General features: G+C 43.8%; 3 protein-coding genes across 4 annotated transcripts in view; all 3 read left to right on the top strand.

Moving 5' to 3' along the window:
- Positions 1 to 34,994, top strand: part of asic1b (acid-sensing (proton-gated) ion channel 1b) — a 220,138-nt gene extending 185,144 nt beyond the window's left edge. The window contains exons 7-10 of the mRNA XM_041180347.1: positions 3,750 to 3,841; positions 10,205 to 10,284; positions 32,113 to 32,217; positions 34,653 to 34,994. Of these exons, the coding sequence (XP_041036281.1) occupies positions 3,750 to 3,841; positions 10,205 to 10,284; positions 32,113 to 32,217; positions 34,653 to 34,757 (382 nt within the window). The 3' untranslated portion in view covers positions 34,758 to 34,994. The remainder of the gene's footprint in view (positions 1 to 3,749; positions 3,842 to 10,204; positions 10,285 to 32,112; positions 32,218 to 34,652) is intronic.
- Positions 34,995 to 63,345: 28,351 nt separating this feature from the next.
- On the top strand, positions 63,346 to 110,683 carry smarcd1 (SWI/SNF related, matrix associated, actin dependent regulator of chromatin, subfamily d, member 1). The gene is made up of 13 exons (XM_041180346.1): positions 63,346 to 63,577; positions 82,309 to 82,502; positions 84,017 to 84,059; positions 84,892 to 85,014; positions 87,021 to 87,143; positions 87,799 to 87,915; positions 88,492 to 88,593; positions 90,013 to 90,174; positions 96,429 to 96,526; positions 97,045 to 97,180; positions 100,021 to 100,143; positions 105,032 to 105,133; positions 107,499 to 110,683. The coding sequence occupies exons 1-13, from the start codon at positions 63,407 to 63,409 to the stop codon at positions 107,550 to 107,552; spliced, it is 1,548 nt and encodes a 515-aa protein (XP_041036280.1). The 5' UTR covers positions 63,346 to 63,406; the 3' UTR covers positions 107,553 to 110,683.
- A 4,815-nt stretch (positions 110,684 to 115,498) lies between these two features.
- Positions 115,499 to 142,693, top strand: LOC121273349 (glycerol-3-phosphate dehydrogenase [NAD(+)], cytoplasmic-like). 2 transcript variants are annotated; one of them, XM_041180520.1, is made up of 9 exons: positions 115,499 to 115,537; positions 115,688 to 115,980; positions 130,168 to 130,345; positions 133,392 to 133,532; positions 134,136 to 134,274; positions 135,333 to 135,445; positions 137,207 to 137,440; positions 138,943 to 139,049; positions 141,002 to 142,693. In XM_041180520.1, exons 2-9 carry the CDS (start codon positions 115,937 to 115,939, stop codon positions 141,096 to 141,098), a joined length of 1,053 nt encoding a protein of 350 aa, XP_041036454.1. In that variant the 5' UTR covers positions 115,499 to 115,537; positions 115,688 to 115,936; the 3' UTR covers positions 141,099 to 142,693. The 2 variants fall into 2 exon arrangements, 1 of the variants encoding a protein (XP_041036454.1); XR_005942004.1 differs by having other exon boundaries at positions 115,501 to 115,980; positions 138,923 to 139,049.
- The last annotated feature ends 1,486 nt before the right edge of the window (positions 142,694 to 144,179 follow it).

The raw sequence follows: 144,179 nt of genomic DNA, 5'->3' as shown, positions 1-144,179 counted from the left end.
TTTCCTCCATTGTCTAGCTGAGTGGGATTGCCCTTACCCTTGTTCCATTCTTTTATCCAGTCACAGCCAGAGAGTCACCTGCTTCTGCATCATTACCTCTGGACACCATCGAGGATCTATCCTTGGCCCCTTCCTGCTTCTCACCTACAAGCTGTCCCTCGGCAATATCATTTGAAGGCAAGTTGCACACAGATGCTGATGACTCTGCGACCTCCCTCGACCCCTCCACTGGTTCTAAGTTGCTAGATTTCTTGCCCAATATCCAGTCCTGGATGAACCAAAATACCTTCTAATTGAAAATTGGAAATAGTAAAGCCATTGTCTTTGACCTCCACCACAAACTCCGTTCCCTAGCTATCAACTCCATCCACCCCCCCATGCTGCTGTCTGAGGCCGAATCAAGTGGTCTGCAACCTCCATGTCCTGTTTGACCCTGAACTGAGCTTCTAACCTTATATCTTCTCCATCACGAAGACTGCCCACTTCCACCTCCATAACAGCACTTACCTCCATTCCTGCTCAATCCATCTGCTGCTGAAATCTTCATCCATGTATTTGTTATTTCTAGACTTGACTATTCCAGTGTTCTCTTGGCCTGTCTTCCATCTTCCAAGCTCCATAAAGTAGTTCTTCAGATATGCTGCCCTTATTCTAATTCACACTAAGTCCCATTCACCTGTGCTCGCTGACCTACATTAACTCCTTGTCCAGCAATGCCATGACTTTAAACGGTTCATTCTTGTGTTCAAAACCCTCCATGGCCTTGCTCCTTCCTATCTCTGTAATCTCCTCTAGCTGCTGTTAGAATCATATCTCTCAAGACGGAATTTTTATTTTGTAAAATGGAAGGATCTGCCATGAGCTGGTCATCTGGATGTTAACCTGGGACTTTTTTTTAAAAAGGTCATAAGTTTAACTTGGAACTGTCAACAAGCAGGCCTCTTCCAAGAAATCACCTGACCTATATGGTACTTGAGAAGGAGTTGTTTGTTTGTGTTAAACTGCAAAGAATGTTAATTAATGAAAAGCTGGGAGACAAAAAGGCAATCACATGGAAGAGAGGAAAAAACTTAAGTTGTGAACCTGCTTGTTTTGAAGGCAGTCTCATTGGAGAACAAGCTGAGGAAAGAAGGCTATCTTGACTGGCTCCTTCTCTCTACCTTGCCTAAAATTATGTGTGGCTATCAGCCTGTAGCCAGAAAACCCTCATCTGTGTGTAACTAGTTTGCATTTGGACCTGCAAAGCTGAGATCAGTGGTGAGAACTTCCAGGCATCCACTGGGACCAGCAGTCTGTCTTCACACAAGAGAACTCCAAGTCAACAGTGTCGAGACCCTGTGGACTTTATCCTTTATTTTATTACGCCCATCCTCCAAAGCCCATCTCGGCAGAGAGACTCTATCCGTTTGTCCTCTGTTTGTCTGTGTCTGTCTGTGTGTGTGTGTGCTGGAGGAATTCTTTCGGAAGAGATAGACAGTTCTACTTCCTGATTACAATTGTGTGTTAACCAGTACCTGCAACTTGTTAAAAGAAGCTCTGAAGAAGAGTCATATAGACTCGGAACGTTAATTCTGTCTTTCTCTCCACAGATGCTGTTAGACCTGCTGAGTTTTTCCAGCATTTTCTGTTTTTGTTAATAGAAGTTTGGTTTTAAAATAAATTAATCATTATGAGTTTTTTGAAAGGACCCTGGTCAGAGTCTCTGTGTACTATAAGGTACACAATTGGCCATTTTGGTGAGAAAATTAAACATTTAATTTAATGGTATGGCCTGTGGAGTAGTGGGGCTTGATAATTTACGCACTCCTCCCATCCCGGTTGTAACATCTCACAATCCTCTGAGGCTGTGTTCTTCAACTCTGGCCTCTTGCACATCCCCCCTTCCTATGCTCTGCCATTTGCTCTTCCATTGCTTGGGCCCTACACTCTGCAATTCCCTCTCTAAACCGCTCACCTCACTTTTCTCCTTTAATACACTTAATAAAACTTACCTTTTTGACCAAGCTTTTGGTCACCTGTCCTAATATTGCTTTATGTGGCTCAGTGTCAAACTTTGCTTTAGAATGCTCTTGTGAAGTGCCTTGGGATATCTGTACAAGTTGCTGTTGTTTTCATCTGAGTAAAATTCAGGAAGTGGTTCAAAACAACTCAAAGAGTTTATGGATCTATTTGTACCTTGCAAGAGGATAACAACTTTGGCAGGATGTGACTGTTGATGTCCTCCAAAGATCTGTACTGGGGCTTCAGTTTTTCACTACATTTATCAGTGACTTTAGAGAGCTGTATGTCCAAGCTGGCTGACAACATTAAGTTAGGTGTCATAATAAATAGTGTAGATAGGAACAAAAGGGGCATTGATAGATTAAGTGACCAAAACTGTGGGGTTCAATGTGGGAAAGTGTGAGGTCATTCTCTTTGGACCTAAGAAGCATAGATCAGAATATTTTTCACATAGCAAAATGCTAGGAACTGTGGAGGAGCAGAGAGATTTAGGGGTATATGTACATAAATCACGAAAAGCTAGTGGACAGGTACAAGAATAATTAAAAAGGCTAATGCAATTTTGGCCTTTATCTCAAAAGTGCTGGAAATCAAAATGCTTCAGTTATACAGAGCCTTGGTCAGACCCCATTTGGAGTAACAGAGTTTACTTCTGGCACCGCACCTCGGAAGGGATGCAGCCCAGTTTCATCAGAATGATTCTAGGGCTTAAAGGGTTAAATTATGAGAACAGATTGCACAGACTAGGCTGTCAAACCCAGAATTGTTTGGAAAAGATTGAAGAGTGATCTTATTAAAGTGGTTAAGCTGATTAAAGGAATTGATTGGGTAGATAGAGAGAAACTATTTCCTCTGGCGGGGAGTCCAGAACAAGGGGACAGAACCTTAAAATTGGGGCTAGGCTGTTCAGGGGTGATGTCAAGAAGCACTTCTTTACACAAAGTGGAGTGGAAAGCTGTTGAGGTTGGGGGTTCAATTGAAAATGTCAAAACTAAGATTGATTTTTGTGGGTAAGAGGTATGGATCCAAGTTGGGTAGATGGAAGTCAGTCATGACCTAACTGAATGGATGAACAGGCTTGAGGGGCTGAATGGCCTCTTTCTGTAACTTTGTTCCTATGATCAAGATCTAGTAGATACTTTAATACAGATGGATGCTGCATTGGAAATGTCATTTAAGTCAAGAATGCATTATGTTCATGTAGATAACGGGAAGGGTAAAGGAGCTTAGAACCAAGCATCATGTTTCTTTAATAGAATCCAAGTCTATTATAGAAAACTAAAATCTAAAAATATCATCTGCGCGACAGTGGCTTTTGTGAAAGGAAAAATAGACTGCAGTCAAAATGATACTTGGGATTATAATTGCTTTTCAAAATTGCCAACCCAGAGTAATGTTGTTTTCCTTAATGTGTGCCTTGATTTTATTTGAAATGCACATAATTGTTTGCACAATCTGTGACCTGTAGTGCAAGACTAATATAACACGGCCTCTGAATCAACATCAGCCGGAATCATTAAGAGTTTAGGAAGAACACATATTTCAGAAGAACACATGACCTTGCTATGCTGACCTTGGCCTGGCAAGACAGAATTATTCTGGTACATAGCCACTGTTTAAAATTCCATTTTAGCTGCAGGAGGCAATTAAATGGATGAGCGGAGGTTGATTTCTCTTTTCTGAAGAGCAGTAACTTTCTTCTCAGATGCATACAAAATTGACGTGATGTAATTTTCCTTCTTTTCAAGGGAGAATATTCTTGTGCTGGATATATTCTTTGAGGCCCTCAACTACGAGACGATTGAGCAGAAGAAAGCTTATGAAGTGGCTGGCTTGCTGGGTGAGTTTTGCCACAGAAAACAGCCAAGATCTTTGCAACCTGTTTCAATGAAGTGAGAATGCTGTCGCTTTAGTTCCCGCAGCTCTGTTTAGTCAGAGGTTGCTGATTGGGAGTCAGTTCCGGCTATTGCTCGGTTGTCCTGTTTTAAACCTTGCAGTGGACTGTGGCATCTTCACGGCGAATTACGTAAAGTGATGAGTAGATATAACTTTTATGAAGTGGTCTCTCATTCCAAGGCTTGTATATGGGTTCTCCATGGTGGGCAGATGGGTTGCTTTCTGTTGGATAAATGCAACAAGATAAATAGGGTAGACACACAACTGGCAAATAAAGATCTCTGTGGAACGTGATGGCTTAAAGCACAGTGGCTAATGGTGGAGGGAAGGGAGTTGCTGGGGGAGAAGGGGGAGATACACAACAGTCAACGAATGGAAAGTTCAGTGCGGGCAGGGATTGTGGAGCTGAAGGAGGTTACAGAGATGGGGACGGATGAGGCCATGGGGGGATTTAAACACTCAGGATGAGAATTTTAAATTGGAGGTGTTTCTAGACCAGGAGCCAATGTAGGTCAAGGACAGGCATGATGAGTGAACATAGTGTGAGTTTGGTTAAGAGCAGCAGAGCAGAGGTGAAATTCATCCAAATTAAAAGTGAATCATATATTTTGCTACAGAAGCACAGAGTGACTGTTGCCGCCTTCAAAAGCCTATCCATAGCCGGTTTATTAGACTGAGATTTTCACTGCATAACAAAGACCTTCTACAACATGACAGTTCTGTTGAAGTAATTACAAGCTGACATAGAAATCACCTGAGCTTTGATATTCCTCTTGTGACCTTGCTTGCACCCTCACTGACCCAACATTTCTATAAGCAGAACTTTGATCCACAGTCACAGTTTTGGGCTGAGCCCTTTTGTTATTTTTCTTCTTTCTTTTTGTGTGTACAAGATTTTCATTGGAGTCTGATGGTTAACAAGAGCTGTCATTACAATCCAGAATGGGATATTGAGAATGCACTGCAATGAAAACTGGATAGAGCTCAAACAATTTCTCCAGTGAACAGTCTCCACATTCTGTGTTGTAGTTGTAGAGATCGAGAATGGATGATGTAAATAATTCAAACACTGCCCTTTTACCTCTGAGACAGAGGTTTGAATCCTGAACAGTCTGATGAGATAATAACGATGAGACCCTGAAGTGAAATAAGTTTGTATAGTCTTAACTCAGTTTCTAATGGGCATAAGTCTACAGTATAAAGCTACTCATTAACAACTCATAGTTACATAGCGCCTTTAACATTGCAAAACATCCCAAGGCTCTTCATAGGAGCGTGATTGGATCACGAGGAAATACTTGGACAGGTGATCAAAAGCATGGCAAAAAAAGTGGTTAGTGTTAAGGAATCCCTTAAAGGAGAAGAGACAATTGAGAGGGGAAGAGGTTTAGGGAGGAATTTCTAGAGCTTAAGGTCCAGGGAGCTGAAGGCACAGCCACCTATGGTGGAACGATGGAAATTGGGAATGTGCAAGGAGCCAGAATTAGAGGAGCACAGTGATCTTGGAGGATTGTGGGGCTGGAGGAAATTACAGAGAGAAAGGCAAGGTCACGGAGGGGGTTGAAAACAAAGATGAGAATTTTAAAATCAAAGTGTTGCCAAACCGGGAGCCAGTGTAGGTCACCGAGCACAGGGGTGATAGTGAACCAGACTTGGTGTGAGTTTTGGCTGAACTCAAGTTTATGAAGGATGGATAATGGGAGGCCAGCCAGGAGTTCTTAAATGTCAATTAGGAAATGTGACCACTCATCTGAGAGGATGTGAGACAATGAAAAGTCACACTGCTGGAGTTGAGGATACTCTCCACAGGTTGAGTTTGAGGTTAATTGTTGATGCAGTTTCAAATAGTTTAACCTTTACTCTTTTACCATGATACACCTGAAGTGGCTTGTTCTGATAATGCACAAAATGTTGAAGCATATTCCATTCACAGTCCTGACCTCCTCAACTAAGCATGCACCAAATTGTTCTTCACCAAAGCTTATTGTTTTAGAAGGTCAAGGAGACTGGAGAGATCATGGCAGGGATTTAAAACTCAGTGGTGGAAGTCTGGCTGTTGTTTCAGAAACTTGTAAGATATCAATGCATAACACTCAGTTTTAGTTGAGATCCTAATGAATTTCACCTAGTACCTGATCTCATCTCAGTTTAGCAGGAGATTGTAGCAGGCAGTCTAATTGACCTGAGCCATGAGTAATGAATCATGGAGTCATCATTTGTCAGCCTCATATTGCAACTGAATCTGGAGGTTACAATCGTTCATAACCAGGATCAGGCCTAATGATACCTAATCTGTCCATCTGCGTGGATGAATTTTTACCCTCAGTTCTAAATAAAAGTCAGCGTTGTAACAATGAATACCAAATGATGAGCTGCTTTGTGCAAACCGAATTTAATGTGGACTCTCACTATTATTAGCCTGAAATTAGGTCCCAGTCTTGAAGGAAAAGAGCAGGGTTTAATCATGTGTACAATCATTTCCCAAACACCCTGTCCTTTCCTGTGGTGACTTTGATCTCTGGCTGTAATCCTTCACTGGTGAGGAAAAGCTCCAAAAATGTTTCATACAGGACCACTTCCTGTTACTGTAGGGGAAGCCTCGGAAGCTCTGTGCTGAGGGACTGCACAGAGAATGCCACAAGTTTTAGCTCCAGGGGAATGAGTCAAACTCCTAAGATATTTTGGAGATCGGACTCCTGAAGTATGCCAAACACAGAAAGCAAACCTTATCTCTCTGCCAGTCTTTCAAATTCCATGAAAGCTGCCACTGAGAATGTATCTGTTTTTAACTCTGGAAATTGGGAAAGATAGAATTCTGGTTCCTCCTCTGTCACCAAAAATCATTGCGCTCAAGACATGTGACTTGAGATAAACCTTGCATTTTAGTGCTTTGCAAGCATTGTTCTGCACCGGAATCCTTATTGCCCTTCATCCTGCAAGGCTACTTTATTGCAGGTTCAACCACTGAGAGTCTTGAGTGTTAATGGACAGGAGCTGGCATGGTGTGACAAGGAAATCACAATTTTTCACAGTTATGCTAAACTGTAGCACAAAATGTAACTGCCAGTCATTTTCAGCTCATTTACTCATTCCTTATCAGTATGATGTCCCTCACTGCAGCTCCAGCGAGAATAATACCACATAATATCTTGTCCACCAAATGAATTACTGCTGTCAGGCATTTAACAGAATAAGACATTCAGAACTGTGGTAAAAAGTTCTCTTAAATATGTTTAGCTGTGAATATTGAATCTCCCTGATATAGTTATTCCAATGACCTGGTTGTGTGATAATAGCATGCAGGCGGCATCCTGAGGTTGAGGGAGAATTGTTGGGGGAAAGAGTCCGCCCAATCATTATTCCAGTGTATCCCAGTGAGCATGATATCCAGAGGTTATCATGGTACGTATTCCAAATCTAGATTTGGAGGTGCTTTTACAGGGGTGGGGAATGATTTTGGCTTTGCCTCCATGCTAAATGGACAGTATAAGTCCTCAAGTCATGTTCCTCTCCTAACCTCAAAGCACAGTGGAGTGAGATTGCTCAAAGGGGTTAGGCTCATGCTGTTTGACTCCACTTGGAGTGTAAATTCAGTCCAAAAACAAGTCTGTCATACAAAATGCTCAGTACATTGGAACCGCTGTCCATCCCATCCCATACCTTGCCAACCCTCCTAACCTCGAGATTGGGAGAGAGCTGTCCCCGTGCTTGTATTCGGGTAGCACACAACTCTCACCCAGCAGAGTCTATAACAATTCCATAGAAGTCAGATCCAAGGAACATAAACTGGGTTCTTACAGGCTGGAATGCAGATGCACCCCGCTGATTCAGGAAATCTTTCAATCTTGGGGGAATATTTGATAAGTGAATTGTGAGTTGTGGAGTTGTCTCTCGCATGCTTGCTGGAAGGCCAATTGGTTTCTGTTAACAAGAGGGATATTGAGCGCAAATATTTTTCATTCAGAAACCAGCTCAAATGCTCCCAGTCCCCTGCTTGCTTGTTAACATTTATTATTTATGATTCTTGCGTTTGTTTGTCATGAAAATATAATAATTTTCATAATATTGTGATTTATTGTAAAGATAAGTTAATAGTCGGGTTTGGATTAGTTTCTCTGTGTGAACTGCAGACAGCCAGTCTGGAGCTTTTGAGTTATAAAAAGAGAAGCTAGGTTTGAAATGCTAAATATGTAAACATGGCTGAAGTTTTAGAATGTGAGGTGTGAAGAACATTTGCATTTTTAGATAAACCAGAGTAATGAATTTCAAAGAGGTGGTAAGATGTTACACCTAGCCAACAGAGGCTAAGCCAAACAGTGTGTTTATTTTTCCCAAAGATTCCTGATAAAGTAAGTACTATGGAAGATTTATATTGTGGAAAAAGTAGTTATAAAGGCATACTGAGACAACAGAATTTACATTAAAAAGGGAGAAACCTGTATAAAGGAGATGAGATTGTGTGTAAGGAGAAGGAATTCTAAGATCTAACAAGTGTGAAAAGCCACCAGCTTCTATGCATCAAGCTGCTTTCTATAGGAACTGAAGCTAAGAAAACTCATTGTGAATATCCCTGTCCAGGGTATTGTGTGCTTTGCCTGGGTCTGTTGAAATCTATCTTGTTTTACTGTTGCCTTAATGGAGGTGTAACTGGGAGCTAGATTAATTAGGTGATTTAGGAGTTATTGTAGTAGTAATTTTTAGGCCAATGTATGTGCTTAGAACCTTTTGTCTTCTATAAATAAATTTTTAATTTAGTTGTGTAAAAAAACCTCTAACTCTTGGTGGGTTCATTACTACTGAATTCAAGGCACACATCTCAAAACAAATTTCAAACAGTCGTGGCAGCTGTCTCAAGTGTCCCTCTGGGATTTGAGCAGCTCAGCATTTACCATCCGCAGTGCCATAACTGCTGGAAAGTTATCACTCCAGTCAGGCACCGTGAAAAGTGCCAAACGGTGCTTAATTGTACTGCCTGTCAATATAATAAATGGAAAGGTAGGTGCGGTGCTAATATTTTGCCACAAATATCACAAGCACCATAAAAGAATGAGGCACAGGAACCAGAGGCAAGATGTGGAGACTTTTTTTTTTACGCAGCATGTCACTCTGATTTGGAACACACTGCCTGAATGGAGGGTGAAAGCAGATTCCGTAGTGAGTTTCAAAAGAGAATTGGATAAATACTTGAAGGGAAAACATTTGCAGGGCTATGGAGAAAGGGACAAATTGGATGGCTCTTTCAAAATGCCGGCACGGCATGATGGACTGAATGGCCTCCTTCTGTGCTGTATTTTTCAAGGGATTCAGTGACACTGCTACAGTGCTTTGTGCTTCACAGCATTGTAAAGTGACAGCATACCTCCAAACTCAGCATCCAACTGGACTCTCTGATACAGCACTTGAGCAGCTGAGACACTCTTTTAAAAGCTGTCTACACTAGCCGGTGTCAGGCTAGATTTAACAGTTTTCAAGGAATGTATTGGAGCTCTTTTGTGTTATGTCTTTTGTCAATTACATTGATATGACATTTACAAACCTTAACAATTACATTGTTAAGGTTAAGAGAAACAGATGATGGGTATTAATTGTCTTTGAGCACATATAAATAGGGGACAGCTGGGACACTGGGTGGAATGGGAGGAGAGCCATGAGACTGAACAAGTCAATAAGCTCTCTCATGAAAAGCTCTGTGTCTTCATTTCAGCTTCACGGCTAGGATCCTATTAACATGCTGCCCTTCAGAAACCGGCTCCTGCCTCTGCTCTTGTTGCTTGTGTATAAGGCCTCTTGTGCAGAGCTCCCTCCTGGCAATTACATTAGCTCATAGCTCCCCAAACCTGCCTGAGGTTCCTCTTCCTGCCGATGTCATGAAGTGCATTGATTCATTCACTAAATGTAAAACTTTTGAAATCTTAGCTCACTACGTTCGTCACCAGCCTTTGCCAAGTTATTTATTGCACTACCTTGAATTCACACAGCCAATTGATTCATGGTCTGCAGGCTACAGTGATTGGTGAAAGAAAATCAATTCATTCCTAATCTGGACGAATACCATCCCCAAAGGCATTTTGTTCAAACATCCTATCTAGGTTTATACAAGTAAATGGAGTGGAAAATGAATTACTTTTGCAGCGAGGCATCAGTATCATACCCTATCCTTTATTTATGATGAACACAACGAGTGCAGCCATATTGCCAAGAGGTGACAAGCTTCTGATAGACTATTTTTATTTAGTATGTGAAAGAAAGTTCTACTGGCAGTAACCTGCAGCTCAAATCATGAACTCCTGTTATTTTCTGTTCAAAGGTGACATTGGAGGTCAGATGGGTTTGTTCATCGGTGCAAGTCTCCTGACTATACTGGAACTTTTTGACTACGTGTATGAGGTAAGCTTTTGCAAATCTTTTTGTGCTAGTCTTTTGTACAATTAGGCCTCAGAAGAAGAGAATGCGTATTGTTTTGTTGAACAGAGACTGTAAGAACTGATCTGTTTAAGGGAAAACTGGATAAAGACATGATGCAGCAAGGTCTCAGCTGGTCAGGTGAGATGAAGAGGGGTGGGAGGAGGCTCATGTAGAATATAAGTACTAGTGTAGACTGGTTGAGCTGAACAGCCTGCTTCTGTGCAGTAAACTATGTACTTATTTATAATTCTGCACCGCTGACTTTGAGTGCACTTGTGGCTCGGTTGGTAAATGCACCACCTCGTGTGGTACTGAACCAAACTGACTAGAAATGGCCATAAGTTGGATCACTGGCCTATGCAAGGTTCATAGATTTCAGCCAGACCGATATCAAATAAGCATTGTCAAGTGACCATTTTTCCCCTCATGCCATCTTTTTCTACACACATTAGTGACCTGAGGGAATATACATGAAGGTGGGAACAGTGTCAGGCTAAGATGTGATTCTGCCCCCACTGCCCCCTGAAGTTGACTAGCAGTGACTAAGGTAAATCAAGATTGCCAGTGCTGGTCAAAGCATATAGCTTGAGTCGAGGAGTGAACAAGGAAAGATTGAGGTGAAAAGAAAGGAAGGCAGAAAAGTCACTGAAAGACAAGACAAGACAGGACTGGGTAGCACAATGACTTTTACAATGCTCTTTCACCTCTGGGGCCTGGAATAAAATCTGAACCAGAATTGATGGCCTGGACTTTGATCGTTGGGTTGACTTGGGAGCCCTCTAAAATGGTGGATGGGTCCTGATTCTGGGATTCCCGACCTCATTCCCGGGCTGTCTGATTTTCGGGAGTGCCTTTAAAAGGTGCAGGCTGGTTCTTGTCAAAAGCCTGCACCTGACACTGGTGACCTGGCCAGCTCCATTGTGGAGATAGGTATCACCTACTACTCTGCAATTTTCATGGGGTCAGGCCAGGTTTTTAGAGTTGTGGTTCATGGCCCCTTAGAGGAGTTGTGAACTCTAGAGTGCATGAGGGGACCTTTTAAAAGGTAAGTTCAAGAGGTCATCCCTCAAGACCTCAAGCCCCCCCCCCCCCCCCCCCCCACACCCACCAACTATGTCCCCTCATGCCCCCTATGCCAAGATCTGCCCTACCATAACCCAGTACGCACTATGGTTCTAGAAAGTGTACAGTTGGTCAATGAGCATGGAAGTCAAGGATGAAAATCCAGACTGGTAAGATGAGTCTCACCTCACTCTGCTGGCTGTAAGGGGCCTGCAGGAAGTGAGTTCAGGGAGTCTGAGACTACCCGAGTGGGCATCAATTGCTGATTTGACACCAGTTGGTGATCTCACTCAGAGGGCCTACAAGGATGGTCAATGCAGAAAATAGAAAAATGTAGAAAATGGAGTCGGAGGTTTCAGTGTTTGATCAAGAGTGCATAGCAGCCAAGAGATCCATCTTCTACTCATCCAAAAATTACTGCAAGTCTTGTCATGGAATGACGCAAAATAGAGACAACCCATCAAAGAGTTAGGAAAATACAACAGGCAGTTAGACGTGTTTATACTTGCCCATTATCAGAGTGTGACAAACCCTAGATAGATATTTGTCTAGAGAAGCTATCTTCAAGCAATTCCCATGGTAACTATTTTCTAAAAGCTTCAGTGTGATGCTTGTTATTTGGAGTAAGCAGAACAATGAGGATTGTCCCAAAAGAGGCTGCATGTATGATTACCCTGTGTACGCACAGTTACTGTTAAACTAAAACAAAAACAGAATTACCTGGAAAAACTCAGCAGGTCTGGCAGCATCGGCGGAGAAGAAAAGAGTTTAAACTAGCCCAGTGATGCCCTCTATTTGATTATTCACCATTTGATGTTGGTCTGTCTGTCGAGCTTTCCAATGACTCCTCCCGGTCAATTCTAATTGGTATTCCCATGGAACTATGGGACTTCAAAGCTCCGTCGGACTTTGAAATCTTAATTTGAATCAATTCTGCCTCTGCACAAAGACATTAAGCAGCTCTATGGATCCATCAGTCTAATCCCCCTTAAAAGTTCAATTTAGCCACTGGGTGCACAGTGATGTTTTGGAGGAGTGTTGGTGTTAGGTAACAATTACAGTGAAGCACTCAGACACAGCTCTTAGTGCTTTTCATGCTGGGATTTGGGGCCAGGATAAAGGCAATATTTTTTTGTCTCTTTCTTAGTCATTTATATTAATAGTTGCAGCCAAAAAATGTGGCCAATCTAGCAATATCATTATGCCCCTTTGGCAGCTCTCATTAATCCAAACTGAGTTTACAGGCTTCCCTCACAGACTGGGAGGGAAAATTGGAGCAGCCTTCGCACATTCCCCCTTGCTATTGGATCAAAAACTATAAACAGAGAGCAAAGAGCAGTTCACCCACCTTGGTTAAAGAAAGAAGACATTTGTATTCATATAGTGCCTTTCACCACCTACCAAAGCACTTTACAGCCAGTGAAGTTTGTTTGAAGTGTGGTAGCTCTTATTCTGTAGGAAACATGGCAGCCACTTTGCGCACAGCAAGCTCCCACAAACAGCAGTGTGATAATGACTGGATAATCCGTTTTAATTGTGTTTAATGAGGGATAAATATTGACCAGGACTGAAGGAGAATTGCCCTGCTGCTCTTTCAAATAGTACCACATGATCTCCCACATCCACCTTGAGAGGGCAGATGGGGCCTTTAATGTCGTCTCCGGGAGACAGCACCTCCAACAGTTCAGCACTCCCTCAGTACTTCACTGCCAAGTGTCCACCTGGATTTTTGTGCTCAAGTCTATGGAGTGAAACTTGAAACCACAGCTTTCTGACTCAGTGGTGAGAATGCTACGCATGGACACATGGCTGACCAGAGCCCAGGAGATGGAGGGTGCACAAGGTGGAAATCACTGATGCCTGTGCACTAGGGGTGACCGGGCTCAACTCGCAGCTTTTTCCTTTGTCTTTACTGGCAGCACTGCTCTCTCCACCTCAAGTTGTCCCCTCTGAATCTGGAACGCCAACCATGCGATCCACTCTGGGACAACGTTCCAGTGCTTGGGATCAATTGTCCTGGAACGTGAGCCCGAGGCTGTGTGGCCATTTGTTCTGACAGGGTACATTCTAGGCAATGCCTTCCTGCACAGGTGCCGGCCAAAGAGCTTTGCGAAGGCGTTCAACAGAAGTTAACATTGGTGAATGCAACAAAATGCAACAGGCATGACAAGGTTCATAAGAGTGAGGTAAAACCAATTCTTGGCAACGAGACAAGACTCTAATTGTAAGGAAGTGGTATAGATAATCCGAACAATTATGAGTAAAATTTCAGAGATACAGAGGTATTCCTTTCCAAGCCATGTCCTAAGTATAGCTAGTTTTCAGATTATTTTTCTCAGAAGTAATACAATTGTTTAGCTGAGTTCCTTGTTGATGTGACTGGGTTTGAAGTTAATGTTGTATTTATATTACCTGTTAGACACATCTTACAAAGTGTCCAAGTGTGTTTTGTAAAAGTTTTGAATAGCAGCAGCCTTGCATTTGGGAGTGCCTTTCACAACTGCACAAAAGTAATTTTGAGCAATTGAAGTACTTTTGTTGTCAATGTTGTTATGTAGGGAATTCTGACATCCAATTTGCACTTAGCAAGGTTCACAAACACAAAGGACCAAATGCTGGGGGTGAAATGGATTTTTGGGTGCTGCAAGGCACCTTAAAGTCCTGAAATGGAGTTTGTGGCACGTGCATACACTTCTGATGTCATATTGATAAAGGGAGTTAGTGCACACACCTAATGTTTCCTGGAAATATGCAGAGTAGGCAGATCATGGCATCATTCGGTGAGTAACATTGATCTGATGCCAGTGCTGCTATTTTGAAGCAACAGGCGTTAACCTGCATCCTCACACAGCTAAACACTTGTTCAACATGCATTATTGAGGGGATGGTTAAAAGGGGGAGATAAGAGGCCCAGGCCATCTTCAGCTGCTTCATCAATGACCTTCCTGCCATCATAAGGTCAGAAGTGAGGATATTCGCTGATGATTGCACAATGTTCAGCACCATTCGCATCCCCTCAGATACTGAAGCAGTCCATGTCCAAATGCAGCAAGACCTGGACAACAGGGGACCAACCCCCTCCACTTCTCTCCCCCTACCCAAACCCCACCCCCTCCACACACCTTAAACCAGCTTATATTTCACCCCTTTCTTGGATTCACTCAAGTTCTGTCGAAGGGTCATGAAGACTCGAAACGTCAACTCTTTTCTTCTCCGCTGATGCTGCCAGACCTGCTGAGTTTTTCCAGGTAATTCTGTTTTTGTTTCAGCTGTATAAATACTTTGGTTACAAGAGCAGGTCAGAGGCTGGGAATTCTGCAGCAAGTAACTCATCTCCTGACCTCCCGAAGCCTGTCCACCCTCTACAGGGCACAAGTCAGGAATGTGATGGAATACTCCCCACTTGCCTGGATGAGTGCAACTCCTAAACACTGAAGAAGCTGGACACCATCCAGGACAAAGCAGCCCGCTTGATTGGCACCATATCCACAAACATTCACTCCCTCCACCACTGACGACAGTAGCAGCAGTGTGTACCATCTACAAGATGCACTGCAGGAATTCACCAAGGCTCCTTAGACAACACCTTCCAAACCCACAACCACTACCATCTAGAAGGACAAGGGCAGCAGATAGATGGGAACACCACCACCTGCAAGTTCCCCTCCAAGTCACTCACTATCCTGACTTGGAAATATATCGCTGTTCCTTCACTGTCGCTGGGTAAAATTCCTGGAACTCCCTCCCTAACAGCACTGTGGGTGTACCTACACCACATGGACTGCAGCGGTTCAAGAAGGCAGCTCACCACCACCTTCGCAAGGGCAATTAGGAATGGGCAATAAATGCTGGCCCAGCCAGCGACACCCACATCCCGTGAATGAATTTTTAAAAAAAGGAACACTGCAAAGTTTCATGGTGTGATGCCAATCCATATGTACCAGGCAGTTCCAGCCTTGATGGCTGGGACAGCAATGAATGTATAAGTAGAGCTCAGTACTCCCAGGATAAGGAAAAGAGGGCAATGAGGAATCAACAATTCAGCGATCACTGTTTAAAAAAAGTGCACATGTAGGTATCAAATCCAACAAGATCAGATTTGCCTTTTCTATGACAAATTCCTTACCCAAACCCAATGAGCAAAAAAACAGCCTGCTGACTTCACTGTTTAGGGACACATGTGAAGGATGAAGACTTTGGTGAAGTACCCTATAAAGCACACACACAATTGCACCTCTGCATGAATCACCATCTTATCAAAGGAAATGACACCCCATGTCCACTTCTTCTTCATATTGTTTTCATTATATATAACTTGTAAAAAAGAAATAGTTGCATTTATATAGCATTTTTCACTGTCAGACATCTCAAAGTGCTTTACAGCCAATGAAGCACTTTTTGAAGTGTAGTCACTGTTGTAATGTAGGAAACGCGGCAACCAATTTGCGTACAGCAAGCTCCCACAAACAGCAAGGTGATAACAACCAGATGATCTGTTTCTCTGTTATGTTGATTGAGGAATAAGTATTGATCAGGACACTGGGAAGAACTCCCCTGCTCTTCTTTGAGATAGTTCCCTGGGATCTTTTATATCCACCCGAGGAGACAAAGGGGCCTCAGTTTAACGTCTCATCCAAAAGATGGCACCTCTGACAGCGCAGGGCTCCCTCGGTACTGTACTGGAGTGTCAGCTTTGTTTTTTGTGTTCAAGTCTGTGAAGTGGGACTTGAGCCCAGAACCTTGAGATTCAGAGGCAAGCATGTTTCTAACTGAGCCACGGCTGACACACAGGCAGCTATAAGCAGAGTATAGGGAGACGTGACCAGAGTGAGGAGGTGAGGACTTTGATGAAAGACGAACCTTGTGTGTCTGGTAACTTAAAATAGTACAATCACATCTGCTCCTAAAGCAAGGCAGTGAGGTAGCACCTATCAGGAGCTCAACTTAATGAGAATTGAGTTCCTTTACAGGCAGTACAGAAGTCATTGCAGGCACCAGGGGGAAAGCGTGCAGTGGCGAGAGTTTTGTAATGACCATTTATTTGGCTGTAAGGCTCTGTTATGTATGTCTGAGTTAGCTTTACTGACCCTAGGACCAGCTTAACTGAGGTGTGAGCCCCTTGCTGTTTATGGGGCATTTGAATACCTCTAGTGCTTTTCTTCACTGTGCTGAAACTGTCCAAAACATTCCGATAATTTAAAGTTTATTCCATCATTCCCATGATTTGCACACAACTTGCCTGATCTTAGACATGTTGAGGCCAACACAACGAACTCCCAGATCACTCAATGAAAGTCCTGAGGACTACCGATTCTTCACCTTTCAGCCTCACGGACAATGTGATAGGAACTGCCACTGTCTCACTGCTGGTTAAAGTCATCTGGCTTATGGAGTGAGCCTTTAACTTAATGGTAGCAACCCCACTTCTGAGTTAGAAGGTGAAGGGCTCATACCCTGCTTTAGTACTGTTACAGCTGTACAGAGCCTTAGTTAGGTCGCATCTGGGGTACGGTGTACAGTTTTTGTCTATTTACTTTGGGTGCGGTGTTCCTTCCCTTGGTCCATAAAAACCCTCCCACCTTAGAGGACCAACAGCCCCATTGGCTGGTATAAACGTGAATGAAGTGTTCACGTCACGGCCTGTCAGTCTGTTAAACAGCCTGAAAGTCCTTTGATGACTTCTCACTTTTTATTCTCCAAGGAATTTGTGTAAAGATAAAAAGAAAACAACCGTAATCAAAATGGAAGTGGTAGCACTCTTGTGAGACAGCAACCACAGATTGATAAAGTTGACCATGATCTTGGAGCCAGAAGTCCCTAAGATCAGGAGTCAGGGACATAACTTTAAAAGGGCTAAAGTTGATGAGCAGAAGGGAACAAATAAATTGGTTCAACAATACTTCAGACAAGTGGAACACTGTTAAAAGTATAACAGTGAGCATTCACATATCCAATAAAGCTTAACCAAAGCCTACGCAGCAAAAAACATGTTAGAAATTAGATAAAAATGAAAAATGGTCTGCAGAAATCCTGCAGGGAGAAACAAGAAGGATGCCACAAGGCTGAATATAATAAAATGCAGAAACATCTGAAAAAGGCTGATCAGTGGAGGCGAGATTAGGAGAAGGTCATAGCAGCTGTGATGAAACAGAGTGGCAACAAATACTTTCAGTACCACAACAGTATGAGAGCATTTGGAGAAGATGCAAATGGGCTTGAAACTGAGGAAGAGCACAAAATAGTAACTACTCTGAATGAATACTTCTGCCTCGTACATGAGTAACATGCATTCCCCAAACAAAGGATTTCCCAAGTATAATCAGTGACTTCACTTCACTGGGATGGAAGATCCAAACACACTAAATGAGCTCAAAACAAATATATCCCCAGGAATAGACGGTATTTGCCCCAGACTGCTGAGAGATGCTGTTGCATCTTATTGCATTGGGAGAGAGACCAGGGAGGAGATTTGTGAGGCACTGACAACCATTATGACTGAGTCAATGAACACTGCCATCATTAAGGGAGTCAATAGACCCTGAGCAGAAGACAGGCTGATGTGACACCCATATTCAGAAAGGGTGGTAAAGCAAACACAAGCACCTGCAGACCATTCCATGCAAAATAATGTAATTGATTATTGGAAGAAAACTTAATGATTAACTAAACAATAACGTGATTAACAGCAGTTAGCATGGATTCAGAGGGGAAAACGATTCCTGGTTAAGTTCCTCAACCTCTTTAAGGAAGTAACAACCAAAGTGGACTGTGGGAAGCCCCATGACTTGGTGTACCTCGACTTCCAAAAAGCTTTTGACTAAGTTTCACATGAAAGGCTGCAAATTAAACTGAAAGTGGTGGGGATTCAAGGTAAACTCTGAGAATGGATGAGAAACTGGTTGAAGGTGGGAAGTGCTCATTAGGTGAGTTATGTCAAAGGGAGGGGGTACTGAGTGTGGTGCCTCGAGGCTCAGTGCTGAACCGCCACTGCTTCTAAATGACATAAAGGACCTGAATTCAAATGTTCAACTCAAAAGCGATTGAATTGGCAAGTGACACCTGGCAATCGGAAGAGGCAACTCCAAAGTGACAGAACAAAATAAGCAAGTGGGCTGAACAATGGCAGATAAAATTTAATGAAGACAAGTGCCAAGTACTACAAGTAGGAAGGAATAATAGATGAGACACTTATTCCATGAATGGTGTTGAAATGGCTGGGAGTGAAGCTGAAAGAGACCTGGGAGTGTAAGTATACTCATTGCTAAGTTTGCAATGTTCATGTTTGTCTAAGTGAACATTATGCCTGGATCAGTACAAGTGACAGCTATTATTGGCTTCAAATTTGTTTAGGATTGAATTTATATGACTTCAATTCCATTAATTACAATTCATTTGCAATTATAATTGCACTGAGTTTCAAAACAAGGCACAATGCCAATAATAAACTCAATAACATGCACTTGTAAGAGCTCTTACCAAGACAATAATGGCCTAAACAACCGCTGCCATAGCAACTCCCACTGTCCCTAATATACCATCGAACGAAATTGTATTCTGCAAATTTCCAATGCTGAACAGCACAAAGTCAATTAGCCTGCATCAGTGAAGAGATTGGCAATCAGTGTTGTTAAATTTATGATGTACTCACATTGCATTTAGATTAATTGTGTTGCCTGTGTGTCTTCATTATTGTTTAATTAATTATGAGTAGGGATGAAGACTGTCAATCACATGGGTCTTAATTTTATAGATATTTATGCCAAACCCTTATGAATATTATAGGCAACAACATAATAGTAAAGGTGAGCTGTTGCAAAATTGAAGTCGTCTACATTTTTAATTGCCCTGTTAAATGGTGCCAGGCTTTTGAACAACAACTTGCATTTGTATAGTGCCTTTAGTGTCATAAGACATCCTTACAAGACAGGAACAATTGTGACACAAAATCTGACACTGAGCCACTTTAGAAGATATCAGAATGGGTGACCAAAAGCTTGGTCAAAGAGGTAGGTTTAAACAAATGTCTTTAGAGGCGGAGAGCTTTAGGGAGGGAATTCCGGAGCCTTGGGCCTAGACTGCTGTAGTCACAGCTGCCAATGGTGGAAAGATAAAAATCAGGGATGTGCAAGAGGCCAGAATTGGAGAAGTGCAGAGATTTGGAGGGTCAGAGGAAGTTAGAGGTTGGGGAGAGGGGCGAGGCCTTGTAGTGATTTGAACACAAAGTTGAGAATTTTAATGGTTCTGCGCCTAGGAGGTGTAGCAGTGTAAGATGATAGCTGTAAACTAAAACAGGGTAGCTAATGATTGACAGGTTAAAGCTGTCATTAATGAATACTTGCTGCCTGAATGTGCTCAGGGAGCTTTTCAGTTTTTCAGATACCAGCATTGCAACTCTGAAACAAAAAGCTTCTTGGGGTGGCCAAACAAGACAGATAATGAAGACACCTTAGTTATGATTTATATTTGGCATTCCAACTTCCAAGAAATAGAGCTACAAGTGAGTTATAACGATGCCACGAGTGGGATATAAATGGTATCCTTTAGGTTTCATCATACATTCTGTCTTAAACAACATGTTAAAAGTTAATTAAAGCATCAAGTGATATTAATTAGATAAAAGGGTAAAAAAGGATAGGTTTAATGATGGGCTGGAACACTTTGCGGTCTCGTTTCCATGGAGCTGTAGACAGTGTGAAGGCGAACTGGTCTGTTTTGGGTAAAGATTTAGAATGGTGATATTTTCAATATTCAATATAAAAGAACACAGTTGGAAAATTGTTCACAGTTCTGGGCACTGCCTTATAGGAAGTATATTATGGCTTGGTAAGGGTACAGCAATGATTTGCTAGATTGATACTGGAAGTAAAACCTAGTAGTTGTGAAGAAAGACATTAAAACTTGGAGCTTTTTCACAGAAACAGAGAAAGCTAAGATGGGGATTGAACACAAGACGTTCCAAATTATAAAAAGTTTAGTGTGTAGAATGCATAATAGTTTCCATTGGATATGAATCAGCAACAAACGATCACAGACCCAGGGTTATCACTAGAAAGATGAAGGGAAAGTTTGAAGAATTTTCTTCACGCGGAGGCTATTGCAACACAAAATGCTTTTCTACAAGTGACTATTGAGACAAATATTGTTTAAACAGTAAATATTTGAAAGAGAAGCACATAACAGAATACTGTATGGGGAAAGGATGGAAAAATGAAATTGTGTAGATAGCTCTGTCCAGGAGGGAAGGACAAGAAGTCAGCATTGATTAGTGGAAATGCGTTGATGTAGAGTTTTGTTTGATCATCCAGAACCTCCCCTCAGAACATTCAGTAGTTGGGACACAGGCAATTTTTAAAAAATTTATGTGGTCATGGGATGTGGGCATCACTGGCAGGGCCAGTTTTTATTGCCCATCCCTAATTGCCCTTGACAAGGTGATGGTGAGCTGCCTTCTTGAATCGCTGCAGTTCACCTGTTGTAGGGACACCCACAGTGCTGTTAGGAAAGGATTTTGACCCAGCAACAGTGAAGGAATGGCGATATAGTTCCAAGCCAGGATGGTGTGTGGATTGGAGAGGAACTTGCAAGTGGTGGTGTTCCCTTGCATCCACTGCCCTTGTCCTTCTAGGTGGTTGAGGTTGTGGGTTTGGAAGATGCTGTCAAAGCGAGTGTAGAATAGTCTGTGGAACAAGTGGGCTTCATGAGCCAAATGGCTTTTTCTCACTTCACATTTCAGAATGAAGTCTCTGCCCTGTTGACTGTAAGGATACTGTGCGAAATGAGCTTTGTGAGACTTAACCTTCAACATATTCATATAACAAAAGTGCCTATATTTTAATATTCAATTGGTCGTGTCTCTCAGGTTCACATTGCTGCAGTCTGGGTGGCCAGGTAGGGTTAGTTTTTTCAACTATATTATCAAGGCCAGAGCAAAGGGAGCTTCACTCTGCACCTCTGCTGTACTTGACCTGGGAAGGCTTGATGCCGAATGTAAGGAACGTGTTCCATTCCCCAGCAGGGCTACAAACAACAGGGCCAGAGAAAAAAAAATCTCATTGCAAAGAAGATGCTACTGAAATAATTGCATCAAAAAAAAATTGTGCAGGCTGTAATCGAATTGCAGTCAGGAACTCAAAGCTGCTCATTGGCTTCCTACCAAGTCATTCCCTGCTGTGTCGCAACTTGTGATAAATCAAGCCAATCTCATTCATTATTGGCTAAGTAAGAAGCATATATCGAGTCATGTCAAGTTTTTCAAGTCCCCTTGTTCTTTCAATAAACAAAGCCAATTATGCGAAGAACAAGCAGTGTCTGGCAGCAAGGTACAAACTTGTAATGTGTTCCAGGGCTCAATTGACATTATAAACCACAACAGCCCACTGCAAGAAGCTCATCTTCTCTCCAACCGCTCTAATGTGTCACAGCCGTGCACTTACTTGCAGATCTTCTTCCCGTGTGGCATCGCTTACAGGTGCTCACGGCTCTGGTTGATTTCCATAGCGGCTGGCACAATCATCTGCCGTAAGCTGGGTGGAAGATTGGTGGGAACTCCAGAGATAAGAGGACAGGGTGTTAATTTTAATCCTCAAAAACAGGTAGGTTCGGGTTGGATGGGAAGTTTAAAAAAAATTAAATTTCCAACCCTTATTGCACCTGCACACTTCCAGTTTTAACAGCAGGGTTATGAAGATGTGTTACATAAAATATTAATTTATAATGTCATTGGCTGGACATACACATGTATTGAACTTTTTTGAAAATAACACTTTTCCTGAGCAAAGGACGCTGGCTAACAGAAGCTACTGTGTTGCATTTGTGAATGACGCAAGCTGCTTTTAAGGAGATGGGTGGCAGGATTTTCCAGCCCCACCTGCCAGTGGGATCTACCAGTCCCGCCAAAGTCAATAGACTTTTGGCTGGCTTGCTGCATCCGCCACGTCAGGGCCAGAAAATCCCAGCCAGAGGCTATGGAGCTCTCAGAGAGAGGACACATGATCCAGCTCTTGGGTGTGATAAAAGATACTGGATTTTTGGATAATCAGAGAGAGACTGCTACGGGGGAAAACAGCCTTACCCCATTTCTCTTTCTTCTGAAATCTCTCTCATAAAGCTGTGCTGTTTGTGATTTGAAAAACACACTAGAAGACCTCATTGCTGCAAGCTGAGAGTTCTTAAGGAAGAACTCCAGATCAACACCACTGTCTTCAGTGAAAAACCCCAAGAACCAGCAGCTACTGTGGACCAGGACCCTCCAGCTGTGAACAAGCATCTGGACACTCCGTGAATAAATTTTTTTGTGACTTTTCTTGTTACTTGGCTAAGTTTTAATACCTGATACTCTGCAGAGTTTTATTTTTTTGTTTGCATGTTTGGGAAGGATTGTGTGTGCGTGCGTTGTTTCTGCATTAGCGGTTAGTTGGACATATTTGTGCATTTTAAACCTTTTGTTAATAATTTCTGCATTTTGCCCGAGTGAGTTTTAACAATAAAACTAACTCTTTACTTGTTATCTTAAGGAGCCTGGCTGGCTTATGTCTTGCACTGAGTTACAACCACTTAAGTATTTATTAAATTGGCAATATAACCTCCCTTTTAAATTCACACTCTTATATCCAACTCAGGAGTGCAACAAAGAGAGGAGTCAGTTTACCCCGTTAACCTAGTCATAACAACAGTGAGATGGTGGGGCAAGGAGCAGGTGACCAATCCACTCCCAGGAGGCAGTTCAGTTATTGAAACCTTTTAAGGAACCTGTGTGCCTCCATTTTATCAAGCTTTCTGTTTAACTACTACTGGCTGGCTTTCCCTGGCCTCAGGAAATGTGGCAGGTAAAAGGAGGCAAGAAGGCCCAGGTCCATAAATAAGTGCCTTTACAACGTAGTTTGTGGACCAGGAGGAGAAGGAATGTTTGTCTCGATCTAACAAACTTACCCTGTAAACCTTCCCCATCCCTCATGATCTGTCAGATACCCGCACTTCCATGACCTCCAACTGCCCCTTCTTCAATCTTCTCTCTTCACCAGGATAGTTCTTGTTCTTGTACCTTGGCACTCTTCCCTTGAAGAATAGTGTGAAGTAATGGAAGGATTTGTAGGCTGATTAACAGTCCAACAGATGATGTAAACCATCTTTATACCAGCTGATAGGTTGGTTAATCCTATATGGTGGGAGGATTTTATGGGCTCCCTTGTCCAAGAGGATCCCACTGATCGTCAACCAGAATTCAGAGCTGGAGCTCCAGCCACCAGGACTGTTTAGAGTGGGGTTCAAAGCCTGTGCTTTCTGACTCAAAGAGAGGATTGCTACTAAAAAGGCAAAGATTCACTTCATAAAGTCATGATCCAGGGACCTTGAGACCAATTGATAACTCTGCTGTTTCCCTGTCTGAGTTTGGGTAACTCCACACAGACAGAGGATTTAACCTGTAGCTTCTGGTCCATTTAGCTAAAGTAGCACACCATGGGATCCTTTCACCAACTCAAACTAACATAGGAACTCGGAGCTCTTTAATTTCATTTTCATTGAGACTTTTACTTTGTGGACAATAATGGTTGACAAGTTTCCTTGACTTAATTGTGTGGTTTGAAGTGTTATTTCCATCACTGCACTGAGTCAGAAGGCTGTGGTATCAAGCCCAACTCCAAGAGTTGTATGCATGATCTGGGCCGATAATTAAGTGCAGTGCGAGTGATATGCAGCATTCTCGGAGGTGCATTTTATTTACATGTTCAGCTGGGCATAAAAGATCCTATGGTATATTTGAAGAAGAGCAGGGGACTTCTCCCTGGTATTCTCGCCAACATTCATCCCCTCAAGCCACAACACTTGAAGTGGATTATCTGGTCATTTATTTCAATTCTGTTTGTGGGATCTTGCTGTGCACAAATTGGCTGTTGTTACATTACAATAATAAGTACACTTCAAAAGCAAGTCATTGACTGTGAAGCGCTTTTGGATGTCCTGAAGAAAGTGAAAGGTGCCATAGAGATGCAAGATCTCTCTCAGTTGGAATTAAGAGAGGTAAACTGTACTAATTTTAATTTAGAATTGCAATCCCTCTTTAGTACTCAAAATACTATCCACTGTAATAAGCCTCCATCAGCAGTTAGTGTGTGTCTGGTCGAGAATAGTTTCTCGATTAAATACTATGCTTTCATTACAAGTATCACTGTTTAATGAATACAGAGTGAGTGTGTGATCAGATTGGCTGTTTCATTTTGACTGAAGGCAAGTAATAAAATTACTGCACCATTTACATGAAGTAGTAAGAGTCAGGTTTGCAAAAAGGTTATAATGGTCGATTCTATACCACAGAAGGGAGCAAAGAGCTCATAACCTAATGAGGGAAAAATCACTCAGGTTGGCCCAATTCAGAGCCACAGGCTGAGGGTGACGGAATTGTCTCCTGATAGCATGGGATTCCAGGATTCTTAGGCTGGAATTTCCCAGCCCCGTTGGTGTCGGGCATCATGGCGGGTGGGGTATGGGGGACAATATGGTGAGAAGGCAAAAAAAATCAGTTTCACACCGTCGTGAAACCAGTTTGCGATCACCCGCTAAAGGCATTGTATGCTGCACGTCAGGAACCTAATTTAATTACTTTAGCATCTCATTATAAGCCCTGCTCACCGGAATCATCCCCACCACACTGGATGATCCGGGCAGCCAACTGAACATAAGCGACGTGCACCTGGTGAGCTGCACTTCACTCGGGACTTGGCGGTTTGTTTGCCTACCTTGCTTCAGGCAGCACTCACAGTCATCAGCACCAGGCTTCACAGGCAGCACCACATCACTTTTAGGGGGGCTCCCGGGCAGGTCTCTACCCACCAGACCAGCTGTAAGGTAGGGGTGGCTTTTCAACAGCTGCAGGGCTGGGGCTTGCTTGGGAAGGGGGAGAAGTGGCCTCAGGCAAGGGAAGAGGCTGCAGGGCGAGGGCTGTACTGGGGAAGGAGGGTATCCCAGGGTGTGTGTGGGGGGGGCACATGTTGATCTGTGCAAGTGGCCTCAAGATGGTGAGGGCTGAGGAGGCAGTCTTCAGAGGGGATGAGACCAGATGGAGATGTGAGGGTATGTGTGAGAGAGAGTGAGTGGTGATGTCCCTTGAGCTGGCAGTGAGTGAGATTCCAGTGAGTGTGTGATGGACTTGAGAGTGTGAGAGTTTAGAGTGATGAGATGGTTGCCTTACCCTAGCAGCACGGATGAGATCATTCATCCATTTTCTGCAATAGATGGCTGACCTCTTGTTGTGCAGCTTTGGCACTGACCACCTCTGCCACCGCCTCCCAAGCTGGAGTGGTGAGATTAACGGGCCACCTGTGGCCAAAGTGGGTGTACAGGACATCGCCGGGGGCCTCCATAGCTCCAGAAGGTGTCCCAGGGACACGTTACTGAATTGGGGAGGGCTACACTATTCTTGGCTTTTGGGGCCACGTCTTCACTGGAGCAGTCCTGGGCTGCAAGCTTTGAGAAGGGTACGCGCGACTGCATGAGGGAGCATGAGTGACGGGAAAATTGGAGGTCACCCGCCAGTGAGATGGCGTGTTTCCTGTGACTGCATAATTAATGAGCTGGGAATGGGATGATATGGCGCAGAAACCTGCCATTGAGGCCGGTGGATAAAATGACTTTTTTTTCTGCCCACTACTGCACTTGGCGCAAATTTGGGACAATTCCACCCTTAGACATTACTTGGGCATAAGCAATAGGTGCAAGGGCAGTCCATTTTGTCCCTTGAACCTGTTCCACCATTCACTGGAGATCATGGCTACTCTTCTACCTCGATTCCACTTTCCTGCCCCTCTCCATATCAGTTTGGGTTTGCGTTGTGTAATTCCATTCATTCTCCTTTCTTGAAAACTGGAAATATATGGCCTAACTTTTTGAATTTAAGGAAAGGGATGCTGGTGCTAAGGAATGAAACAGGCCTCCACTTCCTACACAGTATCAGCATTAAGCACTCCCAGGTCAGGCTCTGCAGATGCCTCCATATGCCTTAACCCCAATTGTGATAAAAAGCAACTGACATTGTGATGTCTCCAGTTCCATCCACAGCCTTCCTTGTCTCCTTACTGTTAAACAGATTAAAATGGTGGACAAGAGTAATAGCAATTGTAAAATCCAAGCTGATGATCCGTGCACAAAATACCCTTGGCGCCATCTGGGGGAAACCAAAAGGCCTTTAGAGAAAGGAGGCAAAAAAGATCGGTGGAAAGTTGAGGGGATGGGAGGGTTCCCAATAAATAACCTCTAAAAGGGATCTGAAACCTGGCCTTTGCTCATTGTGATGTCAGCCCAGTTATCCAGCAGGGGTTGCAGACACACATCTAAAGAAATAGATACAATCATCTCCAAAAGCAGAAAGGTTCATCCTTCAGATATCAGTATGAACTCTCATCCTTTAAATCTGTAGCTGCTGATCCATTAAAAGGCATCATCTTCACAATGCAGTGGATTCTTTGACCTTTGTCCAAGGCATCATCAATTACCAAATCCTGTTAGAAGATTATCTTGTGTGCGTCAATGAAGTCAGCTCTCGCCTCTAGAGACCAGAGTCTTGAGCCCACTGAATAGGTGAGAAAGCTTTTTTTGTTGCTGCCCCAGTGATACCTGCTGAGAATAACAAGAGGGATAGCAGTTCTATCCTCTTGTACAGAGGGTACGAGATTTACAACAGCAGAGTGGATATTTCCATTACTCGCCGATTTAGGCTGGACCTTGAACAGTCACTTGTAAATTACTCTTAGGCAGGGCCAGCTGAATCTATTCTGGAAACAGAGCATCCCCCTCCATCAGAATCCATTAATAGGACAATAAACATTCTTCCTGATTTCCTATATCTGTCCAAAGCAGCATTGAGTTGGCCCATAATGGAGCAGCACTATGGGGGAGCCATGCTGGCAGGAGCCCCACGCCTTAATTTGGATAGCCGGGGATATGTGAAATGTTGCTACAGGGCACAGCCTGGCCTGCAGCACACATTGACTGGAGATAAGACGATGTGGAGAGGCAGCACAGCTCTTCAAAGGGCTGCAGCTGGCCCAAAAAATGAGGAGTTGTGACAGTGACAGAAAGATGGCCTTCTTGCCCACAACAGAGCAGGGAGAAGTGGGCTACCTCTGCTGTTGAAGTGCTGGCAGGTCCTGCTGCAGGAGATATGTCAAAGGGGAGTTGCCCTACTCGAGACTGACAGGCACCTTGGCTGAAAATGAGAGAGACATTCCCTGGCGTCAGGAGGAAGAGGAAGTTACTGTGTTGCTTTGTTCTGCTCACATTTCTTGTGGGACCGATCAACCAAGGTGGTGCACAACCATTGTGCTTTCGTGCACATGCTTTTATCGTGCCTAAATTCCAGGGTACCTTTCTAGTGGAGGTGGAGTGAGCAGCAAACAGATGTTAATGAGTCCAGCTCAACATGCTCCTCTGTTGACAGGGGATTTTTCAGTGGGGTCAGCAACCTGGGCTCCTGCATAGGGAATGGCCACTTGTGTGAGGCCCTGGATGGAAAGCAGCAGCCATGGAGCCAAGAGTCAGATGGCTAGAAATTCCCCGGGGCAGAATTTTGCCCTTGGCGAGGGTGCTCGGTGGGGGGCGGTCAGGAAGCCGACCGCAATCGGCACCGCACTGCGAAATCACGCCAGCGGGCCAATTAATGTCCTTCCTGCATGAAATGCAAGTGGTAATACTGAGCGCTGCCTGTGCGGGGGGCGGGGCGGGTGTTGGTGGGGGAGGGAGGAGGGTGAGCAGGCCGAGCGCAAATTCACACAAGCACGTGTGTGAGTGCTTCATAATCTCCCTGCGGCACAGAGCTGACTCAGGGATGTGAAGAGATATGAAAAAAATAAAAATGTAATGAAATGTGTCCCCTCATGTGACTCTGTCACATGTAAACAATGAAAAATTAAAGTTTTTTATTTTTATTTGCTTTTGGAAACCTCATCCCGCCTGTGGGTGAGGTTTCCAAAAAATGCAAAGGCCGCTTGGCCTTTTTGCCTACCTGCCAACCGTAAGGTTGGACAGGCGCAAAATATTTGATTTAATTGGTTACCTAATAGCCTTAACGGGCTTTTTAATTTTTGGCAGGTGCGCTGCCAGCTCCAGTGCATGCGCACACCCATCGACCAAACTATCGCGTGACTGCACATTGACATCAGCACGATCAGGCCGACATCAACGCGTGTTATTTCACGCTTGAGCGGGTCAGGCATGCGCCTGCCCACTGAGCAAAAACTTCTGCCCCGAGCCTCTGGACAGGTGGGGGTGGTATTTTGAATGAGACCCAACTGGCTAGGTTAAAGAGTCATACAAACTCGAAATGTTAATTCTGTTTCTCTCTCCACAGATGCTGTCAGACCTGCTGAGTTTTTCCAGCATTTTCTGTTTTTATTCCAATTGGCTAGGTATTTTGTTGATGCCAAAATTCTAACATTGGGTAAGGGGGAGGAAGGGCAGGAGCAATTCACTCTTTATTAGAAGACTCAGAATTGGCAGGTTGATGTCACCCACCAGAAATCCCACCAGCTTTCCTGCCCTACCCACCCTCCTCTTCTTGCCCCAGGAGAAAGTGCATTTGTGCATAATGTTGTGTTTCCAGGATGGGCACTACCAACTGACTGAGATTTTTATTTAACGAAGAAGGTGGGATCATCAACTGAAATGGCTTGTCCTCACCCCTTAACAGAATAGCACAAAGCTCTGTCAAAATCCAACCCAACCTTCAGCACAATTACTGGGAACACTGTATGTGCAATGAACCACCAGGTGGGGACTCTGCCAACCCTAGCTCAGTAGTAAAAAAGGACCCAAAGTGCTTCACAGGAGCATTAACAGACAAAATTTGACACCAATTAGCCACATAAGGCGATGTTAGCACAGGTGACCAAAAGCTTGGTCAAAGAGAGAGGTTTTTAAGGAGCATCTTAAGAACATTAGAATTAGGAGCTGGAGTAGACCAGACGGCCCACTGAGCCTGCTCTACCATTCAGTATGATCATGGCTGATCTTGGGCTTCAACTCCACTTTCTCACCTGCTCCCCATATCGTTCGATTTCCTGAGGGATCAAAAATCTGTTTCTCCCAGCCTTTAATATACTCAACAATGGAGCATCCACAACCTTCTAGGGTAGCGAATTCCAAAGGTTCACAACCCTTTGAAGAAATTTCTACTCATCTCAGTCCTAAATGACCAGCCCCTTATTCTGAGACTGTGCCCCCGTGTTCTAGACTCCTGAACCTCTCAGTTCTACCTCAGCAGAATCCTATATGTTTCAATGAGGTCACCTTCAAAGAGGTCATCTCAAAGAAGAGAGAGCTGGGGAGGCAGAAAGGTTTCAGAAAGGAATTCCAGAGATTGGGGCTGAGGCAGCTGAAGGGACGGCCGCTCCTAAGATGCCAGAAGTGGAGGAAATGCAGATGGGAGGGACATGCCCACTTTTCAGACCATCAAAGCCAATCCAATAGCATCAGGGTAAAAAAAATTGCTGATTATTTTAGTTACAATGGAACTATTTCAGGATAATAGTGACATTTTCCATGTTTTTTCTTGTGAATTCATTGTTAACTGATGGTGAGCTCAGCAGTCTAACCTCCCTGTCCTGTCCCAACTGAAGGGGGCGGTAAATACAGAAAATAAAGCCTAATCTATCATTAATACTGGGCAGTAAAACCAATTTGTTAATGAAATGCATTGCTGACTGAAGGGCAGTATTTTGAGCATGTATGTCTCATTTCAAATTGTCATTTATTTGTGGATTCTCATCACGATTAGTTGACAAAGAGAAGGGAGAAGCTGATTTCTCCCCACCCCCCAATATTTTTCACTCCTCTGGGTGAATGCAGCAATGACTCCTAATTGGTGTGATTAATGCTTCATCCTCGAGAGGTCACTGCCTGGCCTTCCTGTCAAACAAGCTTAAACTAAACCAGGCCTTTCAACTGCCAGTGCTTTGCTGAGCCACGTGTGCTAGTGTTGCTCATTGTTAAATCATATTTTGAGAACAATTGTGATGAACTGCCACATTTCAGGCCCTGACTTTTCCTCAACCTTTAAATGGAACTTGAACAGGCATCTACGTTGGCTCGCACTGGACTGCGGAGCCAGATTAATACTTCATCGGGCGCTGGACACCAATGACAGTCGACCCTCTCTGCACCTCCCCACTTACAAACTCCACCCCAACCACCACCTGTGCCCTCTATTCCATTAAAACACAAATGTGAACTTGCAGTGCTAAATGACAGTACTTTATAATCTGCCAACTCTGCCCCACTTCGGTATTTTTAAACGCAGAAATGTTTTAACCCAATGGTTGTGCAGTGTTTCTGTGTCATGGGGAGTTTTACCGGGAGCCCCATAATTGTGCATAGCCCTGTAGGGTCAGCCATCGCTCACACTTGCCAGAAGGTTGTGGGTTCAAGCCCCACTCCAGAGAATTGAATACAAAATCAAGGCTGAAACTCCAATGCAGTACAAAGGGAGTGTTGCACTGTCCGAGGTGCCGTCTTTCAGAAGAGATGTTAAACCAAGGCACTGTCTGCCCTTTCAGGTGGGCATAAAATGGCACTATTTGGAAGGAGAGCAGGGGAGGATTCTTAGTGTTGGGTCTAATCCTTCAACCAGCATCACTACAAACAGATTATCTGGTCATTATTACATTGCTGTTTATAGGAGCTTGCTGTGCATAAATTGACTGCTGTGTTGCCTACACTACAACAGTGACTACACTTCATTGGCTGTAAGGCAATTTGGGATATGCTGAAGTTGTGAAAGGCTCTATAAAAATGCAAGTTCCTTTCTTTCATTCAACCCATGACTAAGTGCGCTGGTTGGAGCTGATGGTTGGTTTTGCTTTTGTATGGTGAGGTAGGTCAGGATGAGAAGCTAGGCTTGGGTCTCGCTCTATTTCACTGATCCAGTTGCCCTGACCATCCCTTTTCTTGGATTGGGGGATGGAGATCCCTCCTGATACTGGCTGACCTTCTTGAGAAGGTAAATAAGGATGTCTTTTGTTGTTGAAAGAGATTTGCACATTGGAGGATGAGAAAATATGTTACATTGAAAGTGGTCCCTCCCTATAATTTATTACTGAAAAATATGATAAGCTTCCTCCTCCTCCTGTTTGTGAGGAATGAGTATTAATTAGATCCAGTAATGGGCAAGATGTAACACCCCCAATGGATGCTGATCAAAGGCTGCCATTAAAATTTAAGAATAACTGTAGGGTCCCTGCCTCCTTTTCTCATGTCTTCTGTACCCACCTGCCCTGTGCCCATACTTCCTCCTGCCCCTTGGCATACTGGTTTTGTGCACAATGGGCACCCCTTCACTGGCACTAGGAGGAACATGAGTTTGGGCTTTGTCCAAGGAGGGCATGTCATATGTGTGGCACACAGATAGGTTATCAGCTGCTTTGTATTGCTTTCTGGCAGCAGCTGGAGCTCTTCTTGTACTGGAATTCTCAGCTGCAGTGGAGGATCTGCCAGTGTCTCCTGTGTAGAGTAACACAGCACTGCCTGTCCTGCCTAACGTGGTGATTCTCCAATAGATCTGCCAGTGATGCAAAGACCTCATGATAAGTGAGTGAACAAGTAAGCATATGCACACACGCCCCCCCAAGCGTCCAATCTCTGCAGTATCTCGCAGTTTCTGAACTGGCAATAATAAAAGACGCTCAGCTCCATCTTCCATCTGGGATCACAAAAGGTCTAGTTGATTGAAGCAGTCAATGACCATTGGATGTTTTATGTTGGCAGGTGTTGAAGCACAAACTGTGTGGCGTATTGAAATATGGAAAACAACAGAAGAGAAACAACAATGACAAGGGAGTAACACTCAGCCTGGATGACATCAAACGCCATGCAAGTATTCTTTCTTCATTTCTTAGTTTTAAGGCATTTTCTTCCCTTCCCCTCTTGTTAGAAGTCTCCCCGTGCCTCTCACAGTCTTTAGTTAGAGGCCTACTCCCAGGCCACTCCCAGTGCCTCTACAATCCATAGGCTGGGGACCAACTTGCAGGCATCTGCTAACATCATCTTATAGCCAGCCACTAGGGCAATGCACAAGAGAAACTCTTCAGAGAGTTTGTTTATTTCTTCCTCCTCCAGCATTGGGAAGGAATCTTTCCCCCCTTCTTACACCCCAACCAGTAAACATTGCTGGGTGTGGGATGGCAGAGAGTAGGGTTGGGGGGCTAATGTGGAGCAGCTAATGAGGTTTCTGGGAGGTGGCATAATGCCACCAATTCTGCCTCTCATGGCAGCATTAGTGCAAGGCAAGAAATATCTGTTCGATCTCTCACTTTTTTTCATTGTGGAAAAAAACTAGGCCCCAGATTTGTGCTTCAAGATTCAAATTATGAACCACTTTCAGATAGAGCCAGCGAAGAGGGACAGTGCAGTCTATTAGCAATGTGTAAAGAGGTGTATGCTGTTGTATGCCACAGGCATTTTTGCAGTCAGAGTGCAGTTGATGACAGCAAATTAAACGTTTGGCCTTCAACAAGCCTGATTGATCCTTTTTCCTAACTTTGCACGGATGCTGATTAAACCACGTGAGAGGAGGGCAGAAATTCTCAGATTCATGCCACACATGGACAAATAACACCTCCAACCTCAAATCCACCATTTTTCTATTCACAGCTACATCATGAAAATATGTCCGGAGTGTGCCTCGATTCCATAGCAGCTCTGCAGAAAAGAGAAGCCTCAGAGATAATCACTGAGACAAAATGTATTATTATACTAATGATTTAGCAATAATGTAATTAAAATCCCACTCACAGGATCAGAAGTTAAATGCTTTGAACCACTGGTAATGAAATAAAAGCAGCCACCAGACAGCCCCGTCACAATAAAGTCAGAAGATATCTCATTAGAAAGTTGGATCACAGCTTATTTAAACATAGTGCATGAATGTGTAAAAGGAATCATTTGGCGTTGTGAACTGCATTTATGATATGTCTATTGCTTTGTAGTTGTGAGAGCCAGCTTTTTTTTTTTGCTTATGTTACTGTACCAGCTGACACAGGGCACCTTTCCATTGCAGGGCACTGTCAGCTCAAATTCTCAATATAAGTGATCCGTAGGGAACCAGTGGCATTGCTGGAAATCATACGATGCCAGGATCTGATTCAATCTTACAGCACAGAAGGAGTCCAATCGGCCAGTTGTGCCTAGACTCTCTTTCAAATAGCTGTCCAATTTGTCCTGCTTCCCTAGGCCCTGCAGTTTCTTTCCCCCGTCAAGTATTCATCCAATTCCCTTTTTGAAAGTTACGATTGAATCTGCTTCCACCCTCCTTTAAGGCAGCACCTTCCAGATCATCATAACTAGCTACATTAAAAAAAACATTCTCATCTCACCGCCACTTTTTGCCAATTACCTAATAATCAAAAGCCTCTTTGTGTGGGGAAGCGATCCTGCCAGGCTGCATCTCTCTAATAGTCAGGCCTCCATGTTATCAGCAGAACCCAGCAGGACTGTGGAGACTGGCACTTGGCAACCAATGTAAAAAGTGAAGGGAGGAGCATAGAGATCATTCTGCTGGAACCCTATCCTTACATTTTTCAGGACCCCAGTTTAAACAGTCCCAGCTGATGAGATGAGAGCCTCCCCCGTCTGCTGGTTGTAAGGATCCTACAAGAATGAGTATGGGCATCTCCATCCAGATTTCAGGGGCTGTGGATGAGCAGTGCATCAATTGTTGAGGGGAGTGTAGGCTGTGCTGCTCTGCAGTTCTGGCTAAGACATTTCATCGACACAGAGTAAAGGAAATTTTAACGCTACCTGTGCTATATGTCATGCTGGGTGTCAAAACTTTCTTGCACAGCCCCTTACCTTGATGAGCTGAATAATGTTTCTCTTTGAACTACTTTATTTTTATTTTGAAAAAAAGTGCAACTCAGAAGAGTAACTTCACCCAAACATTTGATGGAACCATAACCTTACCCTGCTATTTATCTACTGACCTACTGTTATATACTGTAGAGTTTAACAGAAAAAGGTGTATCTGTCCTGTGCAGAATTTTTGCACTCAGTTGACCTTGTGTCTCATTTTGATTTTATCCTAATGGCACATCTCCCTTTGAAGTGCCTTACAGCCTCTCACAAGATAGATTCTGATGAATCTTTGTCCCATTTGATCTTATCCTTCTGGAATGCCAAGCTCACTGTGCTCCCATCATCTCATGCAGCAGCTGCTGAAATGAGTCCCCATGGTCCTGGGATTTTGAATGGGGAGACGAGATATTGCTACTCTTTGACTGTCGGTGCGCGGAATTTTCTTCTTTCCACAGAACCCATGTGAGAACCTAAGGAGCCACCCAGTGGGAATGACATACCCAGCCAATATTCTACCTCACCACCCGCCTCGCAGCACCTTTGAAGATTTCACCTGCTGATGGCGGAGGCTCACGACTGGCAACCACTACGACACACACTTATCTCACGGTTCAACGAGCGGAAAGGAGACTGGACTGTCCACGGAGACTGGAGCTGTCCAATTCTGAACTACCAAAGTCATTGAACAAACCTTCTGGAGACACACTCAAAAACAACCCGACTACACGTTTGAAACAAAATGGCAGTTTTGGGGATGACTGTTCCGTGGACTCCACTCATTCTTACACTAACTTTGCGAAAAGAAAACCAACTTTTTTCTCTCATCTAGAGTCATATTCCAGTTTTGTAAAAGGAATTTTTTATTCACTGATTATCGTGAACGCTTCTGTAGGCCGCTCGTATCGTCTTGCGTGGTCATGTTCTTAAGGTAAAAAAAATAGAATACATTTCATGTTATCCCGAGTGAAACCTGTTGCTGCAGCGATTCATTTCCTATCACTGATGGAAACATATTTACACTCACTATCTTTTACTCCCCCACCGCCAAATGGTCACTTTACACTGTAGTTTGCTCAAGAGTTGGAATGACTGGACACTAGGAGGAAAGTAGCGCAGGCTCGATTGATAGGTCAGTGCTGTCTCATTTCTTTTCTGAATTCCAACTAAAATTGGGAGGCGGAAAATTTGTCTCGGGCGACAGTACAAGACAGGATGTAAACAGGTTGTAAAACGGGCTGGCAAATCGCCCATTTTATGTTTCCGCCCAAGACGAATTTCTCTTTATTTAAAAAAAAAGTTGGAAACCGCTCTCAAGACGACATCTGACAGCCCAGTAAACTTAATGATGGGATGTTGTCCAGGACAGCAGAGTCTAGCCATTTTGAGAGAAGCTCACAACAGATGAAGGTAGTACCTGTGCCGCTTGCTGAGTGAAGCGTAAAACATTGTACGAAAGAAAAAGATTCAAGCTTACCTTTGGTTCTGTGTTAGATGTAGAACCACTGTGGTAACGATTAGAACCGATGTTTCCACTGAGCCATAGTTGGAAATGTGTGGAGGTTGGAAAAAAAAATAGCTGGTCCTGATTTGAGTAACTCTCAGTGGACTCTGTGCACAATTATTTTAATGGGAAATCAAAAAAAACAAGTCTTTCCCACAATCAAATGATTTTTATCAACTAAAAACTGAGCTTGTGTTCCCCCAAAACACAAAACATAAAATTGATAACTCCATAAAAAATGTGATCACTTTACCTCCGCTGAATATCAGTGAACACTGATTGAGATGGGGTTTCAGTACCTTGGAGAGTTCACAGACCAGCCCTGCTGCTCATAGTCCTTAGAATGGATTAAATTTGGACCCAAACGCCGCACTTCAGTTCATAATCCAGCAGCAGCGATGATCTAATCAAATGGTAGAACAGGGTCGAGGCCTCCTCCTGTTCCTAATGTTTGACAGCAGGGAGAGAATCTTCCATGCTCACTGCAGAGATAAGTCAATAGAAGAATCCAGCAAATTCTGTTAAGAATTTACAGAACCCTTTAAACATTCCATTAAGTGTTGGCTGGGCTATTCCACTTATCCCATGACATCTGGAAGCCCGAATGGAGGTGATGTGATTCACTAGTTCACACTGTGAGGCCTAGCATACAGCGTTTCTTGGTTCCAAATAGGCCTCATTGGGAGAAGCAATGAATAGGGGCAATGCATTCCAGATTTGACTGGTAACTGAAAGCTGGGCAACTGGAAGTTCTTGTATAACACTTAAAACAACGGACAGACAGCTCCTTATCTATAGAAGGCAGAACTGATTGATACGACCCTCAGCTTAACTTCAAATCCGATGCCTGACAACTACATTAAAAGGCAATTGGCCAGTGCACAATGTGTGTCATAAATAAAAGCTTAAACTTTAAGCTTCTAAGCACCTCATTTGATCTAAGTTAGACACAAAAAAGCATCATCCTCAAGCAGTGGTATTCATTATATGACTAAGGGGCATTTGTCACCCGCCTCCACACACCTATAATTCTCAGCAGACTTTGAGCATCCTGCAAGTTGACTGAACTAAGGCTTGGTGCAGTCTCCTGACTTTATTTTAAAAAAAGCATTCAGCAATGGGAAATATGTGAAGGCGCAGTTATCCCTCCTACCTTATAGTGATTTAATATTGGGCCAACGTAGTTCTCTTCCTGTGGGGAAGTGTCTGCTTTCTATTTGAGAACTGCACAGAGACTGGATTGAAATCAGGCAGTCACAGTGTGTGGCTGAATTGCAAGCCTGCACCCATCACCTGATGGTCCAGCACTGGTTTGGATTGTGGCCACAGACAAAAAAAACATGAATTGTAGAGCTCGAGAGCGATTTGTGCATTCTCATATTAAACAATTTCAAGGTAGGACATTGCACAAATGTTCAGACTTTAGTGTGTGGTGACCACTGGTATAAGCAGAACAAAACATAATTGACTATGGTGCAAATTATCATTCCTCATTCCTTTTGTTGATTTGTGTACCTACAAGAAAGACTCCTTGCTGCTGAATTATACACTTAAACAACTACATGTTGTGTCAGGTGGAAGGTCTGATGTTTGAAAGATTTCCATAATATAATGTAATGTAAGTTGAATTTATCTTAAAGAAACTATGTATCCAATGTCATGCCAACTTAGAGGAGAAACAGGCTGATGATTAGAATCAAAGGACTAACAACCGAATTCAAATTGCAAAAGTAATCATCCAAAGCTAGCCTTACATTAAATAATGTAAATTCAATGTTAAATATGACATTAATTGGTGTTTTAAATGACTGCCAGCCCAAAGCCAGAGGAGTGTAAAGTGATTTAATCAGCTGCTGTTTCCTGCTCAAAAGACTTACCATTGTTACATGACAGTTGAGATTCCCTGCACTGTAGAAGTCATCATGCACAGATTACACAAAAACATGTGTCAGCTGAGACACCTGTGGCTAACAACAGGAAAAATGGACTGAAAACAGAAATGAACCACCATCACTATAAAACCAACAGTCAGTATTAGACACAGACAAAATCTTACCTGGTACATTTTAAGAATGAATCCAACAGCAGCCATTCCCAGAGCATCTCCTGAAATATCCTTTCCCACCACTCTACTGATGAGTAACAGGCAGGGGAAAAATAAAAAGAATTTAAATTCTCCTTCAACCTAGAATTAGTAACACTTTGATACAAGTTATACATCATTAACCAGAGTCTGGATGAGTTTCCCTTCTCTCCCTTATGGCTGCAAGCATCCTTTGTGAATTGAGCGCAGGTGATCTCAATGCTGCTCTGACTGAGATTGTAGAACAAAGTGGATGTGATTTTGCATTCAATATGAGCTTGTGTTAATCACCATTAAACTGTTACTCTCGCTGTTGGAAATTTGAGGGAGGAGACATTCTGGACTGGAGCTGTCACATAGATTCTCAGCTGAGATTGGCAGTTATGACATTGATGAGGAACTGCAGAGTGAGTCTTTCCTGTTGGTTTGAACTGAATATGAGAGTACATTACTGATATTGGATGTAAAAAAACCTTCCACCACTACTGATATTCTTCACCAAAAAGAGTTAACATTCAGCCCTCCCTTCCCCCACCCTCAAAAAAAGCAATTACTCATTATTCTCCTTTGAAGGGAAGTGGTTTTTTTGGGGGGGAGGCTGATTAATGAAGATTACTCCAAGACATTTCCAGTGGTGAATGGGCTGACTAATTTCTAATTAAATGGCTACAGTTGACAAAGTAACCACTGGAATGAACACTTTAATCATTGTTATTGTAGATACTTCTGGTGTTTTGAGTCCAGATTAATATCTGCTCCCGAGACCGTAATTACCACTTAACTCTTTAATAAGTCCTCGCCTTTAACCAAGAAGGATTGGATGATAACCCCCCCCCCCCCCCCCCCCCCCCCCCCCCCCCCACCTCACAGATTCTGCTGCTCATGCTCCCTGTGCAGGTGAGATTTAATTCACAATTGTCAGGGGGAAAGAAAAACAATTGTAAGACAAGTATGTTTATGGTTCCTTTATCGTAACCCGTGAAACAAAAGAATTATAGAAGTGCAGCCTCTACCAACAACTTGCATTTATATAGCGCCTTTAATGTAGTAAAATGTCCCAAAGCTCTTACCCTGTAACTGCCTGTGAAATGACACAGCCGTGCAGCACCTGAGTGACAATCCACAGTAAGGGTTTGACAGTCCTTTAAATGTTTTCTTTTAAGGTAAAAGACAAAAGAGGGATACCTAGGGTGTGAAATGAAGCCAAACCAACAGTGTCAAACCTGTGTAATTCTTGTTATGTATAAGTTTCACCAAGTAACATCAGATACAGTACATTGACTTGCATCTTATTCATTTAGCTTAATGTGTTGTTATGTATAGTAACCATTAGATGCTCGTAATATTACAAAGCTATTGTGCCATTCCTTGTTACTGACTTCAGACTGCCTTTAATTGTATGAGGAACAAAAGAAAACATTTAGCCTTTAACATGGGAAATATATGTACTATGTACAAGTTTTATTCAGATAAAGCACAAGGGTATAGAATGGTAGTGTATGACAGGTGATCTGCTATTTTATCATTGTAAACATGATTGTTTCTTAGAAGCAGCAATGAGTGGTTTCTATGGATGAAGCCCCATTGTCTCTTCTTGACTTTTGATGTCATACTGTGATGTTTTAACAAGCCTGGAAGAGGAAGTTTGGTTTCCATTTTGATTTTCTACAAGCACTGGTTATCAAAAAAATGAACAGGATTTTGTGATAGACTTAGAATGCTAGGTTGAAGACCAAGCCCAAGGATTTCTCATCATCACTGGTCTTCAGAACTTCATTTTGTTGCTTTGCCTAAACCCCAGACAATGACTGTTCAAAGGAAGCAACAGTGACCATTGGAGCAAAGCATTTCATCAATGGCGGTGTTGGCATTTCCATCAACTTCAGCCAGGATGGACTTGCAGAAGTAAAAATGTGGACTTCTGAAGGACATGTTGGGAAGGATCAGTGTATCCCACACAGAGTAGTCAATGATGTTGGAGCTTTCAAATCAGAGATCATGGCTTCTTGTGAGAAAACAAAATTTTCAAATATATTATACCTGCCATCAAAGATGCCCTTCTTATATGATAATAAATATATATCATAGTATGCCATTGTAAATATGATGTGTGTGTTCATTATTGCTCGGTCTGCTGACTGGCTTCACTTCTTTCATTCTACTGAACAACAAGAACCCTGCTGTGCAGGTCAATGACTCACTGGATAAATGTATTGTGTGCTGACCCAAAAGAAACCATGGTGGAATTTAATCCAGCCATTGGGACAGGAAACATGGTGTCCGTGCCCACTTAATCACTGAAAAGACCAAGCATCAATCTGCCAATCTGAAGAAAAACCCTCTTGATTAAGTCGGAGGAGGGAAAGGGCCAAAGCGAGAAACTCACCCACTCACAGCGGGATGTCAATTAGGCTCATTATTGAGCCAATTAACACCAATTACCCATGAGCCCACTGGAATTTACTTGTGGCTCAGGGATTAAATGGGAGTTGCAAGCCTCTCCTGTGCCTCCCAAAGGCTGCCCAGCAGACCCTGTCATGTTTGCCTACAGCCTTGTGGTGGTGGTGGGGGGGCTCCCTTGTTGTCAGGCACCCAGTGCCAGATCCAGGGGCCCAGCCTTGGGAAAGGGGGGTGGGGCAGGGGGCAAAAGGGGCGGGGGGGCAGCTATCCCTCTCTACAAACTCCATTCCACCTTCACTTAACTGCATCCAGGCATCCAACGATGATCCCTGGTGAGATCCTTGGAGCATTACCAGTAGCAGCTGCCTGGTGGTGCTGCCAGTAATGAAGAACTGCTGGCCTCCAATTGGCCGGCAGCTCTTGACAGGCGGGATTTCAGTGGGATCATAAATCTCCGGGAAGGCCCATCACTAGCCAGTTAAATGCCGGACAAGCACTTAATTTAGTTGGGCCTCCCACACAGAAGGAATGTAGGGTTCCCACTGGTTCTCCAGCTGGTGGACAAGACCCACATCACCAGCATTAAATAGAGCCCCATATCTCTCCGATAAAAAAACAGAGATTGTTGGAAATGCTCAGCAGATCAGGCAGCCTCTGTGGAAATAAGAGTTGACGTTAGTGATCTTTCATCGATGGTTTGACCCCCATCTAGTTCGTTTAGGCAAGGTGGGAATAAATCTACAGCCTCCGCATTCCTTCACCAGGGCAGGTAAAAGACAGAGCTCCAGCTCCTCACTTTAAAATGTACAAGTCCTGAATTTTCACAGAGATTGTCCCAACATCCCACATGACACATTGGGAAGAGGACAGCAGAACCCTTGGAATAAATAGCTGAAGATGGCCACTAATGCCATTGTTCTGAGAGCTTGCTGCAGTTGCAAAGGGAGATTGGAACTGTACCACTCAGACTAACACCACTGAAAGACTCAGGTACCACCATAAGCTATAAGAGCAAAGCTTGGATTGTTTGTAAAGCCACTTGATCATTCACCATTGCGTTCTTGCAACACAAGACTCAAGCTTCCCTTAAAAGGGATGCAACTGTTGTAATCAAGTGCCCAAATGGTTAATCCCTGGGGCTCATCATGGCAGACAGGAATGCCAGCGGGGAAAGCTTTCATTGCTCCAGTTAATGTGGCAGGAAGGCACATCAAAGAGCCTTGTTTTGTCAGTCATTTATAAGGAAAACGTGTGCCCTGTATCTGTTACAAATGCAGAGGCTGACCTAAAGGCAGTTTGAAGGTGTGGTGCTTTCTATGAGAAATCTGTGATCATTGAACAAACACTGAACACTTATTAAATTCATCGGATTTCTACCTTTTGTAGATCTTAACCTGCTTGAAATAAATGGGATAACATTAAAATAGCAGTAAGGATATAAAGGGTGTGGGATGGCACAAATTTCTCCATTATTTCCAGGCTCAGTTGAATAAACTTTTCTCCCCTCTATCAGATGAAATAAGATGATAAACTCCAAGGAGCTTCTCATTGATTTGTCAGTGTTTTGCTGGAAATTTCTCCATCAGTATGAGAGTGTCTGAATCGCACCAGCAAGGAGATATTAAAGGGAAGGGTTTGTCTTCTGAAAGTGCCGCCTTCCATTTGACCCATTCACATCACTGGATGAGCAATATCCATCATATCTCAATCACACGCTCACAAAAGGTCATAAATTACCAAGTTGAAAACGAGAGGAAGGTTCAATATTAATGGAGTAAAGCAAATACCAAGATATTTGCATGGCTTGGTGCATCTGTCAGTGCCTGGGCCCTATTGATACTTTGTGACTTGAAGTCAGGTCAATATTAGGAGGCCTCTATCTCCAAGTAGAATTTCATTTGCTATTCTCTCAGTCCATTCTGTTGCTATCACAGATTTAAATAACAACATATGTTCAAGGTTTAAGCCAGTCAATTTGCAACCAGAATTCTGGGGCCTTACATTCCACTATAGAATGTATCTGAAATAAAAGCAGGAAATGTTGGAAAAACTCAGCGGCATTTCCTGTTTTTATTTCAGATTTCTAACATTCGCAGTATTTTGCTTTTATTATGGAATGTATCTATCTTAGCTTGATGAATCCTGTAAGTTCTTAATCAGGTCACTAAATCAGAGGAACACAGAGATGCATGATGCACCATGTGTTATTGTAGGCTCTATGAGACTTTTCAGCTCCATAGCCACTGCACATTAAAACAATGGTACAGTAACATCTGGTGCTAAATGCACAACAGATCAACAATTGCGGAAAAAAAGACAGTTTACAATACTTCCCCACACTTGGGGCTGCGTAGAATTAATAGAGTGTGCAATAAATGAGTGCAAACTGAATGTTATCAAATCCTGATGTACCAAAAAGTTCCTGTTGGAACTGTTGGAGGTTCTACAGAGAAAAATAATTAGGGGCGGAGTTGGACTCCATGCCCCCTTTTGTGTGCCCACATACAAGATGGTCTTCCAACTCCATCATCTAGGACATATGGCAGTCATTTTAAAAAATATAGTCAGAAAGAGCAATATGCCAAGAAATTGTTGACAAAGCAATCTTGTGTTATTTTCTCAATCTGAAAATCTATCATCAGGATTTTCTGATTCTAGGCCAATCATATGGAAATAAAAAGGTCCAAACTGCCAAACTGCACAATTTTCACAAAAGGAGTTCAATCACAGGTAGACCTCTCAAGACAATGAAACTCTGTGAAATGTTGCCATGTTAACCAAGCACAATTTCAGGGGTATTAATCCAACCCTGACAATCAACATACCCCAACCCTGACAAGTGCATCTTACACACAGCATTCCATCAAATTCTGAATACTGCATTCACCTTTACACACCAACCCCCTTCCCTGCCTCCACCCTGCAATCACATACCTAGTTAGATCTTTTATCCCCTTTTGAAGAGAGTTCATCAATGCAGAAGTAACTGCTTTTTTTATTCATTCATGGGATGTGGCTAGACCAGCATTTGTTTCCCATCCCTAATTTCCCTTGAGAAGGTGGTGGTGAGCTGCATTCTTGAACCGACGCAGTCCATGTGGTGTAGGTACACCCACAGTGCTGTTAGGGAGGAAGTTCCAGGATTTTGACCCAGTGACAGTGAAGGAACAGTGATATATTTCCAAGTCAGTGAGTGGCTTGGAAGGGAACTTGCAGATGGTGGTGTTCCCATCTATCTGCTGCCCTTGTCCTTCTAGATGGTAACGGTTGTGGGTTTGTCTAAGAAGCCTTGGTGAGCTCCTGCAGTGCATCGTGTAGCTGCTACTGTGTGTCCGTGGTGGAGGGAGTGAATGTTTGTGGATGGGATGCCAATCAAGTGGGCTGCTTTGTCCTGGATGGTGTCAAGCTTCTTGAGTGTTGTGGGAGCTGTACTCATCCAGGCAAGTGGTGAGTATTCCATCACACCCCTGACTTGTGCCTTGTAGATGGTGGACAGGCTTTGGGGAGTCAGGAGGTGAGTTATTCACTTCAAGATTCCTCGGGTGGAATTTTCCAGCCTCCCCATGGTGGTGCCAGTGAGCCATTGAAACCTCCGTTCACATCGGCGGGACCAGAAGATCCTGCCAGTGTGAGGGGCTGGAAAATTCTGACCCTAGCCTCTGACCTGCTCTTGTAGCCACAGTATTTATACGGCTAGTCCAGTTCAGTTTTTGGTTAATGGTAACCTCAGGATGTTGATAGTGGAGGATTCAGCGATGGTAATGTCATTGAATGTCAAGGGGCGATGGTTAGATTCTCTCTTGTTGGAGATGGTCATTGCCTGACACTTGTGTGACACTGGGTGAAAATCCTGGAACTCCCTCCCTAACAGCACGGTGGGTGTACCGACACCACAGGGACTGCGGCGGTTCAAAAATGCAGCTCACCGCCACCTTCTCAAGGGAAATTAGGGATGGGAAACAAATGCTGGCCTAGCCACATCCCATGAATGAATAAAAAAAGCAGTTACTTCTGCATTGATGAACTCTCTTCAAAAGGGGATAAAAGGAAGTAACTAGGTATGTGATTGCAGGGTGAAGGCAGGGAAGGGGGTTGGTGTGTTACTTGCCATTTTGTCAGCCCAAGCCTGGATATTATCTAGGTCTTGCTGCATTTGGACACGGACTGCTTCAGTATCTGAGGAGTCGTGAATGGTGCTGAACATTGTGCAATCATCTGCGAACATCCCCACTCCTGACTTTATGATGGAAGGAAGGTCATTGATGAAGCAGCTGAAGATGGTTGGCCCTTGGACACTACCCTGAGGAACTCCTGCAGTGATGTCCTGGGACTGAGTCGATTGCCCACCAACAACCACAGCCATCCTTCTTTGTGCTAGGTATGACTCCAACCAATGGAGAGTTTTCCCCCTGATTCCCATTGACTTCAGTTTTACTAGGGCTCCTTGATGCCACACTTGGTCAAGCACTGCCTTGAAGAGAGTGCGAGAGGAGGACCCTGGGACAGACAGTCAGCAGCACCTAGAAGAGAGCAGAGGAGCTATAAAAACAGCGCAAGATGCAGCGAGAGTTCAAGAGCAGAGGTGACTGAGTGAGTTCAGTGAGGAGGTGCTTCTTTCCTTTTCTACCTTTCCTCAGAAAGAAGAGCGGCAGTCTTGGTAAGTAGGACCTGGTGAGTAAATTTGAGAAGTGTAATATTTTTAAACAAGTAGCTATATTTGGCTTTAACTGAGAAGCATCAGGAATAAGGGAAATTTAGAGCCAATATAATCAAGTAATATAAATAATCCAAAGTAGAATAAATTTAATGTAAGGGAAGTCGAGTTAAGACTCAGTCAAGTGAAATGAAGCCTGTAATATGAACCAAGTCATGGATGCTACCGGTGTCCTAGCTGATCATATGTGCAGGAAGCGCTGTCAGCCGCAGAAACTTGAGCTCCGGGTTTCAGAGCTCGAGCGGCAGCTGGAGTCACCGTGGCATGTCCGCGAGGCTGAGAGCTACATGGATAGCACGTTCAGAGAGGTGGTCACTCTGCAGCTTAAAGGTCTGGAGACAGAGGGAATGGGTGACCACCAGGCAGTCCAAGAGATTAGGCAGGTAGTGCAGGCGCCCCTGGGGTCCCACTCACAAATTGGTTTTCAGTTTTGGAAGCTGATGAGGGCGCTGGTTCCTCAGAGCAGTGCAGTCAGAGCCAGGTTTATGGCATCACGAGCGGCTTGGCTGTACAGGAGGGGAGGAAGAAGAAAGGAAGAGCAATAGTGATAGGGGATTCATTAGTTAGGGGAACAGACAGACGTTTCTGTGGCCATAGACGTGACCCCAGGATGGTATGTTGCCTCCCTGGTGCCAGGCTCAAGGATGTCACCAAGCAGCTGCAGGGCATTCTTCTGGGGGAGGGTGAACAGCCAGAGGTCATGGTCCACATTGGTACCAATGACTTAGGTAGGAAGAGGGATGTGGTCCTGCAATCAGAATTTAAGGAGCTATGTAGAAAATTAGCAAGCAGGACCTCTGACTCAGGATTACTCCCAGTGCCACATGCCAGAGAGTACAGAAATAGGAGGATAAGGCAGATGAATGTGTGGCTGAAAAGATGGTGCAGGAGGAAGGGCTTTAGATTCCTGGGGCACTGGGACTGGCTCTGGGGGAGATGGCACCTGTACAAACCAGATGGGTTGCACCTGAACAGAGCTGAGACTGAGTTCCTTGCAGAGCATTTTGCTAGTGCTGTTGGGAGGGCTTTAATCTAACTCGGCAGGAGTGTGGGAAACAAGAGAAAATATTAGAGAGGAATACCAGGGTGCACAAAATACTGGGAGGGACAAATAGCACTGATATAGAAAATAGTAAGTTAATAGGTGAAGTTGGGGTGAGGGAGAAAGTAAAATCTAAATCAGGGTTACTGTGCATATATGTGAAGACATGGAGTATAGTAAATAAGATTGGGGAGTTACAGGCGCAGATTGCCATGTGGAAATGTCATGAAAATATAATAATTTTTATAAGGATATTGGGATATATTGTAAAGTAGGAATAGTGGGGTGTGGAGTGAGTGAGTGTGTGTGTGTTTTAATTGAATTAAAGACAGCTGCTCTGAAAGCTGACAGCTGTTTAGAAAGGTAAATTCCAAAGAAATATTGAAACAATGGGATTTACGTTAAAAAGGGAGAAACATGCATAAAGGAGATGAGGTTATGTGTAAGGAAAGAAGGAATTCTAAGATCTAACAAATGTGAAAAGCCTCCAGCCTCTATGTACCAAGCTGCTGCCTGTAGGAACTGAAGCTAAGAGAATTCACTGTGAATATCCCTGTCCAGGGTATTGTGTGTGTGTTCGCCTGGGTCTGTCAAAATCTATTTTGTTTTTACTGTTGCCTTAATGGAGGTATAACTGGGAATTAGATTAATTAGGGGAGCAAAGAATTATCACCGTAGTAATTTGTAGACCTATGTATGTGCTTAAAATTATTTATTTCATTAATAAATGTTTAATTTAGTTTTATAAAAACCTCTAAGTCTCAGTAGAGTCATTACTATTGAATTCAAGGCACGCATCTTGAAATCAAAATACAAATTGCAAAACAGTTGTGGCAGTTGTTTCAAGTTCCCCTCTGGGATTTGAGTAACTTAGCATTTACCATCTGCTGTGCCATAACAGAAATATGATGTTGTGGCAATAACAGAGACCTGGATCTGGGAAGGGCAGAACTGGATGTTAAATATTCCTGGGTACAAGGTATTCAGAAAAATAGGAAAGGAAGGGAAAGAGGAGGAGTGGTGGTATTGGTTAAGGAGGGCATTGCAGTGCTGGAGAAAGAGGATGTCCCAGAGGGTTCAAGGACAGAATCAACTTGGCTAGAGCTAAGGAACAAAAATGTGCAATTGCATTGCTTGGTGCAGTCTATAGACCGCCAAGTAGTGAGAAGAACATAGAAGAACAAATCTGTAGGGAAATTGCAGAGAGACGCACGCATTATAGAGTAGTTATAATGGGGAACTTTAATTACCCGAATGTAGACTGGGACAATGGTAGTGTAAAGGGCAGAGAAGGGCAAAAGTTCCTAGATTGTATTCAGGAGAATTTTCTACAGCAGTATGTGTCCAATCCAACAAGAAAAGATGCATTGTTGGACCTGGTTCTTGAAAATGAGGTGGGCCAAGTAGATCAAGTATCAGTGGGGGAACATTTAGGAGACAGTGATCATTGTTTTGTATGTTTTAGGATGATGATAGAAAAGGACGATAGGCAATCCAAAGTAAGAAAAATTAACTGGATCTGAGCCAACTTCAATGGGGCAAGAAAGGAGCTGGGCCAGATAGACTGGCATGAAAGATTGACAGGAAAAACTGTAGCTGAACAATGGGCTACCTTCAAAAAAGAATTGGTTCAGGCACAGCCAAGGTATATTCAATCGAAGGGAAAGGTAGGACAAACAAATGCAGAGCTCCCTGGATGAAAAAGGAGATAGAAATTAATATAAAGAAGAAAAAGTGTGCTTCTGACAGGTGTCAGGTAGAAAATACAATTGAGAACCAAAAGGAATACAGAAGGTTCACAGGGGAGGTGAAAAAGCATATTAGAGAAGCGAAGAGGAATTATGAGAAAAGACTGGCAGCCAAAAGAAATGGGAATCCAAGAGTCTTCTATAGGCATATAAATAGTAAAAGGATAGTAAAAGGAGGGGTAGGGCCAATTAGGGACCTTAAAGGGAATTTACACATGGCAAAGGGGCCATGGCTGAGGTATTAAATGAATACTTTGTCTCCATCTTTACCAAGGAGGTAGATGCTACCCAGGCCATGGTGACAGATGAGGTAACTCTGTCACTAGAAGGGTTCAAAACCGATAAGGTGTAAGTGTCAAATAGGCTGTCGGTACTTAGCTTGACAAACTTGACAAGACACCAGGACCAGATGAGATGCATCCAAGGATATTGAAGGAAGTGAGAGTAGAAATTGCAGGGACACTGGCCATAAATTTTCAGTCTTCCTTAAACTCAGGGGAGGTGCCAGAGGACTGGAGAACTGCAAACATTATGCCCTTGTTCAAAAAAGGTTATAAGGATAAGCCCAGCAATTACAGACCAGTCAGGTTAACTTCAGTGGTGGGCAAGATTCTAGAAACAATTATTTGGGATAGAATTAGTAGTCACATGGAAAAATATGGTTTGATAAGCAAGAGCCAGCATGGATTCCTACAGGGGAAATAATGTTTAACTAACTTGCTGGAGTGTTTTCAAGAGGTAACAGAAAAGGTCATTGTGGGTAATGCTGTTGTTGTGGTGTACATGGACTTTCAAAAGGCATTTGATACAGTGCCACACAACAGACTTGTGAGAAAAGTTATTGCTCTTGGAATAAAAGGGACAGTAGCAACATGGATACAAAATTGGCTGAAAAATATAAAGCAGGGAGTAATGGTCAATGGATATTTTTCGGGCTGGAGGAAGGTTTGTAGTGGAGTTCCCCAGGGTTTGGTATTGGGACCCTCGCTTTTCCTGATATATATTAATGATCTAGATCTTGGTGTGCAGGGGACAATTTCAAAGTTTGCAGATGATATGAAGCTTGGGAGTGTTGTGAACTGCGAGGAGGACAGAGTAGAACTTCAAAAGGACATAGACAAGTTGGTGGAGTGGGCAGATAGGTGGCAGATGAAGTTCAATGCAGAGAAGTGTGAGGTGATGCATTTTGGTAGGAAGAACATGGACAAACAATATAAAATAAGGGGTGAAATTTTGAAGGGTGGTTCAGGAGCAGAAAGACCTGGGTGTATATGTGCATAGATCATTGAAAGCGGCAGGACAGGTGGAGAGAGCAGTTAATAAAGCATATGAGTATCTTGGGCTTTATTAATAGGGGCATAGAGTACAAGAGCAAGGAAGTTGTGCTGAATTTATATAAGGCACTCATTAGACCTCAGCTGAAATATTGTGTACAGTTCTGGGCACCATATTATAGGAAGGATGTGAACACATTGGAGAGAGTGCAGAAGGCGTTTACAAGAATGGTTCCAGGGATGAGAAACTTCTGTTACGAAGATAGATTGGAGAGGTTGGGACTGTTCTCCTTGGAGAGAAGAAAGCTAAGAGGAGATAACAGATTTGATAGAGATGCTCAAAATCATGAGGGGAGTGGAGAGAGTAGATAGGGAGAAGCTGTTCTTGCTCGTAAAAAGGTCAAGAACGACAGGGCATAGATTTAAAGTGATTTGCAAAAGAAGCAAATGTGATGTGAGAAGAAACTTTTTCACACAGCGAGTGGTTTGGGTCTGGACTGCACTGCCTGGAAGTGTGGTGGAGGCAGGTTCAATTGAGACATTCAAGAGGGCATTAGATGATTATTTAAATAGAAACAATGTGCAGGGGTACAGGGAAAAGGCGGGGCAATGGCACTAGGTCATAATGCTCTTTTGTAGAGCCAGTGCAGACACAATGGGCAGAATGGCCTCCTTCTGTGCCGTTAAAATTCTGTGATTCTGTGATTGATGTCAAGGGCAGTCACTCTCACCTCACCTCTGGAGTTCAGCTCTTTTGTCCATGTTTGAACCAAGGCTGTAATGAGGTCAGGAGCTGAGTGGCTCTGGCGGAACCCAAACTGGGCATCAGTGAGCAGGTCATTGCTAAGCAAGTGCCGCTTGATAGCACTGTTGATGACCTCTTCCATCACTTTACTGATGATTGAGAGTAGACCGATGGGGCGTTTTGTTGGGAGTTTGTTTCATTTACCAGTACGACCAATTCTCTGGGGAGGGCAGGGGATAATCCAACTTCTACTCTTGGCCAAGGCCCACATTTTCATTTTTGGGTTCCATTTGAGACTTCTTCCTTTGGTTCGGCATTCTCAGAACAATTCCAGTAGGTGAGCTGTCACTCCCTTAGAGCATTCACCTACCCACTCATTTATAGGTAGCCCAGGGACCAGGCAGAAAACCCTTGGCACTGTACCTCAGATACTGGTTATACCGCTGCTAACAAATGATCTTACTCCACTTTGTGAGATTTTGGAATAAGTATTGTGTTATGTTTACCATTTACAACAGGAGATAACAATGTAGTTCACCCTGCCCAGATGCACAGGTTCCCCTATTTGGTTGAAATTTGAGTCCTTTGAAATGGCAACGGAAATGGTTCATTTTGGGATTGCTTTGGATCTGGAATTCTGACCGCTTCATATTACGAATGTTTTCTGCACTGCAGCAGGCTGAAGCAGGCCAGCACTCTGGGTGTACCTACACCATAGAGACCGCAGTGGTTCAAGAAGGCAGCTCACCACCACCTTCTCAAGGGGCAACTGGGGATGGGTGACAAATGCTGGCCCAGCCAGCAATGCTCACATTCTATGAAATAATAATAAAAACACAAAGTAGACCCTAAAACAAGTAGGGTTTATTCACCCCTACTGTGTCTTCACTTGAAGCAGTGAACAAACTTGAGATCAATCCTGCCTTCCTCCACCTCCCCCTTCTCCCTCACCGTACACCCCACCCCACCACCCCACCCCGTACCCATCATCCCATTCACTGGGATTACCCATTAAGCAGACCCAGTTTACAGTTAGTACATGTGAACATTGGCTCATGAGCTTTACTGAAATGCATCCAAACCCATTTAAAGACCCCAGCTGAGCTCTTGGAGTCAGGTTTATTCTAGCAACTGAAAAGGTGCCGGTGTCCTGGAGTTTCCAGGACTGCTCCAGGTTTGCACAGTCGACATTCCAGGGTGGTCCAAGTTTGTCTGCAGCTGAAGCAGGCTGTGGTAGGGAGATGTCCTCTATCTATGCAAACATGAAGCACTAACACTCACTCTGACTTGCCTCTGGTCCTATGCTCCATGTATGCCCTGAATATGAACTTGATGGAACAATGCATATTGTAATGGCAGGAGAAGCAACAGTTCAGGTCACCTGACCCTGAGGTAAGACTTTGGAGATGATAATGTCTTCATTCAAGTTAAGTTTATAGGAGAGGAGCTCTAGTTTAACTAGTCGGCACAATGAGCTCGATTTTTGTTCCGAGATTGGGACCCCAAGCGAATTTCCGGGTCCCAACCCTCTGTTGCGTTGGCACCTGTCACTGGGCGTAATCTTTGGGCAGGCTAATCAGTGGCCAGGGAGTGCACTCGCTGTCCAATTAAGTGGGTGCTTGAGGCTGGAACACCAATTAGGAGGCCATCAGAGGTGGGAATTGCTCTTTTCATAGAGAGAGAGGGGGGGGGTCTCATTGATAAATAGGTCACAGCTGCCAGGTTGTTATCATGGAGTGGCAGCTGTGGCCCCATTTGCTAGGGCGAGTGGAGGGTTGTGGGCGGGGGGTGGCGCGTTGTTCTCTAGCAGTATTCCTTGGCCATGTTTCGGTTTCAGTGGGGGCCTGCATGTTAACTGGAGAGTTCCATTCGGCTTCTACTGAGTGACTTAATAGGTCCTTTACTTGGCCTAATGGGTTACCTGCCACTTGCAAGCATGTAATCGTCACGGCGCCGCCCCCTCCACCCCCCACCATCAAAATAGCCCAGAAGTGGGACCGTGGAAGGCCTGCCTACCTCCGATTCCTACCCCCCCATGGCTGTTGAAAAAGTAAGCCCAACAGCTCAATGCTTGAGTGCAATATATGGTTCCCTCCTGAACATCAACCCACTTTTCCATTGCCATAATTTCAGCTGCTTGAAATAATCCATAAAAAAGGTCAGAAGAATGTGAAAAGCCATATTAGAACTAACAATGGGCATGGAAGAGGACAGGCAAATTATACAAGAGCCAATTACTTTATTTTAAAGCCTATTTAAATTCTCTTAAACTATTAATGTGAAAGTCATTCCAATTTTAACATTTTTCAGTGTTTGTCACTTGACTCTATATAAAATTGATCTGAAATTCACTATGATATTATCCAGTATGATAATTGGGTCCTGTATGTCAAGTGAAGGGATTATGGTGCCGTATTATTTTTTCTATTTATTAAAGTATAAAGAAAGACTTACATTTTTAGAGCGTCTTTCATAGCCTCTAGATGTCCCAAAGCGCTTCACGGCCAAAGTGCTTCTGAAGTGCACTCTCCCAAACAGCAATGTGATAATGATCAGATAATCTGTTGTTAGTGATGTTCATTGAGAGATAAATTTTGGTCAGGACACCAGGGAGAGCTCCCCTATTCTTCTTTGGATATCCCTGTGTATCTCGTAATACTGAAGCCTGGACCCGCCTTCATGACAAACTTTTATCACCCCTTCATATCTCTGCAACCTCTTCCAACACTGCAACCCTCCGCAGCCTCTGTGCTCCTCCAATTCTGACCTCTTGCAGGTCTTCAATTTTAATTGCTCCACCATTGGTGGCCATGTCTTCAATTACCCAGGCCCTAAGCTCTGAAATTCCTTCCCTAATTTTCTCCACCCCTCTCGTCCTTTCAGACACCCACCTGTCCTAATATCTCCTTATGTGGCTCAGAGTCAAATTCTGTTTGGTAATCGCTCCTGGGAAGCACCTTACCTGGTTTTACTTTGTTAAAGGGGAAACTTAAATGTAAGTTGTTGAGATGGAAGGTAACTTCCTTAATTTAAAAAGGGTGGGGGTGGGGAATCAAGAAATTTAAAGAGACAAATCTGCAGATTTAAGATCAGTGAGCAGCCAGGAAGTGGATGGTGAAAGCTATTCTGGGGCTGATTGGCACAAAATGTCAGAAACAAAAACATATTCCCTAAATGGTTTGCACTGCAGGATATATTTTTCATCTGCAGCTTTATGCCGTTAGCCCCAGAGGAGAGTTTAAAAATGGCCAGAAACGCAACACCATTGTTGTGCTTGAATGAAGTAGAATCAATGCAAAGTACCTCTGGGCCCCTGGGAGATTTTTTAAAGCATTGCTTGCATGACACAGAGTGAACAGCCATCCAGAACACCTCTTACCCCAGGAGAGCTGTGAACTGTCAGTGAAGATACAATTTGACTACACTGCTTCGGATCACTGAAAGCTTTGTTAGGCTAAATGATGATGATGATGAATGCTGTTGTAGAGACATTGTGCCCTGTAGGCTGTCCTCACCCCCTTTGCGCCATCAGTACGGTGTCACACCGTGGAATGTTGCCCAGCACTTCGAACAGGGAGCAAAATGAATTGGTGGCACAAACATGGCTTTACAATCAAGAGCAAACAGAGGAAAATGCTAAGCATGTGAATAAGACCACTCAGCTCTCTGAAGTTTGGACTTCTAATACTCTTACCCATTCTCAGGTCGAACCACATTTTGAGATCATTGGGTGCAAAATTTCCAGGTTTGGAAAGGACATAAAAATGGGCAGATCAGGGGACAGCAATTTATAGAATCATAGCACAAAAGGAAGCCATTCAGCTCATCGCACACATTCTGGCTCTCTACAGCAGCAATTTAGTTAGTCCCACTCTCCCACCCTTTCCCCTTGGCTCTCTACTTTTATTCTCTTCATGTGGTTATCCAATACCCTTTTGAAAACCTCCTCCACACTCTCAGGCAGTGCATTCCAGATCCTAACCATTTGGGGCATAAAAAAAGTTCTTCCTCATGTCACCTCTGCTTCTTTTGTCAATCAACTTCAATCCAGGTCCTCTGGTTCCAGACTATACTGCCACTGAGATCAGTTTCTCCCTCTTGACTCTCATCAGACTCCTCATGATTTTGAACACCTCTATCAAATCTGCTCTCAACCTTCTCTAAGGAGAACAGCCCCAACTTCTCCAATCTAGCCCCTAGTTTTTTGGTCCACCTTAAATTCTGGTAAGATGTGGGGACTCTCCCACCTGCTTCCTTTCTATCTAACAGAGACTTTGGGGCCATTGGAGTGGGCTAACCCAGGAATTCCACTCTCCAGCCGCAGTATGTCACCTCTAAGCCCAACTGAGAGCATACAAGAAAATGCATACTGGAAGGGCCTAAGAGAAAGATATGAATCGTGGAGACCATCAAGATTAATATGCCCCCTTTCTCTCTTAGGAACAGAAGAAAACACACTTGGTTGTTTCTACAGTCCTCCCTGGGCCTTTAACTTCTCTTAAGGCCACAGCAGGGCGCTGTTCCAACCAGCACTGGCAGAGAGGGACAAGATGTTGTTGCTTACCTTGTCCTACTGTGGAAATGGCCCTACCCCAGCAATATGCAGTGGGTCAACATCTGCTTCAGTGGACCCCGGACTTTAGATCTTAATATGAACTTTACTCCCTTACCCTGTAAATTATTACACTTCCTGCGCCTTTGACTCCCCTCCCCTCCCCCCCACCCCCGCCACCGTCCTCCATCTTGGGGGAAACCGGGTAGGGTGTGGAGGGAGGGGAGGAGTTAAAATGAAAGCAAGGATGTTCTCTCTGATCCTGCAGCCTTCCTGACTGATCTGAGAGTTAAACTGTTCCTTTGAGCAGGCGAGCAGAACAGCTACAGCAAGGCAACAGGGTCTTAGTTTAAAGATGGAGGCCTGGTTCCAATAATATCAATGACAGAAGAGCATAAAATCATAAGTTAGAGGGGCAGGAGTAGGCCATTCAGCCCCTCGAGCCTGTTCCATCATTCAGTAAGATCATGACTGGTCTGATTGTGGTCTCAACTCCACTTTCCTGTCTGCTCTCCGTAACCCTTGAGTCCCTTGTAGATCAAAAATCAATCTCAGCCTTGAATATATTCAATGACCCAGCCTCCACTTCTTTCTGTAGAAGAGAATTCCAAAGATTAGCAACTTTCTGAGAGAAAATAAATTCCTCCTCATCTCCACCTTAAATAGGAGACCCCTTATTTTTAAGCAGTGCCCCCGGTTCTAGATTCCCCCACAAGGGGAAACATCCTCTCAGTATCTACCCTGTCAGTCCCCCTCAGAACTGCCTTTGTTTCCATAAGGTCACCTCTCATTATTTTAAATTCCAATGAGGACAGGCCCAACCTGCTCAACCCTTTCCTCATAAGACAAGCTCCTCATCCCAGGAATCAGCCCAGTGAACATACTCTGAATCGCTTCCAATGCAAGTATATCCCTCTTTAAATAAGGAGTCCAAAACTGTAACCTCGTGCAGTCTCACCAATTCCCTTGTAGCAAGACTTCCTGACTTTTACACTCCAACTCCCTAGCAATAAAGGCCAACATTCCATTTGCCTTCATAATTACTTGCTGTACCTGCATGCTAACATTTTGTGTTTCATGTATAATTTTAGTTGGAGGCCTGAACAGTTAGGTCTTCCCCATCAGACCAGGCCTGTCAGGGGTGGGTGGGGGTGGTTGTGCTTCAGGAGATGCCCAGGAGGGTATTTATTTTCAAGGTTTCCTTGTGGGCCAGTAAGTTCAATGGTTGCTGGAGCCCTTTCCCTGGCCTCATAAAGAGTCTTGGAGTCTTACCCTGGGTGTCCAGTTCCACTGATTGACTTTGCCTACCCCGGTGCCAGCTCCCCACTCATTCTGTTGCCACTTACTTGCCTTACCCACAGGGCACTTATAGACATATAGAACATTATTAATGTGTTTCTTTCTGTCTCTGTGACTGGAGACAATCCTGGTTGTGGGACCTCTAACATTATTGCAGGCACAGTTGAGACCTCAGTATGGCTACCGTCCCTCAATAGACAAACTGTTATAACCATTGTTGCTAAAAGTGCCTGTTAAAAGGACTGCAGATGAATTTGTCACATTCAATGTTGAATAACCTTTCATTGGTTCACTGTGGGACTTAATATTATGGAACATTGAAGAGTTTTCAAAAAGGGGGTGTAGGGGCAATTATCAGCTGGATGAAGAAGTAGTTAGCTTGTACATCTTCTTTGTTTCAATCCATAGTTTCAAAGAGTTGGTTGTCGTGATGAGACGAGCTGGGTAATAATGGGAGCCATGCTACCACTTCATCTCTTTACCAATAAAGGGTCCATAGCTGATTGTTAATGGAAAAGGTCAGCCTATTGGCATTGAAAATTAAAATGACTTCACATTCCCATGGATGCTATAAGAGGAAACAGCCGACCAGGTGAACAAGAGGAAAAGCTCAAACATCGAAATTGAAAATATTGCAAAATGCATAGCAGTCAGGCAGGGAAGGAGGAGATTTTGGGTGGCTGCTCCCTTCATCAGAACTGAGGAAGACTCTCACCTCAAACATCCTCTTCCACACACTGACTGATCTTCTGTGTCTTTCCTCTTGACCCAAAGGGCAATTCTTAGGTTCCACAAAGGTCTCAAACTGTAGTGTTGAGGCCAAGATCAAATCAGCTATGATTGTATTGAATGGAGGAGCTGGCTCGAGGGGCTGAATGGCCTACTCCTGCTCCTAATTTGTGTGCTCCTAAGTCAAAATTCTAATGTGTCAGACATACCCATTGAGACCAAGACTAGGCCCATATTTCCTTTTTATTTAGAAGATTAAGACAGGATCTAAATGAAGTATTAAAGATGGGGTACCCTGATAGAAGAATTTAAGATAATGAAAGAGAGTTTGATAGGGTAAACATAGAGAAGATGTTTCCACTTGTGGGGAGACCAGAACCAGGGGCCTTAAATTTAAGACAGTCACTAATAAATCCAATCGGGAATTCAGGAGAAACTTCTTTACCCAGAGAGTGAGGAGAATGTGGAACTCACTCCCACAGGGAATGGTTGAGGTAAATAGTATAGATGTATTTAAGGGGAAACTGGATAAACATGAGGGAGAAAGGAAGAGAAGGATTTGTTGTTAGTGTTTGGTGAGGTAGGATGGGAGGAGGCTCAAGTGGAGCATAAACACCTGCAAATGGACTGAATGGCCTGTTTCTAAGCTACAGGCTCAATGTAAGCAAATTGGGAAAGTAGGATTTGGCTTTTAAAGTTGTTAATGAAGTTGCTGCGTGTTCACTTGAATAATACACAGTCAGAGATTTGTGGTACTGGGCCAAGGATCCTGGCTGTTCACCAGATCTCACACACAAAGTTGGGGGCATTTTAACTCTCCCCATTTTTGACCTGGCTGTAAAAGTTAAAAAGAATCTCACTGAGCCTTCAAAAACTAAATGTGGGTCAAACTAGGCAAAGCGTCAAACCCTGGGTGATGTGCACCAACATTCTTGTTGCAACTGGATGGTAAAAGGCCAATTCGCTTTTGGCCTGTGTTCAGTTGATTTCTTAAAGCTGGACTACTAGACAGTGTTGAATTGCAGTTGACTTCAAAGTCGTAGGGACTGATAGCAGAGCTCACTTCCTATTAGATTTGACAAGCAAAGAATGAAGAGGGCAAGAAATGACAAGCAGATCAATCTATATTGGAGTGACAGACACTGCCTGCCTACCATTACTCTGCTGGAGAGTGAAAGTACGGGTAAGACTTTCAACATGGTTGGGTAAGAAATTGAAAGCAAGACCTGAAATTCTTTAGCGCCTTTCATGAGCTCAGGATACCCCAAAGAGTTTTGCAGCCAATGAAGTACTTTTTGAAGTGTTGTCCTGATGTAATGTAGGAAACATAGCAGCCAATTTGCGCACAGCAAGCTCCCACAAGCAGTAATATGATAATGACCAGATAATCTATTTTTGGGATGTTGATTGAGGGAGAAATATTGGCCAGGACACCGGGGAGAACTCCCCTGCTCTTCTTAAAAATAGTGCCCTGGGATCTTTTACACCCACCCGAGCCGGCAGATGGGGCCTTAGTTTAATATCTCATCTGAAAGATGATACCTCTGACAATGCAGCACTCCCTCAGTGCAGCACCAGAGTACCAGCCTAGATTCTGTGCTTCAGACTCTAGGATGGAGTTTAACCCTATGATTTTCTGAATCAGAAGCAAGAGTGCTACTCACTGAGGCACCTGGCATGTGAATACATGTGCCCAAGGCTCACTTGTGAATAATATCCCTTGGGTGCCTTGTACATGTGGAATCATATTCTGATGAGTAACATGGGAGATGGTGATGTACTGGTAATGTCACTGGACCAGTAATGCCAAGGTTAGAGCCAATAATCTGTGGACACAGGTTCAAATCCCACCATAACAGCTGGTGGAATTTAAATTCAATTAATAACAAAACCTGGAATGTAAAGCTAGTCTCAGTAATGGTGACCATGAAACTATTATCAATTGTTGTAAAATTCCATCTGGTTCACTAATGTCCTTTAGGGGAGGAAATCTGCCGTCCTTACCTGGTCCAGCCTATATGTGACTCCAGACCCACAGCAATGTGGTTGACCCTTAACTGCTCCCTGAAATGGCCTAGCAAGCCACTCAGTTCAAGGGCAGTTGGGGATGGGCAATAAATGCTGGCCTTACCAGTGATGCCCTCATCCCATCAACAGTTTTTTTTTTAAAGTCAACAGCTCCAGGAATGGAGGAAAGTAAATAAGACAAGTTATTTATCAGGAGCTGAATACTTTGTTAGATGATTTGTAGTTTTCAGTATACCATCTAATCAATGCTGCAAGTGCACTGAACCAACGAATGGATAACTAAGTCTGCAACTGCGAATATGATTATATCAGAAAACTGCGGAATCAACATTCGATATCTTCAGCACCCTGATGTGGCCTTTCTGCCTGTTCTCAGTGACAGTCATTCTCTGATTGTCCCTCTGAAGAGCACATTTCAATAGAAAGGGTGCCCTCCCCTGGAAGCAGGCTGTAAGCACAGCTGCACACTGCTAAATGGGAACACTGCACAAAAGAAAAGGCTTCCACTTCTATAGGGCCTCGTCCCCAAGCAGTTTACAGCCAATGAAGTACTTTTGAAGCATAGTCACTGGTTTAATGCAGCAGCGAATTTGCACACAGCAAGATCCCACAAACAGCAATGTGATAAAGACCAGATAATCTGTTTTGCAGGCGCATGAGAAATAAATATTGCCCAGGAGAGCAGAAATAACCACTGCCCCCCCTCCGCCACTGCTCTTCTTCAAGATAGTAGCCCTGGAATCTTTTGCATTCAAGTGGGCAGGCAGTGCCTCAGTTTAACATCTCATCCAAAACACAACACACCTAATAGTGCAGCACCCTGTGAGGAAGATATAATAATTCTCATAATGTTATTGGAATTTATTGTAAAATAGTGGCATATTTGTGTAAATGTGTTTGTGTGTATATGTGTGAGACTTAATTGGATTAAAGGCAGCTGGTCTGAAGGCTTTGGTGTAAACATGGTAAACATGGGGGAAGTTTAGAATGTAAGATGTAAAAGAACATTTGCATTTTTAAATAACCAGACTAGATTGTTTTCCAAAGAGGGAGTGAAATATTATCCCTAGCTAGGTGAAGTTAAGAAACAGTGTGTTTATTTTCCCAAAGATTACTGGTAAAATTAGTACTATGATAAATTTTTAGGATCGGGGAGGTAAAGTCCAAAGACATAGTGAAACAATTAATGTGTATTTGCATTCAAATGGGAAAATATGTGTAAAGGAGCAAAGGCTGTGTGTAAGGATAGGCATTTTTAAGATCTAACAAATGTGAAAAGCCTTCAGCTTCTATGCCTCAAGCTGCTGTTTTCAAAGAATTGAAGTTAAGAAAACTCACTTTGAATTGGATTGTTCAGGGTATCATGTTTTTTTGCCTGGGTCTTTTAAAGTGTATTTGTCTTACTGATGCCTTAACGAAAGTGTAACTGGGAGTTAGATTAAGTATGGGATTTAGAAGTTATTATATTAGCAATTTGTAGACATATGTGTGTGCTTAAAAATCATTTTTCTTGTGAATAAATGTTTAACCTAGTTTTGTAAAAACTTATAAGACTTTGTGGTCTTATTATTACTGAATTCAAGGCACACATCTCGAAATTTATACAAATTGCAAAACAAGTTGTGGCAATTGTTTCAAGTTTCCCTTTGGGATTTGAGCAGCTCAGCATTTACCATCAGCTGTGCTATAACACTGGAGTGCCAGTCAAGATATTGTGCTCAGGTCTCACAAGTGGGACTTGAACCCACAACCCTCTAGGTTCAAAGGTGAAAATGCTACCCAGTGAGTCATGGGTCAATGAATATAGGCTGTTTGACATTGGATGTCATGTGAACATACGAATTAGGAGCAGGAGTAGGCCATTTTGCCCCTCGAACCTGCTCTGCCATTCAATAAGATCATGGCTGATCTGATTGCAGCCTCAACTCTACATTCTGCCTACCCCCAATAACCTTTGTCTCCCTTGTTAGTCAACAATCTATCTAGCTCTGCCTCAAAAACATTCAATGATCCTGCCTCCACCACTCTCTGGGGAAGGGAGTTCAAAAGACTCACAGCCCTCTGAGAGAAAGAATTTTTTTCTCATCTCCGTTTAAAATGGGAGACCCCTCATTTTTAAACTGTGTCCTCTAGTTCTAGTCTCTCTCACAAGGGAGACATCAGACACAGTGCCACCTACAGGGCATAGACTAAACTTCAGACACAGTGCCACCTACAGTAAAGAGACTAAAGTCCAAACACAGCGCTACCTACAGGGCAGGCAGCTCATACACCATGAGCTGACATCCTGTCAGCGTGTCGAGACCCTCAGGGTCTTACATGTTTCAATAAGATCGCCTCTCATTCTTCTAAACTCCAATGGATACAGGCCTAACCTGCTCAAACTTTTCTCATAAGATAACTCCTTCATCCCAGGAATCAGTCAAGTGAACCTTCTCTGAACTGCTTCTAATGCATTTATCTCCTTTCTTAAATAAGGAGACCAAAACTGTACAGAGTACTCCTGCCTGATGTGGTCGCACCAATACCCTGTACAACTGTAGCAAAACATCTCTATTTTTATATTCCATTCCTCTTTCAATAAACAACAACATTCCATTTGCCTCCCCAATTACTTGCTGTACCTGAATACTAACTTTTTGTGATTCATGTACCAGGACACCCAGATCCCTCTGTATCTCAGAGTTCTGCAATCTCTCTCCATTTAAATAATATGCTGCTTTTCTATTCTTCCTGCCAAAGTGAACAAGTTCACATTTTCCCACATCATACTCCATCTGCCAAATTTTTGCCTCCTCACATAACCTATCTATATCCTTTTGCAAACTCCTTATGTCCTCCTCACAACTTACTTTCCTACTTATCTTTGTGTCATCAGCAAATTTAGTTACCATGCATTCAGTCCCTTCATCCAAGTCATTGATATAAATTGTAAATAGTAGAGGCCCCAGCACTGATCCCTGTGGCACATCACTCATTGCATCTTGCCAACACAAAAATTACCCATTTATGCCTACTCTCTGCTTCCTGTTAGCTAACCAATCCTCTATCCATGATAATACGTTACCCCTTCATACACCATGAGCTCTTGTTTTGCATAGGAACCTTTGATGTGGCACCTGTCAAATGCCTTCTGCAAATCAAAGTGCAACACATCCACAGGTTCCCCTTTATCCACATTGCTTGTTACTTTACTGTAAGTGGTGCTGTGGCTGGAGTTTAGTCTCTTTACTGTAGGTGGCAATGTGCCTGAAGTTTAGTCTCTGTCCTGTAATGACCATGTGACTGGAGTTTAGCCTGCCCTGTAGGTGGCGCTGTGTTTGGACTTTAGTCTCTTTACTGTAGGTGGCATTGTGTCTGAAGTTTAGTCTATGCCCTGTAGGTGGCACTGTGTCTGGAGTTTAGTGTCTTTACCGTAGGTGACGCTGAGACTGGAGATTAGTGTCTTTACTGTAGGTGGCGCTGTATCTGGTGTTTAGTGTCTTTACTGTAGGTGGCGCTGTGTCTTGAGTTTAGTGTCTTTACCGTAGGTGACGCTGAGACTGGAGATTAGTGTCTTTACCGTAGGTGACGCTGAGACTGGAGATTAGTGTATTTACTGTAGGTGGCGTTTACTGTATCTGGTGTTTAGTGTCTTTACTGTTGGTGGTGCTGTGCCTGGAGTTTAGCCTCTGCCCCGTAAGTGACCCTGTGACTGGTTTAGTCTGTCCTGTAGGTAACGCTGTGTCCGGAGTTTAGTCTCTTTACTGTGGGTGGCGCTGTGTATGGAGTTTAGTGTCTTTACTGTAGGTGGCATTGTGTCTGCAGTTTAGTCTTGGCCCTGTTGGTAGCTCTGTGTCTGGAGTTGTGTGCCTTTACTGTAGGTGGTGCAATGTCTGGAGTTTAGTGTCGTTACTGTAGGTGGTGCTGTGACTGGAGTATAGTGGCTTTACTGTAGGTGACGCTGTGACTGGAGTTTAGTGTCTTTACTGTTGGTGGCGCTGTGACTGGAGTTTAGTGTCTTTACTGTTGGTGGCGCTGTGACTGGAGTTTAGTCTCTTCACTGTTGGTGCCGCTGTGTCTGGAGTTTAGTGTCTTTACTGTAGGTGGCACTGTGTCTGGAGGTTAGTGTCTTTACTGTTGGTGACCCTGTGACTGGAGTTTAGTCTCTTCACTGTAGCTGGCGCTGTGACTGGAGTTTAGTCCCTTCACTGTAGCTGGCGCTGTGTCTGGAGTTTAGTCCCTTCACTGTAGCTGGCGCTGTGTCTGGAGTTTAGTCCCTTCCCTGTAGCTGGCGCTGTGTCTGGAGTTTAGTGTCTTTACTGTAGGTGGCGCTGTGTCTGGAGTTTAGTCTCTTCACTGTATCTGGCGCTGTGTCTGGACTTAAGTATCTTTACTGTAGGTCAAAAGTTTAGTCGCTGCCCTTTAGGTGGCGCTGTGTCTTGAGTTTATTGTCTTTGCTGTTGGTGGCACTGTGTTTAGAATTTAGTCACTTTACTGTAAGTGGCGCTGTGCCTGGAGATTTAGTCTTTTTACTGTGGGTGGCGCTGTGCCTGGAGTTTGGTCTCTGCCCTGTTGGTGCTGCTGAGTCCAGTGTTTCGTGCCTTTACTGTTGGTAGTGTTGTGTCTGGAGTTTAGTGTCTTTACTGTTGGTGGCGCTGTGACTAGAGTTTAGCCTGCCCTGTAGGTGGGGCTGACTCTGAAGTTTAGTCTCTGCACTGCTGGTGGCGCTGTGACAGGAGTTTAGTCTCGGCCCTGTTGGGGCGCTGTGAATGGAGTTTAGTCTCGGCCCTGTTGGTGGCGCTGTGAATGGAGTTCAGTTTCTGCCCTGTTGGTGGCGCTGTGAATGGAGTTTAGTCTCTGCCCTTTTGGTGGCGCTGTGAATGGAGTTTAGTCTCTGCCTATTGGTGGCGCTGTGAATGGAGTTTAGTCTCTGCCCTGTTGGTGGCGCTGTGAATGGAGTTTAGTCTCTGCCCTGTTGGGGCGCTGTGAATGGAGTTTAGCCTCTGCCCTGTTGGTGGCGGTGGTTCGGGCGACCAATGGGCGCGTTTGGGATAGGCCGCGTACCGGAAGCAGTGCCGTGGGTTTCCGGTGCGTGTGTCTGCCTGCTGGAAGATGGCGGCGCGAGGGTTCCAGACAATGAGCCCGGGTGCGGCGGCTGCTGCCGCTATGGCAGCGGGTCCTGGGCCTGGACAAGGACAGGGGCAGGGACAGGCCCCAGGCAGGATAGCAGGCGCTCAGCAGCAGAACATGTTCCGCTCGGCCATGCCGGGTCAGGGATACCCGGTAAGTAGAGACCGAGCGGAGCCGGGATTTGGAGCTGTGTGCAGACCAGGGCCGGGAGATGAGGGCCGAGGCCTTTTCCTCAGGACAAGGGAGGCTTCATTACTCTGATCAAACCGGGTATAGCCCTATAGACTGTCTCTCTCTCCTCCCTAATGGGAGGGTTGGCCTTTAGACACCTGACCTGACCCTAGATCCCTTTGTTCCTTCAGTTGGATAGTTTCTGGCTACCCTAGGCTGCTTCAGATTCTCACATTGCTGTCCAGTGCAGAAAATAAGGACTGGTTTATGATGTCTTTGTAACTGTTTACCTCCATTTCTGTAGGGTTTTTGCTCTCTCTTCACATTCAGGTTTGACTTTTTGATGTTTTAGGCAGCCAATTGTGTTGAAATCCAAGATTTCGGCGGCTGCTGAATTCACAAAGAGAAAAATGTAGGTCCTAACAACGTTTTTGGAGAGCAAAGCAGAGTGGGGCTCTGATGAAAGGTCATCCATCTGAACTGTTAACTTGGTTTCTCTGTCCACAAATGCTGACTGATCTCCAGATGATTTCTGTTCTGTGTTGAAATCCAGGCCAAACAGGTGCTGAAGAAAATGATTGGCTGTAAAGATCAGATGTGAAATGGTACAGACTCGACACGGTTCTTTGTGCACAGAGACCTAGAGTGCAGGGACCCTAATTTGCCACAAAGTGGCAAACAAACTCTAAAAGGAAAGGAAAGCAAGGCCTGTATTTATATAATGCCTTTCACGAGCACTGAATGTCTCAAAGTACTTTACAGCCAATTAAGTACTTTTGAAGTGCAGTCACTCTTGTAATGTAGAAAATGCAACAGCCAATTTGTGCACAGCAAGCTCCCACAAGCGATAATGTGACAATGACCAACCAATCTGTTGTGATGTTGATTGAGGGATAAATATTGGCCAAGGTATCAGGGAAAACTCCCCAGCTCTCATGTTCATAGAATGGTTACAGCACAGAAGGAGACCATTCAACCTGTCGTGTATATGCTGGCTCTCTCGAGGAGCAGTTCACCTAGTGCCACTCCCCTGCCTTTTCAGGCAGTGATCTAATTTTGAAAGCCATGATTGAATCTGCCTCTACCACACTCAGGTGGTGCATTCCAGATCCTCACCACTCACTGCATGGAAACATTTTTCCTCATGTAGCTGTTACTTTTGCCAATTATCTTATATCTGTGCCCTCTGGTTCTTAATCCATTCACCAATGGGAACAGTTTCTCCCTATCTACTCTGTCCAGACCCTTCATGATTTTGAACACCTATCAAATCTCCTCTCATCTTTCTTTTCTCCAAGAAGAACAGTCCCGACTTCTCCAACTTGATACTTGGTCCACCTCATTCCCAGGAACCAGATCCAGCAGTATCTCCTTTCTCATTGGTCTGAAACTACAAACATATTTCTATGGAAAATTCTTCTGAATGCACCCTTGTCCCCCTCTGCCCTTTACACTGCTACTATCACAGTCTATATTGTATAATTTAATCCTCCCATTATCACTACTTTATAATTCTTGCACTTCTCTGGAATTTCTTTGCAAATTAGTTCCTCTGCATCTTTCCCACTGGTTGGTGGCCTCTAGCCTACACCGTGCAATTTCATCCACCTTTTTTGTTCCTTGGCTCGAGCCAAATATATTCTGTCCTTGACCCCTCGTGAACATCTTCTTCTCCAACATTACAATGTTCTCCTTAATACTGCCTCCCTGTCCTCCTTTCCTCCTTCCCTATCTTTCCTGGACACCTTGTATCCAGGAATGTTTTAAAACCCAGTCCTTCCCTTCTTTGAGCCAGGTCCCTGTTATCGCCACACATCCTATTTCCATGTGGCTATCTGCAACTCGCCAATTTTGTGTGCATTCACATACCTGCACTGTAACCTTAATTTAGACTTTATTGCTTTCCCCCTTATGATCAACCCATCTATTTCCTACTCTAGTGCTTTCTGTGTCCCAATTCTCTGTGTACCTTGGTATTCCCCTCTGGTGTTACCGCCTGACAAGTTAGTTTAAACCATCCCTCCCCAATAGCACCAGCAAATTGCCCTGCAAGGAAATTGGTCCTGGCTCTGTTCAGGTGCATCCTGTCTGGCTTGTACAGATCCCATCTCTCCCAGTACTGATCCCAATGTCCCGAGAATCTAAAGTCGTCCTCCATGCACCATTTCTCCAGTCATGTATTCATCTGCTCTGCCCTCCTAACTCTATACTCACTTGTACATGGTTCCAGGAGTAATCTAGAGATTTACTACTTTTGAGGTCTTGCTATTTTCCAACATAGCTCCCTAAATTCTGACTGCAGATCACATCCTTCTTTCTGTCTATGTCGATGGCACTGGTATGGACCATGACCACTGGCTGTTCACCCTCCCCCCTCAGGGTGCCCTACAGCTGTTCAGTGTTACCCTTGCCCCTGGCACTAGGGAGGCAACACACCATCCTGGATTCATGCCTGTGGCTGCAGAAACATCCGTCTGTTTCCCTAACTATCAAATCTCCTATCACTATTGTTCTTCCAGTCTTCTTCATGCCCCTTTGTATAGCTGAGCTGACAGTTGGGGCCATAGACTTGGCTCTGGCTGCACTCCCCAGATGAGCCATCGCTCTCATCAATGTTCAGAACTGAATGCTGGTTGGAGATTAAGATGCACTCAGGAGTCTCCTGCACTCTGCCTGTTTCTTCTTGACTGCCTGGTGGTCACCCATGCTGTCCCTCCCTGCATACGTTTAAGCTGTGGGGTGACCACATCTATAAACATGCTATCTTCGAAACAGTGCCATTGGATCTTTTACATCCACCTGAGATGGCAGACAGGGCCTTGTTTGAACATCTCATCCATACTCCCCCAGTGCAGCACTCCCTTAGTATGACACTGGGGAGTGTCAGCCATGATTATTGTGCTCAAGTCCTGGAGTGGGGCTTGAACCCACAACCTTTTGGCTCAGGTTTGAGTGCTGCCAACAACTGACGCTCAGCTCAAGTCCTGCTCCAGCCTCTATGTGGTGGGAGACGGGCTTGATGGGCCAGCAGACCTTTTGTGCCCATTAATTTGGTGTCCATATTAGGAGATATTAGCCATGCTATCGGTAAAAGAGGTGTTTGAACCTTGAATTTCCTTCAGTAGATAACTTTAATGTGTACAGTCACAATCTGGCTATTTACTGTTTTCTGTGTCTGATATAGTCACAGTGGACATAGGGTTTAAGAGCTTACTGAAATGAAGACTTAACAGTACGGGTTTTGTATGCTCAGACTAAAACTCCATTTTGATCAGGGCTCTGGTGTGCAAACAATAGAAACATCAGGGTAAAATTCCAGATTGTTGGGAAAGGAAGATGCCAGCTCAGATAAGTGGAAGAACAAAAGCAAAATACTGCGGATGCTGGAAATCTAAAGGACAAACTCTGTGAAGAGACAGAATTAACATGATCACCTTCCTGAAATGTCAACCCCCTTTCTTTGTGCAGATGGTACCTCACCTGAATGTTTCCAGCATATCCTGAAGCTAAACATAAAGATGAGGCAAACAACCTGGGCCATTTTTGATGTATGCTTTAAGGTTGTGTCGTTCTAGGCTCACTCTTGTCTGAATCAGGTCGTGGGCTCAGTCCCACTCCAGAGATCTGAGTGTATATTCCGGATTGGCACTCCAGTGCAGTGCTGAGGGAGTGCTGCGCTGTCAGAGGATGCCGCCTTTCAGACAAGATGCTAACCCGAGGCTATCTTCTCAGATGGATGTAAATATAGAAAGCTATTTGAACGAGCTGGCTAGTTCAGGCCCATATTTAACCCTTAACCAACAGCACCAAAAATAGATTGTCTGGCCATTATCTCATTGCTGTTTGTGGGAGCTTGCTGTGTGCAAATTGGCTGCTGTGTTTCCTGCATTACAACAGCGATTTAAAAAAAAAAGCCCTATAAAGTCTGGAGTGAAAAGTGTTTCAGAAATGCTAGCCCTTTCCATTTTTTATCCTTTGCCGTGCTGTTTCTACTGGTGTTTTATAGGGACGGGGTTGAAGCAATCCATTAACTCCTGTACAGCAACAACTTGCATTTATATAGTGCCTCGAATGTAGTAAACCACCTTAAGGCATTTTGCAGAACATTGTCAAATAAAATTTGACACACGAGCCAGGTGAGATATTCAGATAATTGACCAAAAGCCTAGTCAAGGAGCACCTGAAAGGCAGAGGGACTTGGGCTGTGAATTTGAGAGCTTAGGGCTGAGGTACCTGACAGCACAACCACCAATGGTGCAGTGGTAAAAATCGGGGGATGTGCGCGAGGCCAGAATTGGAGGCGTGTAGCTATCTTGAAGGAGCGCGACATCGTGTCGGGCTGGAGGAGATTAGAGACAGAGAAAGGCAAGACCGTGGAGGGATTTGAAAATGAGGGTGAGAATTTGTTGTTGAAATGTCAGTGTAGGGCAGTCAGCACAGTGGGTGCTGGGCGAACGGGACTTGGCGCATGCTTTGGATGTCAAGTTTATGGAGGGTGGAAGATGGGGAGTTGGCCAGGCGTGCGTTGGAATAGTCAAGGCAACAAAGGCATGGATAAGGGTTTCAGCAGCAGGCAGGTGCTTGGGTGGGTGATGTTAAAGAGGTGGAAGTAGGCAGTCATAGCGATGAAGCAGATGTGTGATCGGAAACTCATCTCTGGGTCAGTCACAACACCAAGACTTGTTCAGCTTGGACAGTGACGTGTCAAAATATCGCACTGATGGAGAGAAACACATTGACCATAAGTTTCAGTTAGTTTTCTGTGGTTAGATCAAGGGTCAGGAAACCCTGGTGCATTCCCCAGTTGATTAGCACTTGTGTGGGCCACGTGCATTGTGTTATATGTGGTGGAGGAATTGGGTTTTTTTTTGGGTGCTCGATGAATGTTTGGGCAACAACTCAATTGAATGCTGCAGGGAGAGTGTTCAATTGAATGATTGGATTGAGCTTGGCCTGAATAGCCAAGCGGTTATGGTACTGGGTTTGTAACCCTAAGATCAAGAGTTCGCATCTCACAATGGCAAACTATGAAACAATGTAACTTCATCTGAAACAGATGGAAACGGGTTTGTACTCGAAAGAGTTGAATGATTGGATTGACTGTGGAACACAATTGTTTCAGTCCCTCTTGCAACTGGTCAAGGTTGAATGATGTCACAGTGGTTTCCTGAAGCCTTGCCCACATCGAGGGGAGTCTCCACCAAGTTTTATCTCAACATTCCTGTCTTCAGGAGAGTAAATCAATCAGGGTGAGTTCACATATTCTTTGGCAAAGTAGAAACTTTACTATTCATTTGACCTCTTCTCATTAGTTGTTGACAACTTTCTGTTTCTTTCTTATTAAAAGAGCTGCATTTCTATAAAGCCCACTTTTGATAATGGCATCGTTGACAACTGGATTGAGGAGTTGCTAAGTTTGACTAGTTAAGAAACCAAGAAGGAAAGACTTGCATTTATATAGCACCTTTCATGACCTTGGGGCATCCCAAAGTGCTTTGCAGCCAATGAAGCACTTTTGGAAGTATAGTCACTGTTATAATGTAGGAAACACAGCAGCCAGTTTGTGCACAGCAAGCTCCCACAAACAGCAATGTGATACTGAGCACATAATCTGTTTTAATGGTGTTGATTGACGTGGGCTGGGTAGTTTCACAGGCCAGAGAGCAATGTTTCCTGTTAACTGCACTGCAGTCAGAAAGTCCCGTGCTCTTCAAAGTTCCCACGGCTCTATTTTGAACATTCATCTGAGAAAGCAGACAGGGACTCATTAAAGTCTCCTTCGAAAAACAGTTCAGCAATCCCTCAATATTACACCACAGTGTCTGGTTAGATTTTTGTGCTTGAGTCTCTTTAGTGGATCTTGAAAGCACAACTCGCTGACTCACCTGAGAGTGGTAGCCACTGAAACACAGCGATGCTTGTCCCTGCCCCATCTCTGCTGCATTTCTGTTTTAACTACCCCTGCTGGTCTCCATTCCAGTTTCACTCTGGAACTCCCTGTGATTGTAGACTTGGCTGCCAGTGACCGAAACCACTCAATGACCGCGTCAGTGCCAGCAGCTTGACATATACCCATGCCTGTCAAAGGCAGAAAAACACTTCAAATGAAAGAAAGGCAGACTTGCATTTATTTAGCACCTTTCACACCTCAGATCATCCCAAAGTGCTTTTCAGCCAAAGTGCGGTCACTGTTGTAATGTAGAAAACTTGGCTGCCAATTTGCACACAGCAAGATCTCACAAATACCAATTTGGTAATAATCAGATAGTCAGTTTCCCCTAGAGTACTCTGTACAGTTTTGGTCTCCTTATTTAAGGAGGGATATACTTGCATTGGAGACAGTTCAGAGCAGGTTCCCTCGGTTGATTCCTGGGATCAAGGGGTTGGTCTTATGAGGTAAGGTTGAGTAGGTTGGGCCTATACTCACTGGAGTTTAGAAGAATGAGAGGTGATCTTATTAAAACATATAAAATTCTGAGGGGGATTGACAGAGTAGATGCTGAGAGGTTGTTTCCCCTTGTGGGCGGGGAGGGGGGTGGGATCCAGAACCAAGGGGCACAGTTTAAAAATAAAGGGCCTGCTATTTAAGACGGAGATGAGGAGGAATTTCTTCTCTGAGAATCGTTGGTCTGTAGAATTCTCTTCCTCAGAGAGCAGTGGAGGCTGGATCATTGAATATGTTCAAGGCTGAGTTAGACAGATTTTTGATTGACAAGGGTCTGGAGCCAAATGGCTGACGACTCCTATTTCTTATGATCTTTATGTCATGTTGATTGAGGGATAAAAATTGCCCAGGACACCAGGAAGAACTCCCCTGCTTTTATTCAAAATAGTGCCATGGGACCTTTCATGCCCCCTGAGAGAGCAGGCAGTGTAATGTCCCATCTGGAAGATGAGTAGCTCTGATAGTGCAGCGCTCCCTCAGCACTGCACTAGAGTGCCAGCCTTGAATTTTACGCAGATGTCCTGCAGTGGGACTTGAATGGCGACACCCTTAACCGAGGTGAGGTGAAAATGGGCCAGGGTTCTTACTCCTGACTGCAGTGCAGTGACTCCTTCTGGTAGGCTGATGTGGAGGGATATCTGCTGAGAGCAGGATTGTTTTTGGCTGCGATTCTTCAATGGAGGAATTGCCTGTTGACAATCGCTAGACGGAGACCGAGACAGTGGCAGATGTCTGGTGCCTGTGGAGCTGTGACCCAGGAACAGTTGATGCCTTCCAGAGGGGGAGAAATAGAAAGCAAAAGCCTTCTTTGTGGCAGCCCAGAGCCAGTTAATCTTTATTTAGTTAAATGGCCATCCCTGGAGAATAAGGGACTAGTAATGGGATAACAACATGAAACACTTGGATTGTGGAATGTATAACTTTTACGTCACCTTCCATTACGCACCCCTTTTCACCGCAAACAGCTTTTCATTCCTTTGTCAGCTTTTTCTCTACAGTTAACATGTTTAGTTCTGCTTTGGTTTCTTTTAATGGTGAAGTTTTATCCGTGTAGTGTAATCTGGTGTGTAAATTGTGACTTCATGTATGTGCTGGCCTGCTCATTATAGAAGTGTGATGTAATGGAAATAATGAAAGGAGAGTTTAGCCACTGAATTGCGTTTGGTTCATGATTGGCATGTCCAGCATTTCATTACATGTTGCTGTCTCAGGAAGTGCTCAATTAGCCCTAATTGTTTCCTTGGGAACAATGAAGTTATTGCGGACCTTGGTTGTTCATATTAGTGACATGAAAATAGCACACTGCAGACAGGAAAGTGTTTCCTTATATTGATTATTTTTTAAAGATTTTGCTCACATGCTTGATTGTCTTTTGTCGAAGTAGCAGTTCTGGTAATCATTTTGGATGCTGGTGGAAGCAGGTTAGTCTCAAATGCATTCTCCTTGTGCTCTAATAAAGGTTACAATAGGATTCTGCATCCTGACTTGACATCAGTGACTGGTGTCCATCTGGCAAGAGAAATCATCCCCACCAACTTCCTTCTGCATAATTTTCAAGCTTTTATTTCTTGCGTCGGTCAGTGGCCAAACATGCTTTGTTTTTGTGATTGTGTTGAATTTTGGCCATCTTCATAAATCTTGAAAAGGTGCTGGTGCATGACAGTGAAATGGAGCACATGATCTCGGCTGATGGCTTCAGTGCAACCCCAAGGGAGTGTTGCATTATCAGGTGTTCAGTCTCTTGAGAGAGATTTCAAGCCAAGAGCCTCGTCTTTTTAATCAGGTAGACTTGTAAACACTCAATGGCAGTATTCAAGAAAAAGCGGAGTTTTCTGAACCACAAGTCTCCGGGTTGAAATCTCACTCCAGGACTTGAACACTTCAAGGCTGACACTCCAGTCGTGCAGCAGGCTCCATCTTTTGGCTGAGACGTTAAACCGAGACCCTGTCTGTCCTCTCAGAGGGCATAAAAGATCCTATGGCACTAAGAGCAGGGGAGTTCTTCCCAGCGTCCTGGCCAATATTTATCCCTCAATCAAGATCACTAAAACAGATTATCTGGCTGTTACCACATTGCTGATTGTGGGAGCTTGCTGTGTACAAATTGGTTGCTGCGTTTCATACTACAACAGTGACTACACTTCATTGGCTGTAAAACACTTTGGGACATCGAGTGGGTCATAAAAGGTGCTATAGACATGCAAGTCCTCCCCCCAAGTCCTGAGTTCTGACCAAAATTCAGACAATACAGAACATACAGTACAGAGCTAGGCTGTTTGACTCATTGTATCTGTGCAAACTATGCTGTGCTGGAACAAACCAGAACTCTTCCACAAACCAGAACTCTTCCCACTGCTTTGCTGTCTTCCCCCTAGCTCTCTACTCTCCCTTTAAAGGATGCAGTGGCCTCTTGCCTCAGCGACTCGCTGTAGTAAACCATTCCCTCTTACTCTTTGTAACAATTTTAAAGTGATGGCTCCTCATTGCTGACCTCTCAATCAGCAGAAATTATCTTCAGAGCTCCTGGTAAATTTAAAAACCTCAATTTCCTCTTGGCCTCCTGTGCTGCAGTATAGCCCCTTGTGTCTCAAGTCTCCCCGCTTAATGATAGTACTATCACCCTGAAAGGGAGTTCTTCCCAATAACTCCTGCTGATTCATTGCGTTTTCACATACTGTTAGGGTGTCAAGTTCTTCATCATTTTTGTATTTGGTAGTCTAACAATTTCTGTAGGCAAGATTCCTTGGAAGATTCATTGCTCTCTGACCCTGGAGAGTGGGTAAACCTCGGGATTAACAATTATCCCAATTGTGGTCATTTGTGTGCTTGAATGTATGGAATTCTCACCTTATTGTCCGTCTATTCAGTTTGAAAGAAATATTACAGATCAGAGATTTAATGTGCTGAAACTAATCGCACTTACACACAAAAATCAAGCCCAGTTATAAAAAAAATATAAAAATAACCAACTAGTTGGGCACATGGATCAACATAGCTCGAAGGGCTATTGTATTTGAAACAATCTTTTGGAAAAGAATAAAGTGATGAGAGGTAGCACCAGGAATTTTAACAGACCGGCCTTCTCCTGCTGATAATAACATTGTTGTCTTGAGCCATGTTGTTCAGGTGGGAACGTCCACTTGACTTATGTGAGCCATATATTCACAGAAAGCTCTTCAGAATTCAGGGCAATGGGTTAATGGGACTTAACATTGATAAATCACCTGCCACAGATGCTGGACACTCAGCAAGGCTGACTATCAGGAATGTTAACCATAATTACAAAATTCTTCCGAAACTGAATTCTGTTCAAAGACTGAATAGAAAATGTGATAGTTTCATGTCAGTTGTAGGGAAACTGCTGGAGATCATTGTAAGGGAAAACATTAGGGACAATTTTGGCTAACCTAGGACAGTCAGAATGGATTTATGGAAGGCTGGTCATGTTTGATTAATTGAATGCTTCAAGGAAATGAAACTGCATTCAAAGACAAGGAAATGTAGCGATTGTGGTTTATTTGAACTTGTAAAGAGTGGTTGATAACATTTTTTAAAAATTCTTTCAAGGCATACGGGCTTCGCTGGCTGGACCAGCATTTATTGCCCATCCGTAATTGCCCTTGAGAAGGTGGTGGTGAGCTGCCTTCTTGAACCGCTGCAGTCCATGTGGTGTAGGTACACCCACAGTGCTGTTAGGGAGGGAGTTCCAGGACTTTGATCCAGCGACAGTGAAGGAACAGCGATATATTTCCAAGTCAGGATGGTGAGTGGCTTAGAGGGGAACTTCCAAGTGGTGGTGTTTCCATCTATCTGCTGCCCTTGTCCTTCTAGATGGTAGTGGTCATGGGTTTGGAAGGTGCTGTCTAAGGAGCCTTGGTGAGTTGCTGCAGTGCATCTTGTAGATGGTACACACTGCTGCCACTGTGCGTTGGTGGTAGAGGGAGTGAATGTTTGTGGATGGGATGCCAATCAAGCAGGCTGCTTGCCCTGAAGGGTGTCAAGCTTCTTGAGTGTTGTTGGAACTGCAATCATCCAGGCAAGTGGGGAGTATTCCATCACATTCCTGACTTGTGCCTTGTAGATGGTGGACAGGCTTTGGGGAGTCAGGAGAAGAGTTACTCTCCACAGAATTCCCAGCCTCTGACCTGCTCTTGTAGCCACAGTATTTATATGGTCCAGTTCAGTTTTTGGTCAATGGTAACCCCCCAGGATGTTGATAATGGGGGATTCAGTGATGGTAATGTCATTGAACATCAAAGGGCGATGGTTAGATTCTCTCTTGTTGGAGATGGTCATTGCCTGACACTTGTGTGGTGTGAATGTTACTTGCCATTTTGTCAGCCCAAGCCTGGATCTTGTCCAGGTCTTGCTGCATGTGGACATGGACTGCTTCAGTATCTGAGGAGTCGCGAATGGTGCTGAAGATTGTGCAATCATCAGCGAACACCCCGGCTTTATGATGGAAGGAAGGTCATTGGATGGAGGGAAGCAGCTGAAGATGGTTGGGCTGAGGAAACCACCCTGAGGAACTCCTGCAGTGATGTCCTGGAGCTGAGTTAATCGATCTCCAACAACCACAACCATCTTCCTTTGTGCTAGGTATGACTCCAAGCAGCAGAGAGCCTTCCCCCTGATTCCCATTGACTCCAGTTTTGCTAGGGCTCCTTGATGCCACACTCGGTCAAATGCTGCCTTGATGTCAAGGGCAGTCACTCTCACCTCACCTCGGGAGCTCAGCTCTTTTGTCCATGTTTGAACCAAGGCTGTAATGAGGTCAGGAGCTGAGTGCTTAAGAACTGGTCGTGTGACACCATGGATGGGTAGATGGCTAAAGGATAGAGAGGGCAAGTAAATTAATGTTCCTCAAATTGCCAACCTGTTCCCCAGAAATCAGTGTTGGATCATAGTCAAACTGTGAGGAAGAATGCAGGAGGACCTAGATAAATGGAGTGGCAAGTGCAGCTCAATGTTAACAAATACATTGTAGTACAACATAATGAATGAAGCCCATTAAAAAGACAGTCACCTCTCTGATTTCAGCATGCTATGTATGAAAGTCGGTTGTCTATACTCCCTTTGTTACTTAAAAGCTTTGATTTATTGGGCAGGATTTTCCTCGTAATACCAGGGAAATGCAGAGACTTTCTGCCCCTTCAAGGTGTTGAACTCTTCCACGGCCACTGGTTTTACAACCTTGCCCGTGCAATTGTGTGTGCCGATGTAGTATCATTCATTCGTGTGTGCTCTGCCGAAAGGCAGGTCCCAAGTTGACCTCAGCCAGAATGGCAATCAAACCCATACTGTTGCTGTTACTCTGAACCACACGATAGCCAACTGATCTAAACGACCCTACCCCTACTTTCCCCCAAGGCAGTGGGTCACCGCTCTTTGTAGAGGACATCACACCTGATCCCAACCTCATCCTCATTCTGCGCCTATTTACCTGTGTGGCCACACTTGTTTTATCCAGCCGGAGTTATCAGATAGCCACCGAGAACGGGGAATCTCCCTGAATTTTTACTGTCCCCGATGAGATCACTGCACGCTGGAGATCAAGGCACTGTTTCTAGCCATTGGACCCTACCTAGTGACTGGGACTGGTCCATATACACCTGTGATTTGCTAAACATATTGGAGGCTTGTACACCTGGAGTGACTGGCCCAGTCTGCTGACATCTAGGAAAAAAATAGCAGCTCACCCTTTCAATGATAGTGTTTACTGGCAAGAATCTCAGGTCCCTTAAGGTAGCGGGACAGGTGGTAAGGTGGTTAAGAAGGCATATGGGATGCTTGCCTTTATTAGCCGAGGCATAGAATATAAGTGCAGGGAGGTTATGCTGGAACTGTATAAAACACTGGTTAGGTCACAGTTAGAGTATTGTGTGCAGTTCTGGAATTCGCATTATAGGAAGGATGTGATTGCACTAGAGAGAGTGCAGAGGAGATTTACCAGGATGTTGCCTGGGCTGGAGAGTTTTAGTTATGAGGAGAGATTGGATAGACTGGGGTTATTTTCCCTGGAGCAGAGGAGATTGAGGGGGGACATGATTGAGGTGTATAAAATTATGAGGGGCATAGATAGGGTAGACAGGAAGGAACTTTTCACCTTGGTGGAGGGATCAATAACCAGGGGCCATAGATTTAAGGTAAGGGGCAGGAGGTTTAGAGGGGATGTGAGGAAAATATTTTTCACCCAGAGGGTGGTGGGAATCTGGAACTCACTGTCTGAAAGGGTGGTAGAGGCAGAAACCCTCATAACATTTAAGAAATATTTGGATGTGCACTTGCGATGCCATGGCATATAAGGCTGTGGGCCTAGTGCTGGGAAATGGGATTAGAATAGTTAGGTACTTGTTTGACAGGCGCAGACTCGATGGGCTGAAGGGCCTTTTTCTGTGCTGTAGCCCTCCATGACAACAGGGAAAGCTACTTTTCCAGATGAACTGAGGCAGTACTGTAAGGTGAAGGGGTCAGAAAGCTCATCACTTGTGAAATGTTTGTGGGCCTGGGCTTGGGCCCAGGCATGTCATTTGCTGCTGCTTGTAGCTACTCCTACCAGAGATCTGCTGTCATGATGTGTCATTTGAATGCAGTTTTATTCTTCAGATAAATGAGGTTAGACTGAGGAAGGAGGATGAAAAATATGAGTCGAGCCAATACTTTTGGGTTGCCTTTGTTTTCCTTCAGAGTAGGTTGCAATTCATTCAAACTGAGGCCTGGTGGGCAGTGCTCAGATTCACCGTATCAAATCCAAGTAATCTGTCACTTGAATGCTCTACCCTGGGTGATGTTATGTATGCTGAGGAACAATGAGCCTTTGTTCTTTCTACTTGGGCTGTAAAAGGAGATCGTACAGTGTTGATTAGAAGTAAATGTCCTCTTGATTGTACTGTTAAACCCTGAATGAAACTGAACTCATTTGGCATGCTCATACACTTAAATAATGTCGAATGGAAGTTGTGTATCCTCTTAGTTTGTGACTGCCTTGACTTGATGCCAATGTAAATGGAGCAAAAGGAACTCATTGAACACTTTCTTTCTCTGACATGCCCATGTTGCTGCATACTTTCCCTCCATGGGATATTGTTGATGTCATAGCCTCCTTTTAGCCCCTCCATAAAACTTGTCTCTTTTGAGCAAGCTTTGAATCACCCCTCCTAATTGCTGCTTTCAAAACAAAGAACTCGCAGCAATGTAGCTGCTTTCATGAGCTCGGGATGTCTGAAAGTGTTTTACCAACAAAAATAGTACTGCTTTGGTGATTTTGGCTGAGGGAGGAATTCTCCCAGGACACTTGGGAGAATTCACCTGCTCTTTGAAGAGTGCCATTGGATCTATTACGCTGACCTTAGAGGGGTAGATGGGGCTTTGGTTTAATGTCTCACCCCAAGGAAGGCGCCTTCAACAGTGCAGTACTCCTCAGCACTGCACTGAAGTGTCAGCCTAGATTCTGTGCTCAAGTCTTTGGAGCAGGACTTAAATCAACAACCTACATCTGAGGCAAGAATACTGAGCTGTGGCTAACACCAAACAAACTTCTTTATATATAACAAAGACCCAAGTGAGCAAAGACTGATACATCTGGCATGCCTTTGATTTGAGTCTGCTTACGCCTCTGATGCACCTCAATGTTTCTTATGGCAAAGGCGCTATATGAATGGAAGTTGCTGTTCTGAGTATTGTTTATCGGCCATTTCCTGAGCGCATATTTTCCCACTGATCTGCCTGTTAATGACAGTTTTGAAATATTTGAATCTTTGTTTGAAATTCTCTCTCCAGTTGAATGGGATTTAATTGCACCAATGCAGCTGCTATTGTGCCAGTATTCAAGGCTTTTCCTGAACCCCCTTTGCCCGACAACTGTTTTGCTGTGTGCAGGCAGGGCCTTTTTCTCTTTTGAGTCTTGATGTTAATTAGCTGAGACCTGCGAGAGTGGTAGTATGGAGCTGAAAGGCATGCACAAGTGACGTGACAACTGCTGTTACAAGGTCTTTCATTGATTCATTTCTTTGTGGTGTTTAGAATACACAACGTAGGGCCTTGGACCGAACAATATACCGGCATCTTCTGGCATGTCAGTTGCTCCTGTAGTTTCTGTTGATTTGCTGGATTTCTTGTAAAGTTGAGGCGACTGCATCTTCCCCACAATAAAATGTCGGATGCCCAAGAGCGACAGCATCAGCTTGCTAAATGAGGGTGCAGTAAAGTAGAGCGTAGCACACGGACAAAGGGTGTTTGAAAGGGACGCGTGGCATGCAGTCAGCAACCAGGAGTAAACTCTTTGAATTTCTTGCTCATGGTTTGGTAAGGGTTTGTTCTCAAATTAACCAGTCTTTTATTTCTGACTGTGATGGCAGCTTTTTTTTGTCAATTGTAATGCAGTATTTTGGGTCCCGGAGGTTTCCCCATCAATTGACTCCTGTCCGAAAGAGGGAAGGGATTGTGTCTTTTTTGCCTAGTTGATGCATTGACTGCAGAATCAGTTTAGCCTTCTGTGCAGCAGACGCAGCAATTGAATTGACATGTACCTTATTGTAACATGCCAGTACCGGCATAGTGGTTTAATTGTCTGCCGATTTAAAATTTTTTCCCCCTATGCGACTGATTTTTATTGGCTATTTTTTTGAAGTTTCCCCCCCCCCTCGCCCTCTTTCCCCCTCCCCCTCCCCTTTCACAATTGGGATTTTCTATTTCAGATGTTGGGTCACATTGTAGCAACCTCCTGCTGAGAGAATGGAGCACAACTGCTGACCTGTTAGTTTCATGTCCTTGCTGTGGAATACAATTCAGATGAAAAAACTTGCCTGTAAATTTGCATACTCGAAAATGTAACTAACTGAAACTGTTCTTTTCTCCCATTGTTCTGCACCTCAGCATGGCAATTTGGCAACATCCTAGTCTGTAGCCAGTATATACCCTCTTCCCCGCCCATCCCTTTTCCAAAATAGGTCTTTAATTTGTCAACAGAAGTACAAGTTTGCTGGAGCAGTTTACTCTTAGTGTTTTGCATTCCCATTTGAAGTAGGATGTGGCCTCCATTCAACCTTCACAGCCATTTCCCCAAGAAACATTTGATAATTTAATGGAGAGTATGAAGAGCTAGGCAATAAATTGAAAAATAGAACCTCAAAGGTAATCTCTAGATTATTACCTGAGCCACGTGCAAATTGGCATAGGGTGCGTAAAATTAGAGAGATGAATGCGTGGCTCAAAGGCTGGTGTGGGAGAAGTGGGTTTCGATTTGTGAGGCATTGGACCAGCATTGGGGAAAGTGGGGGCTATACAGTTGGAAAGGTCTGGGACCAGTGTTCTAGCAAGCCGCATAATTAAGGAGGTAGGTGGGGTTTTAAACTAAATAGTGGGGCATAGGATCAAATTTGGGAAGCTGTTATTATCAAACAGTAGAGACAAGAGAAGAGAGAAAGGTATTAATATGGGAAACGATAAACAGACTGTGATGAGAAGGGGCAGGGAGTACAAATCTAGAGTAAATCCGATAAGGCTAACGGCTACAAAGATAATAAAAGGACAAAACTAAAGGCTCTGTATCTGAATGCATGTAGCATTCGAAACAAAACAGATGAACTGATAACTCAAATAGAAATAAATAAGTATGATCTGATAGCCATTACAGAGACATGGCTGCAGGATGACATAGATTGGAACCTGAATATTGAAAGGTACGTAACTTTAGGAAGGACAGGAATCTAGGAAAAGGTGGAGGGGTGACTCTGTTAATTAATGAACCAGAGAGCAGGCCATACTAGAACTGGTATTGTGCAATGAGATAGGATTAATTAATGCCCTTGTAGTGAAAACGCTCCTAGGTAGCAGTGATCATAATATGATTGAATTTTACATTCAGCTTGAGGGAGAGAAGAGTGGGTCCAAGACTAGTATTTTAAACTGAAATAAGGGCAATTATGAGAGCATGAAAGCACAGATAGCCAAAGTGAACTGGCAAATTAGGTTAAGGATAGGTCAATAAAGATGCAGTGGTGGACATTGAAGGGAATATTTCAGAATACACAGAATAGATACATTCCAACAAGAAAGAAAAATTCTAAGGGGAAGACCCACCATCCATAGTTAACTTAAAAAAAAATTAAAAGTAATATCAGACTTAAAGAAAAGGCATATAATTGTGCAGAGATGGGTAGCAGGCCAGAAAATTGGGCAGAATATAAAAAACAGCAAAGAATGATCAAAAGATTGATAAGGAAGGAAAAAGTAGACTACGAGAGAAATCTAGCTGGAAATACAAAGACAGTAAGTGTTTCTATAGATATTTGAAAAAGAAGAGAGTTAACAAAGTGAGTGTTGGTCCTATAGAAAGTGAGTCTGGGGAATTAATAATGGCAAATAAAGAGATGGCAGATGAATTGAACTGGTATTTTGCATTGGTCTTCACTACAGAGGGTGCAAGTAACATCCCAGAAATAGCTGTAAATCCGGAAATGAAAGGCAGGGAGGAACTCGGGAAAATTACAATCACCAGGAAAGTTATTGAACAAATTGTTGGAGCTGTGGGCTGACAAGTGCCCAGGTCCTGGTGGACTTCATCCTAGGGCCTTAAAAGAAGTGGCTAGTGAGATAGTTGATGCATTGGCCTTAATTTTCCAAAGTTCCTTAGAGTTGGGGAAGGTTCCATTAGATTGGAAAATCGCGAATGTAACTCCGTTATTCAAAAAGGGAGGGAGACAGAAGGCAGGAAACTATAGGCCAGTTATCTTAACGTCTGTCATAGGGAACATTAGAAACTATTATTAAAGATGTGGATAAAGGGGAACCGGTGGATGTACTGTATTTTGATTTCCAGAAAGCATTTGATAAGATGTCACAGCAGAGGTTATTGTGGAAAATAAAAGCTCATGGTGCAGGGGATAACATATTGGCATGGATAGAAGATTGGCTAGCTAACAGGAAACAAGGTAGGCATAAATGGGTGATTTCTGGTTGGCAGGATGTAACGATTGATGTGCCACAGGGGCCAGTGCTGGGGCCTCAACTTTTTACAGTTAATATCAATGACTTGATTGAAGGAATCAAAGGGATGGTTGATAAATTTGCCGATGAGATAAAGATAGGTAGGAAAGTAAGATGTGTGAAGAGCACACAAGGAGGCTGCAAAGGTTCGCAGGTTTAGTGAGTGGGCAAAGAACTGGCAAATGGAGTATAATGTGGGATAGTGTGAAATTGTCCATTTCGGCAGGAAAAATAAAAAAGCATATTATCTAAATGGTGAGAGATCGCAGAGCTCAGCTGCCAAGGGGTCTGTGACTCCTAGTGTATGAATAGCAAAAGGTTAGTATGCAGGTATAGCAAGTAATTAGGAAAGCTAATGGAATGTTATCATTTATTGCAAGGGAAATTGAATACAAAAGTAGGGAGGTTGTGCTTTAGTTATACAGGGTATTGGTGAGATTGCATCTGAAGTACTGTGAATAGTGTTGGTTTATTTAAGGAAGGATGTAAATGCGTTGGAAGCAGTTCAGAGAAGGTTTACTAGACTAATACCTGGAATGGGTGAGTTGTCTTATGGGGAAAGGTTGGACAGGCTGGGCTTGTAACCACTGGAGTTTAGAAGAGTAAGAGGCGACTTGATTGAAACATATAAGATCCTGGGTTGATGTGGAAAGGATGTTTCCTCTTTTGGGAGAATCTAGAACTAAGGGTCACTGTTTAAAAATAAGGGGTCGTCCATTTAAGACAGAGGTGAGAATTTTTTTTCTGACGGCAGTTAGTCTTTGGAATGCCCTTCCTCAAAAGGCAGTAGAAGCAGAGTCTTTGAATATTTTAAGGCAGAGGTAGATAGATTCTTCATTAAGCAAGGGGAGGACAGATTATCAGGGTGACAGGAATGTGGAGTTGAAGTCACAATCCGATCAGCCATGATCTTATTGAATGGCGGAGCAGGCTCGAAGGGCCGAGTGGCCTCCTACTCCTATTCGTATGCGGCATGCGAGGCTACCTCGCTAACAATTTTGGGTTTAATACCAAAGAGACTGTTCTTATGTCTTGTGAATTGAGCTTGCTGCTGCCCTATCTTAGGGTCATAGTTTTGTTTGGGGAGGGCCAGGCTCAGTTCCGCTGGATGTGTGTTTTGGATAAATATCAAGGCTTGTAGCCTCCAGTTGCACACAGCATTTTCTCATCAAAAATCAGAATGTTGGTGTTGTGATATGAGAGTTTATTTGCTGCCTGTAGCCTTTCCCAATGAGGTCAAACCCTTTTCAGTGTCTCATTTTGTTCTTTTACATTTAACTAGCGGCCAGGGATGCCTCCAGGCAGCCGCATGCCACCTCAAGGTGCTTCAATGGGTCCGCCGGGTCCTTCGTATGGTGGGAGTCCGGCAGTGCGACCAGGCATGCCTCAGTCGATGATGGACCAGTCTCGCAAACGGCCAGCTCCTCAGCAGATTCAACAGGTGCAGCAACAAGCAGCCCAGAACCGCAATCACAAGTAGGTCCAATAGCTCTTAAACAGAGCTTCTCGATATTCCGGTGCAATTTATGTTGCCAAAAATGACGTGCTTTGAAACGGTCAGTATTTCCAGAGGCAAGGACACCTGTATTGTTCTTAAAATTCCCGGAATAAAATTGTATTAATGTTCATCCCTGTAAGTGCTGACACATTTAGGATGCCAATCCCGCAAGTATCAGCAGCCTTCAAATGCCTCGCCTGAGTGAGTTAAGGAAGTGTTGGCAAGCTATTTTCCTGTGAGGAGCTGAACCTGGTATAGAGCAATCCTATGTCCATTAGCACCCATATCTGTGCACCTGGAAAGAGATCAGGAGCAGGGAGGCTAGCTGATTTTTTTTCCTCCTTTCTCTCTAGCACAAAGCATTATAGTACCCCGTAGTTGCAGAACTATCTTGTTAGCCAGTCTTAACAGCAGCAAACACGATGCTTCTACAGAGTGGCACGATGACCTCTTTCAAATAATAAAATCAATATCCTTCGTACTTTTGCAATCCTGCACTTCTAATATCAGCCGCTCAGGCCCTTCAGTTATTTCACCATACCTCTCTACTGCCATCCATGACTGCAGAGAAACCTGCATAGAAATGACCTTATGACTTAGTGGGTAAATACATCGCCCATTGAGCAAACTATGTACATTCTCCAGCATTTATAGCAGGTGTCAGCACAGTTTGCTTGCTTTAGACATTGAGCGTGGACAGTGTAATTGGTGACGACCGTAGTTCAAAAGATCGACCACTGCAGTTTGCTGCAGCAGTTGATTTCAGCCAGTGGAGCAGTTTGAGCACGACAAGTCACTGCTGTACTCCTGGGATGGTTTCTCCTCTCCTGATCACCATCTAGTGACTCTTATTGAAGTGAACATGTATGCCTATGTTAGATTAATGGCAGGATTCAACTTTTCTATAATATCTACTGCCCCCAAGTCATCAAATAATCTGCTGACTGTCATTGCCTTGGTTACACATGAAATGTAGCCACTTGGACCAGGCACTGGCTAGCTGCCTGCGTCATTGAACTTTACTCTAGTAGTGGCAGGTCAAGAGCTGGGGGACTTTAGGCTGAAGGCATAACTGCCAGTAATTAAAGGAAGGAAGGATACAGCAAAAATCGATGCCTTCAGGGCAGATGGGGAGGCAATTATGAAGGAAAACAGTTTACAAACATTAAAAACCTATTGAGAATCAAGTTCCTAATCCACAAATGCTTTCTCTTTGCAATAATTGGATGATTGCATGATCTCATTTTGACCTGATATGTGATCAGTTTTTGCAATGAATTTGCAGAGGTTGCTGGGAGCTCGGGTCATATTTCTGTACTTGTTGTTTTGGCAAGTGTTTTAATGTCTGTTTCTGCCATGTAACCTGTTATGGTGCCATGTACTTCTAATGGTCATTGTATTCTGCCCGAGTACTAAGCAGACTTCATTTTGGAGTGGCTAATTTTAGAAGATCAGTTGCTAAGGTAATATGTTTGTTCTTTCATTTGAATAGTGCGAAGAAGAAGAAAATGGCAGATAAAATTCTACCTCAGAGGGTAAGTGCATCCTTTTTTTCTGTGGTTAAAAGATTTTCCTGCACCACGCTCTTCAGCTAATCCAAAAGTTTTGAACTTTAAAAAAAATGTTTTTTGGAAACCATTCCCTAACTGAAGGCAGGCTAGGTGAACTGATTGTAAACGTTTGTCAAACATGTTTAAAGTGGCCACTCAGGCTGTTGGGGAGCAAAACTTTTTTTGGCTCAGGATTGATATGCCCAGGCATATGGACCTTGAGCATTGGGATCCGGGTTCAAATCCTATTGAGAACATTCTGGTTCAGCCTGCAACAGTTGCTGAGGAGTGCGAACAGAATCGGCGACACTGGTGCAAAGTTTTTGGTAGTTGCTGAAGACAATGGCTTTAGCCTTCCCTATGTTTAACTGGAGAAAATTCTGATTCATTAAAAACTGGATGTTGGATAAGCAGTCTGGAAATGCAGAAGCAATGGAACGGTTGGGAGAGGTAGAGCTGGGTGTCAGCAGAGCCCTTTTCTTCAGAAGATGTCTTCATGGAGCGCCATATTGATGAAAAAGAGGAGGAGCCTAAGTCTTGATCCCTGAAGGAATCCAGTGGTAGGCAGGGCAGGAAGAGGGAAGTTATTGCTGGAGATTCTCTGGCCACAACCGTACAGTTAAGGGTGGAACCAGGCAAGAGCAGTTCCATGTAGCTAGACAACAGAGGATGGTATGGGAGACCTTGTCAAAGGCTGCAGACAGGTGGAAGAGCAGGAGGGATAGTGCACCACAATCACTGAGGATGTCACTTGTGGCTTTGCAGTTTTGGTGATCATCAGTGATGTTCATTGTGTACATTCTCCTTTTTGGTATAGATTCGGGAGCTTGTGCCAGAGTCTCAAGCCTACATGGATTTGCTGGCATTTGAGAGGAAGCTCGACCAGACTATAATGAGAAAACGCCTGGACATTCAGGAAGCATTGAAAAGGCCAATAAAGGTAAAACATCAACTAGCTCATTTATTTGGTGATTATCTGTACTTCATCCTCCTGAAACCTGATTTTTCAGAAATCAGGCTGACACTCTTAAACAAATGTCAATAATTGGTGTTAAACAGTTTCTGCAAATGAAACACTAGCTAGACCACAGCTAGAGTACTGCATTCAGTTCTGGTCACTGCATTATGTCAAGTATGTGATTGCACTAGAGAGGGCGTGGAGGAAATTTACGAGGATGTTGCCTGGACTGGAGAATTTTAGTTATGAGGAACCAATTGGCTAGCCTGGTGTTTTCCTTAAAACAGAGGAGGCTGAGGGGAGATTTAATTGAGGCGTATTAAATTGTGAAGTGCTTAGATGGAGTGTATAGTAAGGACCTATGCAGAGAGGTGAACAACCAAGGGGCATAGATTTAAAGTAATTTGTGGAGGGATTAGAGAGGAGTTAAGTATTTTTTTCACCCAGAGGGTAGTGGGTCTGGAACTCACTGCTTGAAAGTAGTAGAGGTGGAAACCCCCATCACATTTTAAAAAAACACTTGAGTGTGCATTTGAGGCGTCGTAATCTACAAAACTACTGACCCAGAGACTGAAGGTCGGATTAGGATAGATAACTGTTTTTCAACTGGCACGGACACAATGGGCCAAATGGCTGCCTTCTGTGCTATCGATCTTTCTATGCTTAAAGGGACTTTACATAACCAATCAGACCTGCATGTTATGGCAGCAGTTTCATTCTTTGTAATTATTCATTTTAATGTAACCATTGTCTTTTGTATGCCAATTTAGATAAGTGTCTTTTGTTTTCAAAAATTGGGGCTAGTATTTGAGTACCAGTTTATCATTACGTGAAGTGTGCGAACTTTGGATTGAATAAGTAACATGCATTGCAACATTACTTACAGAACATCTTCATGACTGTTCTCTGGCCTTCAAAGCTCCATTCTGGCTCCTTTTATTCAGCTTGATCTCGCATCTGGTTGGAATTTCCTTTGCATACCAGCCACACAAATAGATCTGCTTGCAATAGTCCACTACATTCATACCCTGCCTGTTACTTCTGTACTTGATCCATTTTAACAGCATGGGTAGCCAAATGAAATAATGAATTCTTCACAGCCGCTGTTATGATGCCTCAAAGTGGATAATTAATAAATTGAGTCTCCCTGAGAGAGCCAAAACAGGGAGGTGTAATTAGCAGCAGGGAATTTGACGCTCCATGGAGTAACCATCACCTTCCTACTGCCTTGTAAGATCCCTGATGTTGTCAACACACTCAAAACATTGTGTTCCTCTGAAGACTCGTGCATGAGTATGCTGGGTAATGTGGTGCTGGACTTTTGCAGCCCAACAAGGCTCTAGGTTGGAAATCTGAATGAGTTGTTGCCCCAAAAAGCTGTTGAGGTTAGGTGAATAATTTTCAAAACTAAGGTTGCTAGATTTTTGTTAGGCAGGGTATTAAGGGTTATGGAACCAAGGCAGGTGGCTGGAGTTAGGAGGGGCTGAATGGCCTACTCCAGCTTCTATGTTCCTTGCTAAGTTATCTGATTCCTAAGGTTAAAGTTGATCTCTGCATGGTTAGGGCTAGGGGCGGGGAGAAAAAAATAGTAAAATTGAACAAGGGTTGGAATGTTGACTCAGGATAGTATTGTGATTTTCTACAGTTTAGCACCACACCAGCGTACACTATCCAGACTTGCATATCAAGTGTAAGCACTTCAGTGAGGTGCAGTACGATTGCCAGTACCAATGGAACTGTACCCCCTCCTCAAGGGGAGGAGTTCAAAACTTAGCCAAAATAGCCAAACAAAAAGAGAGTGATTCAAATCTTTTTTTTAAAGCAATCCAAATATTGCAAGAAGGTACATTCCACACCAGGCAAACCTAAGCTACCTGTGTGGATTCCTCATTCACTTGGTTTAGAGCCTCTTTAATACAATGATATTCCTGCATAACAGAAGAAAAAATTACTTTATTCCTAAAACACCCCCTCATTTTTTTTTTCAGCAAAAGCGAAAGCTTCGTATATTTATTTCTAATACATTCAACCCCGCAAAACCTGACGCAGAAGATGGAGAAGGAACTGTGGCATCCTGGGAGCTTCGGGTAGAAGGCAGGCTTCTCGAAGATGTAAGATTTAAATTTCTGTTTCTCCCCCGCTCTCCCACAGATGCTTCCTATGTTAAGCCTAATCTTTCACATTTCTCCCTGCTATTTTAGCCAAAATTACAAAGTTGGCTGGAAGTGGGGTGCATCTAAGATTTCCCCCTGCAACCCATGTACCAATCTCCATGCCCCTCAGCAATGATATGATGAATAAGATGGCCAGATTCAGTTGATGTCCGGAGTTTTGAGCTCCAATTCCACTTAATTTTGAGTGTAACTCTTTCGAGTACAAACCCATTTCCATCTGTTCCTATTCAGATGAAGTTACATTGTTTCATAGTTTGCCCTTGGGAGATTTGAACTCTTGATCTTGGGGTTACAAACCCAGTACCATAACCACTTGGCTATTTAGGCCAAGCTTTAATTTTGATTGTAGCTTGACCTGCTGTGGGAAGGCACTGAACAGGAACCAGTTACAGTGGGGAAGTGTAGAGGAGGAAAATCAGAGGCTTAATTGTTAATTGGATTGCTATCACTTGCCTTTGTGGTGGTATTAGAAGGTGCTCACTGGAAACTGATGATAAAGAACCATTAGGGAATTGGTACGTTCGATTTCACTCAATCAGATTTGTATTGCACTCCAGGCACTTTATGAAATCTATGTTTTCTGCTTGTGTAGTCTGCTGTATCGAAGTATGATGCTACTAAACAGAAGCGGAAGTTTTCCTCATTCTTCAAATCCCTTGTGATTGAGCTGGATAAGGACCTCTATGGGCCTGACAACCACCTGGTTGAGGTAAGCAGACTGGAGTGCTGTGCACTCTGACCAATAAGTTTAATTGTACAACATCTTATTTGTTTCAGTCTTCGTGCCAAAATTTGAAGTGTTTTCTGTCTGTAATAAAATGGCAGCTTCCCTGAGACCACATCAGTTTGAGCCACTTCTTGCCTTAGGCATTCTGGTGACACGTGTCTTCGGAAGGGCTTGCATGCATCCTGTAACTTGTCCTTTCCCCGTAACAGAGGCTGATTAAGCTCTGCTGGATTCCCAGTAAAAGCGTTCTGGCTGACTGTCGTACCACAGTGCCTGAGTGTAGTTCAGTTCAAAACTCAGCTTTGCCCTCCGGATTAGAAGTGGGACTAAATACTGCTCAAGTGACTTGAAGGCGAAGCTGATTGAGGCACAAATGCTCTGCCAGTAAACTAACAGTAGAATGCACTCTTGGACATTATCTTGTGCAGCAGCATTGGTTGTGAGTGACGGCAAGTTTGCGTGCATGATTGAGCTCTGAAGAATCCTGCTCATGCAGCTGCTGAAAGAATGAGTTGCTCTTAGCTATACAAATTGGTAACTGTATTTCATTAAATCCAGTGGCACAGAACAGCCACAACCCAAGAGACTGATGGCTTCCAGGTGAAAAGACCAGGAGATGTGAACGTGCGCTGCACAGTGTTGCTGATGCTGGATTACCAGGTAAGCAGAATGGATTGACTGTGAACAGAATTAAAAATAATCATGTATTTGCTCTAGACATAATAAGTTCACAAATATATTATCTTTAACTATTTTAATGGGATTTAAATAGCCTGAGCTGTCAAAGAATATAAGTTAAGTATTTGACAGAAATCATGTTTGAGCTATCCAGTGGCTCTGTTGATTTAAGGCATTGAGCATTTGAAGCATATGGACTATAATAGATCCAGGTTTGACCCCTGGCCCGTGCTGAGTTTAATGGATTCCAGTTGAGGTGGCAGTGGGGTTGCCCTTATTGCTTCTGCAAGAAAAAAGATAGCCAGTGCTGCAGCTCCGGGTTGCTATTTGGTGACTCCTCCTGGGAACTGTGTGGATATCAAGAGGTGACAGGATTGGGCTTTCTGTGATGGAACTTGCAGTCAAATAGTCTGCTGGCTATAATCTTCTTAAGATCTCATAGTAACAAGTGGCTAACTGGGAAAGGTATTGGAAGGCACCCAGCCTCTGTGGAACCTCAGGATGAACAAACACCTTCACAGAAGGAGCAAGTTGGAGGGGGAACCACCAAGTGCGATTAGTTGAGGTTTAAAATGCGATGGGAGTTGACAGAAAGTAGCTAACTTGTAACCTTGCCCCTTCTGAACTTTCAGCCACCACTAAATCCTTGGATACTTCGGGAAGTTTATCATTGGACTGTCTTGATATTAAGCCCCTTTCAAATGAGCCTTATTGACTTCTGGACAAAGTTCACGACTCTGTTCTCATGCTGATTATCACTTCTCCTTTCTCTCAGCTAATCACTAAAATTGGGAAAGCTCAAAGGGCCAGAATCTGTAGTGCAAAGCACTACCAAGGTTGAAAAGAAAATGTTTAATCAGTCAGTAGCACTTGGGTAACTTTGCTGCTGACAGTCTTTCGTCATCCTGCCTTTTGCTGAAAGGGTCATCTTGCATAAGCAGTTGAAAGATGTTATCTGGCAGGGATGGGATTAACACTTTATTAATCCTGCCACTTGTTTAAGTGAGTCACTTGGTCAGTTGTGGACCTACCATGGGCTTAAATTCTGGCATCAAGAGCGAAATAGTGTGAATGCTGGGAATTTGGAATAAAAACAGAAAATGTTGGCAGAGCTCAGCAGCTCTGGCAGCATCTGTGGAGAGAGAGAAACAGTTAAGGCATATTTTATTGCTCAAAACAGATTGAATTTTATTTTGTTGAGCTTCTTGGGTGGTGTAAACAATTGGATCGGTAGTCTCGGTGCAGCCTTAGGGTGGCAGCAAACATATACCTTCACCAGATCAGAATCTCCTACATGCAGACACAGGCAGCAAGCTGTCAATCTGAATCAGGTGTCAAATTGGGCATTAGTTGGTGGCATTGCTGGGTCTGTATCATGATTCATTTGTGTTTTCTTCACAGCCACCCCAGTTTAAACTGGATCCCCGACTGGCACGTCTGCTGGGCATCCACACTCAGACTAGGCCTGTGATCATCCAGGCTCTCTGGCAGTACATTAAAACTCACAAGCTGCAGGACTCCCATGAGCGGGAGTTCATCAACTGTGACAAATACCTCCAGCAGGTAATTATCACTGTGTTTGTATAATGCAGTCATACATTGTCTGTTTTAAAATGAAGTGAAATGTCGTTTTGTGTTCAGCCAGGACTAAGTGATACTGTTGCAAAGACCAACTGTGTTCTTTAATTAATCTACCCCATCTCCTGCAAAATTGCATTGATCAAAGTTAAGTTTTATTTTCCCATTCTCTGGTTACTCCAGGCTTCAGACTCGAGGTGGGAATGAAGGGTGCATTTAAAGTGCTTTTTTTTCACCAGCTGGATTTTTGAAGCATTTCCTTCAAGAATGTTGTTAGGCCTGCATTGGGATGTGGGAGGCTGTTCTTCACATGAACCACTGCTCTGCAATTTAGGTGCTTTCAAAAGAGTAGATAAAGAGACTTAAGTGTCACAATGGCTTAACACATTATGCTTTGTCCAGATTGTTATCTGCTGACTGAAATACTGCCATGCAAAAAGAGTTTAATTGAGGCTTTCTCACGTCCCTACTACAATATCAGGATGATTACAACCCTTAATCTTGGTTACAGTTTGCAGATTTTTGTTTTTGCCCCTGTTTGTTGGTCTGTTTGTCAGCAAACAATATGCCCCAAAAGCTAATGGATGAATTTCAACAAAATTTGGTATGCAGGATATGGCCCAAGGAAGAATTGATTCGTTTTTGGCAAAGATATGGATTAGTTTCCGGATCCTGGAATATTTTAAAAGATCCATTAACATTGGAGGATAGGGCGAATTGACTTTCTTTTTTAGAATGTTGTGGGTTGTTTTATTTGGAATGTTGTTGGTTGTTTTAGAATGTTGTCTCAGCTGCTGTGGTGCAATTTGTCACAGTGGTCAAAATGTGAGCAGAGTTTTCAGAACAGATTGTTGGATGTGGTTTGGCCTGAAGCCGCCTCAGTGAGGTGAAAGCTCTTAACAAAAAGATTTTTTTTCAGCTTTGTAGTTACAGAGCATTAACCAGGCAGGGGAAAGCCTCATGGAAAAACTGCCCAATGTAATAACATGGAGTTAATGCAGCGTGGCAGAGTATGCACTCTACTAAGTGCCCTCTTCACCTGTTTTTTTTGTCACTACTCCTAATATCTCCTCCTTTGGCTCAGTGTCCATTTTGTGTTGATGGCTTGGTGAAACTCCTTGGGATTTGAGAAGAGTTGGGGAGAAGACTGGAGGTGGATGGTGTCTTGTTTGCTCTGCATTGGTGTTTTTCTTTCACAAATTGCAGACAAATATTATCAGACTGCTGCCTGGACTCCAGGGCCCAAACAGCACTGAGTGAAGCTGCAGCTTTGTTTTTCGCCTCCCATTATATTATGGCCTGTGAAAGTCACTTGGTATTCCAATCTCACCAGCCCCTGCTGATTGCTGACAGACATGCACAGTGTGATGTTAGCATTGACTGACATCAGTGGTGCAAGATAGTTAATGTACATTTAATTTTTCACCTTTGCACACAGCCCTTTTGATTGGACGTATGAGGGCGACAGCTCTGACCATTATGCACAACATCTGGGGTGAACAGTGCAGCTTGAGTCACTTCAGCCACTCATTGCAAGCAGGACCATTTAGGACAATTGGTCTGCCTGTTCAGAGCTTGTGGGAGCTAAGGCACCCCCTTCCTCCCCATTCGCAAACAGACTAGACCGTTAAATGAGTAACATTATTTGTAGTCTCTGTGATGTTGCCACCTGCATTTTGCAGACATTGCACCGATGCAAATGTAACACCTGGCATCACAGCTGGAAAGTCTGGGCATCCTTCCAAGTGACTGTTTGGAGTGATAGTTTGGCACATTGTCAGAATCTAGTTGCTATTATTTAGGTAACTTACTACCTTAGCCATAATTCAGTCTAGATGTCAAGAGCGAGTATATTTGTGTGCCCTTAGAATGTAGTGTTACTGCTCAGCTGTTTTCCTTTTTTGGCACTAATAGATGATCGGAGAAAACATCACAATGAAGTTAATATGAATCAATGTTTTGCAAGATTCTTAATGATTCGAGTTGCTCCCACTGTTCTTGCCAACAATACCTCACCCTAGTTTTCTACAGCTGAAAGTCTTGTACCACTCAAGCCCCGGGTATTCATAACTGCACCAGTGTTTTGCACATATCAGCTGAACATAGTCTCAAAGTTTACAGCCACCAGTACATATCACTGAAATCCTAGTGGCAACACAGCTACTTGCTCTTTCTTATGGATGTGTCTGAGAGGCAGATTGACCATTCATAAGTATGTTATTGTGCAACTAAACTGATTTGGGCACTGATATTTTCAAATTGGAATGGCCTTGGAAAGCACAGTATTAAAATACAGAACCACTTGAACTGTAATAGACCTGGTATTTGAAAAATAATAGGAGGGATTTTGTTTTCTTCATAGTTTGTATGGGCATTTGATAAACCACATGATAAAAATGAATGCTTATGATTAGATGGTGTTTTTTATTGAAGAATCTCCAAGCTCTTTACATAATGAATTATTTTTTGGATCACAGTCATTCTGCACCAGTAATATTGCACAGCCATGAAATGAATGAAATTTTTGAAGGGTATTGTTGGTTGAGACCTATTCATAGAGTCGTAGAGTTTTACAGTGCGGAAGAGGCCCTTCAGCCCATCGTGTATGCGCCAGTCATCAAGCCCCTATCTACTCTAATCCCATTTTCCAGCACTTGGCCCATAGCCCTGTATGTTATGGTGCTTCAAGTGTTCATCTAAATACTACTTAAATGTTGTGAGGGTTCCTGCCGCTACCACCCTTTCAGGCAGTGAGTTCCAGATAACCCCCACCCTCTGGGTGAAAAACTTTTTCCTCCAACCCCCTCTAAACCTCCTGCCCTTTACTTTGAATCTATGCCCCCTGGTTATTGACCCCTCTACTAAGGGGAAAAGTTTCTCCCTATCTATGCCCCTCATAATTTTGTACACCTCAATCAGGTCCCTCCTCAGCCTTCTCTGCTCTAACGAAAACAGCCCCAGCCTATCTAGTCTCTAAATGAATACTTTGCACCTGTATCTGTATCTGGAGCTGAAATGCTCCAGCCTAGGCAACATCCTGGTGAATCTCCTCTGCACCCTCTCTGGTACAATCACATCCTATAGTGTGGCGACCAGAACTGCACACAATACTCCAGATGTGGCCTAACTAACGTTTTATACAACTCAATCATAACCTCCCTGCTCTTGTATTCAATGCCTTGACTAATAAAGACAAGCATTCCATATAGAGAAAATTTTTTCACACAACGAAGTGCACCTGGAAGTATGGTGGAGGCGGGTTCAATCGAGACATTCAAGAGGACATTAGATGATTATTTGAATAGAAACAATGTGCAGGGGTACGGGGAAAAGGCAGGGCAATGGCACTAGGTCATAATGCTCATTTGAAGAGCTGGTGCAGGCATGATGGGCTGAATAGCCGCCTCCTGTACCATTAAAATTCTGCGATTCTGTGATATGTCTTAACCACCTTATCTACCTGTCCTGCTGCTTTCAAGGATCTGTGGACATGCACGCCAAGGTCCCTCTGTACTTCCAAGGCTCCTACCATTCGTAGTGTACTCCCTTGCCTTGTTAATCCTTCAAAAATGCATCACCTCACATTTTCAGGGATTAAATTCCATTTGCCACTGTTCTATCCATCTGACCAGTCTGTCTATACCTTCCTGTAGCCTAAAGCTTATCACACCACCAATTTTCATGTCATCTGCAAACTTACTCATCATACCTCCTACATGCATGTCTAGATCATTAATGTACATGACAAACAGCAAAGGACCCAGCACTGAACCCTGCGGTACCCCACTGGACACAGGTTTCCAGTCGCAAAAACAACCTTCAACCACCACCCTCTGCCTCCTGCCACTAAGCCAATTTTGGATCCAATTTGCCAAATTGCCCTGGATCCCATGGGCTCTTACCTTCTTGACCAGTCTCCCATGCGAGACCTTGTCAAAAGCCTTACTGAAGTCCATGCAGTCTACATCAACAGTACTACCCTCATCTACACACCTAGTCACCTCCACGAAAAATTCAGTCAAATTTGTTAGACCTGATTTCCCCCTGACAAAGCCACGCTGGCTATTCTTGATTAACCCTTGGCTCTCCAAGTGCCGATTAATTCTGTCCCTCAGAATTTTTTCCAGAAGTTTCCCTACCATTGATTTTAGACTCACTGGCCTATAGTTCCCTGGTTTATCCCTACCACCCTTTGTGAATAATCGAACCACATTAGTCTTCTGGCACCTCTCCTGTGGCCAGAGAGGATTTGAAAATTAATGTAAGGGCCCCTGGAATCTCCTTCCTTGCCCCTCACAGCAGCCTGGAATACATCTCATCTGGGCCTGAGGATTTATCCACTTTTAAGCCTGCTAAAATCATTAATACCTCCTCCTTCTCAATGCTAATTTGTTCAAGTATATCACTCTCCCTCCCTGATATCATCCTTCTTTGTAGTGAATACAGATGCAAAGTACCTATTTAAAACCTCACCTACGTCTTCCGGCTCCCCTCAGATTGCCACTTTGGGCCCTACTCTTTTCCCTGGTTATCCTCTTGTCTCTAAATAAAATGCCTTTGAATTTTCCTTTGTTTTACCCAGCAGTGTTTTCTCATGCCCCCTCTTCACTCTCCTAATTTCTTTTTTGAGTAACCCCCTGCACTTTCTATCCTCCTGGGGCTTGCGCTGTTTTCAGTCCTCTATCTACCATAAGCTTCCTTTTTTTCCCCTTATCCAATCCTGTACATTCCTCAACATCCAGGGTTCTCTGGACTTGTTGGTCCCACCCTTCACCTTTACGGGAACATGTTAGCCCTGCACTCTCTCTATTCCCTTTTTGAATGACTCCCACTGCTCTGATGTGGATTTTCCTACGAGTAACTGCTCCCAGCCTTGAAGTTGGGCTCAACCTGGGTGCTGATTTAGATTCTAACAGTGCAAAAGATACTCAGATTTCTGACAGAACCTGGGCTCTTAAATGACTACATCAGGCATTGTCATTGAGTGCAGTAGCTTTGAGCATTAGAATTCTAGTTTGCATTTGGATTTCACTGTTTTAACAAATTAGGAACTTAGGAAATAGGAGTGGGAGTAGGCCATTCGGTCCCTCAAGCCTGCTCCGCCATTCAGCAAGATCATGGCGAATCTTCTACCTCAACACCTTTTTCATGCACGATCCCCATATCCCTTGATGCCTTTAGTGTCTAAAAATCTATCGATTTCTGTCTTGAACATACTCAATGACTGAGCTTCCACAGCCCTCTGGGGTAGAGAATTCCAAAGATTCACCACCCTCTGAGTGAAGGAATTCCTCCTCATCTCAGTGTTAAATTGCTTATTGCTTATTCTGAGACTGTGTCCCCTGGTTCTAGACCACCACTCCCCCAGCCAGGGAAAACATGCTTCCTGCACCTACGCTGCTGAGTCCTGTAAGAATTCTGTATGTTTGAATGAGATCACCTCTCATTCTTCTAACTTCTAGACAATGCAGGCCTAGTTTCCTCAATCTCTCCTCAGGGCAATCCCACCATCCCAGGAATCAGTCTAATGAACCTTCACTGCGCTCCCTTTATGACCAATATATCCTTCCTTAGGTAAGGAAACCAAAATTGTGTACACTACTCTAGGTGTGATCTCATCAAGGCTCTGCACAATTGCAGCAAGACCTCTTTACTCCTGTACTAAATCATCTTACAATAAAGACCAACATACCATTTGCCTTCCTAATTGCAGCATGTTAACTTTCAATGACTTGTGAATGGCGGCACCCAGGCCCAAAGTGTGCGACAGGCAATGAAGTGCTCTTTTGGAGTGTAGCCACTTTTGTCATATATGAAACGCGGCAACTAATTTGCGCTCAGCAAACACCCACAAATAGCAATGCGATAATGACTAGATAATCTGCTTTTTGTGATGTTGATTGAGGGATAAATATTAGACAGGACATTGGGGAGATCTCCTCTGCTCTTCTTTGAAATAATGCCATGAAACCTTTTACATCCAGCCAAGCAGGCAGATGGGGCCTTGATTTAACGTCTCATCCGAAAGACAGCAGCACTGACAGTGCAGCACTGCATCAGCATTGAACTGGAGTGTCAGCCTTCATTTTTGTGCCTAAGCCCTCAAGCGGGACTTGAACCCGGAACCTTTGATTCAGAGATGAGTGTGCCACCAACTAAGTCATGGCTGACAATGGCATATGCAGCTAATATTTTTAAATGAAAACGGGATTCTGATTTTACTGATTTTGTTTTTATAGATCTTTGAGTGTCAGCGAATGAAGTTCTCAGAAATTCCTCAGAGACTACATGCTCTGCTGATGCCACCTGAGCCCATCATCATCAACCATATTATCAGGTGAATACTGCTGACATTCGAACTGCTGCATAAGAATTTGAGCTTGGCCCATTTATAAAAAGCTGTTAAATGTTAAGTTCTGGCAATTCTGTAAATGTGTTCCTCCAAATACACTCTGCCAACCTCTTTGAACATGAGTTTTCATTTCGCTGAACTGGTTCTATATGTGGTTTGCTGTGTATTTTCACTGGCTCAAAGCTTTGCAATCTGTCAACCTCACGCTGTTCTAACTTTGAGACTCCCACACAGGCCTACAGTCTGATGCATTTATCCTGTAGGAGACATGAGTTCAAAACTAGGAAATCTCTAGAGAATCACTAGTGCAGCCATGTACCCTATAATTGCATAACATGTTGCTGTCATTGTTGTGTGCTCCTTGGATTTAGCCTGTGTTTGATGCTAAATTTGAGGTATCATATTCTAGCCAGACTAATACATGTGGTGTACTAATATAACTACAGCTTCAGTGCATGCCATTGCATTCTGTAACATTGTCCCATCTCCTTTTGATGTTTCAGTGTGGACCCAAATGATCAGAAGAAGACTGCTTGTTACGATATTGATGTAGAAGTGGATGACACACTAAAGACTCAGATGAATTCCTTTCTTCTTTCTACTGCTAGCCAGCAGGAAATTGCTGCTCTTGATAATAAGGTTAGCTTGGAATATTCTAACTTGAGTGCATTTGTGGTTCAGGGCAAACAGCTTTGACTTCACACCAGCACTGTAAGTGTAAAGTTGGTGTTGATACCTGACCTAAATCTAGAGTGAAGATTTGCACTGTGTCTCACTCTGGTAAGATAATCTTTATTGAAGCCCTAAATGATGAAAGGAATGGAGATTGTGGATTCAAACTAGTCAAACCTCATGCAAAGCTTGAGATTCGTAGGAATTTTTATTCTCTGGTTGGTATGCAGAATGGATTTTGTTGCTAATGCACCAAGCTCCTTTTAAAAGCAATTGAGTGGTTATCTCACAAAGTGGAATTGAATGATTACGGCCTGTTAGTCAGTATATTGCTCAAATATCAGGAGAAATTAGCAGCATTGATGTCAATGGGAATCAAGGGGAAATCTCTCCACTGGCTGGAATCATAACTAGCACAAATGAAAATGGTTGTGGTTGTGAGAAGTCATTTCAGCCCAGGGTACTGCTGCAGGAGCTCCTCTGGCTAGTGTCCTAGGCTCAGCCATCTGTAGCTGCTTCACCAAAGACCTTCCCTCCATCATAAAGTCAGAAGCAGGGATGTTCGCTATTAATAGTATGATCAGATAAAGCAAGCATGTTTTGCGAAAGAGAAATCGTGTTTTACAAATGTATAAGCTTTTTGAGGATGTAACTAGTAGGGTAGATAAAGGGGAACCAGTAGATGATGTATACTTGGATTTTCAAAAGGCATTCAATAAGGTGCCACACAAAAGGCTAGTACACAAGATAAGAGTTCATGGAGTTGGGCATAAGATATCAATTGGAATACAGGATTAATTAACAGGCAGGAAGCAAAGAGTAGGGATAAATGGGGCATTTTCAAGTTGGCAGGCTGTGATTAGTGGAGTGCCACAAGGATCAGTGCTGGGGCCTCAGCTACTTACAATCTATATTAATGACTTAGACGAAAAGTCAGAGTGTAATGTATCTAAGTTTGCTGATGATATAAAGCTAGGTAGGAATGTAAGCTGTGAGGAGGACATAAACAGGCTGTGAAGAAAGTTAGACAGGTTAAGTGAATGGATAAGAAGATGACAGATGGAGTATAATGTGGGAAAGTGTCGGGTTACTCACTTTGGTCGTAAAAATAGAGAAACAGAATATTTTCTAAGAGGTGTGAAACTTGTCAACGTTAATGTTCAGAGACTTGGGTGTACTTGTACAAGGAATGCAGAAAGTTGGCATGCAGGTACAGTGAGCAATCAGAAAGACAAATGGCATGTCAACCTTTCTTTAAAGGGGATTCAAGTACAAGAACAAGGAAGCCTTGCTACAATTCTGTAGGGCTTTGGTGAGACCAGGCTAAGAGTACCGTGTACAGTTTTGGTCTCCATTGTTAAATGTATCAACTGAGGCAAAGTATATACAGGTGGAGGGCATTTATGGAATGGTTACTTGAGCACGTATAAAGAGACACTTACTGACACGGGTAGAGTGGAGCCAGGAGATATATATGTTTCACATGTGAAACATATATGTGAATAAATCTATTCCAAGTACATACTAGCTCTGGTTTCTCCCTTCATCAACTAGCTATCAGGAGTATAACATCCATATTTAAGGAAGATTATACTTGCATTGGAAGCAGTACAGTGAAGGTTCACTAGATTGGTTCCTTGGATGAGAGGCTGAGTAAATTGGGCTTATATTTTGTGGAGTTTAGAAGAATGAGAGGTGATCTCATTGAAACAGACAAGGTTCTGAAGGGGTTTGACAGGGTAGATACTGAGAGATTGTTTCCCCTGACTGGGGAATCTAGAACATGGGGGCACAGTCTCAGGATAAGGGGACTATCATTTAGGACTGAGATGAGAAATTTCTTCACTCAAAGGGTTGGGAATCTTTGAAATTCTCTACCCAAGAGGGTTGTGGATGCTCCATTGTTGAATATACTTAAAGCTGAGATGGAGAGATTTTTGGTGACTCAGGAAATTAAGGGATATGGGGAGCAGGTGGGAAAGTGGAGCTGAGACTGAAGATCAGGCACGATCGTATTGCATGGCAAAGCAGTCTTGACAGGATGTATGGTCTACTCCTCCTATTTCTTATGTTCTTTTGATTGCACAGTGTTCAGTACCATTTGCAACTCCTCACATACTGAAGCAGTCTGTGCCTGCGTGCAGCAAGACCTGGACAACATTCAGCCTTGGGCTGATAAGTGGCAAGTAACATTCGTGTCACATAAGTGCCAGGCAATGACAATCTCCAACAAGAGAGAATCTAACCTTGACATTCAATAGCATTACCATTGCTGAATCCTCATTATCAACACCATGTGGGTTACCATTGACCAGAAACTGAACTGGACCAGCCATGCAAACACTGGCTACAAGAGTAGGTCAGAGGCTGGGAATTCGGTGGCAAGTAACTCACCACCTAACTCCCCACAACCTATCCTATAAGGCACAAGTCAGGAGTGTGATGGACTACTCTGTACTTGTCTGGATGAGTGCAGCTCCAGCAGCACACAAGAAACTCAACACCATCCAGGACAAAGTTGCCAACTTGATTGGCACCCCATCCACCACCTTAAACATTCACTCCCTCCTCCACCGACACACTGGCAGCAATGTGTACCATCTGCAAGATGCACTGCAGCAACTCACCAAGGTTCCTTCGACAGCACCTTCCAAACCAGCGACCTCTACCATGTAGGATGACAAGGGCAGCAGATAGATGGGAACACCACCACCTACAAGTTCCCCTCTGAGTCAGAGAGCTTTGGTTTGAGGTTTGCTGTAGCTCCCAAGTGTAAATTGTGTAACCCTGCTGCTTTACTCACACAGATCCATGAAACAATAGAGACCATTAACCAACTCAAGACACAGAGGGAGTTCATGCTGAGTTTTGCCAGAGATCCACAGGGCTTCATCAATGACTGGCTGCAGTCCCAGTGTCGTGACCTGAAGGTATGTATTTCACCATCTGAAACCATGTTTTACCCCATTTTTAGTTTTACGTTCTTCTGATGCCACATCACAATGCCCTGCATTTTTGAGGGAAGCTAGCTTGTGAAACAGCTACTCCAGACATGTGTTTTTTGGAATAATGTTTATTTCCCAAGCCACATACTTTTATAGGAAGCATTATTTTAGGTTCCTTGTTTTCTTAACAGCAGGAATGTATTGTGCTGAAGGGGAATTAATATCTGAATTTTTTATTTGACCCAAAATACTGTTTTTCCGATCTGAGCTGTGTCTGTGGTGAATTAGTGAATAATTTAAGACTTCAGGTTTTTATTTTCCATTATAAAAACACAGACATACAATGTGCAGTGTACAGAAAGCATAGTTCAGTGTGCACAATATGAAGTGCAGCACGATAGGTAGTAAGCTTGACGTAGAGGCACGCAGACAGCCACATGTTCTGGTGAGAGGTATTGAGAATGGTATACTCCTGTGGTAGTCCTACTGATAACTCTTGTTTCCCTTAGGCATGTCACTTTATCTTTGTAAATTGTCATAGGTAGGTGGGTTGGCACACATATTTCTTTTGTATAGCACCTGGGCAAATTATGCTTCATTGTGCCCTCCTGGTTTAAAGGGCAGTGATTGCTGTTTGTAATTGCAACACAGGACTAGCTTCTGATCTCCCTGTATATTGACCTCCAGTCTGCCATTGTGAACTGGTTATACCTTTAACTTAACAATTTGTAGCACAGTCTGCCTTTCTGCTGAGTCATGCTGGTATTATCTGCATTGTTGTACTGGGGCTGAGTAATCGTTCAGAAAGCAAGCCTTTAATCATACTGTTGACCTGCTTACTAACTGAATTGGCAGTTGTCCTGCAGGAATTAACATTGTTACCTTATTTTGAACTGCTGTACTCCACATTAATTCCAAAGAAGAGTCATACGGACTCGAAATGTTAACTCTGTTTCTCTCTCCACAGATGCTGCCAGACCTGCTGAGTTTTTCCAGCACTTTTTGTTTTTACACCGCATTAATTCCCCTGATTGTCTTTTTATTAAAAAAAAACAGCTGGGCTTTATTTTAAATCCCAAAAGCCGCATTCTTGTTCGGTGTTGTATTCTGTTCTTATCGCTGTCAACGTGAGAGCATAGAATGGAAAAGTGCAATTCAATTTGTCAAACCCTTTCTTTCTCTGAGCCATATACAAACCACTCTGTCATGGGCTCTATTCAACCCATTTCTTCATACAAAACTCAACAGTTGACAATATCAGCAAACAGCAACTAATATGGCATTCCTGTGACTTGACATGGCTGCTAAACTATCTGTCTTATGTCTATTTGCACTTCCTGTGAACTTTACCATTGTAATTCCTATGCCCATATTTGTGCTGGAGATTCCCCATATGGACATATTTTACCGTCATTGCACCCTCTTTATTCCCACGCCTCCAATGCTACCACTGGTGACTGGGTATGATTATGTTGTAGTGTGTTTGTATGGGCGATTTCCATTATAGATGTGGATGTAGGAAGTTATAAAATGATTAGGATACAATGTATGGCTAGAAAGTGGGTGTGGAATCCAGCTGCACATCCAGATTCAATACACAGAGAAATGTCTTATGAATAGATAACATGTTTGTCCATCAGTAGTGCTGAGAAGAGGAGGAGTGGTGTTCTCCTGGTGTTCAAGCTAATATTTATTCCTTAACCAACATGGCTTAAAAAAAATCACTTGGTCATTATCTCGTTGCTGTTTTCGATTCTTGCTGTGCGCAAATTGGCTGCTGCATTTGCTTACAATTTGTAACAGAGACTGCACTTCAAAAGGAATTAATTGGGCTGCAAGCACTTGGTGCAACCTGAGGTCAGGAAAGGCGCTAAATAATGCATGTGTGTTCATTCATTCTTTACAACCAGTTTTACAGCTAACAGTAAGTAGAGAGCATTTATTTTCACAGGGATGACACAGCAAGAGGCTTAACTGTAAACCTGATGAGAATGATGTGCAGTAGGGTACATGTATAACAGACAGAGATCCAAATCCAGACATTGGCTGCAGTATTTTTCCACCTCTGCAGGTTGCAGCAGACCATGAACAACAGGGTTAGCTTTTCTTTCGCTGTCGACTTATCATGGCCTCAAATGCCAGCAACCATTTGTTTCCCTGGCATGTGTGTGCTCTGCATTATGTTCACTGCAACCAGATGTTCAAAAAAATCTTGACCCAAATTTATAGAAAGTTCGGCTCAGAAGGAGGCCATTTTATCCTGCTATGTCTGTGCTAGCTTCATATTGGAGCTATCCAATCCCATTGCCCTGCTCGTTTCCTGTAACCTTTTCTTCTTTGACTGTATTCCATCATAAATGCTGTTGCTGACATGGCTTTAACAGCTCCCAGTTGCAGTAATGTATTCCACATACTGATAACCTTGCATATGAAATAGGATCCTTTTAACCTCCCCTTTTATACTTGTACTCATCCTGAATTTATGTCATAATTCAACCAGCAGAAACCATCTTTAGGTTTGTCTCCTCAAACACGTTTTAAAATTTTGAGCACTTCTATTTGCTCCTCCCCTTAGCCTTCTCTTTTCTCCGATGCGCACACTTCTAGCTTTTCAAATCTCTCTCCATAATTATTTCCTCTCATCCTCATAAATCTGTGTTGCACCATTTCCATGGTTCTTGTATCCTTTCTGTAAAATTGGCCACAGAGCTCGCACTTTAGCCTAAGCAACAGATTGATGACCATTTCCTTCCCTTTGTATTCAGTGCCCTGGTATATGAAATCTAGGATCCCATTAGCCCTTTTGATTTTAAACTTCTACCTATCTGCACCCCTAGACCTGAACTCGATTTTTACTGTTTAGGCTATATTTCTGTTCTACCTTTCCCATCCTATGCCACACACCCCCCCCCCCCCCCCCCCCCCCCCACTATTTGGTTTTGCACATCTATATTGAGGTGCGTTTAACTGCCCAGTCCCCTGCGCCTTTTTGCATTCTTTTCACAATTTGATATGGCCCCTAATTTGGTGTCATCAATCTTGATAATTTTTCTCTGCCCGTGTCCAAATTATTAATTTGTCAGAGAGCAAGACAAGTCCCAACACAAATCCCTGCTGTTAATGCCAACTTTTTTTGGTTTAAAAATGTACAAATGGACTTTGTTCCAATAGAAATGGAATCTTTTCCTTACGTTGAACTCAACTGCGCAAAGCAAAAGTAAAACTCGGTGCCTCTAATTGCCGTGGCCAGGATTGGCCTTGTTCTAGATTTGTACTGTTGGGCACAAGAGGCACCCATGATTTAGTGGTTCCTGTTTGACTATTATTCAGCTGGGCACTTTTGAATGCTAACTAGATTTGTGTGCTTAACCTTCGATATCAGTTGGCTGCAACTACATATCTTCTGTTTTTAAACCATGATGAATTGCTCCTTACTGCCCACATTCATGCAGTCACTGACTTTCTCTTTCTCTCTTTCTCTTTCTCTCTCTCGACTGCAATGCGCTGGATGCTCCAAATTTGAGCCATTCATGCTGTGCAGCTAAATTCAGGGGATCAGCAGCAACTGCATGACATTCTTCAGTTCTGCCTGATCAGAAGGCCCATGTAGACCAATGATACCAGAAGTGCATTGGTGGCCTGTGTGAGTGATTCAGCCCCCAGCCTTTCTGTAGTCGGAATACAGTGGTGGCCTGTGACTTGGGACATTTTGCTATGTCAATGGCGTGGTTGTGACCTCCTGCAGTGGTCTGCTCGTAATTGCCGGTGGCATTTTCATCCAGCGTGAAACCACATTTTAGGGTGGTTGTCAGTGGCACTGCGATTAGATGAAGCATCACACTGCAGAGTCTGTTCAGGCGATAGTTCTGACATGCTGAGCCCTGGCTTCTGTTGATCGTCCCTGCCGCTTTTAGTATTACAAAATACTACTCTGTGCCACCAGGCAATGTAAAAGGATACAGTCCTGGACGAGTAAGCCAGGGGTCATGAATTCAAACCCAAGCTGTGAAATTTAAACAGCAATCTAGTTTTTTGTGGACTGGTACCAGAAAGGAAAAAGCGCCCGAAAGCAAACTGCTGCATTGTTTTAACTGGTCTGGCCTGCACATAACTGAATCTCGCACTACATTCTTAATGCTTTAGCAAGCCACTCCAAAGCACTCACTGTTAGAAGGCTAAGTTGCACCCCATGGACAAATTTGTTTTGGGGAAGTATTGATATAGTCAAGCACCTGTAAACCAGCACAGCATTCTGAAAAAGAACAGCAAAAACAATCACTTGGATTTTATGGATTTTTTTTTTGCAAGATAGAAAACTTGTGGAATATGGTGAGGTCACAAATTTTCTAATGTTGCAACAGAATGGAGACTTGCCTTTATGGTACAAATCTATTGTGTTCTAACTGAATAGTGCAGCAGGCTGGAGGGACTGATTGGCTACTCCTGTTTCTACGTTCCTATGTACGTACCTATTACAAGACAGTTAATTACCTGGGTACCTTACTAACAAAATACTTGTATTTACCTTCACATCGTCCCATGCTTTCTGCATTACTCCCCAAAAAAATTTGAGCATTTGCTCACTTTTTACAGCCACTTTACATTGCAATATTTGCTATTTGCGCTTTGTTCTACAGCATGAAGTGGCAGAAAGGTGACGTTGAGCTGCATCTCCGATCCTGTATGTTTCTGTGATGCGCTAATGAAATGCAAAGTGCAATTGCCAACAAGCCTTCCGCCCCCTGACATTTTGATAGCGAGTGAACTTGGCCTACCCTAGTGGCTTACATAGAATCTTGGGAACTTCGACACCATTTATTTTTAAGTTGCACCTGTCTATTCCAGTCACTTGTTTGATATTTTGTATTTGTAGTCTATGACTGATGTGGTAGGAAACCCGGAGGAGGAGCGCAGAGCAGAGTTCTACTTCCAGCCCTGGGCTCAAGAAGCTGTCTGCAGATACTTCTATTCTAAGGTAAGAATATGATCAGACTTGGCCATCATTGGGTAAAATCTTTGTTTTATTTACTTCACATAGCAGTTCCTGAAATAGGGAATTGGTGGCACTGTTGAGTTAGAATATTTTCCATTCTTCCTAAAACCTGGGATTAGATCTGCCTGGTATTGATGGGGCGTATGCGCCTCATACCTGCAGCCCCCATCATGTGCGATTGAGTTTGGGGTAGTGTCGACCCTCTTTCTCATCAGTGCAGGCCTACAGCACAAAGCTGTCCACAATTGGACACAAAATGGCTCTTGTGCTCAGAGACCAGAAACATGGCTGGTTTGGAAAAAAGGGGAAAGTGCACTTGTGATATGAAAGCTTTTTTTGAAGTTAAGCTACGTTGTTGTAAAAGTGAGCAAGTCTGTTTGAGGCAGTTCAGTTGTAAGCATAAATCATTGGGCTTTGTACAGTGTTTGGTGGTGTTCCTTTTATGTATTTGTGCTGGCTTCTTAAGTTACCTCTAGTACATTGATATAAAATTGTGCAGCATGCAAGGTCCAAGCCCTTCATGTCGTCAGGGAACTTCAAAACACTTAACAGCCAATTAATTACTTTTGAGGTGTGGTCACTTGCTAAGTATGCAAGGCCCCACAATCTGTAAATATTAAACAGTCAGCTAGCCTGTTTTTGGTGGTGTTGGTTGAGATAAGTGTTGACCAGGGCACCAAGAAGCCTCCCTGTTCATTGTGTAGCACCATGGAATCCTTGGGCCTATGTTTAACATCTTGCCTACAACCATGCAGCACTCCCTCAGTCCTGTACTAAATTGTCATCTTAGAATTGTGTTCAAGCCTTAGAGTGAGGTTTGAACCCTGATCTGCCTCAGGCAAGAGTGATACCAACTGAGCCAAATTAACCCTCAGCCATGGTTTTCAGGGCTTCAAAGATCAGTTTAACAAGAGAATGAGCAACTGGGGCAGATGATAGATGTTCATTTTAATGGAGACATGTCCATAAGTACAAACTTCATTGCCCCATCCTGGACATTCATTTAACTTAATTATCCTTGAGTTTCCCCCTTCTGTTATAAACAATGGCTTTGGCCTTTAAATCAGTGTCATAAGACCAGTTATTCTACCTTCTCCATTTTTGGTTGTCACATGTGGCCAGGTTTCACATTGCTGCTCTGTTCTCCGGAGTTAACTTTTTAAAGGGGGAAAAGACTACAACCAGACTCCCAACACAGACTTTAAAGTTAGTTATTTGGAAGCACTAAAAAAATGTGTTTGAAACTGCAACTTTGAAACATCCATGTACCATGGGCAGCTAACTCAGCCAGTTGTATAGCAACTGATTGGCTGGCTGCAAATATGGTATTTCCCTTTGCCCACAGGGGAAGGTAAGTCCATAGGTTTCCAAGGCTCTGTGTTTTAAACAGCTACTGTATGTAGGCCACTGTATAATTAAAATGCCATATCGATCCTGGTGTGAAATGGCATTTAAACAACTTGAAGCCTAACTGAAGTAGCTCCTTTGGGGCATTTCTGCTTGTGTAATGCAAATTGTTCTACTTGTTTAGATGTGGGTTCACATCAGGACCTGTGTGGTATCCTTTATCTCATTTTAACAGATACAGGGGTTGATTTCTCCTTCCTCCAGTAGACCCTGCCCAGGGAAGGCACTGTCTGTTTTGATGGCAGGCTGATATAACAACAGGAGGAGGCCATTGAGTCTCTTTCACCATTCAATGAAATCTTGGCTGATCTGTGATCCACATCTGTATCCCATATCCCTTAATATCTTGGGTTGATCAAAAATCTATCAATCTCAAATTTAAAATTAACAATCGACTCAATGGCAACTACTGTTTGCAGAAGACAGTTCCAAATTTGTAACACTGTGTAGAAGTGTTTTCTAATTTCACCCTGAAAGGCCTGGCCCTTATCTTCAGGTTATGTTCTTGTAGTACTCATTTCCCCCAGTACCCGCTTCACTCTCTCTTCTCTACTACCCCCCCCCCACTTTACTTTCCTGGGCAACTCTCTGGCTCTGAGCTTAAAGGAAGTAGATTGAGGGCGGGGTGACAGGGGTCCAGACTACTTGTCCAACAGCAACAAAGAGGAACCTATCTTTGGGGTCCTCAGCCATACCACTAGCTAACACACTCTTCCCAGTTCAATTCACATATCCCAGTTGGGATCTTCCATATGTGAATTTGGGTGGCTCTGTTGCTCACCAAGTAGGCACAGGAGAGCATAGCGACAGGGACAGTGTGCCATTGCCTGCTGTTTCTGCTGGAGCAGGAGACCTGAAAACACACTCTCTAGTCTTGTATTACAGTTGTTTCCCTAAAGTTGGACTAGTGGCTTACTCTCTCCTTCCTCTTTTGTCTTAGGTGCAGCAGAGAAGACAGGAGCTCGAACAAGCCCTCGGCATCCGTAATACATAAGAGATCTGTGTGGCCTCGTCCCATGAGTGGCAACAGGTTGACACGAGATGTCTGGGTTCAAGGTTGAACGCAGTTTTATAAGTGCACAAAGATTTCCGTTACAGTGTACAAACTGTAAAACTACATGCATCACTTGCACAAAATAAATCACCGCATAGCCCTTGTACTCCTGAAGTGTTCTTTGCTACCTTTTAGTACAACTGACACGTTCCCTTTATAAAACAGCATAGGATTAGAAAATAAAGTTAGCTTATATCGGCATTTGGGGAAGTATAAGCCACACGTGGTGACCTCAGTAACTATGTAAAATGGTATATAAATGACCTAGTCGTACTATTAATAGTGACACATTAGCAAAATAGATCTCTGACAGATTTAATGTTATACTTGCTTACTTTGCTGCATTTTTTTTGTAAGTGGCTTTGTGTTGAAAGTGGCAAGTATTTTGACCACAAACTGTGATTCCAGCTACCTTCTTCAACATATGCTTCTTTTTAGCAATGGCGTGTTCCTTAATACCAGTGAGCCAGTGGTATACTTGCAGCAGTATTGGTACCTGCATGAAAACGGGTCAGCGCTTCTTTACCCCTTCATGTCAGGGCTAAATTATGCCACTTGCCAACTGTTAGGGGGCCATGCTAGGTTGCAGCATTTAAAAATCCAAAAAATCACTAGCTTGCAAGTAACATAGACTTATTAATCCTTCGACCTCCAATGTATTCTTCCTCGGTCTTGTTTATTCTGAAGGCGGATTCTAATTTAGACCGAAAGATTTCTTTCCTAGTTTCATTTTCTCTGGTTTGAATTTCATCTCGTTAGTATTTGACAAGTAAGAAGTTACACGAGTTTAAAATAAGTTTTACTCTCAAATTAATGAATGACTTTAAAAATCACTCCAGTGCTGCTTTATACAACTGGGTCGAATGTATTTTGTGTTTTTCTTTATTCCTCCTGACTCCTATCAGAAGTTTCAAGGCCAGAAATGAAGGGATAATTTTGTCTGGCTTTAGATAAGAAAGCTGTTGTGTACAACTCCAATCTAAAGGTGGCCATCTAGCTATAGTTGCTTTATCTGATGCATTGATAAAGGTATTGCATACGATCCCTTGTTCATATATCGTTCAATTCTTTAATTTAAAGATTTGTGTGTGCTGTACCCTAAACATCACCCTTATGCTTTGCATTAGTCTTAATAGAACTCAGTACAATTCTACTGAATGGTCGTGGTAATTGTGACAAGCTGGTGATGTTAAGGAACTTTTCAAAGCACACTTCAATCTTAATTAAGGCACTAAATGGTCAGTCAACTTTTGTCCTTGCCATGTAACCTTTTACCTCTGTGCACATGTATGTAAGTCCATGTAGCAGTGATTGAAGCCTAATCCGATAGTTGTACAAACTGCAACAGTTGGACTAAGTTTTGGAAGAGCGCAGCTTCATAGGAGTCAATATTTTGTAGTGATTTAAAAGTTAATTAGTTTGAAAAAGTGAAGGGATGACAAACTGATACACAACCATTCTTGGTCTTTGCAGCAACATTGTAGCAGCTTATGCTGATCCATGTGTGATCCCTCTTTCATGTGAGCCACATGCTATTGTATTAGCCAAGTTTAACTTTGTGACATTGAAATAAGTTTCTTCACTTAAGCCCATTATAACTCAATTCTACCATTCAACTTGGAAAGAGTTGATGCCATCCCCCAAAGTTGGATAAACCGGGTTTCCGCAGCTTGCTATTTAGAAGAAATGAAGTGCAAGGATAAATTGTACAAATCCCCAAAGTTTGAACAAATGGATGTGTGCACTTTGACATTTAATTTTCAGCGATCGATCGTGCACTATCCACCTTAGCAGACGGCACTCTAATGTCCTTTGTAGCTGCATAGCCGATTGACATTTATTATCCTACTCTCAGATAGAGTGACTAGCTGAGTGAGATACTGGAAGGTGAATGGTGCCAGGAGGTGGCTGAAAAAAGTGGATCTAAATTTTAAAAGAGTGATTTGTGCAGGAAATCAAAATGGGAATGGGACAGAGTTGTTCTACCTTCCCATGACACCCGGTGTTTTATTTTTGCACTGTAAGCTGAAAAGCCCACACGTTTTTAATCCTTGTTGATCTGGCTGCCGTCTTAGAAGTTTCTTCATTTTAAAATCCATATCCCAAGTGAATTATTCATCCCCGTCCCCCCCAAGAGAATCTTTTTGTTTCAAATAAAAATGTCCCTAATGCCGAGGTGCCTCAGTGGGTAAGCGTACCCTATGATATGATACTTAAGCCATGCATGAACAGGGAAGTCCCAAGTTCACTTGGTAATTTGCTCTGAGTTGGCCAGTTTTAGCTGGGACAGGATTGGGGTCTGACAATTGGCCTCAGGCTGGAGAGTGAAAAGAATTAGCCAGAGTTCCCACTCCTAATCACTGCCTGGCCACTTCAGGAAAGTGCACAAGTGTGGATATCCACCATAGACCCAACAATTCTTGTGGTTCTCCATCATTGTTCAGCATCTAGGCTGGCTTGTGGGTAGTTGCTTTGAGCAAGTTTGGGGGATGAGGGGGAGTGGGGGAGATTGCCACTCCTCATGAAACCATAAGATTAGGAGATGAATGGTTTGGAGGAGGCAGATCTTCTAAAATGTCATTGGGTGGAATATGAGAGCAATAGCAAATGGCTTTCTCCATCAGTAATTGACAGCTGAGCTTTACACCTGAAAATAGATCAGTTACATTTCCTGTGACTTTAAAAATTGTACTGCTATTAAATGCATAAGCTGAAGCCACTTATCTAACGTTTGAAGTGGTCGCTGTGTGTTTAATAGCATAAGCTTGATCTGTATTGCCAGGTGATCTCGGGGTCTATTTTATTCCAGGTCGCCACCTCTCCCAAATGTGGAAGAAACATTGTGAAGGTAATTGGGTTTCAAGCTCTTCCTTGCCTTCTCTTTCCAAGTATGGTATGACTGTGGTTAGGATGGGAGTAGTCACTAACAGATGCTGTATTTAGACAGTTGAACCTCTGCAGTTATTGCTGCAATAAACTGTATTTTTACTGAGTAGTATTTTGAGGGACCAGACTTTTGTACTGTACGCTTGAATGTGTCACTCAGTTTTAATAAAACCTTCAATACAGAATGTTGCTGTCTGATTTACTGCAGTGTGCATCTGCATTTAATGCTGAGGTGGGGGGAGCATTTGGGTGCGCGTAGCAGCGTGAGGCTGTTCCTGCAGCATCTTGATCCGTATTTGCAAATTTCGTCAGCTAAAAAAAACCTAACTGAGCTGCAGCTTCAAATGTTGAAACAGTTTGCAGTAAGTTATCCATTGCAGTAACAAATGGACAGGTTATCAGAAATTACAGAAAATTTCAATGTCACTGGGTTATTCCAGAAGTGTTTTTGGTCCAGCCATATTGTACTGTATTGACAGATAGGCGTTGACCAACTTGTACATAAAAGATATTACTTGCTTAGTACTGAAAAATGATCTCAATTGGCACGAGTGAGATGCCTAAAGCATGATACTTTAGGGGGCGGGTGGTGGGGGTTATAAATTTGTTGAAATCAAATAGGCATTTTGTTGCTTTTTACAGCTCATAACTGATAAATCCAATTGATGTACTCTGGCCTCACAGTTGCGATAGAGCCACAAGCCATAAGATGAGCCCTTTGGATGAGGCATTTTGGATCTTGTAGACTTGCACAAAGCACGGAGGTTTTCTTTCTCCACCCCAACAAATTTCCCCATTGTCCTAACAATCTGGGCTTTTAGTATATGTGGCAATAAAAATCCAATATTTTACTGGTACCAACTCAAGCTATCGATGCTTTGGGGTTGCTTTATTGCAAAAAAATAAATTTACCAAACATGCCTGGGACTTTGATTCCTACTGGTTTTTAAGGAAACCTCAAGTATGTTGATCCTTAAAAGATTTAATCTAAACTCGCCAATGTTTATCAGGAGTTTGTTGTGCAGTGAGATATGGTCAGTGAGACCCACCACATGTAGCTTCCACTGTAATCTTAATGATAAAAAAAAGTGTGACCAAAATGACTTCAAATCTATCGTCTTCACATGGATAAAGTTTGCTTTGGGTGCTGTAATTGGTTGGCACTGTGATACTCTGCCGTTGTCATCTCTTTTACTCTGCTATGGATTCTGTAAAAAACACATACAAGGCCATACAAATAGGAATGAGCTTGAATGACCAGTTTTTGGTTGACCACAACAGTGGGAAATTGCCCTGCTCTTCAGCAACATCATGCAATATTTAATATCCACTTTGAGCTGGCAGGTGGACTCTCGTTTTAACCTCTCATCCAAAGGGCAGTGAGGGAAAGGGAATTGGAATGGAACAGGAGCAAAACATTAACATTCTTAAGTATAGAAGAACCAGTCAGTAACTGCCTTGTGTAGTCAATGAATGGTGTTATGCTTTGTGTTGACACAAAGTGGTTTTGGATGCTCAGTGATGTGAATGGTCATGTAACTCCAGAGTCAGGTTGATGATTGCATCACCTCATTGCAAGATGCAAGACCACCTCTGGGTACAGTATAACTCCAGTCAAATTGAAACTTTTTAAACTTGGCTTCATAGTGGGCTAGAATTTCAATGTGCAGTCCCAAGCGACGTGTAACCAACTCCTGACTTTTAAAAAAAACTTGAATGCATTTTTTCTCCTGAAATTGCTAGCAGTACTAACTGATCATTCTTTGTGTGAACCTTGATGGGGAATATTGACAGGCTATTTGAACTTTGCGAGCATGTTGTGCTTGAGTTTCATCCTGCTCCCCTCTAATGTACATGCACATTTCCAGCAAGAATCACTGGTTAGTGATGAGGAGTGCTCTTTTTTTCTCCCTTGGTTGTTGAGGCCAATGTTAGTCCTGAAGCATCCACCCTGCATTGATTGGCTAATTAAGCACAGACTGGACTACTTCCAGAGAACTAACACTTGTTTGTTCTTGCCCAACATATTTGCCTGCATGGGCAAGGTGCAACTAGCCGCAAAGCTCCAACCTACTAGCGCAAATCACACTCCACTACAGTCAGCCTGGCTAAGTGGTAGCAGTCTCACCTCTGAGTCAGAAGGCCATGAGTTCAAGTACCACTTGTGAGATTTCAGCATTCATTCTAGGCTGACACTGCACTGTCAGAGATGCCATCTTTTGGATGAGATGTTAAACTAAGGCCCCGTCTGCTGCCTTATGTGGACTTAAAAGATCCTATGGCACTATTCGAAGAAGAGTAGGTGAATTCTCCCTGGTGTCCTGCTCAATATTGATATCTCAACAAACACCGAAAACAGATGATCTGCTAATTATCACATTGTGGGACCTTGCTATGCGCAAATTGGCTGCCACGTTTCCTACATGATGAGAGTGATTATACTTCAAAAGCACTTCATTGGGATGTCATGAGGTTGTGAAAAGCGCTGTATAGATGCACATTTTTCTTTTACTGGCCTGGGACCAATATCTTTTGTTTGAGAATGCCCTTAAAAGGTAAATCTTTTTTCTCTGTGAATCTTTGTCCACGTGCAGATTTCCTGGCAGAGCTAGTACGGGCACTGCAATCCTGCTCAGTCTCCCGAGCCAGACTGCAATAATCTCATCAGCCTCACAAGTCGTTAAATATGCCCTTGTGAAAATGACACAAATCAAAAGGCGTGCAGATCTACCCCACTGCCGCACTGTGGACAAGGTCTTTTTCTGAAACCGATGCACTTTACTTGAGCGCAAATTACGACGACTGTGGCAGAGCAAGTCATTTCAATGTGAACAAATGGATTGTGACTGTCAAATTTAATGAAGTGTGGATTTGTTTTTTAAAGAACTGATGTATTTTGCAAATGTGGCTAAGGGAAGGGGGGCAAAAAATGCTCTCTCATTTCAAATTGTGAGGAGTTCTGATCATTGGTGATTCATCCACTCCTGATATTTTGGAAATGTTGACGCTTGTATATGCAAAGTTCTCCCTACATTCCAACAATGACTATACTTCAAAAGTAATTCATTGGCTGTAAGGGGCTTTGAGACTTTGGTGATCATGAAAGATTATATAAATGCAAGTCTTCTATCGTCTTTTTTTGAAACAATGTTAAAGTAACTTCTAGAGTAATTAATAGTGGGGAGTGGTTAAAAGGTTGCAATCTGGGACGAGGGATCTGGTTAAACAATGAAGGCAGCATCTGAACCGCTGATTTAATGATTGATTTATAACCCTGTTTTGTCGTGGCAGATGATGTGCGCCAGGCAGACCAAGTCCACGAGGGAAATTTGGTTGCGCTATCACAGCGGTTTTGTGATTTGTATTTATTACAAGATGTGTGCACTGAATTCAGTAATGAATCCACCAAGACCATTAGAGGTTTTATAAAAATTAAATTAAAATATTTATTAACAAAATAAAAGATTTCAAGCACATACATGAGACTACAATTACTTACGACTATAATAACTCCTAAAATTCCTAATTAACCTGACACCCAGTTACATCCATTTTAAGGCAACAGTCCAAATTAGATTTTAGATTTAAAACAGAGCCGGCAAGTTAACACAATACCCACTTGACAGTGGAATTCCAAGTGGCTTTTCCCCAACCTGTTTCGTTATATAGCAGACTTATGCACAAAGACTGGAGGCTTCATTAAGGCTATTTCATGCACTCCTGTTAGATCTTACATGGCCGCCTCCCACGTAGACTTTCATTCTCCTTTATAAATGTTTTTCTCTTTTTAATATGTAACTTCTATTGTTCCATATGTCTTTGAAACTGTACTTTCCTCATAATATAAAAGCTTTCATGTTGCCAATATTGTCAGTAACCTTTCGGAAAGATAAACACACTCATTAGCCTTGCTTATCTGGCCAGTTGTAAACAGACAGATCCCTTTGAAATCCAAATCCCTTCATTTATCTAAAAATGCAAATTCCCTTCACACCTTACATGCTAAGCCAGCATCCATGTTTATTCATTTGCATGTCAAGCACGTTTCTACACTTAGCTTCTTTTGATGATTTCAAGCTTGCACTACTTGACTCCAAATCTAATTAAATCATTCTGGCAGAACCAACTATAATCACATCCATAAACCTACTTCACAATAAACCAGAAAAATAATATGAAAATTATTATACTTTCATCACAACCCACTTCAAGTTGCTTCTGTTTGATGTCTGCTTTCATGAAAGGGGGATCGCTTTATTCAGTTTTGGTGAAAGCAAAATACCGCGGATAATGGAAATCTGAAATAAAAGCAAAATGCTGGAAAAACTCGAAGTCTGACAACATCTGTAGAGAGAGAAACAGGGTTAACGTATGACTTCTTCAGAGTGAAAGAGAAGTACAACATCACATTTCTACTTCTTTAACTCTGAAGAAGTCATGTAGACTCGAAAGTTAACTCTCTTTCTCTCTACAGAGGCTGCCAGACCTGTGTTTTTCTGGCTTCTGCTTTTATTCAGTTTTGGGTTGGTTGCAAACATCAGTTTTCTTAGCAAAAACAAAAATACCTGGACAAACTCATCAGTTTTCTTAGCTTTCTAATCAGGTGTCAGCTATAGTATTTTATCCTCGTGACTCGTAAGGTTGTGGGTTCATGCCCTACTTCAGAGACTTGAGCAGAGAAGATAGGCCGCTGCTCCACGGCAGTAGTGAGGGGGTGTTGCGCTGTTGGAGGTGCCATCTGCTCTTTGAGGTAAAGGTAAAAGATCCCATGGCACTATTTCAAAGTAGGGCAGTGTTTTGCAAAATTTTTATTCCTCAACGGACATCGTTAAAAACATTATCTGATCAATGACACGTTGCTCTTTGTGGGGTCTTATTGTGTGCAATTCGGCTCCATTACAACGGTGGCTACAAATTGGCTGTAAAGCGCTTTAAGATGTTCTGAGGTTGTGAAACGCAGCATATATTTATCTTTCCTCGTGACGTTACATGAGTTGTCAGTTCGGGGCGGGCAGTCCAGCGCACTGGTGCATCCTACCGTGAGTCTAGATCTTTTTAGAACAAAATTGCGGGGCCTTTAACTTGGAATTAATTTGCTCTAATATATATTTTCACGGGATCTGATATCTAGCCAGGCTTATTGTTTGGTGGTGGAAGGAAATTTCAGGATTCGAGTCCTTTCCCTGTAGGTTTTGGGATGACTTCCGGTAAGCTGCGGTTGTAAATAAAAGTTGTCACGATTCTGCATTGCTGAACAATGGAACAAGCGGTTTGGGCCAAAACCAGCCAATCAGCGATTTGTTTTGCCCCGGTGAGAACACGTGGCTGAGAAATGCCAAGTCCTTAAAAGTGTCTCGGATTGAGCTGCAGAGCAAGAGAACAGCGGTAGAGTGTAGTGTCCTCAGCTACCATTTCCTAAAGCAGCAGCAGCAGAGGCCATGGCTCCTCCTATTAAAGTCTGTATCATTGGATCTGGCAACTGGTAGGTATGATGAGTCAGTCCCTGCTTGCAACTGTAACTTACATTTGTAACACTAATTTCAAGCAAGTGTGTTTAATATTCCTTGATCTGGCACATTAACAAAATGATTTCACGGTTCGAGTGCGTATGATTCTTAGAGCTAAAGGGAAGTAGAAATGTGGTGAAATATATACTGTTTAAACTTCCCTTTAGCTGTGAAGAAGCCATACCGATTCGAAATGTTAACTGTCTTTCTCTTCCACAGATGCTGCCAGACCTGCTGAGTTTTTCCAGCATTTTTTGTTTTTGTTTCAGATTTCCAGCATCCGCAGTATTTTGCTTTTAATAAAATGAGTATTGGTTAATGCAGTAAAAAAGGATGTAAGATTTTTCTGTGCATTTAGAATGCACATTATAACATATCATCAAGATAAAACTGGCATTCGCCAGTTTGCACGCTAATACTGATCAATGTTACCATTTTTGCACTGTATAAATCCAGAAAGATTTGTTAGGATAAGATACAAAATTTCAGGGAATAATTTAGAATATTTATCTCCATTAGTGCACTGGCTGAATATCATTGCATTTTATAGCTCTTATTTGGTTATATGTTCCCAAATAAACATGACCTGACAAGGAGTGTTTTGCCTAGTGAGCTGCGTAACTAGGGAAGTAGAACGGGCTTTAAGCTAAATAATGGGGGCAAGGGATCAAGTTTGGAAAGTTGTGGTAAACCGAAGAGTAGAGACAAGGCAAGAGATAAAGGTACTAATATGTGAAATGATAAATTTAATGTGACAGGAAGGGATAGAGTAGAAACCTGAGTAAATCAGGTAAGGTGAGACGTTACAAAAATAATAAAAAGACAAAACTGAAGGCTCTGAATTGAAATATACATAGCGTTTGAAACCAAACAGTTGAACTGATAGCTCAAATAGAAATAAATAAGTATGATCTGATAGTCATTATAGAGTCATGGCTACAGGGTGACATAGATTGGGACCTGAATATTGAAGGGTACGAGACATTTAGGAAGGACAGGAAGTTAGGAAAAGGTGGAGGGGTGGCTCTGTTAATTAATGATGATATTAGCACATTAGAGAGGAATGACCTAAGTTCAGAAAACCAGGATGTAGAAGCGGTTTGAGTTGAGCTGAGAAATGATAAAGGCATGGAGTCACTTGTGGGAGTGGTGTACAGGCCCCCTAATTGTAACGACATGGTAGGACAGGGTATAAAGGAAGAGATAATGGGAGCTTGTTGGAAGGGTACAATGATAATCATGAGGGATTTTAATCTGTGTAAAGATTGGAAAAATCAGATGGCCAAAGGTAGCAAAGATCTGTTCATAGAACGCTTTTGGAATAGTTTCTTAGAACAGCACGTACTGGAGACAACCAGAGAGCAGGCTGTACTGGACCTGGTATTGTGCAATGAGATGGAATTAATTGATAACCTCATAGTGAAGGCACCCCGAGGTAGTAGCAATCATAATATGATTGAATTTTACATTCAATTTGAGGGAGAGAAGTGTGAGTCTGAAACTGATATTTTAAATTTAAATAAGGGCAATTATGAGGGCATGAAAACAGAGCTAGTGAAAGTGAACTGGCAAATCAGGTTAAGGGATAGATCAATAGGGATGCAGTGGCAGACTTTTAGGGGGATATTTCGGAATAGACAGAATAGATACATTCCAATGAGAAAGAAAAATTCCAAGGGGAGGGCCCACCACCCGTGGTTAACTTAAAAATAAAAGACAGTGTCAAACTTAAAGATAAAGCATACAATTGTGCAAAGATGGGTGGCAGGTCAGAAGATTGGAAAGAATATAAAGAACAGCAAAGAATGACAAAAAAAATTAATAAGGAGGGAAAAATTAGATTATGAGAGGAAGCTAGCTAGAAATATAAAGACAGTAAGAATTTCTTTAGATATTTAAATAAGAAAAAAGATAAAGTGAGCATTGGCCCTATAGAAAGTGAGTCTGGGGAATTAATAATGGAAAATAAGGAGATGGCAGATGAATTGAACTGGTATTTTAGATTGGTCTTCACTACAGAGGATAAAAGTAACATCCCAGAAATAGTTGTAAGTCAGGAATTGGAAGGGAGGGAGGAACTCGGGAAAATTACAATCACCGGGGAAGTGGTATTGAGCAAATTGTTGGAGCTGTGGGCTGACAAATCCCCAGGTCCTGATCAACTTCACCCAGGGGTCTTGAAAGAAGTGGCTAGTGAGATAGTTAATACATTGGTTTTAATTTTCCAAAATTCCCTGGATTCAGGGAAGGTTCCATTAGATTGGAAAATAGCTAATGTAACTCCTTTATTCAAAAAGGGAGGGAGATGGAAAACAGGAAACTACAGGCCACTTAGCTTAACATCTGTCATAGGGAAAATGTTAGAAGCTATTATTAAAGATGTTATAGCAGGGCACTTCGAAAAATTCAAGGTAATCAGGCAGAGTCAACAGGGTTTTGTGAAAGGGAAATCATGTTTAACCAATTTATTAGAGTTCTTTCAAGGTGGATAAAGGGGAACCAATGGATGTACTGTACTTAGATTTCCAAGTAGGCTGAGTGGCCTACTCCTGCTCCGAATTTGTATGTTTGTATGTATGTATGACTATGTTCAGTTAGAATTACTTATTAAATTTTATATATGAAACAGCTAGAAGATTGGAGCTGCTGAATACTGCAATACACTTCGGGGTTTAGGAAACATAAGTACAAGAGGAGGCTATTTAGCCCTTGAGTCTGTTCCGCTATTCTATTAGCTCATGGCTGATCTGCCATATCCCTGAATACGAACGTACAAATTAGGGACAGGAGGAGGCTATTCGACCCCTCAAGCCTCCTCTGTCATTCAATAAGATCATGGCTGATCTGATTGTGACCTCCTCAACTCCACTTTCCGTTTACCGCCCAATAACCTTTGACTATCTTGTTAGTCAAGACTCTATCTGCCTCTGCCTTGAAAATATTCACTGACCCTCCACCAGTCTCTGAGGAAGAGAGTTCCAAAGAGTCACAACCCTCTGAGTGAAAAAAATTCTTCTCATCTCCGTCTTAAATGGGAGACCCCTTATTCTTAAACTCCCCAACACAATTATATCAATCCGACTTGCACAATTCAGTTGACCATTAGCATCCACAGCTTTCTGGGGGCAAGAGTTCCAGATTTCCACCACCCTTTGTGTGAAGAAGCTCTTTCTGATTTTGCCCCTGAACAGCCTAGCTCAAGTTTTAATGTTATGCCCCCTTGTTCTGGACTCCTGCATGAGGGGAAATAGTTTACCTGTATAGATTTTATCAAACCCCATTTATCATCTTAAACACCTCAATTACATCATCTCTCAAACTTCTAAACAATCAAGTTTACACAACCTGTCCTCATAATTAAGCCCTTTTAGCCCCTGGTGGTATTATGGTTAATCTGCATTGTGTTCCCTTCCTGAGGTACTGTGCTGACAACTGAGCAAGTGTTCCAGATGGCCTGCAACTTAGAAATGTCCCCCAATGGTTTACTGCAGCCTGGTGTAAATAATTCAGCGAAATCCTTTCATCAATAGGTATGGGAGGAGGCCATTCAGCCTCTCAAACCTGTTCCACTATTCAGTGAAATCATGGCTGACCTGTGACTTGACCCCACGTACCCGCTTTTTCCCAAATCTGTAACAATCTCAGATTTAAAATGAGCAATTGATCTAGCATCAACTGCCATTTGTGGGAGGGAGTTCCAAACATCTACCACCCTTTGTGTGGAGAAGTGTTTCCTAATTTCCCTCATGAAATGTCTGGTTCTAATTTTTAGACTCTGCCCCCCAGTTCTCAGCTCCCCAGCCAGCAAAAATAGTTTCCCTCTATCTACCCCATTCCCCTTAACATTTCAACCTTTGACCAAATCACCCTTTAACCTTCTAAACTCCATGTAGGTTTTGCAGTGTCATTGGCTTTTTAAATGTTGTGAATTTGTGTGTACGTAGAGACTATAGTTATTTGGAATAGGGAATGGTACTGAACAGTGACTGCCATAGCTTTTGGGTCCAATGTAATATCAATGCCACTTTTTGCATCAGAACATAAGCAGTAGGAGTAGGCCATTCAGCCCCTTGAGCCCGCTATGCCATTCAATGTGATCTACCTCAACTCCACTTTTCCACGCTTCCCCTATGTCCCTCAGTTTCGTTTTGTCCCTCTCCCCCTTCTTTTCTGCCACTGTGCACTCTTCTCTGGGCGAAAATAGTTCTAGGTGACCGAGTGCCCATGCTAAACTAGCTGCTTCAGTTGGGCCAGCGTTTTAGAGACAGGAAATCATGTGCTAGTTAATCACCAACAGTTAGACTCTCAATTCAGTGCTTTAAATGTCAGTGATCAGGTCGGCATCTGAAGCATGCTGGAGAACACTACAAAAAGATTCCTCTTATTTAAAGTATGGCAAATGGCTTTTTGCAGCCCTGTTCACAGTTCACAGTGTACAATCAGAAAAGGTGCAATGTGTTTGTTGCAGAAGAATTAATATTTTGCCTAACAGCAATTTCATCATCTACAAGTAGTGATTTTTTGAATTTAACAAAAGCATGGGAGACATTAGCTCTCTGGTGCATTCTCCATGGCAATGCCTCAACCAGAACTGACTTGCCAACCAATCAGCACTCTTTTCTCATGCAGTGTAAATTGTTGCTCCCTTTGAAATTTGACACTCTTGCATCTGTCCTGATGAGCGCGAGACAAAAAGCTTCGACAGCATGTCTCTTTTTTTTCAGCAATACTCAAAGGACTAAACAGTGATTAATTTGAGCTGGAATGAAAAGGGGAATGTGGAGAGGGCAAAACATAGAATGAAATGAGAGACAGCATTAAAGACATTGCAATTGTCCTCAACATCCCAGAGTTTGAAAGGGGAAACCTATTCACCAAGATTCATGCTTCCGATTGCTATCCGTCAAACCGTGCTTGAGCGTGTGCATGTATGTTTGTGTATGTCTTTGCAACAGTTAGGTGAGAACTGGACTGCTGCCTCCCGTGGTTGAATGCCCCGTTAGCGCTCATTATACATGGAAACTAGTATCTTGGGTGAGGTGCCATCAGGCACTGACATTAGTAGAACTGAATGCCTGCATGCACTAGTGCTCACAGTTTGGCAGAGGGTGGAAATTAGGGGATTCTTTTTTTGAGGGAAAAAAGGACCATATAATCTCATCATTTTAGACATTCATCAGTTTATAAAATCAAACAGTGCCCAATATGGATACCATGCCCACTGTGCTCTGCGTTTGAGTGTGGACTGTCGAACTCCTTCTTTGGTTGCTAGCCTTTGATGACCATTATTTTCCATTTGTTTTCAAAAGCAACATGGAAAGTCCAGCAAGTGTTGCCTTTGTCAAAAAGCTTGTGGTAACTTGAAAAGTGTTTTGAATGACACTGAGCGCGCTGAAGATTCACAAATATCTGTGTATTTTTTCTTTTGTCACTTCTTTTTGCCCTCCCATTTGGAATCAGAACATACAGAGATCAAAGTCGCTACAATACTTTAGACTTCTGATATCCAACTTTCATCTACTTGTACCTGGTTTCAAAATAGAATGGTAATGAATCTTCCAAGTCTTAGTCCCAGCTGCTGGAAGGCTATATTAAAGATTTAACTGTGAAATCCACTGTGCTTGTCTCCCCACCAACACCGCTTCCTCCACATTTTAATCTCGTACTGCAGACTTCTAACACATCATGATATGCTGGAGGGTTTCTCTTTGAGATCTATTTCTGAACTTGTTACAACTTTGGGGGGGGTGGGGGGAGGAGGCAAGAGGTGGGGGGTGTGGACTAAAATTTGCCTCAGTGAAGATGTGAGAAACCATGCAGAATTTTTAAATTTGTGATTGTTAGCCAGTGACTTTGATAGTTTGTTTTGTGTACGCACTGTGGTAATGCCACTGAATAGCAATCCAATTAAATAAAGCAAGTAAAATATTGTAATCACATTAAGAGGATTAAACTGGTGAAATGATCCACTGTCTGCACAGGGCGGGGCCTGGAACCTTAGGAAAAAAGGCTTGCATTTCGATAGTGCTTTTCACAATCTCAAAATAAGCACATTGTAGCCAGTGAGGTACTTTTGAAGCAAAAACAGAAAATGCTGGAAAAACTCAGCAGGTCGAACAGCATCTGTGGAGAGAGAAAAAAACAGAGTTAACGTTTCTTTTGTACTTTTGAAGTGTAGTCACTGTTGTAATGCAGGAAACACGGCAGCCAATTTACACACAGCAAGCTCCCACAAACAGCAATGTGATAATGACCAGATAATCTGCTTTTTGTGATGTTGACTGAGGGATTGAATTCTCCCTGGCCAGGACACCAGGGAGAATTCCCCTGCTCTTCTTCGAAATAGTGCCATATGTCATTCCAGGGACAGCACCTACAACGCTGCAGTGCTCTTTTAGCACTGCACTCCAATGTCAGTCTTGGTTTTTTGCCCAAGTCTGTGGCTTGGGCCTTGAAACCAGAACTTCCTAATTTAAAAGTTCAGAACAGAATCTCTACAAGTTCAAGAGCCACGACTATGTTGGGTGAGTGAAGCAAGTAAACGGTTTATTATAGTATGTGGGGGCAGTGACCCCCTTGGTTGGGGAACTTTAAACCTTAGCTAATACTGAGAAACCCAGGGTACTTGACAACGGGGTGATATGGAGGTAATCCAGCAGGAAGAGGCAATTAGTTTTATTGCTTTGGTTTGGTTGATAATCCTTTTTTCCACTTGGTGGGGATCTTGTTGATACTGTCACTGTCGTAAAACTTGCCCAGGAGTGTTGCAGTTTTTCAACTTGGTTTCCTTATCACAGTTACAGTTCTATGATCACTTTGCAGACGTAGTGCAGAATCGTCCCAGATTTGCACAAAGTGTGACTGCGGGCGAGAGAAAGGATGTTTTACCCACCGGCCGCAATGGCAGGTCTTCACGCTGTATCGTCCCAATCCTGGTGCCTCATTCATTATGCATTCCTGGGATACGCGCTGGGTCGCTGGTGGGATGACCTCTGATCCTCCCCCCCCCCCACCCTCAGGCTGTCAGTGATCTGGGCGCGATATTTAAAGAGTGCCCCTGCACAGACCTAGCTCTCTCTAAGGGATCAGAAGCTGCTGCAAAGACATGGCTGCCAAAGGGAGGAAACATGCTGCTCCCAAATTTAGCGACGCCTCCCTCAAGCGCCTACTGGACGCAGTGGAGGCCCGCTGTGAAGTCCTCTACCCCAGCTCTGGGCGAAGGCCAGCAAGCAAGGTGACAAATCCAGCATAGGAGATGGTGGCAGTGGTGGTCAGTGCCAACACCTTGCAAAAGAGGACAGCCACCCAGTGCCACAAGAGGATGAATGATGATCTCCGTTCTGCCAGGGTAAGTCACTCTTCTCATCACTCTCAACTCACACACTCTCAAACCCATCACACATCCACAGGGATCTCACTCACTGCCAGTTCAAGGGCCATCACCATTCACTCTCTCACACACACCTTCATCTGCCTGACAGATCGTATCCTCATCCTGTCCATGGCACCACTCACCACCCACACATGCCAGGCATCCTTCTCATCTGGTCTGACAGGCATCCTGCTTACACTCTCTCCATTTGTATTGATGCAGGACAAGCTGGCACACAACAAAAGGGAGAGATCGCAGACTGGTGGAGGAATGCCTGACATCAAGGTCCTCACAGACTTTGAAAACAGAGCCATCCAGCTGGCCTGCGACAATCTGGACTGTTCCTGTGCTGACGCTGAGGTCAGCAGTTCTCAACCAAATGAGGATCCAGCAGTGCAACATCCATCAGACAACCAAGCTGTGAGTGAGTTCCCCTGTTCCGCAGTCCCCTGCCGTGCACTAATTATCTCTCCTTGCTTTGGCAGGCACATCTGGGGAGCAGCCGAGGGGGTCCATGACCCAGGTCCTCGACTCAAGCCTGAAGACACCTCTGAAGAAGAATCTGATGACGCCCTAATTGAAGACCCATCACAGCGCTCACCCACACCCTCCACCAGTGCAGAGATACACACCTTGGTGGGATCTAGTTCTAGAATAGCCTCGGGGTCACAATCTGGTGAGCACATTGCACTGTCTGATCCACAGCAGGCAGAGGCAGGGACTTCCCAGGTTTCTGGCACTCGGAGGACAGCTGGAGGCCAGAAATCTGCTGAGTCCGAGTCAGATGAGGAGCCTCTGGACTCGGTCATACCTCAGTTGCTGGAGCTGCAAAGGCAAACTCGGGAACATCAGGAAAGGATGTCCACTGCATTCCTCAAATTGCAAGGCACGTTGGAAGGGGAGTCCATCTACCTTCAGTCTGAGGTGATAGCATCAGCATGCCAACGCACCAAGGTCAACACTGGTAGGATAGTAGACGCCATGGAGACCTTGGTCCAGGACATCGAACCTGCGCTGCTGCAGGAGCTGCACTCCATCACTGAGGCACTTGCAGGCATCCATCAGTGTCAACGTGAGAGGGGGCTGGGGCATCTCAAGCTCACTCCAGCTGCCCCTCCCTCTCAAGGAGTCAGCCAGGGGCACCCATAGAGAGGAGGATCAGCAGGTGCACACCCCGGGGCCATCCACCTACGTGACTCCGGGAGTGTCCGGCCCATCCAAATCCCCTATTTCTGTGACCCCAGCAGCTGCAGCTCCACAGGCCGAGGAGGGTACCTCTGCCACACAGCAGGACCCCAAAAGCAGGCCGGGACCCTCCAGGTCTCGACCCTCCAGAGGACACCCACCAAGGTCATCACAGACAGGGTGTCACAGTCAGCAGGCTGCCTCCACCTCTGCTGTGGATGTTGGGGGAGCACCAAGATGTAGTGGCAGGGCTAGGAAGGTTAAGAAGATGTAACTCTTATAGAGTCAAAACAATTAAACTAAATTAGCAAAATTGGGATAAATCAGGCTCAGTCCCTAATTCAGGTCAGCTGTAAAACCGAGAACAAAGTTTAAAGGAAACTTACAAACTTTAAATCAAAATGTGATTAAAGGGGTCAACAAAACACCCCAGTCCCCGCGGTGCCCACCGGGCACGGAAGGCCTCGAGAGTGCCGGCAGACACCGCGTGCTCCCTCTCCAGGGACATCCGGCAGCGAACGTAGCCGCGGAAGAGGGACAAACAATCGGGCGGGACTCCCCCGTCGATCGCCCGCTGCCTGGACCTGTTAATGGCCAACTTGGCCAGGCCCAGGAGCAGGTTCACGAGGAGGTCCTCCTCCTTCCCGACCCCCTTCCGCACCGGGTGGGGTTAAGAAGATGTAGTTGCACAGCCTGGGCATGGGCGTTAATCACTTGTACACAATGTTCACTATTGTAAAAAACTCCCAAGAGTGTCTCCTTGCCTGTGGCTCCTTGTTATGATGAGCAGTGCTTGTGTCACTCAGATGGGAAACCTTGGTTCCTGCACAAGATAAAGGCAGGTGTCTCAGTCCAGGGCCTCTTCCCTGTACAATGTGTAACCTTCAGACCAAAGTGATGGTCCAGCCTCACACTCACTGGATACATTACTATTGCCTGCACCTTGATGGTGCTGATCATTGCTGCCAGAATATCGTGGGCAGGCGCCAAAGAGTTCCATCATTCTCTCTGTGCTCTCAGCACATTTGAGGTGGGGCTGGCCCCCATCACTTCAGCATCTGTGACCAGTGACTCTGTGCTGCTGAAGGGCTCAGGTGCTGATGGCTGACAAAGGATCAGGTGTATTTAAAGTTTCACAGCTGCATCTCCATGATATGACCCTGATCACAGAGCACAAGTAAGCTCCCCTCGGACAGAGAGAAGTCCGACATTCACAGAGGCCATGTGAAGATCTATGGAGTGTCCTCAATGCATGTCGTCATCATGATCCTGGATTCTAGTGACTATTAGGGCCTCCTCTGCATCTCCATGACATGAGCCTGAACACTGAGGGTATGTGTGCTGCCATCAGCCACACAGGAGTCAAATGTTCACAGATGCAAGGTGAAGATGTCAGGACTGACCTCACTGCCTCTCGTCATCATCCTCCATGAATCTAGCAGCTATGAGACCTCCCAAGCACGCCTGCCTTGTCTGGCCAGTGTGAGGGCCTGATCGCCAGCATCTTCGCCCTCGGGGACTTCATCACTGTCATGCCCTTTGATGTCCCCCTCATCGGAGGAGATGTGCAGTTCTTCCATCTGCTCTTCAGCCTGGTCCTCCCCCTGTTTCAGTGCCAGGCTGTGTAGTACACAACAAGCTACGATGATGCGTGACACCCTCTGGGGACTGTACTGCAGTCTCCACTGGACCTGTCGAGGCACCGGAACCTCAATTTCAAGATGCCAATCGCCTGATCCACCGAAGTCCGGGTTGCAGCATGAGCCTCGTTATAGCGTCGCTCTGCTGCAGTCTGAGGCTGCCACACGGGCATCATCAGCCACGTCCTCTGCGGGTAGCCCTTGTCCCTGAGCAGCCAACCCTGCAGCCTCTGTGGACCCTGGACGATGTCAGGGACCTGAGACCTGCTAAAGATGGAGGAGTCATGGACACTCCCTGGGAATCGTGCGCAGAACGGCTGAACATTCAGCAAGTGGAAGCCCTTGTGGTTGACATAGTTCACTGCTTGTTGCTATGGAGACCTAAGCCCCGCGTGAGTGCAGTGGGTGGCATTCTGCACCCGAGATCTGCACAAATCCCAGCGCTCTTGCTTCCTGACTAACTGACTCTGGGTGAAATGCACTAAGTTCTGTGCCTTTGCGAAGATGGCGTCTGTGACCTCCTGGGTACACTTGTGCCAGGAGACTTGTGAGATCATGCACAGGTCACCTGTGGAGCCTTTGAAGGTGCCACTGGCATAAAAATTGAGCACCTCGGTCACTTTCATGGCCACTGGCATTGGATGCCCTCCATGTCCATGTGGCACCAAATCCTGCAGCAGGTAGCATATGTGACCGACCAGTTCCCTAGACATGTGCAGTCTTCAGCGACACTGGTTCTCACTCATCTGTAGGAATGACAGGCACTACCTATAGACCCTGGGCCTAGTGAAATATCTACGAGCGACGGCTCTCTGTGGATCTTCAGCTGCGTGCACAGCAGGCTCTGCCACCCTTCATCTTGAGGGAGGTGCTCCTCCCTTTGCTGAGTCAGGCACCTCTGCCGCTCTCCTTTTCTTCTCTGCTCCCTGTAAGCCATCAGGCATATCACTAAATCACCAGGCTCCATGATTCTGATGTTCTCCTCCTCCAGGATCAAAGAGAGAGACATGTGCGTTTGCATATGTGTCCTAAGAACCTCTCTTGGTTAAGGCTGAAGGCCCCTTCATGCATGCAGGAGAGCACTGGCCACCACTTGGATGGCCAGTGTGTAGTGAGCTCATTGGCTCTCCAAAACCCCATCCACCTCTGCCCCACTCCACCTGACTGATTGGCAGCAGCTTTGGCCATTAGACTGCATACTGTGCTCTCAGCTCAGGCGCAGACATTCTCCTAACCTGCACTGCGAGGCTGCACTGTTAGCTCGAACCATGATGGATACTGGCCCAAACCTGAATAAAGACAGTGCAGGGGCTGTGAGCGCCTCCACCAGTGACTGCGCCATGGTCGCCTTTCACAAGGGGATTCTACAACCTGCCCAGTCGGCCAATTGTCCTGCTGCCCCCTGAAACACACATTAATTTGCAGCCTGTGTCCGAGGGGTGAAAAGTTCTGGGGCATTTGGTGGCACTTCTCATGCTTTTGAGTTGCCTGAGTGGGCAGAGGCCTGACTCCCAAGTGTGCCAACGGAGCTGCAGCTGAATGGTCTCCGCTGCAGAAGAATGGTCACTTTTGACAAGTGTTTCCAAGCGCATGGTCACTTCCCTCACTCCCCCTCCCTCCACCCGCACCCTGGCATGTGCTTGAGTCTTTCCTTCAGTCTGTGCTGCCTTGCCCCCCACCCGCACCCCCCCCACCCATGCCCCCCTCCCCCCCACCCTCCCCCGCCCCCGGTCTTACCCACACTGGAGCCCTTGCCCCGGCACCGCACTGAAAGCCAGCCGGTAAAAAGTGACTTGTCTGTGCCCCCCTGTGAACGTGTGGCGCCCCTTTCTCGATGTCCTATGGGCGATGGTCCCGAGCGCTGTGCAAGGCTGTGTGCACTCACCTCCGAGTTCCCCTCAGAGTTCAGCTCTCTGGGTGCACACCTTCTAAAGGCAGTGGTGAAGCCGCCTTTCTGAAGCCACACCAACGTGGGCGGTAAACTTGACATGATTGCGGCGAGCAGGGATTGCAATGAGGTTCCTGACATGTAGTGGTAGCGGGAATCGCAGCCCGTCATTGACAGGCAGAGCGGACAATTGCAAACTGGTTTCAAAACTGCAGAAAACTGATTTTTGGTTTTTTTGCCCTATTGTGTCTCCCCCCCATCACCCAGCACTAACGGGACCAGACAATTCCACCCAGTTTCTTTGTCCTTTTGACTTAATTTATTCAATATTTCAGATGAATAAGCTTTTAAAAAGGTTGGTTTGTAAATTTGGTTTTTCAAAATGAAAATTTTTCAAAAATATGGCGCAACTTTACCTCATTAAAGGCAAAAGCCTGATGAATTCAAAACCGGTTCCGTGTTAACCCTTCATGCACTTTGGGATTGACTCTTTTAAAACCAGTTCATTGCTATTCATTAAGAGTCATTACTGGGGTATTGTCCTGTGGGGAAGGACCAGCTCAATTCTGTTGTGCAGTAAATAGCTTGTCCGTCACATGCTCCTCACTGACAAATGGGCACGGTTACACAGCCACAGTGAACATAAGTGACAAATGTGAAACCGAAACAGGGGGCAGATAAGTTGAATTACATTAAGTGTCCGTACGGAGACGCCACAATAGCAACATTCAGTTGGGTTGCTGGCTTCTGAATGTTTTCCAACGCAGTGAGGTGCACTCATGCCTGGTGTTTGCAATTGTGCCTGTCTCCACTATTTGTGCCACTCATATTTGTCTCCACTCATTTGTGCAACAAGCACCTTCCACTTTTGCCCAGGAGCAGAGTCAGGGCAGAGGGCATTGGTTGGTGCTGCCCGCTGTAAATTCCAGTTTCAGGTACCATGAGACAGGCTGTCAAGCTGGCAGCTCAAGTTGCGCTCGGAGGTTACATTAAAGTATCTACAGCACAGAAGCAGGCCATTCGGCCCAACTAGCCGACGCTGGTGTTTATGCTCCACACGACCCTCCTCCAGCCCATCTGCATCTGACCCCCATCATTGAGCTAACTCAGCCTCGAACCTGTGACTTTTCCTGATCTCTCTTGATTCAGCACCACGTTCGGCCTTAATCCACCAAGCCAAAGAGAGGAGCTTCTAATAATCAAAATAAATTGTTAGTAAGTAGGCCATGCTGCTCCACCATTCAGTTAGAATAGATCATGCCTGATCTGTATCTTAACTCCATCCACCCGCCTTGGTCCTTTAATACCCTTACCCAATCAAAAGAATCGATCAGTGCAAATAGGCAAAACACTGCAAATGCTAGAAACCTGGAATAAAAGCAGAAAATGCAGGTCGGCAGCATCTGGAGAGAGAAACAGTGCCTCTATGAAACCACGCTTATCCCTCTGTCAAACCGGCTCTTCACCTCTGAGTGTCACTTCATGAGATTCCACAATTTTTAAAGGGTTGTCAGATGAGGATGGACATTTCAGAGAAGCACTCTGAACAGTGTCCTGCTTTTCAGCATCAGCGCAGTTTGAAGGGGCTGGGCCTAGGCTCAGTGGCTAGTATGCTCGCTTCTGAATCAGAAGGCTATGAGTTCAGGAACCACTCCAGAGACTTGAGCATGTAATCCAGGTTAACACTCCAGTGCAGCACTGAGAGATTGCTGCACTGTCAGAGGTACTGCCCTTTGATTGGGACCTTAAACTGAGGCCCTCCTTGCCCCCTCAGATGGATGTGAAAGAACCCATGGCACTAGTCCAAATATTTTCCTGGTGACCTTGTTAATGTTTGGCCTCAATCAACATCACTACGAACAGAAGACTTGGTTGTTTATTTCATTGCCTTTGGGATCTTGCCATGCTCCAAATTACAACAGCGACTACACTTTCGAAGTACTTCGCTAGCTGTAAAGCAGTTTGGGACGGTCCTGAAGTTGTGAAAGGCGCTATGTAAATGCAAGATATTTCTTCTTTAGTTCCTTCATAAATTTGAGCTGTTTTCTGACAACATTCCCCCCCCCCCCCCCCACAGGGGATCGGTCATCGGAAAAATAGTTGGAGAGAATGCGGCCAGAAGTAAGACGTTTGACAGCACTGTTAGCATGTGGGTGTTTGAAGAGATAGTAAACGGCAGGAAGCTAACAGAAATTATAAACACAGACCATGAGAACATGAAGTACCTGCCTGGATACAAGCTGCCTGCCAACGTGGTGAGTGTTGTTCACCTTTGACTCGAGAGAATAACTGGTTAGGAGTGGGGAGAGGTAATTGGGGACCCCAGGTATATTTTTTTCTCTCTCTTGAATACTTTGGTGTCCAGAATGGAGCCTGGGAGGCCATGTGGAATTGTTTTAATACATGTATTAATTAGCTTTTATCTCATTATCAGATCCTGTGGTTATAATTTAGGATTTATCCACTACTGAGCTGTTAAGAACAGTCCTTTGTAAACCTCCACAAATCCTAAATTGGAACTTATAAAATTCAAATAGGCAAACAAACAAAACTCAGGACAAGTAATATTGAGTTGTCCTGGATTCCTGGATGGATTATCAGGTCTTGGGGCCTGGTAATAGCCATGGAGCCAAAATTTGGACACCACCTGGAGTTAAGAAAGTCCAGGGAATGACTCTTGGATTCAGTTACTGAACCAGTTTGTTCACAACCTCAGTGCCCTGTTTGACCCTGAACCAAGCTTCTGCCCAAATGTTTGCACCATCACCAAGACCACCAACGCAACATTGCCTCAGACCGTCTGTTACTGAAACCTTCACCCAAGCCTTTGCAGCCTCAAGACTCGACTATTCCAATGCTCTCCTGGTTGGCCTCCCATCTTCCATCCTCCCTAAGCTTAAGCTCATCTAAAGCATTGCTGCCCAAATCCTAATCCACGCCAAATCCCTCTTACCCATGTGCTTGCTGACCCACATTGATTCCCAGTACAATAGCATCTCAATTTATAAAATTCCCATCCCTAAATTCAAATCCCTCCATGGCCTCAGCCCTCCCTATCTCTGTAATCTCCTCCAGCCCCATGACCCCCCCAAGGTTTTTGTGCTCCTCCAATTCTGACCTCTTGAGCATCAGTCAGGAAGATTTAATAATTGTCAAAATGTTATTGGGATTTATTGTAGAGTAATAATGAGGCGTGTGTGTGTGTGACTTAATTGAATTAAAGGCAGCTGGCCTGAAGGCTTTGATGTGTCAGAAGATAAGCTAGGTTTGAAATGTTAAGTAGGTAAACATAGGTGTAAAGGGAACCTTTGCATTTTTAAATAAACCAAACTAGATTGATTCAAAGGAAGGCGTGAAATGTTTACATAGCCAGGAGGAGTTAAGCAACAGTGTGTTTATTTTTCCCAAAGATTACTGGTAACATTGGTGAGAATCTTGAGAGAGATTTTTATTATCAGAAAGGTAAAGCCCAAAGACATAGTGAAACAATGGGAATTTGAATTCGATGGGGAAAATATGGATAAAGGAAAGAAGGTTGTGTGTAAGGAAAGGAATTCTAAGATCTAACAAATGTGAAAAGCCTTCAGCATCTATGCCTCAAGCTGCTGTCTACAATGAACTGAAGTTAAGGAAACTCACTTCACATTGGATTGTTCAGGGTATCATGTTTCTTTACCTGGGTCTTTTAAAATCTATGTGCCTTACTGTTACCTTAACAAAAGTGTAACTGGGAGTCCGATTAACTAGGGGATTTAGAAATTATCATAGTAGTAATTTGTAGATCTATGTGTGTACTTGAAATCATTTCTATTTATAAAGGTTTAATCTAGTTTTGTAAGAAACCTATAAGACTTGGGGGATCTTATTACTGCTGAATTCAAGGCATGCGTCTCAAAATTCATACAAATTGCAAAACAAGTTGTGGCAGTTGTTTCAAGTTTCCCTTTGGGATTTGAACAGCTCAGCGTTTACTATTGACTGTGCCATAACAGCAACCCCAATTTTAATCACTCCACCAATGGTAGCCATGTCTTCAGTTGCCTAGGCCCTAAGCTTTGGAATTCCCTCCAAAACCTCGCTTTCCTCCTTTAAGATTCTCCTTAAAACCTACCCTTTGATCAAACTTTTGGTCATCTGATCTAATATCTCATGTGGTTCGGTGTCAAACTTTGCCTGATAATGTCCCTGTGAAGCACCTTGTGTTGTTTGACCATGTTAAATGCACTATATAAATGCAAATTGTTAGTGCTGAGGATGATGGGAAATCCTGCAGGATGGACTGTGCCAATTTTGTCAATGTTCTTCCCATCTCTCCTGAAGGAAAAGCATCTCTGGATAGCAGAGAGGGAAGGGGGAGACTGATTTAGTTGTGGAGTCATAAGGCTCTGCAGGTGCCAGAGATAGTGGAAGATGATCTAGTGAATGGGTAAGGTTGAAGATGATGGGATCCTGTTGTCATTGAAGGGAGGGCTGAGAGCAGGAGCACAGAAAATGGAGCAGATATTGTCAAGGGCTCAAGGGAAATCTTTGCCAAGGTTAAAGGGCTGGTACAGAAAATGGAGTCATCAGAGAAGATACAACTGTCTTTATAGGAAAGCAGGGAAGGAAGAATCATAATCAAATAATACTGGGAGTGCCATAACTGACAACTGAGCCATATCTAAGCACTTTGGAATCAGGCCTGCCATACACAAAAAATTCAAGACCTCCATTAATAAAACCTCAAACCTCCTCTGTAAAAACAGGCTGTTCTCCCGGTACAGGTTGTCCGTTGACTGAAGCCAAGTTTTGAGTTTGAACCCAGGCTGGAACATTGAACTGGAGATGTGAACGATACCCTGTTGTTCATTTCCTTTTTGTCATCGGCTGGTTCAAGAACTGAAGCCTCCAGATAATTCTCCCAAAGCACTTGCCCGGCCTTCGGGAGGCAAGGAGAAACTTTGAGGAAGCTGCTTCCTCTCGGCAGTCCATCATGGAATGACCTGCGGCCTGTGGGGTGGACAGGTTTGATTCCCTGAAGGACCTTTTCTCAGTTTGTTTGCCTGTCAGTGGCACAAGTCAGTGAACACCTGAGATGGCAGCAGAGCTGATTAGGAAACACTTAAAACTTCCATTAAATCCTGAAAGGGCTCAGTTCAGTTGAGACTAGCATACCTGGATAAATTAGACAATTGGGTCATTTTTGTCGTATTTGGACAGTGCCCCATTTAAGCCACTCCTGGATCCTGTCTGTTTTGTACATATTTGCCTGGCCTGGGTGTTAAGTTCTCTTTGCTGATATTTGTTATCCAACCTGTTTAGGTTGCGGTACCTGAGCTACTGGATGCAGCAAGAGATGCTGATATCTTGGTGTTTGTCGTACCTCACCAGTTCATCAGACAGACCTGTGATGAGTTGAAAGGTCACATCAAGCCTTCCTCTATTGGAGTCTCTCTTATTAAGGTACAGTGTGACCCTGCAATTATACACAGGGCCTTCTTTCCATTCCCCTCTCCATTCTTGCACCCTCTTTCCCCACTCACCCACTCCACAACACTCTTTCTTCCACCCTTTCCCACCCCCTCCCCAACACCCATCTATTTCTCTTTTCCTTACCCATGGCATAGAGCAACTCACCAAGGCTCCTTCGGTGGCTCCTTCCAAACCCGCAGAAGGACAAGGGCAGCAGACACATGGGAACACCACTACCTGCAAGTTCCCTTCCAAGTCACTCACCATCCTGACTTGGAAATATATCACCGTTCCTTCACTGTCACTGAGTCAAAATCCTGGAACTCCCTCCCTAACAGCACTGTGGGTGTACCTACACCACATGGACTGCAGCGGCTCAAGAAGGCAGCTCACCACCACCTTCTCAAGGGCAACTAGGGATGGGTAATAAATGCTGGCCCAGCCAGCAAAGCCCACATCCCATGAACGAATATATAAAAAAAGCTGTACAGTACTGTAATAACGGGCTGTTTAATCTGTCCTTCTGTTTAATCTTTCCATTGGATCCTCCAAATACAGTCATAAAATCAAGGACTTCAATGTTATTTGCTGCAGGGTATTGTTGTCGGACTGGATGGCCTGAAGCTGATCTCTGACATAATCCGGGAAACCCTTGGGATTGAAGTTAGCGTGCTGATGGGAGCCAATCTGGCCAGCGAAGTAGCAGCTGAGAAATTCTGCGAGTCCACCATTGGTAATGCCTCACAGTCATCTCCTACTCGTCCGGAGGGTGTGCTGTGCACACAGGGATGGGGCATGGGAGCTGAAACCTACAATGATATAACATGGTGGGCCACTATGCTGGTACCCATGATGCCTGCACCCAAACATTATCTGGCCTCAGCCATTGGCAATGAGGTTGTGAGGGGAAGAGGTGGCTGGTGGAGACATCCTCTCCACTGGTAAAGAGGCATAAGACAAGACGCAGATGAGGATGACCATTGGACCTGTCTTGGCTCATCCACCTAGAACATCCCACTGCTGCCCCTTCACTGCACCCAGCTGCCTGTTGAATGATTTGTCATCTACTGCCCTGTCCATTTCATGTGTCGATCACTTGCTGTGAAAAAGAGCTCCCTGACATCAGAGCTTGTTCTCCTCGTGTGGTTTACCATGTTATGTTTCAAGGTTCTGAAGGGGTTTGACAGGGTAGATACTGAGAGATTGTTTTCCCTGACTGGGGAATCTAGAACATGGGGGCACAGTCTCAGGATAAGGGGCCGATCATTTAGGACTGAGATGAGGAGAAATTTCTTCACTCAAAGGGTTCGGAATCTTTGGAATTCTCTGCCCCAGAGGATTGTGGGTGGTGCTCCACCATTGAATATATTTAAGCCTGGAATAGACGGATTTTTGGTCTTTCAGGAAATGAAGGGATATGGGGAGCGGGCAGAAGCCCAAGATCAGCCATGATTGTATTGAATAGCTGAGCAGGCTCAAGGGGCCCAATGGTCGACTCCTGCTCCTACTTCTTATGTTTCAGATTTATCTTCTGCATATTAAATTTTGAGGTTGCCTTCTTTAAAGATCGAATTGCGCAGTCTCTCCTCTCACATTAAGGGATCGGTCTTGGCGACCGGAACTGCTCTCATATTACATATTGGTGACCAGAGCTGGCCACAGTACTCAAGATATATGACTTATGTTCACACTGTGTAAACATACTCCTGGTATATAAACTACAATGTGATGTGAGCCCTGGCGATGTTTATCTTTATGACTGAACTTTGCCTGACCTCTTCTACTGAATAGGAGCTACAAACATTGCACATGGGAAGGTTTTAAAAGAACTGCTGCAGACTCGAAACTTCAGGATCAGGGTGGTAGAGGAGACAGATACTGTGGAGATCTGTGGGGCCTTAAAGGTAGGTGAAGCTCTCACACATGGTTTACCTGCTCATTTTGAGGATTATTTTAACTTTGAATTTTGCAATTGTGTGCTACTCCTGCAAATTCGACCGTCTGCTGTATAAGTAAAGCCGTGATTATATTTTGAAAGCACAAATGTTAGAGCGGGCAAGATGCCAACTGTGACTCAGTGGGCAGCACTCTCACCTCTTTGGGTTCGAGTCCCACTCCAGAGGTTTGAGCACAAAGCTTCAGACCTGAGGGGACGCTGAGCTGCCGGAGATGTGGTTTGTCGGGTGAGGTGTTAAACTGAGGCCCTGTCAGGTGAACTTAAAAGATCCCAACGCACAGTTGAAAGAGGAGCAGGGGTGGAGTTCTCCCTGGCGCCCTGGCCAATATGTACCCCTCAATTGATATCATAAAAAATAGATTGCCTGGTCATTATCACATTGCTGTTTGTGGGAGCTTGCTGTGCGCAAATTGGCTGCTGCGTTTCCTGCATTACAATAGTGAGCACACTTCACAAAGTACTTCATTGGCGGTAAAGTGCTTTGGGAGGTCCTGAGATTGGGACAGGTGCTACGTAAATTCAAGTTTGTTGTTTCTTCGGATTCACTAAGACGGCACAGTGCAAGAATCATGGAACAAAGCCTCTTTCTTTAAAAAGTGCCTGTAAGTGGTCACTCCTCCTCAATGCTTTAAGTAGATGAATTGAGCACTAAATTTGACAGAATGTAAAGTTCCTAAATTTGGCCACTGACCTGGAACGTTGAGGCGGGGGTGGGGGCGGGGGGGATGGGCTTAAAATCAACTGCAGGCTCACTTCCCTGTCATAGAGGGGAAGAGTTTAGGTGGTGGCAAAATGGCTGTGGCCCAGGTCCCTTCGTTGAGAATGCAGAATTGGCAGCCCAGACATAGTTGCAGATTTCCCACTGAACTTTGTTACTGAGCTGTGATCTGTTTTCCTTCCACCGTCAATTATTCACAAGCAAAACAGCTGATGCTGGTAACCTGGAACAGCCACTCAGACAAAGATTGCCTGCTGGGTGGGAAAGACTCCCTCCCAGATACTCAGACCTTGCCCTTCCCTTTTTGTGAGGCAAGTTACTCGGTGGCCAACAGCCATTGGAGATGATGGACTTTAACCTGACCTAAGTCAGCATGGCTCAGTTGGCCCCACTCTTGCCTTTGAGCCAGAAGGTTGTAGATTGAAATCACACCCTAGTGCTCGAGGACAAAAAAACATAGGCTGACATCCAGTGCAGTAGTGAAGGAGTGCTGCACTGTCAGAGGTGCCATCTTTTAGAGGAGATGTTAAACCCAGATCCTGTTTGCCCTCTCAGGTGGAGGGAGGAGATCCCATGGCCCTTACTGGCAGCTGAGTTCTTGGTGTCCTTGCCAACAATCATCCCTTAATCGAGAACAAACAAGCACACTAACATGAACAAATATAAACAGCCAAAGACACCAAAAGAGACAGATAAATTGGTTGTGTAAGTCGCTGTTTTTAGAACCTTGCTGTGTCTAAATCGGCTGCTAGGTTTGATGACATAATGTAACACTTTCAAAGTGATCCACTGGCTGTAAAGCACTTGAGGATGTGCTGAGGCTCTATAAGATCTCATGTAAATGCAAGTTGTTCTTTCTTTTGAATTACTTGACCAGTTTGGTCAGTGGTTCACTGGAATGGTGGGTTATTCGGGCTGTTTGCCCCGCTCTGTTTATCTGAATGTTTGCTAATGCGCAGCCTGCTCTCGCCCCTGTTTTCCCTGTTTTAGAATGTGGTTGCTGTCGGGGCCGGATTCTGTGACGGGCTGGGCTGCGGAGACAATACAAAGGCTGCTGTGATCCGGCTGGGGCTGATGGAGATGATCGCCTTTGCAAGGCTGTACTGCAAGGGCTCGGTGTTGTGCTCGACCTTCCTTGAGAGTTGCGGGGTGGCAGACCTCATTGCAACCTGCTATGGAGGCCGCAACAGGAAAATCGCAGAGGCCTTCACAGTAACAGGAAAGGTGGGGGAAATCACTGAACAGCCGTGTCCCTCGACCCCACCCCACCTCCGAGCTTTGACCTTACAGTTGGTAACCACGTTAAGAATGACGTAAATCCCCTTCTCTTCTGCAGACGCCACATTCTGCTGGCACCCTATTCCGTAGGCTCCAGCCGCTCTCGGGTGCCTCATCCAAGTGGCCATTCTTCAAACATGAGCCAGCAGTGAATGTCGACTGGCTGTTCGCATGCTTACCTGATGCTGCCTACATGGACTCAATGGGCCAAATGGCCTCCTGTGTCATAATGACTCGAGATGGCATTCGATAGTGGGCACTGTGGTTGATTTTCCTCCTTCTTGGCCCAGGGACATTGGCCTAACATAGGCCCTCAAATACGGCCTTGGCTGTAGGCCACAATAGATGGGGCCTCCTACTTAAGGGCAGGTTATGAGTGTTAACACTAATAATCATGAGCTTAGAATTTCTGCATCTCTTATTTTCCTTTGTTCATTCATGGGATGTGGGCATCACTGGCAAGGCCAGCATTTATCGCCCATTCCTAGTTACCCTTGAACTGAGTTGCTTGCTAGGCCATTTCAGAGTCAACCACATTGCTGTGGGTCTGGAGTCACATGTAGGCCAGACCGGGTAAGGATGGCAGATTTCCTTCCCTGAAGGACATTAGTGACTCAGATGGGTTTTTAACGACAGCCCAGTAGTACCATTGAGTTTTATTTAATTTTATTGAATGGAAACTCCCATATCTGCTGTGGTGAGATTTGAGCTCATATCCCCAGATCATTAGTCCAGGCCTCTGGATTACTAGTCCAGTAACATAACCATGATGCTGCTGTTCCTGTTGTGATTTTGTGGTTGTGATATTATTTTATTTTGCACTCTGGAAATCGAGAACCCTCCCCATCAGCGCCTCACTCAAATGGCTGTTCTCCAGTGGTTGTCGGCAGTGATTGTCCCAGACTGAGAAGGGAGCTGGGACCCATCAGAACATAACCCAATCCAACCCTCGTCCGATTGTTTGTCGAATATAAGAACGTACGAAACGGATGCTGGAGTAGGCTGTTTGGCCCCTCGAGCCTGTCCTGTCATCCAACATGATCATGACTGATTTACCTCAACTCCACCTTCTCTCATTATCCCTCAATTCCCTTAACATCCAGCAATCTATTGACCCCTCTCTTGAAGATAGGGGTAGCAGGTGTTCAGGGATCTGGGGTTGAGGTACAGATCAGCCATTGAATTGAATGACAGTGCAGGCCCAAGTTCCTATGCCACACATTCCCAGCAAAAGCCACAGGGGAACTCTACCAGATCCGGAGCTGTGGATGAGCCCTCTCCACCACCCTAATTAACAGGCACCGAAGCCAATTGTGTCTGTCCTGATTCCAACACATCTTGGAACCCGACTAAGGTGACAGTGCTCACTTAACTCGAAAGAAAATCACAAGGTTGACCTGAATTAATTTGTTTCTAAATTCACGACAGATTCTTGTATCCTTCCTCAGTCTATTGAACAGCTGGAGCAAGAGATGCTGAATGGACAGAAGCTACAGGGACCGCAAACAGCTTTCGAGATCAATCGCACTTTAAAGCTTCAAAACCTGGTCAACAAGTAAGTGTTCTGGAGGCGCACTTCACACACATCCACCGGGAGACGACCCCTTTAATTTATCCATGGGCAGCCTTTGCTTCATAACACCAAAAAAAGGCGTGTAGTCATCTGTTCTGCAGAACCCGTGCAGCACACAAGGAGGCCATTCAGCCCATCGCGCCTGTGCTGACTCTTTGGTAGACCAACTAGTCCCTTTCCCCTGCTCTTTCCCCAGTGCCCAACAGATTTTGTTTTTCCTTTTTAAGTCCGTTTTTAAAGTTGCAATTGAATGTGCTTCTTGCTGCCCTGTCAGGTCAACTCAATGTGTTTAAAAAAAATACAAATCTTCCTCAATCCCCACCACCCCAGTTGTTTTGCCAGTGCTGTGTCTCCTGGTTCCTGACCCTCCTGCCAGCGGGATAAATATTGGCCTGCTCTGCTCTGCTTTGAAACAGTGCCGTGGGATCTTTTACATCCACCTGAGAGGGACCTGCGTTGAACACCTCATGTCCAAGACAGTACCTCCGAGAGTGCAGCATTCCCTCACTACTGCACCAGGGTGTGACAACCTAGATTATGTCTCTGGCGTGAGACTTGACCTTTTGACTCGGAGGCATGAGTGCGATCCACTGGGCCAAGGCTGACATGGCAACCAAGTGAGCCATTGGCACCAGGAGAGAAAGGCAAGTTTGTCTTTTGCCTTTCCTGGGGAAAGTGGGATACAAACGTTGGAGAAATTGCCACTTCTTTCTTGCAGTGTGTTGAAGAGGATGCTATGGTTTTGTATCTCCGTGACCTATGTCGTTTTTTTATGTCAACTTTGCACTCATCAGGGTGAAGGATGTTGGTAGTGGGAAATAGAACACGTGGCAGTTTGGAGACCCAATATCTGCAAAACCACTACCCGCTCATGTATAATCTCATTGAATGCAAAATGAAACTCCCTCTGCACTGCCCCAATAGTGTGCCTGACTGTAATGTCAGAAGGGCACCCTATACTACACCAGTGTTAACACTTTTCCATTTCCTATTACAACCAGCCCGTGAGTGAAATGACCCACTTAGTACCAATTTATGCCAAGTTGGTGCCAGTTTAGTGCTGTAGGCTGAATTGAGATTCCCAAACTCCTGAAGACACACACACAGCCAGAAGAAACATTCGCTCCATCAATTTGAGCCAAGTTCCAACAGTGAAAGGTCACTGTCTGATTCGCCAAGTCCCCCTCCCAACATTTTACAACTGTCTCTTTGGAGTGCCTTTAATGATGTTATTCATGGAATGTGAGCTTTGTTGGAAGGCCATCCTTAATCGCTCTTCAGAAACCGCCTTTTTGAATGCAACCTCAAAATCATGAATCAATCGGAGTCAATGGGGAGAAACTGTTCATTGGTTGAAGGGTTGAGTACCAGAGGACTCCGATTTAAAATGCTCGGCAAAAGAACCTTTTTCACACAGCGAGTGGTTAGGGTCAGGATTGCACGGCCTGAGAGTGTGGTGGAGGCAGATTCAATCATGGCTTTCAAAAGGGGATTGGCTAATTATCTGAAGAGAAAAGATTTGCAGGGTTATAGGGGAAAGGTACTATCTGAATTGCTCTTGCAGAGAACATGAGGCCAAATGGCCACTACCTGTGCCCCAACCATTCTGTGAGTGACTTGCTATGCTACTTCAGAGGGCAGCCAAGAGTTACATGTAGGCCAGACCGGAGAAGGATGGCAGATTTTCTTCCTTAAAGGAGATCAGATGGGTTTTACAATTAGAATCATGGTTGTTATTTCTAACACTAGCTTTTAATTTCCATATTTATTAATTGAATTTAAATTCCCTGGTGGAGTTTGAATTTAGGGTCTCTAGATCATTAATTAATGTCTCCTGGATCATTAGTCCAGGCCTCTGGATAACTAGTCCAGTAACATAACCACTATGCTACCATGCCCCCCTTTGATTGTGTTAATCCTTTGTTCCTTTCTAGATTCCCTCTGTTCACTGCTGTGTACCAGATCTGTTATCAATGCAAGCCAGTCTCAGAATTTGTCCAGTGCCTCCAGAACCACCCAGAACACAAGTAATTAACTCAACTTAAAGAGACCTGTTCCGGACCTCACTGAGATTTCATCTACTTCTAAATGATCAGACACAGTTTAATTGGCAGAAAGTGTCAAACCAATGTTTGCCTCATGCACGAAAGTGTTGGTAAATCTTGCATTCACTTGTGTGGAAAGAGGCAAGTTGTCTCCGTAGTTTTATGTATGTATATTTCTATAAATGTGTGTGTTTGGGGATAGAGTTTCCACTTTGGATGCCATGAGAAAATTGCTTCAAAATGTGCTTGCAGTTGCACTGGCTAGGCTTCAAGTTTCTGCTAAAATTTATTTGCACAATCAACTCAAATCTTCCAGGAACCGACACAAGCGAGCAGCATAATAGAACGCAGCTATTTGTTTTTCTTTCAAGTATCCGTTGAGAGTGGTAACCTGGTGCAGTTTTGTTCATTTTTAATCTTCATTGCTTATGTTTTGAAACTCCTACAAAATGAGTGCAGACTGTGCAGACGGTTTGATGTATGTTGACAGGGCCCTCAACTCAGTGCTGATTCAGAGGAGATTCATGTGCTAGAACAAGATGAACACCAAACTAACCTAGTTCACTTGTCAACTTTTAACTGCCATGAATGAGAGGAACAATTTGGTCAGTCACTCAACTTTGAATTCCATTTATCCAACATCCCATTTGTTCGTGAGCTCCATAAGATCAGTGGCTAAAACCATTGACTTCTTCCATATGGGCGCTTGACCTCCATGAAAGTATTGTACTCAAATGCAGTGTATTTCCATTTATTCCAGTCTGCAGTGAGACCAGCAGCGGAGTAGCTGACAGTGGGTTAAATCGCCAGAATGAAGCATTTTTGTAAGACTGTCCAGTCCTCTGCCTGTGAGTAACCTGAAGCAACAAAGCACAGCCTGAAGAGTCTTTCCTAACCAGTGCCATTGGCGGAATCTTGCACGATCAATCTGTATGGCCATTTTGTGAGTGAGACCTAATGCAGGCAAAGTAAATCCTGAACCAGCACCAAAGATGGCGATGTTTTTAGACATGATGCCTGGCTCCGTCCATTCCACCCAGCTGGCACTGGAAATACTCGTATAAACAAGTGGCAGCCTGATTCCACAATAGGATTGGCCTGGAGTCTCCAGGGATTGAAGATCAATCTCCAGGACACTGCTGTGTGCAACCCTGGAGAAAAATCTTCGGGACGTTAAAAAATATTGTTTTTTTTTAAAGTTCCTTTGAACGTTTCTCTTTCCCAGATATAAAAAGATTGAAAATGGGAAAAAAGCTGTTTGGCTGACAGTCAAGCATCATCCAATTGGGTAATGAGCCTTTTTGCTTTCCAGTTGGTGTAGGAAGGCAATACCTCACAAGGATGGATGTGTTGGCCGACTAATGGCTGGAGCATGGGGGCAAGTCATGTGATGAAACCTCCAGGAGTACATTTAAACACAGCTGGCAATTCTACTCCATAATAAACTTATGAAAGGATTCCATGCCCACGCAAAAGGTGTAACACCTGCCCCTTCACTTCCCTTCTCACCGTCCAACACTCCTTTCAAGTGAAGCAGCATTTCACTTGCACTTCCCTCAACTTAGTCTACTGCATTCATTGCTCCCAATGCGGTTTCCTCTACACTGGAGAGACCAAACGCAGACTGGGTGACCGCTTTGCAGAACACCTTCAGTCTGTCCACAAGCATGACCCAGACCTCCCTGTCGCTTGCCATTTCAACACTCCACCCCGCTCTCCTGCCCACATGTCTGTCCTTGGCTTGCTGCATTGTTCCAGTGAAGCTCAACGCAAACTGGAGGAACAGCACCTCATCTTCCAACTAGGCACTTTACAGCCTTCCGGACTGAATATTGAATTCAACAATTTTAGATCATGAGTTCTCTCCTCCATCCCCACCCTCTTTCCGTTTCTTCCCCCTCCTTTTTGTTTTTTCTAATAATTTATATAGATTTTTCTTTTCCCACCTATTTCCATTATTTTTAAATGTATTTCCATCCATTGTTCTATCTCTACCTTTTAGCCTTTTTTGGTTCCTTCACCCCACCCCACCCCCACTAGGGCTATCTGTACCTTGCCTGTCCTGCTTTCTACCCTTAATTAGCACATTCCTTAGATAATATCACCACCTTCAAAACCTCTTTGTCCTTTTGTCTGTGACATCTTTTGGTTATCTCCACCTATCACTGGCTTCTTGTCCCAACAACACCCCCCTTCCCCCTCATAAACCAGCTTATATTTCACCCTTTTCCTGTTTTTACTTAGTTCTGTTGAAGGGTCATGAGGACTCGAAACGTCAACTGTGCTCCTCCCCACCAATGCTGCCAGACCTGCTGAGTTTTTACAGGTATTTTTGTTTTTGTTTTGGAAAAAAAGTTTTTTTTTGTTCTTTCATGGGATGTGGGTGTCAATGGTAAGGTCAGCATTTTTTGCCCATGCCTAATTGCCCTTGAACTGAGTGGCTTGCTTGGCCATTTCAGAGGGCTGTTAAGAGTCAACCAAATTGCTGTGGGTCTGGAGTCACATGTAGGCCAGAGCAGGTAAGAATGGCAGATTTACTCCCTGAAAGGACATTTCTCCGGTATTGTATTATGGGCACCAGTGGGCTGAATGCACTGTGAGATTTCACTTCCAAGTTTTCATTGATTGTGTCAAAGGAGGCTCATTTCTCACATCTGGATCAGGTTTGTTGACTAACTTTCAGTCAACTAAAACAAGGTTTCTCAATTGGGGGAGGGGCGGGGATTCCACAGCCCCCTAGGGCAGGGTTTCCCAAACTGTGGGTCATGACCCCCGGTGAGGTCGCAGGATGAGATTATGGGGTCGCGAGCCCTGAGGCAGCAATGGCTGCCATGGAGCTCGGACTGATTTCTGACAGTAACAAGGCCTCTTTAAACCCGCCTGTGTTTTTCTCTATTGGCGGGTGTGGCCTAACTGTCTGCTCTCTGAAATCCTGCCATTTCCTCGACTCCCGCAATGTTCAACTCCTGTTTACCCCAACCCGCCCCCTCAGTCAAGAATTAAAGTCCCTCCCCCACTCCACCCCCTACTCAACAACTGAAGACCCAACCCCACCAAATTTTCACTC

The sequence above is a fragment of the Carcharodon carcharias genome, chromosome X (genome assembly GCF_017639515.1).
Source record: "Carcharodon carcharias isolate sCarCar2 chromosome X, sCarCar2.pri, whole genome shotgun sequence".
NCBI lineage: Eukaryota > Metazoa > Chordata > Chondrichthyes > Lamniformes > Lamnidae > Carcharodon > Carcharodon carcharias.
This window is presented reverse-complemented; position numbering and strand designations above follow the sequence as displayed.

Coding starts and splice junctions, on each gene's coding strand:
- smarcd1 (XM_041180346.1), top strand. CDS start 63,407: ATGGCGGCGCGAGGGTTCCAGACAATGAGCCCGGGTGCGGCGGCTGCT. Junction 63,578..82,308: donor TGCCGGGTCAGGGATACCCG/GTAAGTAGAGAC, acceptor ACATTTAACTAG/CGGCCAGGGATGCCTCCAGG. Junction 100,144..105,031: donor CCCAGTGTCGTGACCTGAAG/GTATGTATTTCA, acceptor TTGTATTTGTAG/TCTATGACTGATGTGGTAGG.
- LOC121273349 (XM_041180520.1), top strand. CDS start 115,937: ATGGCTCCTCCTATTAAAGTCTGTATCATTGGATCTGGCAACTG. Junction 134,275..135,332: donor ATTCTGCGAGTCCACCATTG/GTAATGCCTCAC, acceptor TCTACTGAATAG/GAGCTACAAACATTGCACAT. Junction 135,446..137,206: donor AGATCTGTGGGGCCTTAAAG/GTAGGTGAAGCT, acceptor TCCCTGTTTTAG/AATGTGGTTGCTGTCGGGGC.